Genomic DNA, 121355 nt, shown 5'->3' with positions numbered 1-121355 from the left:
AGGTTGAAAGATCTGGACTGCAGGCTGGCGTTTTCAGTACCCGGATCCTTCTCCTACACAGCCATGATGTTGTAATTGATGCAGTATGAGGTCTGGCATTGTCAAGTTGAAAAATGCAGGGTCTTCCCTGAAAGAGACATTGTCTGGATGGGAGCATATGTCGTTCTAGAACTTGGATATACCTTTCAGCATTGATGGTGCCTTTTCAGACGTGTAAGCTGCCCATGCCACACGCATGCATGCAACCCCATACCATCAGAGATGCAGGCTTCTGAATTGAGCGCTGATAACAACTTGGGTTGTCCTTGTCCCCTTTAGTCTGGATGACATGAAAAAAGAACTTCAAATTTTGATTCATCTGGCCACAGAACAGTTTTCCACTTTGCCACAGTCCATTTTAAATGAGCCTTGGCCCAGAGAAAACGCCAGCGCTTCTGGATCATGTTTAGGCATGACAATGTTTTTTGGAAGTATTCCTGAGCCCATGCTGTGATTTCCATTACAGTAGCATTCCTGTATGTGATGCAGTGCCGTCTAAGGGCCTAAAGATCACGGGCATCCAGTATGGTCTTCCGGCCTTGACCCTTACGCACAGAGATTGTTCCAGATTCTCTGAATCTTTGGATGATATTATGCACTGTAGATGATGATAACTTCAAACTCTTTGCAATTTTCTTCTGAGAAACTCCTTTCTGATATTGCGTCAATATTTTTCTCCACAGCATTGGGGGAATTGGTGATCCTCTCCCCATCTTGACTTCTAAAAGACACTGCCACTCTGAAAGGCTCTTTTTATACCCAATCATGTTGCCAATTGACCTAATAGATTGCAAATTGGTCCCCCTGATTCTTATGTGTACATTAAACTTTTCCGGCGTCTTATTGCTACCTGTCCCAACTTTTTTGGAATGTGTAGCCCTCATGAAATCTTAAATGAGCCGATGTTTGTCATGACATTTCAAAATGTCTCCTTTTAAACATTTGATATGTTATCTATATTCTATTCTGAATCAAATATTGAAATTTAAAACTTCCACTTCACTGCATTCTGTTTTCATTCACAATTTGTGTCTCAACTTTTTTGGAGTCAGGTTTGTATTTGTCCTTCTGTCAGGTTTCCCCCTCTCTGTGGAGTACTTCTGTTGGGTTGTCCAGTGGGTTCTTGACCCTTTTAGCCCAGTTAATTAAAGAGTCTTCGTGGTTCCAGACTTCTTCTGTTTTACTAGCCTCCTGTTCTCCATGTATCCACCAGACTACCGTACTGCTCTGGCAGATGTGGTCCCCTCAGTGTCTGCACATTAAGAAGCTAGCTCCCATGGCTAGCTTCTTAATTCAGTCTCCAAAATGTTCAACAAGAGCGAAAGCAACCAAGGAAGACTTTACGTAATAAAATGATTGTGAATGGGACCATCTGGGGAGGTTACAGTACTGTACTGTACATGCCAGGCAAAAAGAGCCTTTTGACCCTCTGTCACCCTGATTGTTTACAGTTATTAATTTATCTGAGCAGGACAAAAGCGCACAATTGCTTAAACCAAAACTAAGCTGTTTTCAGTAGGCACAGGGTTTCTGTGAGTAGATGCACCTAGCCACACATAAAAGTTTGAACAAGTGTACAATCCTGTTCTGGAAGTGACAAGAAAATCAATGAACATTTATTATCATATTTGTTAAAAATCATCCTTTATTTGTATTTTGAACACATTTTACAGTACTGAACAGTGAAACAAAAGAAAAATATACTGATATATATATATATTTATATATTTGTCTTTTTATATTTATATATATCTATAGTCATTTGCTTATTAAATGCATTTTATTCACAAAATGACACCTCAGTTCTCTCAGAGGACAACCCTTCATAAAAATAATATAATATAAAATAACTTGGACACATTATGCACATTACAGCAACATCATTTACAAATATTACAATCATTTTGTTGTGTTTTTTCACATATTATTTTTTAACAACTAACATATTGTTTAAAGCCCAAGGATTCTCATTAGAAGAAAGTGACTTAAAGTACAAAGAAAAACTTTTCTACTCAAGCCACAATCTTTATCAAATTATCAAATCACTCCGCCTCAGACTGTTCCTTGGATAACACCTTCATCCCATGACTACCGGCCTCTACAATGTGGATTATTACTAGAGTAGATTTAAAAAAAATTATTATTGTTATTTTTTTCAGATTACATGAGAGAGAGTGCCGGCACGTTCGAAAAGTTTGGGACCAAGCCATGAGAAGTGCTTCCCTTGTGCAAGTGTTATTGTATCCATTAAAAGCAATAAATCTACACACTATTTAACCAACCACCGCAAAACCCAAAAATAAAGTGCAGGTTCATAAAATGATTAGGCTGCCCCTAGACAAAACCAAAATATAAAACAGATTGTGAGATTCATCCATCTTTAAAAAAAAAAAAAAAAGGGTAAGGGAAAGAGCAGCTAGGTTTTTTTTTGTTGTTGTTGTTGTTTGTTTCTGCACAGGTTAACCATTCATGTACATTTGATTACAACTAAACATAGTAAGCCGGCAATGAGAAATTCTGTAGTGGTTTTAAATGTACAGATCGACATTACAATATATACAAAATAAGCAGCGATAAGTCTAATATTATATATAGTTTTGTAATCAATCTTGTAATTCAATATCACAATCACCAACCAGCATGATACAAAAATAAAAACTGTACACAAACTGTCCAAAGGAAACTTTTCCTTTTGATATTCAAAAAGAATGGCAGCAAGTAATTAATTTCTTCATAAGAAATGATTGCTACAGTATTGTGTTAAAATGGCAAGAAGTATTTGTTTGCTTAATGAGCTTGCCTCATTAACAAAAAAAAAAAAAAACCCACAAAACAGAAGCACTTTCTTGGGTAACATATACGCAAATGTATGTAGGGATGTCATCAGTTCATACACCAAGTTCATACTTCAAATCAAAGTCTTATAATCCACCAGTTGGATGCCAGTTAAAGATCCAAACCATCCACCAAGGTACCGAAGCCATAAGTTCTGATCGCATGCATTGCTTTAATTACTCAACCAAACTTTTTTGTTACCGTATTTGTATTGGTGTAACCTCAAAGTTCTGTTGCAACAGACACACACGCTTAAAGCTAAGGTACTGACCAGCAGAAACCAGCTTGTCACCAAATCCATTGAGCAGACGTTTTCTCATAAATTCCCAGTCAACTATTACATTCAGAGTCCCAGACAAATCCATCGTTTTTTACATTGGCTAACTGCAACCTAGATTCAAAGACCCTGATTAACATAAATATGATCCTATCACTTTGACATTTATGTGAAGATACTGTAGACGTAGTCTAATGATCATGAGCGATTAATATTAGTGCAGACACAACATTTGACATTTAGTAAAGGTGTACAGACAAAACACAAATATTCTCTTGTGAGCCTCAGGACAGTCAGCATAGTGCCACATACAAAAACCCTGCAGTGTTAAGGCATAAAAAACATCAAACTGAATAATGGCTGCGTGTGACTCCCTGTGCTCAGTTCCACTGGTACAAGTTGCGACTCTTGATCAATCACATCCCTTCACCAAGGTATTAGTTACCACCCATTCCTTTGGTAAGCCAAAATGGAAAATATTATTTGCTGTGATGGAACATGGCTGCATTATATGAGCGAGTGAAAGTGAATCTGTGCTGCTATTGAAAGGAGTCTGTGATTTCCCGCAGTTTTCACAGGACCATCCTGAAATGTAATTCAAAAGAAGGCAAAATCATAAATTCCGAAGAATAACATGGCTTTTTCGCAAAAAGTGACTATCCTTGTTTGCATTGAACGTGGTAGGGTACAGGAGACCATGAGCAGCTCCCATGGCTAGCTTCTGAATTCAGTCTCCAAAATGTTCAACAAGAGCGAAAGCAACCAAGGAAGACTTTACGTAATAAAATGAGGTTTCCAAAACAATAAAAAAAGGACTCATGCACAACAGTGAGAGAGACAAGAGAGAGAGAGAGAGAGAGAGAGAGAGAGAGCTTGAAACAAGCAACAATTGAGAAACGAAGACAAAATTAGACCACTATTCCACGATGCATTGCTTCACGGCAGCTCCAAATCTGAAGCTGATGGTTCAGAAAGGCACGTGGCCATCTTGCACTGGTAGCACTCCTGGTAAAGGGAAAAAAAGGGGCCATACCCACGTCTCAGGTCCAGTCTTGTGCCAACTTGGTCCTTATGTATCCACTTCGCCATCCTGTTGCCTCCACAGCCAAAACTTCTGCCTCTCTGCAGCAGACATGTGTCCTTATGGGTTTATTTCCGACAAAAATGGAAAATAAAGTCACTCTGATTACACTAATTGGGTAATTTCTGAGCATTTCAGTTTCTGTTAAGAATGCAGTAAAAGCTGTTTCTGTGCAGCTACTGAGATGGAAAATAGTTGGTATTCCTTTTAAGATGGCTTTTTCCAAAGAGATCCCAAATCCCTTCAAAGTTCCCCCAGGTGTGTGCGCATATCTTTTGGGATTAGATTAGAGTGAAACTGTTTGGTGGATGTGTGTATTCTTGTTTGTGTCTGTATGTTAGGTAGAAATGAACATGTGTGGGGATCTGCCAAAATTCTAGAGTGCTACATGGCCCAAATGGCCCGTTTAAAACACCACTAAAACTGTATTCCTCCATGCAAACTTGCACCTTCTGCTAGAAACGGGCCCAGCACCCATTCCAAAATCTACAGTTGTTGTGTGAATTACTCTACTTCTCTGATATTATTTTCTTCCCTTTTTTGAAAAATAAAATAAAACATTTTATTGAGTTGCTGAAATATAGTTTTGTTCATGGTATGGCCATGAAATAAGGGAAAGGTACATTGAAAAAGAGAGTTCTGATGGGACCAACTGCACTCCTGCGATATTCCTGACAACTCCTAAGCCTCACGTATCATCAGCAGGGGAGAAAGATGACTCCTCTTCATCTTCTGCCTCCTCTATCGGACTCCCATCTGAATGTCTTTCCTCATCTTCCTCCTCCACCACTGACTGAACCTGCAGTCGCCTTCTTCCCCCTCTCTCTACTGCCACTATGTCTTCTCCGTCCCCATCATCCTGTCCTCCTCCAGGATTCTCCCCTTCCTTCATCTCCTTCGGCCCCTCCTGCTCGATGCTAGCTATATGATTGTGGTTGGGCCCAGTCTCCTGAACTGGCTCGCCTTCCAAGGTAAGCTGAAATTGAAACTTGTCAAGCTCATTGTCGGTGATTGGAGGTGGCGAGGGGCTCTGGGGGATAGTGCTCTGGTACCAGTCCCGGTTGTCCTCAAGGGTGTCCAGGATTTCCTGAGCGTCAGGGTGCACTAAATCGCCCCATGTCTCCCACAGAGGGTGCACAATGTAATCAATAAAGCCCACCTATAAAGATAGAAGAAAAAAGTAGGCCATGAGGGTCTGTGCTTGGTTCAGCTTGGCCGGTACAGATTTATCAAACATCAGCGTGCATGAGAGTCTAGCTGGTTTTAAATCCAGGAAACAAGTCTGTCCAAATGCCCCCCAAAATCCCAAATCCAGACAACCAATAACCGCTCAGAGGTCAAGCTGTTTCAGGATTACAGTAGGTAAATTTTCTTCAGTGCATATTCTAATTATGTATTATATGTAGTTAAAATATTTATGCAACATCACTCTGAGGGTTATGCTGTTGTAATAAATATCCAGGTGCGATGGATCGCGTACCAACCAATAGGGTGTCGGAATGGTATGTTTATACTTCTCATTCAACCTTAATCAAATTCGCTCCATCCGGATGGCGCGATTTATTCAGATGTGTTTTTTTTTTTAATGACAAGCTGAAATAAAATAGGAGTAACAAGGCTATTTTTAAAATGTAAGGAGTAGAAAGTACAGATAATTGCGTGAAAATGTAAGGAGTAGAAGTAATAGATAGTAGAAGTAAAAAGTATAGATACCCAGAATTTCTACTTACAGTAAGTAAGGTAACGAAGTATTTGTACTTGACACCTCTGCAAACCGGTGACCCTTAAGTTCGAGGCAACAGTGCTAACTACTAAATCACTGTGCCCTCTCCACACACCACCACCACACACACACACACACACACACACCTCGTCATGTCAATATATGTTAGATCATAGATGAGTTTTTTGCATTTGCCCTCTGTACACCACCTCTTTTAATTTGGAATGAACCACTCAAGATGTGAGCAAAGTCAAGACTTTTAACTTTAAATCAATGAGTTTTACTAAAGTGAGGCACTAACATTTAGAAATTACAGGCATTTTGGGAGGCATTATTATTTAATAAATAATAAAACAAACATCTGAGAAACAGTTGCATGGCCAGGTGGGGCCTGTACCCTCGCTAGCTCTTGACTAGTCAAGCAGACAAAAGGTCTGGTGGTGGTTCTGTGTGTTACATTTCCATTTAGTAGACTCAAACTCATGAGGTTCCAAATGGTGTCATGCTAGTGACTGTCTCTGCTCAGATTGAGTAAATGCTGCAAAACTTATAGAAAACCTCTTCATACTGTGGATGGATAATGACTCAAAACATACAGTGAAAGATACCCAAGGCAAAGTTACCCAAAGAACACTTTTTAATGTCACACTTTTGTCAAACCACTTAAATTAAAACTGAAACTCTTGAATGTTTCATTTCAAATTCAGCGTGGTGGTCTACAGGGGCCAAATGGAGAAAAATATCTTTGTTCCATGTTGCTCCTCTTTTATTGGTAGAGGTATCCGCATGGCTTGCATGGTTCTTGTTGAGATTACAGATGTCTATAATGACTTTGATCCTGAAATAGGAATCTTTCTTTATATTTTGAACTAAGTCTGTTTAACATACTGCAGGCATGAACAAACAAAAATAATAACTCTGTAAGCGGGATAGAAAATAGTCCATCTGTACTTGATTATTAACTTGAGTGATGAGGAACGGTCAGATTTCTGAGAACCTTGTTACTGGAACCCAGCAGTGCAATAAATACTCCACAACATGAGGCTGTAGTTCATGCATCTTATAGTCCCAGGTGGAAGTTCTCCAACAAATGTTCTGCACTTATTCATTGGGTCGAGTTTATTGCTTAAGTTTTAAAAAGATTCTCCAGGGACTGCTGGGTCGCTGTACTGTATGTTCTCATCTACTCGGACCATTCTGTATATATACAGCGGCAAGAAAAATTATGTAAGCCTTTTTTGAATTTCATGGTTTTCTGCATTAATTTGTCATAAAATGTGATCAGATGTACATCTAAGTCAAAAGTATTGAGAAATATAATGTGCCTAAAATAATAATACAAAATTCTGATCTTGATCAAATCCTCATAGTGCTAATAGAAAAAGTATGTAAATCCGTAAGTTGATGACCGTAAAAAAAGCTAATTGGAGTCAGGTGTTAGCATTCTTACAGTCTTGTGTACAAAAAATAATATTGGAGGTGAGGATTAGAGCTACTTTGACTGATAAAAAACACTCAAACCTTCTTTTTTTGTTGCAAGAAAAATACACGAATATGAAAGAACACACTTTATAAAGAACACGCAGAATAGCATCTGATGTGAAAAGGGCACTGCATGTCATCATATAAACCTAACCCAACTAGAAAGGAAGATGGGGGGAAACATCATGATTTGGACCTGCTTTGCTGCATCAGGGTGTGGTTAGCTTGCAATCATAGAGGGTAAGATGTATATCAAAAACTTCTTCAGGATAATGTGAAAAAGTCTGTACATCCGCTAAAAATCCCGTAAAAGTTTGGTGATAAAACACCGGAGTAAGTCCACAACAGGACGGCTTCAGAAAAACAAAATCCGCATTTTTGAATGGCCAAGCCATAGCCCAGACCTCAACCCAATAGAGATGCTGTGGAATGACTTACAGTAAAGAAGTTCACACACATGAGACGTCCAAAGAATATGTCAAAGCTAAAGCAGGAAGAATGGGTTAAAATTCCTCCTGAACGATGTGCAGGTCGGATTCACAGCTACATGAAGTGTCCGGTTGAAAAACTGCATTATTTTATAAAACGATATTTTCTCTATGGTAGTACAAGTTTTCTTTTTTTATATGTTAGAATTTACCTTACCATGCGCGAATCTCTGTAAAGGTCTCATGAAACAGTACTATAATTTAATTAACATTGCATATACAGTCTTTGTTTCTTTACTAGTACTATAAGTGTGGTCAATTTAATGTTTTTTTTGACTTTCTTTGAAATGACTTGCTCTGTTGGAGCTTATTCACTTGTAAAAAAAAAAATAGCTTTTAGGTCTTCAATGGGTTGATAATATAATGTATGCTGACTCACCAAAAAGGCTCTGATTTAGAAAGATTCAAATTGTAGATCGGTGTCAAGCAAAGAAAACATGAAAGGAATTAGGTTAAGAACCAACTATCGCAAACATCACAATGATTGACCCTATTCCAGAGTGATGGGCGTGTCAGGGTAAGAAGGGAAGCTCATGAAGCGATGCTCCCATCATGCATAGTGTCCACTGTACAAACCTCTGGAGACAGTGTTATGATCTGGGGTTGATCAGTTACTCAGGTCTAGTCTCAGTAACGTTATGGGGCAATAAAATGAAGTCAGCTGACCACCTGAATGTACTGAATCACCAGGCTGTGTGATTTATTTATTTTTTTTTACATTTTTACACATGAATTGGGCATCACAGAACAACACAAAGCTAAATTTAGTCAAACTAAATATATTAGAGTTTCTAACTTTTCTTGGCCAGACGGTATAGATTTAGGTATTGTATGCGGTCCGTAACTCTTTCCGGTAAAGGTGATGCTGAAAAATAATGTTTATTCTCAAAATGTGGGATCACCGATAGAATTGAGTGCACTTCATTATTCATATTTAAATAAGATTATCCATATTATCTGTTAAATCTTTGTAATGTATTAATATTGTTATTCATATTTATGTGTTTGTATGTAATGTGTATATACCTGACTCTTCTCCACAGATGCAGTATGTTTATCGCACATGGGGCTGATCTCCATCCCACGCTCCCGTTCCTTATCTCCCTGCCGGAAAAACTCCTCCATGATGCGCTCTGTCCACTGCCGGTACACTGCCAGAGGCTTAGTGGGGTTGCTGAGGTCAGCACAGTGCACCATGTTTCTCAGAACCTACACACAAGCACATACAAACATACATACATGCATACATACATACATACATACATACATACATACAAACATACAAACATACAAATCATGAAAATAAAATGTTAATATACGAGGTTGGTTTCTCTTTTAACAAAATGTCCCTGAAAATTCAATAAATTGATTATTTATTATCCTTTTCCAATGAAGCGTTATTTACATAGGCCTACAGTGATTTTATTACATAGAGTAATATTTTTTAGAGTGATCATTTTGATTCATACACATTCACATTTCATAAAAACTTAAATTATTCTTTTGATTGTGTAAAGCTGCTTTGCGGCAATGACAATTGCTAAAAGCGCTATACAAATAAAATTGAATTGAATTGAATTGAATTGAATTGATACTACGCTACATAGTGGATAAATACATTTTTAATGATAAATCAGTTTCTGAGCTGTTTAATAAGCATAATAAAACTTTATTACTTACTATTCTAAGGCCCAGAGAGCACTTATGTAATTATTTGTGTAGTTATTTAAGTCATGAGTAAAAAAAAACTGAAACAGACAGACATCATCTTTATCTGTGACATTCGCACCCAAATAAAGGAAAAGTGGTATAAGTTTTACATGAAAGGTTTGGCCCAAGTAGTGGAAAACAAATAACATATAAGACATTTAAAAAAGTAATCAATAGAGGTTAGGATTTAAAAATAATATCTTTCTCATGTACTCTATTAAATATCAAAGAACCATTTGCAGCCTACTTTTTCCATTAAATGAAAAAGGCTATCATTTTTAAACTGCTCTTGGTTTCCAGTAAATATGAGGTCACACAAAAACATAGTGCAGATATACAAGTAAGCAGCTAAAATGCCATTAGGCACAACATGGGCCATGTCAATAAGTGAAAATAGTAAAGAGTTATTTTAATCTGTGGTCACATTTTAAAATCAATGTCTAGCAAGCTATTTGAAAAGGCAGACAGAAGACGCATTTCCTGAGAGCAATGTGTTAAAGGCAGTAGCTGAAATACATTTGGAATGGGCAGATAAAGATTCAAGATGAAATTAATTTGTCACATGTTCCTTACAGCACAGTGAAATGAACTTTAGAAATTTAAATCCCAGTTAGGATGCTGGGGTCCGAGCATAGGGTCAGCCCAGTTACAGCGCCCCCGGAGCAGATAGGGTTAAGGGCTTTGTCCAAGGGCATGAGTTCCATTTGGTACCAGAACACTTTAGTCCAAACCATGCCAGAAGGTTATGGCCTGGCTATGAATAGATTATTTAATAAGCTCAATAAAATCTGTCCCAAATGTACAGACTAATCCACATATTAATGAATGCAAGGTCACAAAACAAAAGAACCAAATTTTATTGATATTGACATGTTCTGTATAGAGATCTATTTTATAACCAGAAAAGAAAAGCTTAGTATCTATTGATATGTGGATATAATCAATCAGCCATAACATTAAAGGCACTTGTCTGATATTGCTCAGTAATGGCTTGGTTCCTCAGACTGTTCCTGAAGAATGTGTGTAGTTGTTCTGCTGAAAGAGACCATTGGATGTCAAAGTAACAAAATATGTAAAGTAAAAGAACATGTGATTAATCAGACCAGACATCTTCCATTGGTCAAGTGCCCTCTCAGTGCCCTTTGCAGGTGGATACAGGGCAGGACTAGGCTTCACACTTCCAGTACTTCAATGAGCCTTGAATGCCCACGACTCTGTTGTCTGTTCACCAGTTGCCTTTCCTTAGAGCACTTTTGGTTGGTACTAACCACTGCATACAGGGAAGACCCCACAACACCTGCTGCTTTGGAGACTGTCTAATCCAGTTGTCTCGAAATCACAATTTGGCTCTTGTTAAAGTCACTTAGGTCCTTTTTCCCTTGCTTACAACACATCACCTTTAAACTGGCCGGTCACTTGTTTCCTAATATATCCCACCCCATGACAGTGTTATTGTAACGAGATAATAAAAAAAAATATATATATATATATATTTTCCTTGTGTGTGATTTTAATGTTATGGCTGATTATGTATGTTTTTTTTAATACAAGTGTATATATTTTTATATTTAGCAAATTTTATTTAGCTATATTTTACTCAGTTTAATGAAGCATGCCAATAAATACTTCGGGCAGTTTTTTTATCCCCCATTAACGGCTGCTCAGATTTCCAAACTAATCATAAACTCATCAACTGAACTCTCTTTTTTTTACTATTAAGCTATTATACAGTATAAGAAAAAAAACTTGATCTACTTATATAATAAAGTAGAGTTTAACAGCATATTCATTCTTTCATTTTTTGTCCTGGACAGGGGTCAAAACATGAAACACCGGAGCTGCAACATTACACACTGGCCCAACATGCTACCCTTTAAATCTCAGTTTTGGGTCCTCTTCTGATCTCCCTCTTGGCCCATGCTCTCGGTGAGGTCATATCCTGTGCTATGCCAATGACACTGAACTCATTCTTTCCTTTCCTTCGCTTAGACACTCATCTTTCATCTCTCATCAATTTCAGCAGCTAAAATTAAATCTCAACCAGTTTAGACTGCTGAGCATTTCACAAGACTCATCCCCACGTCAAAAGTGTAAGACTTGTCCCCATGTCAAGATCCATGTGATCTCCCTGGACAACATTTACTATCAGATTTACATCACCTTCAGGAAGTTCTGGAGAACCAACTATGCCTCACATTGCTAAATTGATTTGTTCAAACAAGTTTCTACTTTATAACATCATTTCCTGACCACTGTGGAAACTCAGATGCTTCTTCTGCCCTTTAATCATCTCAAGTCTACTGTATATTGCTCACATAACATATGCTGACCACTTTAGTTCATGATGTTGCATGTGCAGCGGTTCTCATCACACTCTCCTTGGTAGAAGACAAAACTACCTAATGGGCAAAACTAAATATGGAAAAAATATGGCACACTCCACTTACTAAAATATCTCTCATGCTGCTGGGTTTAGTCATGATAAAAGCAGCGTCTCTACAGAAATGCCTCTGTTACCTGTATGCGGTCCGTGTAATGATCGAGCAGTAGCACGCCTGAGCTGGTGACTTTCTTAGTCTCTACCATGGTCTTTAGATCTGCCAGCAAACTCATATGCTTGGACATGTCTGTTGCCAGAACCTTAGGAAAAAAATCAGACCATGTGTCAGAAAACAAGCTAAATGAGAGTCTTAATTCTATTTACACACACTGCATCATCAGTGACTCACCATGTCGATAACTAGTTTGCGCAGACTCTGCCGCTGCCGCTTGCTCAGGTTCTGGAAGATGTCGCAGTTGTCTTCATGGAGAAGCTTGAAGCCCACAGCTAGGTGATGGTTTTCTAGAACGGACTCATCATTATACATCAGAGCCAGTTCTGAGTCTGCAAAAACGGAAAACGGATGGGTCAAGCAGACGTAAAGGGTGCTTTTCCAACAGAGAATTTAAAATCCACACATGTATTAAGGAATCTTAGGTTAAGAAGTGAAACAGGACAGAAACGGTGCGCATGTTTGCAGAAAAGGTTGCGTTGAAATATTAGTAATATACAAATTGATCCAGGAATGTGAAGCAACATCAATCAGGCACCAGTATATAAACACATGCATGCACATATTCAGCTGGAACACCTAGGATTTTACTTCTTTAAATTATCAAGGATATCAGCTATGACTACATTATGTGGCTAAAAGTATGAAGACATCTGGGGTGACACACCTACTGTATATGTGGTTCATCCCCACATATAACTGTTAGAGAAACAAGCAAGTTGCACAAAGCCAGCTCCATGAAGACATGGTGGGATAGGTTTGGAGTAGAAGAACACGTCGGCCAATCAGAAGCCTGATAAAGGTTCGCACACTTTGATGTTAAATAATACCAAAAAATACCAAAATTTTGAGTTTTGCAAAAATACCCATGTAGACTAGGCCTATATGTGCAAGTTTTTAGGTAAAACTTCTAGGATAGCTGTAACAGCTTTCATTAGATCCTTATTTATAGTCAAAAGTCAAGATTTCTTTTAAACAGTTCATCTTTGTGCCATCGTCTCCTGTCAGGGCTTACTGGTATTAATGAGAAATTGATTGGAAACTCCAGGATGGTCCACGTCATGAATGGCAGCAGCAAACAATGCAGCCAGAATTTCCAGATCAGTGAAGACAGCCTGTTATAGAGACATAATAGAACTTAATCACCATGCACAATGCATTGTACCGGCTACAGACCTGGCATTTTGTGAAAAAGTGTACTCACGTCCAGTGCCGGCGTGGATAACAGTACATGTGTTGACTGTGTGACGTCGGCCGCATGCAGGCTGTTGTGATAGGCCACATTGGCATGGTAATGATCCTCCAGTGTCATCACATAGGTAATGAACGTATCCACAGGGATACGAAACGTTTTCAACAGATCGCGCTCCTTGGAAGAGACCAACAAACAGCATGGGTACTGTGGTACGCTGGGCTTCCCTTAGCAGTATTAACCATATATTTATTGAATGACGTAACATTCTGAAGAGCAGAAATTCATCAGCTCATGTACCTGGAAGATGGCAAACATTATACAACTCAGAGGTCTGTTATTGGAAAATTCAGCCACTCGGAAAATATTAAGGCCCCACTTATTCAAGTCATCTAGCTCCTGAAGAAAGCATAAAAATGTAAAATTGTTTTAACATGAGACCATCAGGGTTATCCCGCTTAAAATTTTTTTTTGTCTTTCTTAAGATGATCTGTACCCTGGCCAGTGCGTCCTCATGCTCGGTCTTGATCCCAAATCGTGGCAGGGCCTTGGTGGTCAGGCTGGAGCTATGTGTCAGCTTCTTCACACCACTGATATGGCACATGGGCTTCTCACGCTCCCGCAGTGTCGGGGATGGGATCTCCACCTCATTTTGCTTGTCTGAGGAACATAACACAGAGCTCAGTGACAAAGATGAAAGTGAACTGCGGGGCAATAATTTATCTGCTGAAAAGATGGAGCTCCATGGAGTTAATGAATGATGTGGATGAAATGAACGAGTAAGTAAGCAGGCTCACCTAGGAAGGTAGTGGAGATGTACTCGGATACCTGATTCCCTGAACGGCTCATCTCAGACAGATGTGACAGCTCCCTGTTTAGCATCCTCTTGAACTGAAGGACAGAGAGAGGAGAATGAGTTATGTCTCTGATAAGAAGTAACATAGGACGTTTGGATGAATATTTAGGTATTTATAATGATGTGTACATAATACTGTTCAGAGTGGAAATTACAAAAGACTGTCTATCAGTGGTGTTCACACTCATTACAGGTAATCAATATGGGATGATATGAAAGCTGATATTTCTTTAAAATCAATAAGAACTCAACACCAAAGCCAACGTCATAAAATACCCTCAAAAAGTGGATGAAACTATTGAAGAAATCTAATCAGTTACAGTGGGAATTCCATATAAATCCTACAAACTTGGTCTTGAGATATATTGCTTACAAGAATATCACAGACAGACAGACAACCTGAAAATATAATAGTCATCTAAAGTCAAGAAAACATTCCAGTCTGTATAAAAGCTATCCATCCATCCATCCATCCATCCATCCTCTGTACCACTTATCCTGTGTTGCACCACCGAAAAACTCAGGTCACAGAGTACAAACACACACACACACACACGCACACACATGGGAGCAACAATTTAAACCCCTAACCTTTGTATGCGGCGACAGCGCTAACCACCAAACCATCCTAATACGACGACCCCAGTTACAAACAAACCAACATTTTATTCTGCAAGAATGTGGCACAGTCTGACCAGCTACCAGTCGACAAAACACAGGGCCAACTGTTCTCGAGCTGTTAGGCCATCTTTGCCAGGTTAGATGGAAACAGTGTCTGAATTACCATTCCTGATGTTACCTCAAAGAAATGCTTTTAATAAAAATAACAATGCAACAGCAAGAACATTTCTGACGTCTATAAATGACTTTTATCTGGAATTGAGGATGCTGGGAAATAACTTGCCAGCTGGCAAAGCCTGATCAGCTCAGCCTGTGCTTTAACAAACCGGTAGCTGGATCATTCAGCAATTCTTTTCTTTCATAAACAAGCATTTTTATACTTGACATTTTGTTAAAGCCAATTAAAATAATCAGGCAAGAAAGACATGATACTATGAGTCACATTGAAAACAGATCATCATGTACTATCCGGTGTAATTTACTATTCTGTGTGTGTTAGTTATGCAATACACATATGTCTGTTAGTATTTGACAGATGCCCAGTTAAACCCAATCTCATCTCTGATATTAAATTGTCAAGTCAATAACATGTATACTTAGTAAAATTTTAATTAAATACAAGGCAGACCAAGCAGCCCTGGCACAAATCACTGGGATGGAGCTAAAGCAGGAGCAGCCATATATATGATATGATAAGGTGTTTGTCATATCTTGCAACCTAAAAGAAATATGTTTGTACCTCACTAAATCAGTGCTAGGGTTAGATAAAATGATGTAAACACAATTAATGATGTAAATCCCTAATCACTCTGGGATTCGGATGAGACCCCGGCACGGTCCCACTGACTGGTCCTTCACACGTTACAATCTCCATGACAACCAGCAGGTTTCCTTAGCAACTGTCTCCTCACACTCCCTCCTGCGGCATTACAGGAGCGAGTCAACTGGTTGGGTGACAGTCAGAGAGATGGAGTAGGCAGGTGTCTATCTTTGACCTCCTTCAAGGTCATCACTCTACACAGCAACTCACCCGTTCTCCATGTCCCTTTTCTGTCACTAATCTTTCTCCACACCTCGCATTGTTTTTTGTGTTTTTTTTTCTCCACTGCTGCATTACTGCACAAAGCTGCGACGTCCCCTGTCTGCGCTCGGGTGTCTGCTTTCCTCGCGTCACATTCGACCACAAGGCCCTTATTTACCATTTATCAAGGTTTACTGAAGATTTGATATAATTGTAATCAATACATAAGATAAAAGATGGACTCATATTATAAGGAAGGTCCCAGAGGTGTTCCAGTCATTTTGTGCATGTATCTGGCTTCCTGTTCACTGCCTCTGAATAAGCTTAGTACCATTACAGGTTACCTGAGGGAAAATGAAATAACTCTCGTAATGGATTTAATGCACGGCTAAGGTCTGAAGTCGTAGTCTATGGATTGAGCAGGTTTATCATTAAAATGTATAAAACAGACTACCTGGTAAAAGTCCATGATTGGTAAACAAGATAATCCATAAGACAACATTACATGTTCTTAAAACTAAGCTGAAAAAAAAAGGAATCAAGTTAAAATGCTCAAAGGTGCATATAAAGACTCTAAACAACTGACTGGAGAACTAGGTGTTTTTACTGGTGCACTGGTGCAGTCTGAAGGCTTGTACAAGATGGAGTGAGGGATAGAAGGAACAGGTATAAACAAGAGTGAGACAATCTTTAACAAAGAATGTACTGTATGCAGAAAAAAAATACAACCCAAAAAACATGCTGTTAAAAATAGCGTTTTTCTGCGTGTCCCATATATGTTCAGGTTTTTCAACTCAGAATGAAGTTAAAGATCAAAACATAGAATCCAAAAGTTCTGAGAGAACCCTGTCTTGTAGAGAACACACACTGCACTGCATCTACGTTAAATCGAATGCTTCCAATTTAAAATAAGGAAATGAAATGTCACGGTGGGTCAGATCTAGCAACAGAAACACTAGCAGTAAGCAGAAAAAAATGATCAGATCTACATTTAGTGTGACCCTGTGTTGCCCTTATACCTATTTAGTGTTGCTCTGGCCTTTAGAAACTCATCATTACTTTTAATTACACCATCATACAGTTTGCTAGTTTATTAGAATATTTGCTTGTATGGTGTGAGAATCTGGCACGTTTCCCCAGACTTTCTTTAATTACATCTGTAAAATCTATTTGTTAGTAATTTATTGAGTTAGATGGTTGTTTGTTCAGATGTTACTCATTTATGAAAGTGAATGTTTGGATGTCTAAAACTGACATCTGAAAATTTCTCTATCTCCTTACCATAACTGATCTAATCTCTAAAATACTTTTGCCAGAACACCTAACTCCCCTCACCTTTGGCCTTTACCCATCTTAATGCCCACTTTCACATTCACTCAGGACAACAGCACTTCCTGTTTGGCCTGACAGGCCTCTACTTCCTGTCCCTACCTGGTCCCACCAGCCAATGAGCCAGGGTTTGGAGCACGTCTCACAGAACAGGTCCATCAGCGGGCTCCTGTGCTCGGCGGCCTGCCCTCCTCCCTCCAGTCCTCCAACCGCCCCCAGCTCTAGCTCTGCCCCTCCTCTCCCCTGCAGGTTGCTGTAGCTGGAGGAGTGGGGCAGCCGGAATGCTGCAGGGCCAGGTGAAGGTCCGGGTGAGGTTACCGGCTCGATGGCCTCCACCACACCCATGCTGAGTGAGACCGGCAGCACGGGCCGCTGGCACAGGCAGGAAGCACAGTAGTGCAGCGGGGCCGGCGCAGCACTTGCACCCCAGCGGCATGCGGGCGCAGTCAAGATGTGCTTGCTGAGGCCACAGCCAGCCCCGCCAGGCCACTCCAGGGTGTGGATTGGCAGGAGTCCAGGCACCCAAGGGTTTTTCCTCACTGTTTTTCCTTCCCTAGCACTTTACATGCAGGTGCCAGGTGAAGTGCGAGTTGTAAACGGCTCTCCAGGAGCCGCCTGGATCAGCAGTCCAAGAGGGCTACATTGCATCCCAGCAAAGGAGCCAAGCTGACCCAAATCCAGCCGCGTAAGGAGGGGGGAGAGGCGAGGAGTAGACCAAGATGGAGAATTCCAGAAAAGGCAGACTCTCTGAAGGGCACGGGGAGGAGAAGGCAGCGGAGAGCAGGATAGACACAGTGTACTAAAAGGGAGAAAAGTATGAGTGAGGATGGAGGCGTGGGGAAACTGAAAGATGAGTGATATCAGTATGACGACGATGGATGAGAGACGAAAAGAGCTGTGATGACGGGATAGGATGGAACAAAACAACACAGCTAGGTGGCTGCTAACAGGAACACTTGATGCAAAGCAGACACAGAAAACAGACAAGGGATACGAATGGAGGAAACGAGAAAACAGACGTAGAGCCAGGGCCTTTAGCAATCCTGTTGTGGCGGGGGTCTAGAAAAACAGCTTGTCTTTCGCTCGCTGTCCTTGGGTCTGTTGCCCCTCCCCCACAGTGAAGCTTTGAGCCGGGCCCCACGCTGCCACGGCGTGCACCGATCCTCCTGTTCCAGTGACAAGCTAAAGCTGCAGCTCCTGTCCGTGCAGCACTGCTGCCTCCCTTTAGAGCGCCAGCTGCATGAATCCACACAGTGATGTGTCTGGCTAACGATCCACCGCTGCCTGTTTCTGTGTCCTGAGCTCTGTCTCCCTGGATGCTGCAGACAGCTCTTGCAAGCTAATCAGCCTCTTCTGACGGGAGCCTGTGTGTGCATGTGTGTGTGTGTGTGTGTGTGCGTGTGTTTGTGTGGGGTGAGTGTGTGAGTGTGCACTCTTGATTGCGCATGTGCAGCAGAGGGCATGTCAGTGTGGAAATGGAAAGTGTGTGTAAAGGGATATGAGGTTTATGCTGATTTCTTCATAAATGGCTTTGTGTCTATATCTGTCCTGATAGATAAACATTTTCATCCGAAAATACACAAGTACTCTCTCGGTCTCTGTCAAACCAAACACACACACACACACACACACACACACACACAGACACAAACACACGTGCAGTATAGCCCTGTGGTCATGAAGAACAGCAGTGCATACTGCAACCCGGTTGTTTTTGGGCAATAACAATAATGAAAAAATGATTCTATTTCTTTAAGAGAGGAAACAGAGATAACAAAATGTCATTGGCTAAAATCGAGAGGACGTGGTGTGGATGCTGCAAAGAGCCAATAATAAATCAGGAGGGGCAGACCCTGCTGCAAATCCGTAGCAACCAGAGTTAAAGCATAGACAGCATCAGGACCTGAGTGTGTTTTCTTCCCATATCTCTTCACTCCTTCTCTCTCTTTTTCTCTCTCAATCTCTCAAGCCTCCCTCTTTTCTTTTTCTTTCTTTCATTTCCCTTTTTTCTCCCATTCCTCTACTGAACAACAGAGTATGTGACGAGACACACAAATCAATGGCGATTTCTTCAAGACTGCAAGGGAAGCTCAGCTTCCCCTATAATGTCACAAAATTAATGGTCAAATTATGTACTATTGTATTAACATTTTATTGACTAAAAATGCGTTCATCTCAAAGACGAGTTCGTTCAGAATCAGTTAGATATAGCAGGTCGGCTGACTTGATTTTCTTCTCATACATTCCCGTAGCATCACAGTGCATTTCCCCATTGAAGCCCAGCGTCCATTGACTTTAATGCGGCTGCTTTGAACGTTTTTTTTCAGTGCTTTGAAACTAGATGGTCATTGAATAATGATTATGCGGGCCAAGACGCTGGGCTGCTGCATGATGATTGGAGGAGCTGTTTAAAGGGCGGAACCCCTTTTTTGATTGACAGCATGTCTTAAGTATACATCAGCGCTACAGGGATTCAAGTTCAGTCCCATTGTCTGGTTATAGTACAAACTTTCGGGTGGCTCCCGCACTTAAATCCAACTAAAAAGTACTGAAAAGAAAACAAAACTCAGGCTTAATATCCCAGCTTACATCTCGCATTCGCGTTCAACTTCACACACACCGGCCTGCATTACCCACAGTGCATCTCCCACACTGTACTACACTCCCGTAAACAGCTGTCGTAAATCAACCTCTCTGTCCCGCAACAACACGCTCTTTGTCAGCGGCGCCCGTGCGATCGACGCACTCATTCATATGAGTAGAAAAAAAGATGCAATATTATGGTTTCCGTCATTTTTTATATATTTGCGTACTGACTGGGCCGGCCCACACTGGCCAGCGGCCCACCGGGGAAAACTCCCGGTACTCCAGATGGCCAGTCCGCCACTGCACATGCGGATTTGCAGGTGAAGTGCTACGATGAACTGCTGCACTCTGTATTGTTTGCTGGTGATATAAACCATTTTTGTTTGTACAAATCATTCTTTAAATAATAAAAAAAAAACATATTATAGCCTTCTTGACTTTGCTCAGTGTTTCAGCATTGTAAAGGTAGTTCGTTCATATAATTAAAGTAGCTTGTGGAAGGGGAAACTAGCCAGAATTTACGTACAAATAACATAATGAATTTCATAATGAAAGTCTTAATATGAGCTTCCCCTGTTTCAAAAGCTAGCAGCCACCACTGACACAAATGCACGTTTAGTTGCATAGATATATATAGAGAGATATTGTAATTAGAAAATACATGTAACATCTAATTTAATAGTAATTAGATAGTTGTGTGAATAAGCAGGTGTATAAGTGTTCTTATTAAAGTGGCTGGTGAGTCCATATTGAAATCAGTTTTTTAAACTAATGAGCAGAAATACACACAAAAGCTGAAATTTCAGCATCCTGAAGTCCAGATTCAAACACCTGATCTTTTGTGCTATAAAAATCATTTGATTTAATAAAGACGAACCTTCATGAGTAAATGAATACTTATAGTAATTATTATTATTATTTTATTTATTATTATATTTAAAACATTAGTGTGAGTGTGTAACCCTGATCAGATCCATGGAGACAAACAAGCTGACACCAGACAAGAGTTCAGACTGTCTCAAAGCAGCAAGCAGCCAAAGCAATTATATTAAATTTAATAAACCCTAGTGGCAAATCTAAAAAAAAAAAACCCAAGGTGAAAGCACACCTTATTGGAGGCCATCTCGCTGACAGAGCGGTGTGTCTGGATGGTCTCGAGCTGGTCCAAACACCAGTCCAGCTCCTCCAGGGTCTCCCGTGCCAGCTGTTGGTATGTCTCTTCTGTATTGTGGAGACACAAGAAGTGTTACAACGTTAGCTCGACCTTACTCACGCATCACAACATTGTTATATCACTATGCTGAACAGATGTAGAGTTTAACCTTTAATCAGAAAACTTTATGACTGCAGTGTGTATGATTGTGTATGAATACTCATATTATACATGTTAAGGTAAGTCTGATGACCACATTCATATCAGTTACAGTATAAAGTTACAGTATATTTCCCCCCAAATGTGACCTCAAAAAAGAAGATCCCCTGCCCCCGTCTCTGCTGTTCTCCAGGAGGTGTGGTTCAGCAGTAGCTCATTTATATAGACACTGAAATGGCGTGTTCGGAGGAGGAGTGAAACAGAGGGAGACTGATGGATGAAAAAAATCTTTCTTTATCAGAGAATTATTACAGCTGGGGCATTTACGCACACACACACACACACACACACACACTCAGGAATACCTCTGATACCTGTGATATCTTTAGAAAGAACTAGTATAATTTAGTACAAGTTATACTAGGAGTGAAACTTGCACTTTTGTGACTTCAGTTAATCATTTATTTAATGTAAATTATTATAATTAGTGCAACTAATCGATACAAATGCGATACATTCTCCATATTAACCCAGCCAGTTATACAGGGCAGTATAATCCATTGTTATATGCACATCTCCATTCTTTGCATGATGGGTGCATCGCCTCATGCACTTCCTTTCTTACCCTGACCCACACATCACGCTCGATTTGGACCTTTTTTCATCACTCGAAAGTCCAATCTTTACGCTCCCTAGCAAACTGAAGCCTTTTTTCTCATAAGTCACACTAACAATTGGTTTTCTTATGGACCCACAGTTGTTTACTCTGTTCTGGTATCATAGCTCCCTGCCTGAACGAGCACACATGTATGGTCACTTACAGTATACTGTGGTAAGTTATAAGCACCTTTGATTTCTCTGCAGGGAAATTATGTTCTAGTCCAATGTTCCCATAGCCCTTATTATAACTATTCATTGGGATAAGAGACAGACAACCCCAGGACAGCTCCACACTATACTAAGGCCATTTTTACAAACCCATTATTTATAACCCATGTTTTAGCCTCATCCCTAATGTTTATAGCCATGATCCCTCATTTATAATTGTGCAAACAGATATTCAGTCCTACTATTGATTAGTTCCCTACATTATTGCTCTTCTGTTTTGTTTGACAAAAAAAGGAACGTTTGACAAAAAGGTTTTGAGCCTGATGACAGTGAACTTTTTAAATCTGGACCTGCCACAAAATCCTCTATTTGGTAAAAACCTAATTGACTTCAACAGCATTCTCACGGTGAAGCATGGTGGTGGTTGCAGCATGCTGTGTAATCACTTACACTAGGGAAATGGCTCAAATAGACTGAGCCCAGTATAGAGCAATCCTCAAGGAAAGCTTGCTCTGGTCTAAGGCTAATGCAGAAGTTCACCTTGAACAACGAACCTAAACCCAATTACCAAAGCTTAATGTTACAGTAACCTTAATGTGTTTGTATAGCCAAATGTAAGGTTGACTGAGAATTAGACCAGGCTGATTTTCATCAGCAGACTCACTCCAGTCTAACAGAGCAAGCCTGCAAAGAAGACAATACCTGTAACTACAGTCATGTTATGATGGCAATTAACTATTTGTCACAATAAATTTTGTGCTGTCAATGGTTTGGCATATTGTGTAAATCAAATGTGAAAAAGACTAATGGAGTTGATTTCAATTCCAAACTGTAACAGTGCAAAATGTGGTATAGTTCAAGGGGTAAATACTTAAAAACACTGCTACTGTTTGGATTATAATACGCACATACTTAAGAGGCTTTGAATGGATAATTAATGCAGTGATTAATGCATTTCAGCTACAACTATTCCTTTAACCCTAACTGATTCAGTGAGTATACAGTAGCTTCTCATTTCCTAAGCAAGTATGTTGGAAAAGATGTTCCTGTCTTTCAGAAGGGGTCAAATGATTACCCTGCATCAAGCAAAGAAAACAACCAAAGAAATTACCAGGGAGGTAAAATGACTGGACTTAAAAACATGTAAGGGTAAGGCTGAACTTCAGAACTAAACAACTTTAATGAGTGTCATTGGAGATCACCTAAACGCCTGATGAAGTTGCATGGTGAAAAAAAATGAAAAGTAGAAAGTGGCCCCCTACCGAACCAACACACACACACACACACACACACAGCGTGTGATGAGAACTCACAGGATTGGAACTGTTAGTGAGACTCATCAGAAAAAGGCTTCAGTTTGAGTCAGTCTGAACAGCTCTTTGGTCACTCACTCACTCAATCTTCGTCTATGCTGCTTTATCCTGTATCCAGGGTCGCAGGGGGCCTGGAGCCTATCTCAGGAGACTTTGAGCACGAGATGGGGTACACCACATAGATGCACTACGAGCAATTTTGGAACACCAATTAACCTAATCTGCAAGTCTTTGGACTGTAGGAGGAAACTGGAGAACCCGGCAGCACAGGGAGCACATGAAAAATACACACACATTCACGAGGCGGGAATCAAACCCAGATCCTAGAGATGCATGGCGACAGTGCTAACCACGACACCACCGTGCCGCGCGCTCTGTGGTTAGTGGTTGTGGAATAAGTGTGGCTCCCTCATTATACCTTTTTTACATTTTAACCCCTGGCAGTGGCTTTAAATGGGTTCTGTCATCAGGGGAACATGCAAACATTTATCTTCCAGCTCCTGCAGAAGAGAGCAGGCACAGAACAATTTGTAATTTATTTTCATCTTAGGGCCAAGTCCCTGAGAGCTGTTTTTATTCTGACTAAAAGGGTCTGGTAGGCCTCCAGCCCCTGTTGCCCATATGGTTCTGCTGCGTCTGGTGATATAATTCATTGTCCTGGCAGCAATGCCTACAACAGGAAGCGTGGTGCAAGTAAATGTGAGAGACAGTGTGTGGGAAGAGCGCTAGTGTATGTGGGAGAGAGAGAGAGAGAGAGAGGGAGAGAGAGACCTCTTTCCAGTGACTAATGTTTATTACTGTAAACATACCAGAGAGCGTTGCTGGTGGAACTGTTGATTGGCTTGTAACCGGCGACCTCCTGTGGACAAAAACAGACTTACAGTCAACTTCATGCCTGAAGGACGCTCCCTGCTGGTGGTAAAGGCACTGACAGGGATGTGATGGACGTAAACAGCATTGTGGTTCTCCTGACAGAGAATAATCCATGCAGTGTGATACCTGCACTCACATCGGCTAAGAGCAGAGTCAGGGTTAGGGTCGATGAGTCAAGACGAATATTAATAAATCATGCATCGATTTAAATATTTTAAATATACAGCAATTAATCAGGGTTATGGATATGACCTCAGTCTAACGAACCGAATACATCATTCTCAAATGGATGTGTTGAGACTGGAATGTGACATAGTGTGTGTTACAGATGAGATGGGACTGAACCACAACGCCAAATCTGATGAAACAATGCAGAGAATTCAACCAGAGACGTTAAGTAAGGTGTAATGTGATTGAGAGAGAGGGAGTGAATTTTCTCAGTAGTTTTGTTTCTGTGATTACAACTTTCTTTCTCCATGATAAAGTTTTTACACATTTTTACACAAGTTACAGTATAATCATTAACTGTCCTCTGGGTCTGTTGAAAAAAGTTGTTGTTATAAAGTAGAAGTATCTTCATGACAGGACGGTAATTTGAGGTGGTAACAAAAAGTTTAGAGACTAGTTCTGTACCACGCCAACAGATGGCAGCACGAGGTCACGAGTAGACCGACCTTCATGCATTTCCATGTCTGCTATTTCATCATGAACAGCAAGTTAGAACAAGGAGCAAACATGAAATTCTGTGTGAAACTGGACAAATCTGCCACACAGACGTTTGACATGACTCGGCAAGTTTTCAGCGATGCTGCAACGTCGTTCAAGGTGGCATGCTTTCTTCAAGAGCGGCAGAATAAAGAGAGGTCAGGAAGACCTTTATCAAGCTCAACCCCCCAAAATGTTAAAAACAATTGCGCAACGTGGAACAGTCCACTGGCAATCCTCATGTAGGTTTTGAACATGCGCCATGTTGCTGCCGAGTTCGTCCCCAGGCTGCTGAACCAGGAGCAGAAGAGAATCCATCAGCATGCCGTGGATGACTCGTCCTTTACATCGAGGATCTTTACCAACAAAAGTTGGATGTACAGGGACGACCCTGTGACGAAGCAACATTCTTCACGGTGGAAGAGCCCATCATCACCATGACCGCCTCATGGACTTTTTGGACATTCGCAGCATTGTTCATGGAGAATTCGTCCCCAGAGGCCAGACCATCAATAGCGAATGATACTGCTAGGTTTTAAGGTGTGTGAGGGAGGACGTACGGCCAAAAAAAGAAAGCTTATAAGCAGAACTTTTGATACCCCTGATAGAAGTGTCTTGATGAAATGTGCTTTAAATCATACTGAGAAGGGATGTTAGTTAGCTCTCTAAAGTCTCAATACACAGGGGGAAGTGACATTTTTAGTAAAATATATTTTTTAGAATTCATTTATATTATATATTAATATTTTTAGATAGCCCTTAAGATTTTATTTGATTTGACCATTTAATGGCCCTATCTGTAAAAAAAAAAAAAAAAAAAGTTCACATTAGGGGGGGATGTCAAATTAACTTTTTAAATGTTTAAATGGTGACCACTACCAATATGGAAAAAAGACAAATAGCAAGATGTTTTCTGTGCACACACTGGAGACCAATCTGCATATCTAAATATGACTATTTGAAATATAAATACACCAGAATTCATCGTGAGTGTGAAGGCCGACTCTGTGTTTAATCAAAAATGGCGATCATGCAAAAACAAAGCTATAGATAACAAAAAAATGGTAGTTTTCCCTATATATGGAGTCTTTTGGATCCCACTATACATCGCTCATTCCCTGAAAAAACAGTGCGACAGTGAGACACGGAAAATGACAGAGACGAAAGTTAGACTACTTTCTGGACACTGCACTAACTTGTCAGTAGGCGACGTGACATTAGCGAGAATGGTGAAGTTGCTTCTGACAGTTCGGAGACTCGCCAACACCTAGGAGAGAGAGAGATAAAGAGAGAGGGGGGGCCGTGAGGAAGGGGTATCAACACCAGTTTTTTATTCTTGAACATCATTCAAATGATTCAAATGCATTTCCAAGTAGAATCTATAACACGGCTCACCTGAGCAAAAGGGGTGACGATGAGGTCCTCAGCATGGCTAGAGAGAGAAACAGAGAGAGAGGGAGAGATCTATGATGAGATAAATCCTATTGTCTTTACCCCACGCAAACACTGCAGGAGAATAAAATCATTTGTGCTTCAAAGGAAAAGACTTGACACCACATCAGAATGTTTATTAACATAATTTCGAGTGTAATGTGAGAGGAGCGTACTGCGACATTAGGTTTGGTAATTGTGGGTAAAGCACACAGGGTAAACGTGCAGTCCCGGGCTGTTCCTCATAACAGTTATGCACTCGAGCTCAAACTGTGAGGTGTTCTGGTTTGATGTCCGGTGTTAATGCGTCTTACCCCTCACTGTTGACGGAGGAGTTGCGGGACATGGTCTTGGGTGACATGTCATAATCGGAGTCGGAGCGATAGAGGAAAGACTCCCTCCTGCTGCTCTGGGGGAAGGAGGGATGAAGCACAAGCCCCGGACTCGCCTGCAAATCCATCGGGCTGCGGCCGGGAGATGGTCCATTCTCACCCTCAAAACTGATAAACAGGCAGTAATGGAGAGAGAGAGAGAGAGAGACAGAATGAGACATTAAATATATAGAAGGAAGGGAAGTTATCTTGTCATTTAGATCAATCATGCAGATTCCTTTACTATAAACAGTATTAGCCTCCTACTCTGAGACAGGACAAAGAGAGTCGTGAGCACAGACAGTCGTGCTTGGCTCTCTCTCTCCCCAGACATTACCCATGCGTTTAAAGCGCTGAGACAGACGGAGTCTGAGCCACCAGCATCCTAATTAGCATAACCATCAGCAGCCTAATGGGAAAAGCTCTTCCTGCTTCCTTCCTGCTTCGCCTTGTTCGGGATAATCACTGCTACATACAGCCATTATGCTGACTCTAAACAACACAGAACGTGTGCACGTCTGCGACAGTTACAAGCTGGGAATGAAAAACGAGTCATGCTACACTGCTAATGTGAGCAGAAGAAGTAAGGAGAGCTCACTGGCTTGCGAGATTGCCGAGGTGTTTATGATCCGCCGTCAAATCATCTCTGCACTGTCTCTACACGGATCGGACACGCACTGTCCGCCTTCTATCAGAGTACACAGTGCAGGCAGAGCAGCATGGCGTTTATGAGAGTGTGAGCTCAGCGGCTATAATTGTTATTCAGACTCGGTGTTAAAGCGTGAAGGCTGAGGCTGAGCCACATGGCCTGGTGTGTCCGGGGTCAGAGCCTAAGCCGAGGAACAAGAGGAGGAGGTGAGTAAAGTGGGAAGCTTTGCTGGAGCATGCTGAACGGTTTTGAGTCATCCCTGGGAATTCTACAACACTTAGAATTTCAAACACACACATTCACACAGACCAGAAGAAGAAGAAGGAAACGACATGCAGAAGCACTCGGCATCAGAGTCCGAACAACGCCAAGATTTCTTTCCCCCTGCTGTCTTTTTCTCTGTTTCTGTCAGTCAGACTTCCTCCCCCTCACTCCCTTTCTCTCTCTAGGAGTCTAATAACCCTGTTCCCACACATAGACATAAAAAAAAAAAAAAACAGCTGCGGTATCGAAAGCCCGGCCTCTCGTTTCGAGGAGTGAGCCTGAGTCATTCTAGTGAGCACTAGTGCAGCTGAATCCGCACTACACAAGCAGCTTGTTGATTGTTGGCCTGTTTATGAAACGCCCCAGAACACTCACACGTCTGTCTCCGAATCCTCTGTTGTTATTATCCCTCATGGAGAAGCTTTGTGACCTGCTTTGCTCACAGCCTTACTTACACCTTGCTCTACTCCGGTCCTGACCGATCCATCATTCCGCCGTCTCCCATGGCCAGGTTCTTACATTCCTACTACAGACCTATATTCCTTCTGCAATCTCTCCTCTTTCTCTCTCTCTCTCTCTCTCGTCAATTCTTCTTATCTCCAGCAAACAGAGTTCCTCTCCAAGTAACAACAACCGTGAGGAACAGACTAAAGGCACCACAGAAGACGTTTGTTGGCTGAGTTAGGGCTCTAAACATTAACATACTGTGGAGCCTGAAGCGTGCAATGTTTTCTTTCAAAATCCTTTTCTTTTCCATAAGCAACTGTGGCAAGGTCAGGAACACACACATGCACATAAGTTCCTATAGTTAAGTGTGTATAAATATGATCTTGACCTTGCTTGTACTTGAGAAACAGGCATACAGTGCAAAAATCAGTTGCAATTAGTGTGTGAAAATATCTTCAATATAGTCAAATCTAACTAGTATTAGAGATTACTCTGATAAAAAATACATATAGGTTTGGCCTAGAGTAATGTACAAACGTCTTGATGCTTCATTCCTTCATATTCAATTTAATTAAATGATGTAGGTTAAACTAAAATAAAAGGAACAAATGTTTTACTGCAACAGGCTGCAAAGTGCCAAAGATACAACAAAAATCAGTTGTTTATGTAACAGCCTCAGCAGCGATCTCATTTCTCCTCTTGTCTGTTCTTCAGGAAGAACTATTCCACAAAAAAAAACGAAGAAATGGGCACATCACTTCTTGTTCTACTGGTAGATGTAGTTGTTAATCTTTCGGCTGCTACTGTCGAGGGGTCGCCACAGCGGACCATTTGATCCAGACAACAACTTGGCACAAGGTTTTACACCGGATGCTCTTCCTGGAGCAAACTTCCCCATCCCTATTTTGTTTGTGGTTGGGACCAGCACTGCACCCAGTGGCTGGGGTTCGGGCGTTGGGTTATTTTATACTTAAAATATGTTTAAAAATAGGCTTAATATATTTGGCTAGATTCAGGATATTTTCATCCGCTTAGATGTAATTGGTTTTCCTCAGTGTTCTGCTAGCTAATTGTGCTTCTTTTTAGAAAGAAATGATTGAGCTTAGAACAATTATTTGCAACGAACCTATTTCAAGCTTGAAATTACAGAGCAAAGGTCTATAAATAACTGTGGCCCTTAAAGCTGGCTTAAAGAATTTTAGCCAGTACAGTTAAACCTTGGATTGCGAGCATAATTCGTTTAGAAGCATGCTTGTATATCAAACTATTCATATATTAAAGTGAAATAATGAAAACTCAAATAATCTATTCCAAAACCCAAAAATATTTATATAAAAATAATTAATACTAAATATAAAGTAAAAATAAAATAAATTAACCTGCACTTTAACTTTAAAAAGAATTGTGGCTAGATTAAGAAAAGAGAAGACAGGAGGAAGGAGGGGCTACTGTGTAGGATGACACACACACACACACACACACACAAACAAACACACTGATGGAAACACTCAGTTGGCTCAGTTGTGATCATGTGATGCTCGGCATGCGTATATCAAGACCTCGCTTGTTTATTAAGTTAAAATTTATTACACAATTTGCTCATCTTGCAAATTGTCTTAGAAGACCAAGTTAATCCAAGGTATTTGTTTTTTTCTTCTTATTTTTAAAAAAAATAAACATATACAGGGATCAAGATTGTGCAGTACTGAGTGATATATGCTTTTTTAAGCACAAAATATGCAATATGATCAACTGAATATTAGTTGATTTTAACCAACTATATAAACATGACCACTGCATATATATATATATATATATATATATATATATATATATATATATATATATATATATATATATATATACACACACACACACACACACACGTGTGTTCTAACATGTATTCATTGTAATCATCATTGGCCTGTCCTGTGGAACATGGAAACAGGAAATACTAGATAAATTTGACTTTAGTCAAATTATTTCCAGATGATTTTTAGATAGAGCAGAACTTATACACAGTGTACAGTATACACAGGTTCCTTAAAATAAGGCTTAACTTCCTACATTTTTCTAAAAGATTTAGAGCAAATTATATGGCTGCGTCCAACCTGCACACATACAGCGTGTGTGTATGTGTGTGTGTGTGTGTGTGAACAGAGAGAGAGAGTGAGTGGGTGCACACGCATGCTCCTTCTTTCTCCGCCTAATGTTAATGCTTTCTGAAGTCATGTGACATTTTTAAAAGCGCTGAGAGAAAGCCTGGTGCATCACCCAGCCAGCCTCGAGTCTCGTCCTTCACTGAGCCACATCATAATAATCTAATATAAATAAATATATGACATATTTGTCAGAATTCTTCATATTTCTCCTGACTCTCCGTGGTGTCCCTGTTCCTCTCCCTCGACCCCGTCCCTCCTTTCCCCTTTAATTTACCTCTGTCTTTCAGCTCACAACTCTCTCTCTTTCTCTCTCTCCATCTTCTCCCTTTTTCTTTGTTTATAATTTTGCCTCTGTAGCTATGACTCAGTGGTGAAAAGGATAAAAAAAAGACGCAGGAGCCAAGCGTGTCTCGCTACACAGGAGCTTTGGTTTATTGCTTTGGTTTATTTGTAGGTTCCAAAAGATCCATGACATGTTTAAATATGAAACACGAGCTACAGATACAGGCTGAAACCAGAACACTAATTTACTGTGTGTGTGTGTGTGTGTGTGTGTTGAGGAGCATTTACAACTTAATCTAGGCCACTGTTTAGCGCATATATGACGGATACGCAGTTTGATCTAAAAGCACAAATGAATACACCTGACAGATAGTAATTAATATGCATCAGTAGTCAATGATGGGGGAAAAGCACAAAGTGAGATATACAAACACACACACACACACATTTCTCTCTCTCTCACACACACACACACAGGCAGTGATTATAGGCTGGCAGCTCTCTTTTTTCGCTCAGTGATAAGACAACCCCTGGAGAGCAGAACTCTGGACAATGACATGATGATCAGAGGGTGCACAGAGGAAAGGATTTCTGCCAGCTGGATATCTTTCCCTATGAAAGATAACACGCACACATCAGAAAACAAGCCTCTGCACATTGATTGCCTCGTTTAATGTACCTGGTCCGCCTCCCCGAGTTACTAACCTTGGAGTGACTACAGAAAGTCTTGAAACTGACAATAATTGCAGCAGACAAGCAGGACGATGAGTGTTTCTGCTGAAAAAAAAAAAAGAAAAAGAAATCCCACATGCAATGACTAACCGGAGGGTTTTTAAGATTGATAATAGCTTTCACATGTGGGACTTGAAAGGGCACGGCGTGAATAGAAAGGCTTAAAGAGTTAAAAGCTGCACAACCAATCAGGACAGCTGGACCGCGGAATGATCTGTTCATCCGCGTCTTCACACAGTTTATACCTGCGAAGTAGGTGTGAAATCACGAAAGGGGGGGAGGGGGGGGGGTAGCAGCGTTTTAATCATCATGAGATAATTATATAACAAATACACCACCATTAAGATTACATGTAGATGTACAGACAGTGACAGTTATTATTCTTTTAGCTTTTTTTCTAAAAAAAAACGCAGAGAGCAGAATCTCAAGCTGTAATCTCAAGATGAATCGAATAGACTGTGCACAAATTACAGCTCTTTGTGTCTGTGGTCCTGCAGCTTTAGGAAACCAAAACATGCCCAGTTGTGTGTTATTCCCTTTTAATTTACTGGTAAATAGACATTTTTTTTTATTTCAAGTTGCCCTTCATATACATTTCAAAGACGTGTGACTGTTAATGAAGCGAGCCATCATTAGGCTGAAACCTCCAAACGAACCCATCACTCAGAAAACAACTGAAGAACATGAGCAAATCATTATATATATATATATATATATATATATATATATATATATATATATATATATATATATATAAAAAAACACAGTCTAGGAGGGAGGCGTATGGGTGTCAAAGTCTACAATAAAGAGAAGACCTCACCAGAAACTCTTTAGCACAAAGACAGCAAGTGCAGATTACAGTTATATATAAAAAATATATCTAAAAAACTTGTGCAGTTCAGGAACAACATCACTTTAGGAAAACAACATCACAGGAAACAAAGATCACTTTAGTGTAATATCTAATGGCATGGTGTGGCTGCGTACGACTGCCAGTCTGCAGGATGAAATAAAGCAGCAGGAGGAATTGGAAAGTGTACAGAGTGATAATGTCTACTCAGAGTCATGTGCCATGTGCTTCAAAACTCATTGGATGGTGATCTAAAGTGCAGCTGCACAATAAAAATCGAGTATATCATCATACTATAAAACGTTTTTAGCCAAACGTTTTTATACTATAAGATTTTTTTTTATCACTTTAAGAGCATGTTCTTCAAACCAAATTCAGTATTGGGTTTGTCATCCAGGTCAGTAGATTAGATTAGATTAGATTAGATTAGATTAGATTAGACTTTATTTTCATTCTGCAAGGTGCACGTTCAAAGATCAAATGAAATGCAATTAGCATCTAACCAGAAGTGTATACGTGGTCTTTCTACAATAAATAACACATAGTTAAATAAGGTTGTGGTTTCGTGTGTACAGAAACTGCAGGTATTATAAATCGGAGTCACGGGTTTGGTAGCATAAGGGTTGTATACATCAGGTACAGAACCCTCCAGAATTATTTGCACTGAAGGTAAAAGTGAATATACTGTAACCTGCAGTAGCACATTCTTTAGAAGTTTTGCTTTGAGATGGCTGTTCTATAGATCTATCACACTGATGTTCTACAGAACTCTGACTTGATTGAACTCTGAGTAGATGTGCATGTTTTGCGCTTTGTGTACAAAGACTTCCCTTTTTTATAAAAGAAAATCCCATCAGTTAGAATTAGAATTCTTTTATTTCCTGACTGCAATAAAATAAAATATCCACAAATTACACAAGAGCTCTTGTTGTTCTTGACAATGATTACTTTATTTAAAAAAAAAACGTTGCTCGCTCTTTGATGGATTATGGATTCTCTTTAATTGTTCATTTGTGTCTCTCGGGATCGGTCTATGGACGTGTTTGGATTAATTGGCAGAAAGCCTGAGGCTATTTCTTTCGTGATTCCTTCCACGTCCATTCTATTCCCCTTAGGCTGTGTTGTTTACATTTTGCTAGTGGTTATTACATGATTTTGTTAATGATGGTTCAGGAGAAGTTATGATTATTAGAAATTATTATGAATGAGGTGAAGATTGTAGAGACAGGGGACATTAACACCAGGAAAGGTTCGTCCTTATGATAATGGTGGTGGACTAATGTCTATCAGTGACACTATCATCAGAACAGTTTTAATTTCCATCAGTGAGGATGGATTCCCTGTTGATTTTGGTTCCTTTCAAAGTTTCTTCCTATTGATTTCCTTGCCAACACCGACATTGGCTTGCTTATAAGGGACAAACGGATTATTATAATTTTTTCATTTATTTATTTATTTAGTTGTATAAATCTAATTTAGATACTTGTGATATATCTTTCTATACATTTTCTAATTTACTTCTATATATTTTTTATTCCCTAAATCTGCTTTGTGACAGAGACCCTTGTTAAAAGCTCTATACAAATACAATTGAACTGAATTGACCCTAAGCAGGGCAAAGTGTTTACTAGAGATGAAAGAATGAATAAGACGAGCTCTGGATCGAACAGGGAACCCTGCAGCTGTGGGGCGTCAGTGCTTCCTGCTGGGACCTGTTTCAGAAAGACTCAAACCTTTCAGTTCGCCCTAATTGTGCTCAATCAAATTTCAACTTACTGTGGTTCAACTAAAATTTCAACTTACTGTGTTTTTATATTCACTACTTGATTTGTAGTCAAGTAGTGTGTGTGTGCCCTGCGATGGATTGGCACCCTGTCCATGGTGTACCATGGTGTTTTTGGGATACGCTCCAGGCCCCCTGTGACCAGTGAGGAAATACTTCTGACCATATTATATTTATTCCCTGGCAAAAGCAGTAACATGGCTGCTGTGAACTAACGGCAAAGGAATAATAATATAAATCCCTCAACAATGATAATGTCTGCATTTAATTCAAATATTTATTAGAGGTTTTAGTACTTTTGCCACATATATATATATATATGTCTGAAAATAGCACTATTATTTTAAATACAAATTTTTATTAGAAATAAACTAAATTATTCTACTGTTCGAGAGGAAATTTGGAATTATTGTGCTTATTATTGGACGTCGTCTTCACCAACACCTGAACCACATCGCACCTCGCAGTAACTCCTCTTCATCTTCTTTTAGAGAAATGCCAAAACCCTGTCTCCGTCCTTACCCCTTCACACTGTGCTCTTATCCTGTCTTTTTTTTCAGCCACTTCTCCAATACCTTCTGCACATCTTTAGACTTGCTCTTGGACCTGCAGGAAGTCCTCAGACTGACACTGTCCAACTCCTGACTGTCTGACCTGCTGCATTCTACTGTAAGTACACAGTGCTGAGAGAAAATGGAGGACATTTAAAGCAACTACAGATCTTTCTCAGTATCAGGCAACGCTTGCTTCTTCCTTCTGCTCTTCCTACTCTTTCCTTTCATTCTAAAATAAACACATGCGTCTATGACCCATATAAATGTTCATTTTTCATGCAGCTCTCGTCAGCTCTTCAACACCTTACTCTCTTCTGCACTTCCCTTGCCTTAATTGCCTTTTTATTACTAGGGGGTTTTCACTCTTAGCCAGAACTACACTATATGGCCAAAAGTATGGGCTCCCCTGACCATCAAAGCCACATGTGCACGTTAAACATTCCATTCCAGATTTACTCCTCTTCCCTGTTGCAATGCCTTCCACTCTTCTGGGAAGGCTGTACACTAGATCTTGAGGCATGGCTGTGTGGATTTGTGTTCATTCACACACTCTACAGGAGGATGAGTGAGAGCTGATGGTTCAGTGAGGTTGAGCTTAGTCAGGGCTTCGTGCCGGACACTCAAGTTCCTCGACTCCAACACACTCTTCACACACTCTGTCTTCATTGAGCTGGCTTTGTGCTTTGTCAGGTGTCCACATACTTTTGACTGTATTCTGACTAATTCAGGTTATGAATCATTGCCTATTTTCTAGATGCTACATATCACTGTGCCCTTCAACGTCACACACACACCCTAAGCACTGCTGTATTTTTTGAGACAATAGTCATCTCACAAACTCAACAAGGCTTAAAATCCGCACATGTTTTTGGACCTACCCGGGAAACACCCAAGGCACTCAGACTTTACAGTACATGGAAATGGATTCTGTTTTATCGACGCTTTGAAGCCGGAGCGAACGGTCTGATGAAAATTAATTAAACATTGGAGCGTCCGTAGCATTTTTTTCTGATGACCTCTCGACTAAATGCTTCATTAGAGTGAACATGGTGCCCACAGGCTCTGATGACACGACAGCCCGGCCACAACGGATGGAAGGATTTTGTTTTATAAAAGCCTCACTCTTCTGCTTTAAAAATCTGACCATTTATAAAATAAAATCCTTGATTTCGCTCATCCGAGTTGGTGCTTAAACTCCCACTCCCCCTCACACACACACACACACTCTTCCTCTCATGCAGCTGAATGGAGTGTGACAGTTATTTCCTACCTCCGCTTCCTCCAACAGCTAAGCACAGATGCTTATTTCCAAGTGTGCACCAAAGCCCCCTACACCCTTCCCACCGCCTCCCTGTTTTTGAGCTGCAGCTGATCTAGAGCAGTGGGGGAAATGGTCTATTTAGCTGCACTGACTCTCTGACTGCACATTACAGCGAGGCCACAACTTGACAGCTTCACTGGTGACTCACTGGTATATTTTAGGAAGGATATGGAAGTGTGTTGTTTCCCCTTCTCTCTGTAGCCTCCAGAGCATTGTTAAAGCCAGAATGGCCTGCACAAGACGTGTAGTGCCAGCCCACTCATCCACCTGCACGCCCGCACTGCCTTCCTCCTCGACCAGGGCAATCTCAGCTCCAAGATGCAGATCATGAAACCAGCCAGCTTTCCTGTACAGCTGGGGGCCAAAAGTTTTAACATTAATCAAATATTAATTTTCACACAAAGTCTGCTGCTTCTGTGATTTTAGATCTTTTTGTCAGATGTTACTCTGGTATACTGAACTATAATTACAAGCATTCCAAAAGTGTCGAAGGGGTTATTGACAATGACATCATGTTTATGCAACGTGTAGATATTAGCTGTTGATCCTTATTTTTCAAGACCTTTGAAATTCACCCTGACATGCTGTCCATCAACATCTGGGCCATACCCTCACTGATGGTTTTGTGAGCCCATTCTTACATATTCAATGCTTAGAGTTCGTCAGAATTTGTGAGTTTTGTTTGTCCAATTGACCCCAAGTTCCCAATGGGATTAAGGTCTGTGGAGTTTCCTGGACATGAACCCAAAATTTCCATGTTTTGTTCCCCGAGGCACATAGTTATGACTTTCGCCTTGGGGTGAGGAGCTCCATCATGCTGGAAAAGCAATTGCTCACCAAACTGTGCTCTTGGAGGATGTTTTTGTACAGCTCTTTATCCTTTCTTTAATGATCTCAGGCTGCTTTACTGTTGGTATGACACAGGACTGATGGTAGCGCTCACTTTTTCTTCTCTGGACAAGATGTCACAAACAATCGGAAAGGGGATTCATTAGAGAAAATGACTTTACCCCAGTCTTTAGCAGTCCAGTCCTCGACCTCTTTCAGAATATCAGTCTGATGTTTTTCCTGGATAGAAGTGGCTTCTTTGCTGTACTTATTGAAATGTATAAAGGTGAGCGCTACAATCAGCCCTGTGTCATGCCAACAGTAAAGCATCCTGAGACCAGTCATGAGTGAGGTTGCTTTGCAAATATTGACTCTTTGCATTAACTTAATGTAATTGTCAGCCTTTGACACTTATAAAATGCTTGTTATTATTCTTCAGTATACTAGAATAACATCCGACATAAAGAAGCAGCAACTTTTTAATATGACAAAACGAATATCTGCACGACTGTACAGGTCAGATAAAGCCATACAGAATGGCCACTTGGTGGTTATATTACAGACTGTGGAGGATTACAGCCGATTCCATGCTATACCTGATTTGCATGCTGCAAAAAGCCCACCTACATCAAAAGGTCTACCAGCAGATTGTGAATTCACCAGGCTGTCCTGCTTCATATGTAAAATCATTCACTTGGGACACTTGGGAGGCTCAGTCTTGTGTTTTTCAGTAAATCTATATTCTTCTGAAGGCTTTTAAGGCATTGTGTCTGCCTGGCCTCCCCAGACGAATGTTTCTACAGTCTCTCTCACATTCCTGTGCGCTCTTCCGTCAGCGTGCCACCAGGGACACACATCACTTCGGATTAATCCAACTTCTTCAGAGCACGCTTTCACAACAAACACAGCCCATCATTCCAATCAATCCCCAAACTCAAAGCATCACCTGAACCCCCCTGTGGCAGTACACACTCCACATATAGGCTTGTCTGACGATTGATGTAATGTCCTGAATTGTACTATAATACATAACACCAGTGTCACTGGGTTGCAACCTCACTACAGTAATGTCGCTCACTGTCAATCATACCGCACCCAGGCCCGTGCTGTTCTCAAACCGTTTGAGCAAGTCTCTGCTCCATCAGGATGCCAGAAGCCATACGTCTGGTTCTCATCAGCTCCACCAGTTTCCCCGTTTTACATCTTCACCTGTGGTCTGACTAATTGCTTGTGACAGTCTCAACAGCATACTAAAGACTCCCACTTCTCACACTGTCTCCCTCCATCTTGCTCTCACATTTTACATTAATACGCTCCCTTGAGTCCCCAAACCTGGTCATTTAAATTCGTATTGCAACATTAGGGCTCCTTTAGGGTAGGAAAATGAAAATAAAATGGCTTTTGACGACCGACTGTTTTATTTTAAAGACTTGGCACTGCATTTTGGAAACAAAACAAATGTTTACCTTTTAAAGCTGCATATTAATTTTTAAATATGATAGTCAGAGATATAGATGAACTGGCCAATAAAGCAATGGGACAGATGAAACAGATTGAGAGGCATTTTCCCATAAACAACAACAACCACCATTTTTTTAAAAAAAGATGGGTAATTTCCTCTGCTAGTTTTGAAAGGCATTTATGAAAATCTGAAAACATGAGGCACACTAACTCTCGACCTGTACTGTAGTATGGAAAATGTGTTATTGATGAATAGAGTTTTTAAAGTAGCTAAAGTGACGAGAAGTTCATTAAACTGTGAGATCTAAGGAGTCACGGTAAATGGCTGGTAGTGCCGCCGCTGGTACAAGCACTTCATGTCAGATGGTAATTTGGAACGTGTCTTCCTCAAGTTCCACCCGATCCTGATCTCCAAGTACAACCCACACACGAAGTGATATTTTTAGACGATCACCCTATCTCTGAGATGGAATGCGTAACTCCCTCTCTGCAGGCTGAGACTGCTGAGGTTCTGTTATTTTAATCCAGACTGGAGAGAGAGAGAGAGAGAGAGAGGGAGAGAGGGAGAGAGAGAGAGAGAGGGAGAGAGAGAGAGAGAGAGAGAGAGGGAGGGAGAGAGGGAGTGAGTCATCAAGAGCTACCTTTGTCTCACTGTAGAGATGCCTTCCCCTCCACCTCTACCACTTCATGTTTTCTTGTGTCTCATGCGGTTCTCTCATATGGCACTTTCATCCTTAACAGTAGAACCACTGAGTGTTGGAAACTTAACGTGTTTCACTGAACTATAAAAGACCTACATGTTTTATGGGTGGCACGGTGCCATAGTGGTTAGCACTGTCGCCTCGCACCTTTAGGTTCCGTGTTCAATTCCCACCTCAGCGTCTGTGTGTACAGTTTTGCCTCTTTGCCCCGTGCTTGATGGGTTTCCTCCGGGTACTCCGGTTTCCTCCCACAGTCCAAAGACATGCAGGGTTGGTTAAATGGTGTTTATAAATTGCCCGTACTGTGTGAATGAGTGTGTGAGTGTGGGAGCCCCGCTTCATGCCCTATGTCTCATGGGATAGGCTCCAGACCCTCCCTGAATAAAAAGATACAGGTGATGAGTAAGTAAGTGATATAAGTTTAACGCTGAGGTTCGGCATCCTGTACATGGCAAAGAAAAAGGAAACATTTACATTTAGGGAGACGCTCTTATCCAGAGCAATAAATTATTTTTTTTTATCTCATTACACATCTGAGCAGTTGAGGGTTAAGGGTCTTGCTCAAGGGCCCAACAGTGGCAACATGGTGGTTGTGGGGTTTGAACCTGGGATCTTCCAAACCATAGTCCAATGTCTTAACCGCGCCTCATCATGTGTATGGTGTTCGCTCTAGTGATTTTTTTTAAGGTGTTTCAGGGTCTTGGTTTCAGTAATGAGAAGGAAGTTGGGTTTAGATACTGTTAGTATTAGTACATCTTAAGATAAAAGTCTTCAATTTGTTTTTATTGAATCACTTTACCAGGAAAGCGTTCTTTGTGTCCGGGTCTACAGTAAGTTGTATTAGTTCTTATTTTCATAGGATTTTACAATGATGAAAATTGAATTATGAAATTATCAAACAATTTAGACAGCAATGATATACTGTATATGAAATGAATAAGGAAGGTAAAAACCTCTGTGATCTATCACATCATTAATTGTGCTCGGATGTGTAAAGTTAATCACGTGTTTATTCCAATAACCTACTCCGGTAGCACATTTACTATTGTACAGGCATATTATTTCATGCTTAATTCTATTTAAAAGAATGACACTAGTGTGTTTCTGATATGATGTTCGAAGTGTTTAACAAGAAATACACTTTGTGACTAGTAAATTATGAATGTAATAACTTTTAGATGTAATAATGCAGGCATGAACAGCATTGAGTGAGCTAAATATTGAGGTATATTACTTTATTGTTCACTTTAAACAGTTTATTATCGAGACCCTGAAGTCCCAAAGGCTGTAATTTTTTTATCTTGTACGCACAAGTTATTAATCTTCTGAGAACAAGTTATTTATCTGCTTAAGTTTCAGGACATGCATGAAGCCAGGTTATTTGCATTTACATCGACACGGTGTTGACTCACAGTATATTTGGAATACGAAGGCCTTTACTGCTTTATTTGCACAAGTCATTTGCTCTGTGGTTAGAATGTGAGCTGTGCACACAAGATAAAAGGTCACACCTTTGGGTAGTTTATTTAAATTTTATGAGAGTACATTTTAAAAAACTTATTTAGTGATTTGCTCATAATTCATTATTATTAAGGATTTAAAATGAGACAGAAGTGGAGAAGAGATTTAAAATCCCTTTTATTTAATTATTAATGTCAATAATTGAACCATCACTAAATGTTTTTTGTAGCATTTTGACAGCTAATCTGCTAGCTACATTACATTAGCAATAGCCACGTCAACAGTAAAAATGTCGTCAAAGACTGTATATAGAGGGGATTCAAAAGACAAGCCAAAATGTCTCTGAGATACATTCCTACTATCTTTATCCCTGCCCATTCTCATAATAGTGAACTGGAACAGCTCCAAACTTACACTCTAAGTTGGCCTTCGCAGCATTTGGCAGACGCCTTCTCCAAAGCAACTTACATTTACTTAATTTATATAACTGCAGGATTAAACGCCTTGCTCACATGCCAGTCTCATGACCTGCCAATCAGCAGCCCTATGTCTCAGCCGAGAGCTTCCACGGCCACGTCACAGCCCCACAACCTATCCCCCGGAACACTGTTGCCTATTCTTTACCCCTGTCTTTCTGTTCTTATTATAAATTTGTTAAGAAGTTTTATTTTAAGACAAAAGGGCATGTGTGACAGTCTGCAGAACGTGCACAGGCTTTTCAACAGGCACCTAAAGCTTTTGACATTTCTGTAAACTCTTCTAACAGACCCCCAGCAGGGAGTCCTTTGAAGTTTGTTCTGCTACTGTAGTTTGCTCACTTTTATATCAAAGCTATTGTACACAGACGTGCAAGAAGTAAACAGAAAGACACATTTCTTATCTGTACGCACCACAATTTGTTACTTTTCCGATTAAGTCAAGCTTATTAATTAGTGCATTATGAACTCTTTTGTTATGAACAGATCTCAGAAGAGCATGAAGACATCTTTCAGGAGGCCCAGGTCGGCCGGGTTGTGACAGACCCTCAGACCGACCAGCCGAGCTCTTTGGAAATCAGACATTTTTAAAGGCATGCTTATTTTATTGCAACCTGATAAAAAGGAAGCATGTGATAGTCATAATATAGAATGTCTGTGTCCTGATATACCAACATAGAGTAAATGAAGTTCTGACATACGACAAGGTAGCTACCACTAGTTATTGACTGTAGAACTAAAACTAACACTCACAAGAGCATGATAAGGTTAGATAGTAAAACCTCCATAGATGTGATAATCTGGTGATTCAGTACATTCAGGTGGTCAGCTGTCTTCATTTTATTGCCCCATAACGTTACTGAGTCTAGACCTGAGTAACTGAACCAGATCATAACACTGTCTCCAGTGGCTTGTAGACACTATTTATGATGGGTGCATTCAATATACAGCAGTATCTCTGCATACAAACGCCTAAAGAATTTAAAAACTGAAGAAAAAATAAATAAATTGCCTCTGCGTACAAAGCATTTTTAAGATTTTTAAGAAGCTTACCTTTTTAACCTATTTGGTGTAAAATTTGGTGAAGACACAACACCATGAATCACAAGAACATTTTCAAGGATGGTAGGAAGAAGAAAAGGGATTTACTTTCAGTATGGTATTTAAAGCAGCTGCTTAAGGTTAAGTGAGGTTTAATGTTTATTTATATCATATTTTTGAAATGTTTTAATTGTTTTTTAACAATATGGGCCACCTCTTACCATTATGTGTTATAATAGAGAAATGAATAGTTACATTTGGCCCAGGATGGAATTTGGAGAACCCTAACAGTTCATTCATGCTTAAACACCCTTTAAACATACTTTGTTATACTTATTATAATTTTATCAGATTAATGATTTATATTCCCACTCTCCAGTATCACACAGAAGAGGTTGGCTTCCCTTTGGGGTCTGATCCGTCTCAAGGTTTCCTCCTCATGGCGGCTCAGAGAGCTTTTCCTCACCACTGTCGCCTCTGGCTTGTTCATTACGCCGTTAAATCTGTATCTAGATTTCTGTACAGCTGCGCTTCGCACAATGTCTGCAGTTAAAATGGCTGTATAAATAAAATATAAAATTAAATTATGCCATTTATGCGGTTCTCAAAATCATGGCTCACTATCCCAGAATAATAAGAAAGTTTCTCAGGATTATGTCCTAACATTATATCACGTCTGAATATTACATTATGGCTAAATATTTCAGCAGTTTCACATCAGATATCGGTAACGCTGTAGTGTGGTGTTTTATCTGCATGGGTCACACGCCCTTGTCAAGCGAACACCATTGATCACAGCTGACTGATGAGAAATGGGTCAAATATGCAAAAAGGCTCCACGATCAGATCGTATCCGTCTTGTTTGACAGCAAAGAACGAGCAGCGATTCGTGTATTGAGCGTTTGATTCTGTACACGCCTGATACAGGTCTCGCTTATACATCGTCTCCTGATGTATGTTTCTCTGGTGTGATGAACATTTTATTAACGAGCTTCATCTCATTTGGCAACCTTCAAAATTAATTTGTCATGCCAGATTTAGCAGACACCCTGATACGGTTTACGGGTATTACAGCACATTAAGGGTGCTAACTGATATAATAAGAGCAATTAGAAACATGGGAGTGGATTGATGCTAAATGTGGAAAATAAATGGAAATAATCGGGTGATATTTTGATTTGAATATTTTATTTCGCTCTGTCTGATTACTGTTAGAAAATTAGTTTATTTTGACACAAAAATTTGCCCCAAAACAGCCTCAAGAGCAATTAAACAGCCTTTATATAGCCTATGGCACAAGATGTTAACACCTCCACTTTTAAATATGTAACTCTGTATGAATAAAGGAAACGTAATGGCAGAGAAATTACACTTCCTAATAGAGGAAGTAAAAATAGTCATTAGTGAATGAAAGGAAAGGTTTTTCAGAGCGGATTGTTTTGTCTTTAAAAGCAGCATGGGTTCCGCTGGCCTTCGGGCAAGACTCACTGGCATGGAGCGACTGCCTGGAAAATGCCTACGCTTAACATTATATTTATTTAATTTTTTTGTATCTGACTTTCAAAAAGCCTTAATGCAGAGATTTCATGTTCCGTGTCGGGTGAAGTGAATGGCAGCGAGATCAGTCTTACACTATAAAGATCTACAAAGGCAAAGCCGTTCCATCATGTCTCCATCAGTATAGCTTTCCCAGACTCTAACGTACGGTTTCAATGTGAGTGTCACAGTCAAACCTGATTACTGCTCATGCTTTTCAACTGCTGAATGTAGAAGACGAGTTGTACTTTACAGTGTACTAGCATAAGTACTGTACATGTCGTTAAAGAGTTTGTAGAAACAGTTAAAAGGTTAAAGTTGAAAATAATCCCCTGATCTTTAATGTAATCAGTGATATTATTATTATTATTATTATTATTATTTGAGATTGAAGCCCACGTACATGTCTGTGTGTCTTTCTGTACAGCAGAACTCTCTGTCTAACTTATTAATACAAAGAAAATCACATTCTGTAAGGTTGAGTATCTTACGCCTTGTTTACACTAAGTTGTCCTTCTTTTGTGGTCAGACAAATACACTCCCTGTTCGGTAATCGGAGAGTGAATTACAGATGAGAAATGGAAAAAGTAGATGGGATAAAGATGAAGTTTTGTCTTAAAACTACTACAGCGTGTTAAAATTCACTTTCACTCCACTTCAGCGCTGTTATTTCAGCCAAAGTGAAAATATGAACTAATCCCAGTAAAAATATTCACTAAAGTAGATTATTAAATCCCACACATAACTGTTCATAACATCACTTTTACTCAACATTTAGATTTCACTGATGGTGCAGATTAAACTTCAGGCAGAGATCTGAGGACTGCAGGAGATTCAGTAAATACAGTTTTGTGTGATGGTGCGACAGAATCTGGCTGAACAGGCATACAGACATACAGACTATTTTTTTCTGAGGTTGGTTTCTGGTCCTTCAACGTATGAAACATAAAGATAACATTGAAAGAGCAAGTTCTGAGCAACATACAGACAGTACCTTTCTTTTATTTATAAAGATAGGAATAAAACCAAATGTCCAGACAGATAGATTGTAATAGATACAGTACATGTTTCTCTGAAATTGGAATTTTATCCTCAAGCGACAAACTGTATTACAGTATTCTATGGAAGCTTATTAAGGAATTAACACCTATGGCTAAACTTTAGAACTAAAAATAACTGCTCTTTTCATAGAGTCCTTTTGACATTTCCTAAATGAATTTCCTTTGCTCTCTATCTTCAGAAATTATTCAGTCATTTGCTCATCCATAGTCAGTGAGCTGCTCCCTCTTGCTGACGGATGATGGATGTATAGAAGAGATCTCCACTAAGCACTACATTAATACCAATCTGCACTGTGATTGAAAGGATATTCATGAAAATAAAGGAGAGCTACACGATAACACAGTGTGAAACACCTCTTGATTTGGACCTAGCTCCAGCATGAATAGGAGAAAATAGCAGGCTTTCCTGATGCTTTATTCACAAAGCTTTTAAATGATCAAAGGCTTGAAACAAAGAAAGTTCAAACAAAACTCAGCTTTAGAGGAGCGTCAAATGTTAAAGCCTCCTGTAGCTGCCATGTCTTGTGTACACAACTGCACAATATTCTTGTTGAACAAGATAGACAGAGAGCAAGAGACAGACAGAGAGAGAGAGAGAGAGAAGCATGCTTTTTAGTTATGCATGACAGCTTTGCATTTCCCAAACCACCTGGCTGGTGTTGTGAATCCCAGCCATCTTTATTATTATTTTTTTTTATGGATGCATTTGGTTGTAACACTTTAACAAGTTATGTTAGAAAAGAGAAATCGTCAAACTGCACTGGGCTTCGGTGCCCACTCTCTACATCTTTTAGGCTTAGCTCTCTGTGAATTGGACTCATTAGGTTCAACATGGCGGCAATTAGCCAAGCTTTACAAGCCTTAATGTGAACATCATCCCCCTAAAACATTCTGTTCCCTTCTCACCTGGTGACAGCTGCTGTGCTCTGGAAAAGGAGACCATGTCAATGAAGGCAGAGAAATGTATTATGTTCAGAAAAATACTATTAAAATACATCCCTTGAGACACTGTAAATGTTTTAAAGGAATATTTTACTCTTTAAAAGTTCATTTAGCTCAACACTAAAAGCCAGTGTATGCCAAATAGCATGATCTCATTTGCATAATCCTTAGTGATCCCTACTGTCTCTCATTCATTATTACGCCATTAGCATTTTTATACTTACTTAAGCTGAAAGTTCGATCAACATGCAAACTCTTATAGTTTAATTTCTTGCCTCGACGTTCGTGCCCACAAAGACCCGCTGCAGAATGGCATCTGGATTTCTGACGAACGTTGTGTGCACTGAACTCAGCTAACAGATTTGATTAGTTGATACAGCGGCTAATCAAGGCAGAAAATATTAATCAGAACTCTCTCTCTCAATAAATATAACTACAATTATAAGCAGTTGAAGGTTCACTTCATTATACGGCATAGCATAGTGTGACGCTGTAGTGAGCTGCCAGATTGGGTACTATTACACTTTATCAGTAGTAAAAACCAAAATAGACTTTGGGGAAAATGTGTGTTAAAAATCTGTAGTTGGCTGATGACAGAGTATACTGTAGTGCTAAGTGATTGGCTAAAAGTCCTGGCTGACTGCATAATAAAAGGCTCTCTCTCTCTTGCTCTCCCAGCAAGCTGTTCCAGCATGTAATCACAAATGAAGAACCAGCAGTATGGCCAAGCAGACTGGATGTCTCCCACTCTGTCCCCGAGCACATGCGAACACTCAGCATGTCTCTCACATGAAACCACTCTGATATACAGTGACACACTTTTCGCACAATACATAAGTGACAAAAAGTAGAAAGATCTAGACGGCACCCTCGTGCACGGGAGAGGGTTTTAGAAATGACGGAGCAGTGGGGAACGATTTGTGGACAAGAAGGAGAATACAAGATAAATTGCTAATTAAGTCAGGATCACTGGTCCCATTTATAATCTACATCTAGCCATCGGATATCAGTTTACGAACAGAAAAGACAACACACGCTGAGGCAAAAACGTGCCTAGAAATGCAAGAGCCGGAGCAGCACCCATTCAGCTGCATTCATACGTAAGTAGCAGAATACGGCAAGAAATCTGAAGTCTGGCTGGGTTTAATGTCATTCCAGTGGGAGCCTTAGGCCTTTTCTCTGTTTATTTATAGGACCATGACAAGAAGGCAAGCCATCCTACGCATACGCACCACTCCGCTGCAATGGCATGAGTGACAGTACACAGGATCAATCGGAGTCAGCCCTCCTTTCTCATTTGATTTGCCCGAGTGGGTGATTGTTGTGAATTGCTCATGGCGCTATCCTTTGTCCTTTCAAAACCCTCACTTCTCCACATGCATTATTCTTTTCTCTCTTGCTCTCTCTCTCTCTCTCTCTAAGTCATTTCCATTGTCTTCAACCCTCGGCTTGCCTCGACAAAGACCCAGGCTGTCCTTTTGCATCCTGTAACAGTTTACACAGAGCGAGTGTCGAGTGCCCTCATCAGCGTGACCACGGGTGAGTCCCAGGGTTCCGCGTGTCACCATCACCTTCCACACTATTTAATCATTCCTCTTTCAGGATGATCATTTGGATTGGTGTATCATGCAGGTATAATTGGAAAACACCTGGTGCATGAAGATAACCAAGATCAGAGTCCAGCTGTGTCAGGCTTTATTATAAGAACAGCAGAAATCGAAGGAATGGTGGGAAAACACGGCATAAAGAAAAAGACAAAGAGGATGGAGCTGCTGAGGTCCATTAAATGCATTTTTTGTTTATCAGCAAAAACATTCTTATTCTATTTTACATTCTTTAATGTCATCAAATAAATTGAAATGAAAAACAAATCAAATAAATTGTCTTTTTTTAAAGTATAAAATGTAATATAAAGGGAATATTATGTTATGTGCCCACTAGCAAAAGTCGTGCTTTAAATTACTGAAGCTTGATAATATATTTATATATCAGTAACAGCAAACTGAATCTGATAGAGTCTGGTTATTATTAAGGAATAATAATAGCAAGCCTTTGTTTAGCTCTGTGCTGTGATGTGGATGTGCTGAACAGTCGAGTAAGGAACTGAGTTGCTTAATAAAAATAAAAGTGCTCAAAGTTTCCAAACTCAGGGTTACGGCCCCATATGGAATCACTTAATTAACAAATATGTTAATGTTTCATTCATTTGTTTTATAAATTTATATTACAAATGTAATATTACGTAGAAGGATTTTGTGTGCAAATTTTTATATAACTTGTTACTGGAATTTTAAGGTAAAAGTGCGAGCACTATTTCAGTCTTTTTCTGCTCTCTTAAGACACTGCAGTGACGTAGGGACTTGTAGACAGACTCTGTGTGTATACTTCCACTAAACACACCACTTCCTGTAGGACATACTTAAATACTCATCTGGGAAAAATGGTGTGATGATGGCTGCCCTGCCTAACACAACCTTCCCCATCTTTCCAGTACAGGGACTTAAACCAAAAGGGCACTGGCTCCTGGGACATCCAGTGTCTGAAGTTGGTTTCCTGACCAGTGGCTGAGACGGTGGGAGCTCAGAGGGTTTGGGTTCTTGGTCGAGCCCCAGCTAAATTGACACTGGTGGGTCCTTGTCCAGACCCTGTCTGCTCCTGTGTCATGGCTGACCCTGCACTCTGATCTACCTGAGATATGCAAAGAAACTATTTCACTGTACTGTAAAGTATACCGATCAGCAATAATAATATGAGCACCTGCCTTAAATTGAGTATCTTCCCCTTTTACCACCAAAATAAGAATAACGTGTGTTCTGACATCTTTCTGTGCGAACAAGCATTAACCCATAAAATAAAGTGAGCTATAGGAGCACGTTCACTCGATTGGACTCACCCCACATGCATCATGTTCCCAATCTGCAGTGGTCAGTGGATCTACCAAAAATGCTTCAAGAAAGAAGATCAGTGTCAGAATACACAAGTGCATTACTGTTTTGGTGGCAAAAGGGAGGGACTTCTCAACATTGTGCAACTGGTCATAATGTTATGGATGATTAGAGTATATGTGACTATTAAAGGGTTCTTCTGCTTCTTCTTCTGAGCTGAAATGAAACCTGGCCCACAGCTCTGAGTTCTAGACCCTATTTTGCCAGGGACCCCAGTACCTCCTGTCCCAATACAGAGCATTAAAAAGGATGGACTTTTTTCGTTATGATGCATTTTGTTTTCACAGCCTCCACTTTGTTCATTTCAAAACACTCCCGCCTTTAGGCTTTCCGCCAAATTATCTTAACATGTCTGTAGGCAAATCCCACAAGACGCAAATGGAGAATTAAAGAGAATTAATAATCCATCAAAAATTATAAATTATTGCTATGAACAAGAAGATCTCGTGTAACTTGTGTATATGAGGAATGATAGAATTATAATAACTGATGGGATTTCAAATGTCTAATAACAAAATTAATGCTCAATAAAATATACTTGTCTTCTCAGAAAGGCTCTGAAGTTCAACAGAATTAAGCTGGAAGGAGTCAGAACACACAGCGCGTCACAGTTTGTTGCGTATGGAGCTACTTAGCTGCAGCCCATGCTGACCCAGGTCCACTGGCAAAGGTCCTACGATGGCCACATGAGCATCATAACCAGACCACAGAGCAATGGAAGAAGGTGGCCTGGTCTGATGAATCACGTTTTCAGAGGCAGTGTGATGCAGGCATGTTCTTGTGAAAAACCCTAGGTCCTGACATTCATGTGGAAGTTACTCTGACACGTACCAATTATCTAAACACTGTTACAGACGAGTTACACCCCTTCATGGAGACAGCGTTCCCTGATGGCAGAGACCTCTTTCAGCAGGATAATGCGCCCTGACACACAGCACACACCGTTCAGGAACGGTGTCCAAGCCCTTGAAATTTTGTGTTGGACGTGCTGGACCAACAAGTCCGATCCACAGAGGCCCGACCTTAAAGAACCTGCTGCTGATGGCTTGGTACCAGATACAAGCGCACAGAGATCTTGTTGAGTCTAAGCCTCGAGGGGGTCAGGGCTGTTTTGGTGGATCCTTAAAGGGAAACAGAGCTTGTCAGTGTGGAAACCTGATGGACAAGGATAATTTGTCTGATTGGTTTGGAAAATATCGCTTTTAAATCTACTGGATGTATTCAAGCTATGCAGCGAGTGTCTGAACATTGCCACTAACATAGCCATTGCTTCGCCACAGGATAAAGTATAAACCAGGTGATTCACAATTCGGGTGATGATTATTGTACAACAGCTCAACACTTCCCACTGTCAGACTGGTCAGGGTGATAAAAATTCTTTTGGTTTTTAGTCACCTATGTTAGAAACATACCTCTGTTCCTGAATGTTGTTACTGCATCTTATACATCCAGAATAAAGTAATATATGGTGGTCATAAATCAGAAAGTCCATCCGAGGTCATTTGATCTTAAATTTTTTTAATACAGGACAGCAGATTAAAGGTTCATTAAGAGACAGGGATCTTTGTGCTATACGTCCAATCAAAAGGACAAGTAATATGTATCCAATTATGATAGCTAATAAATTATTATGGGCTCGTGAGCTTATCATGAAATGAAATCCAAATATGGAATGAAATCAGATTTGAGCGCAGCACAAACAAATTAGCTGTGAGTTATTAAGGAGTGCTGGAGTCCTCACTGTCATCAAAGAACCATTCAGTTGGCTTTGTTGTCGTCAGTCAACAGTGTTGCAGATTGTGATCAAACACACTAGTTTAGTGTTTACACTAAATCATTTGCACATGCCCAAGAGTCAGACCTCCATACAAGGAACTGGGAGCGGGGATGATGAATTCAACCCCGGTGAGGTGCGAAGGGCAATGCAAACTGTGAGGTGGTGGAGCTGGGAAGTGCCATGTGGCAGGATCGGCTCCATGAGCCGGAGCGGTGTTCACACATACACACAAACAGGGAAAATGAGTAGAGCATGAGTACATGGCATGATCTGCCCCCAGTAAACAGCAAAGTGCTTTTCCATGTCCACAGTGCCCTACTGCCTACGATGACTAGGCGAATTGGAGAGAACAGTGAAAGTGCATCAGAGAAAGTGTTTCAGTCTATAACGAAGAGATTCTGAGACTTTGAGATCTTGTCTGCTGTAGTGTTGGTATCCTGTTTGCTCACAGGGTCTAGGTTCAGCCTTGTTAATAAGGGGTCAAGTGAAATGTACCTGGGAAAACTATCTTTTGATTCTGTTTATTTATAATTTGTGCAGAATAAATCATAGCTCACCGAATTTGTACATGATGGCAGACTGAAAGTTTTTCCTCCTTGCTACTAAGACCAGGGAAGGCTTCTCAGAAAAAGAAGGAAAAAAAACGGTGGGACAGTGTGGGGAATGTGGACGTATGAATCATAAGTCCCTCAACTCAAAAGGACAAGGAATCGTTTCCGATCTGATTCATAAGACTGATTTGTGCAGGTTCAATATGTGAGCGATTTTGTGCAGAGGAGGCGGGGTTATAGATAAAGAATGTGAGGCATACTCTTCAACATCCTTCATCTTTATCTTGACCTAGGGTTTTTAGCAGGAACTAATATCTTTATCAATCCTCGTTCACAGCTCCATTTACTTAATAATGGCCCATTCTAAGTGATTTAAATTTTTTTTAAGACTGATATAAACCACTGATTTGCCCACTGTTCCAGATTCCACTGCACCTTCAACACAGCAAATTTTGCACATTGTGTTTTAAAAATAGGAAGTGCTACTAAAAGCCCATCGGGGCAGAATTCATCCTACTCTCTTGCTCATTAACGAAGCAGAGAAAAAGTTAGTTAGAGTGGATGGTTTAATATATAAATTTGTGCATGTTTTATGATCTGATGATGATATTTTGATTGTTTAAATCATCAGAATCACAATGTAATAAATGTCTACAAATAAATTAATCTCTCATTGTAGACAGTGTTTCTATGGCCTACAGAACTCTATATTGTAACATAGATAAAAAGTGGGAAGGAGAAAGTGTGTGTATACAGTAGTGGATTAATCTGTATGCATCAGTACAATAATCTCAAAACTTCATCTGGTGTAGCTAAATATTTATTAACATCATCTTGCTCCATCGTGTCTACATTTTAGCAAATTTTATTTTATTATATTTTATTTGGTGGCATGTAGTGGTTAGCAGGTTTGATTCCCACCTCTGTGTGCATGGAGTTTGCACGTTCTCCCCGTGCTTGGTGGGTTTCCTTCCAAAGACCTGCAGATTAGGCTAATTGGCATTCTCAGATTGCCTGTAGTATGTGTGTGTGTGTGTGTGTGTGTGTATGTACCCTGCGATGTATTGGCACCCTGTCCAAGGTGTACCCTACCTTGTGCCCTAAGTCTATTTATATTGTGCCCTGTTCATCACATTTTCTTATATTATTATTTATTTTTATCCAATTTTTAATACAAGATACAGAAGAACACCTTATGCATTTGTATATGAACAGTTTGACAGCAAAATAAGATAAAAGCCACTTTTGAACTCATTTTCGGAGATTATTGCTGGTACAGACGGTTGTCTTTAACAAAACATTTTTGTTAAAAATTGTTATAGAGTATATTCTTCTTTTAGCCAGTTTGAACAGAACTGCTTCTGCTGCATTTGGCCCATAATGCAGACACACACACACACACACACGCACACACACACACACACACACATACACACACATTATGAAAGTATAACACCACAAATCTCAGGAAACATGCGATTGCTCTGTGTACAATAAACATGAGATGTTGTATAGGTGAAGCTGATTTCTGCTATTCTACACTATAATGATGGTGTAAATTTTAAATATTCTTTTTTATTGTTTGTAACATTTCTGATGATCATTAATAAATTAAAAAGGGTTTTTTTCTTATTCCAAATTCCTGCCAGTGACTTACAACAAAAAGAGCCAAGGCATGAGTTTGGTGTATATATGTTTTTTATTAAAACCTGGCCAACAATATTATGGAAACTAGTTGCATATTTACACAAAGAAAACTGCATGCTAATTTATTCATCGTGACTAAACTGTGGGAAATGGAGTTATAGCATTCTGCAAAATCATCCAAAATTCACACTGATATATCCTAAACACAATCTTGTAGAAGTTTGACATTTTGTGCTTTTTAATACTGACGTGACTCAAAGAAAACAGAAAAAAATACAGTAAATGTTATATTATTTGCAGTCAATCTGTTCATATGTGAAACTTAATAAATATTATTCAGAGACTAAAACAGCAAAAACGCATCATTTCAGTGGTGTAAGATTTCACTCCATCATGTCAGAAAGATTAAGCATACACAGAGCCCAGAAAATCCATACCTTGGTGAATAAAAAAAGAATTTCACACTCCTAAAACACCAGTTGATGTTCTGCTGTTTGATGCCAACTAATTTATTAAACTGCACAGGAGAAAATTCTAAATTAATACACGACTTTAATGATAAAAACACCCTCTAACAGCCAGTAACATATTCTGCTGATATTGCAGCATCCAGCCATCTGTCCCATTCTAGAAAGCAAGGCTGCCACTTTCTCATAATAAACCAGAACATTGAGGCTCTGGGCTCCTGCCAGCCCTTTAGGGACATTATGGAACACTGAATATTCAGGACTGGAGGAAACCTGCATGGACACAGCTTCAGAGCAGTTTATATTTGCCTGTTTCCAACCCCAAGTGCTCTAGATCATGCGTCTGGCCTCTGATTTGCCACCATTGCGATCTGAAGTAGGTTTGCTCCCATGGGCTGCTTCACCCACAGCACTTTTCCCGAGAAGGTCTGCCTTGCTAAAATCTTGCTAAAATCTTACTGACAACCCTGTGAAGAACCTGTGGGAGACTGGATCAGAACACACACACACTCAGATGGGTATGCATGGGAAAACTCATTAAAAGTGATAATTCCTTTAATGAATATGGTGGATTGTGGAAGGTGTGAAGGTTGTTGTTGGTGGTGTCACTGACTGATGTTTCTCTCATCAGCTGCTGGTGTTTCCCTCTGTTAACCTGTTGTTCCAAGTCTGGTTGTTAGTGCACCAGTGGTTTATTTCTTTTTTAGGACGTTCCAGATTGTTGTATTGTGGTACCTCGGCAAACAAACATAAAGCCTTATGAATTTTCACCTTAAGAACTGAAATTTTGCAAGAAATTTGCCTCGCAATATGAAGCATTTTTAGCATACGAGCGACTGAACCGAGCCGAACCTAACGCCAGCTAAGTCACGCATATTCGTTTGCGTCAGTGGAAATCCAAGAGAAGCGAGCCTACATATTTTTTGTAAGTGTTTTTGCATTTTGTGTAAGATTTAGTGAAGTAGCACCATGCGTCCGAAGAATGTTATCCAATACGGTAGGAAGATGAAACAGGAGCAGCAGTTTTTTTTTTTTAAGCAGCTGGTGCGAAAAGTTATCATAAATTAAGGTTAAGTAAGGCTTAATGTGTACTTTTCATATTTTACTTCATTTACATGTCTTTTCTAAATGGTTTAATTGTTTTTATATGGAAAAAGTCGATTATAGTGTTGGAAATTGTTAATATTGTTAATATTTTTGGGTGGCTGGAACGGATTACCTGCACTTACATTATTTCCTTTTGGACAATGAGTTTTACAATACGACCTTGAAGTCGAGGTATGCCGAGGTACCAGTGTATTTGCTATATCCAATGTACGTGCAAATGCCCTGATCCATTTTCCCCTTTTGATAAATGCCTTGATTTTCTTCCTGTAGACCGCTCACTGTCTTTCTAACAACAAATAATTCACATATGCAGACTCATACCAAGAGAAGACATTTAAGTTATCAATTAATCTAAGAGGACACACCTGAACAACAAGAAATACCTGTCAGTCACTTGTTCCAATATTTTTGATCACCTGGGAAAACAGCTAGGATAAAATAAAAGTTAACATGTTCAACATATCTGGATGTAACTATAATGAAAAAAATTTAAATCATCTCATATTTCTGTTTTGATACATATTCAGAGTAAATCTAAAACAAAAGTATTGGCATGGCTGTTCTAATACTTTCAAAAAAGTAAGAATATGGCCAGAGATTTTATATTGTCTGTAATAATGTGCTTTTCTCTTATTAGTCTTTTAGGCGGCTGTGTTAATACCGTCTGGCTTTTATATGAGCATTTATGGAAACAGCACATTTGTTAATTCAACAAGGCTTTCAGGTAATAAGCACTCTGCACAGCCGGTGGCAGTCCTTTTATCATCGCACAAAGATGACAGGTATGGATTCTGTGTGATGTCACTTTACCACGCCTGAGCTGGCAGCCATGTGCCTTAAGCTGTGGAGGGTCTCTCACTTCACATCTGTCACACACAGTCACGTGAGGGAGAATGGAGGCCCACAAAAGTGCCTGAACACAACAACAACAACAACATGATAATGGTTTATTTGGAAATATTAATTTGATTATATGATTTCACAGGACAAACCATATGTTTAAGGCAGTTACAGTAAGTTAGGAGATGCGTGAGGAGCACCCAACCCCAACCCCCCCAACCCCACCCCCTCCAAGCACCCCCTTGGGAGGATGGAGATGGAACGAGAGCATAAAGGGCATGAGAAATAAATTGCACTGTAGTGGGGTAAAAGCTAGAAAAAAAAATGATAATGAAAGAAAGATGTGTGTGTGTGTTGTGAGGGGGGAGGGGGGTTTGCCATGGCTTATTTACTAAATAAATTCATGGTTTTACTGCAACAAGGAAAGCCGACTGTATCATTTTATAATCTACTGCTCGTGCAGCATAACACATATGGAGGAAAAACGCTATCTGCCGTTGCATATCTGCATGTATGACCTCACAGACTCACAATATCATCAGATGGTATTAGCTGATGGAAAATGAAACTTTTTTTAAAATTAGCTTAAATGTTTGGCGACCGCTGCTGACCGTCTTATTATGTCATGCATTTTATTTCCATCTTCATTGTGAGCAGTGAGTGGGACAGAGAGCGCTTTACTCGGGACAGAGAGCGCTTTACTCGGGACAGAGAGCGCTTTTCTCTTCCAGTAATTGTGACTCTCTGAAGGAATCAGTTCACAGGGATGATTAAATGATCGCTACGACCCAACCCGTGTCCTTGTCATCACAGCCAACAGCAAACACCCAGGGCTTCTCGTCATGGCGCAGCTAATCAGATTGTCAATGCGTTTACCAGCATGAGATCTGTCTGCACTAAAGGTCTGGATTTATTTTAGTTCACTGGCGGCGGGGTTCTGAACTGGAAATTGTACACATTTCAAATAGCTCTTGCTAATTAAACAAAGCATTAAAACAGGCTGTTAGCGACAGGGGGCTGTGTGAGAGCCAACGACTGCCATGTTTCTGTCTCTAAGGGGTTTTTCCCCCAATATTTTTCCCTGGCTGGTGTAAGTGCTGTTGTAGGCCTTGATGGATAGTGAAAGATGGAATAAAGCATTGCGTACAGTGATGGTGCCGTTAACTGGATGTGCCCGAGGGGGCCATCGAAAAGCCATAAGCGGATTTCTAATGGTGTCCAGTGTATTCAGAGCCAGGTGAAATGAAGGAGAAATATGAGGTAAAGATTATTCGCGAATAGGAGGAGTGCTAGTCTATGAGGGTGTCACCAACAATGAAGGAGGAGAAAGAGGAAAAGATAGACTTAAAGATCTGTTATTAAGTCGTTGGTAAATACAGGAGATGGCACCAGAGTGAGAGTCTAAGCTACAGTCTGAGTCGGACATTTCGAGAAGAAAAGCAGAAAACACGACGACGAGAGAAGAGCAGAGGAATAAAAAGCTGGGAAAAGGGGAGAAGAAAGAGAGGAATGCATGAGGGATTACGACAGAGATTGAAGTCAGTAATTATGGAGAACAAAGGCTCCTATAGGGTGTGTAATTAGAAAACAAGGAGCTGAAAAGAAGCATCGAGACGTTCGACGAGGAACCAGCAACCTCAGATCCAGACCGCATGAACACAAGTGACATCCTGATGAATGAGCTTCGAGGGAGTTGTGGATACATTAGCGATAATAATAAGACAGGAAGAAGAGAGCATAGGGAACACCGCAGTCTGCCCTCGTGCAGGAGAAAGGTGTGCAGTACGAGGATAGAGGTAATGGGAAAGACCTGTGGTGGTGCAGGAACCTTTCACCTTTGGCCAGAGCTTGTTATAGGTGACAAAAAGGCAGGAAGTTCCTGAGGAGGCTTTACTGAATTTTAAGCAAGAGAAGAAGAGAAGACTGTGTGAAAGAGACATTCATCAAGGCAATTTTCCTGCTGACGTGAACATCAGGCTATAGTTCATGGACTTGGTTTTGTACAGTATGTGAATCACATGGTGTGAGCTGATTGATTCCGGGCGTGTCCATGCACTTAAATACATCTAATAAAAAACTAACAAGCTGCTGAACACTTAGAGAAGTGCACCTGCATAAGGAATCCTGAATAATATCAAAGTCATATCGGTATAGTTACAGTAACTCGTGACAAACCTGGATGATGCTTGCTAGGTGTTCAAGTTTCCCCATGACTGGAGTGTGTTTGGCTGGTGCGCTTCTGATTATCTAATCTTTGCTGCATCCTCTTCAAAATATTTGCATAACAGAAGCTGACAGAAATGCCTAATGATTTGTGTTTTCTTCGATTTTTTTATTTAAAAAAAAAATCATGGATTTGAGAATGCCACATTGATCACAGTAACCTGCTGAAAGTTTCGAACTTATACTCTGTAGCGTATCACCCCTGGGCTCTGTGATATATATACTGTATATATATATATATATATATATATATATATATATATATATCAGAAAATATAAACCGGCGTCACGCTGAACAGCTAATCGGATGTGTTTGCCTTGACGTGTCACGACAACATGCCGTACATCAGGGAATTAAGAGGGAATTCATTTTGCTTTTTTTGGGGAAAAAAAAACGGATTACACGTCCACAAAATGTGTAACCATAGCAACAGAACTGCAGGCTGAACGGTTCCTCTGTTCAATGTCAGCCTTTTTCTTTTTTTTTTAAATACCGGTAAGTTTCCAGATTGCACTGGGGCAAAGGCCATGAATAATTACCTCGCTACACATGTACATACACACTGCATAAAACATACACAAATACAAAGAAGGCTGTATAATCTGTTTAATAAATGTCTAGTGTAGTAAACGATTTCACAGCTTTTATAATGTTCACAAGTGCAGGATGTACACAGCTCCGCATCGCTTGTGATCTGCAGCACCTGGACTGACTGCATCATGTATGTGCATGGAACATTAAAAAAAGAAAAAATATGTCACTATGTAGACTTGATTCCTGTTTCACAGACCCATGTAGACCGCACAAACATTCATACATCACACCTTTACATTATTATTCACACTTTACGTACACAGCTTGGCTGGAAAAAAACTAAATCGCTGTTCCAAAAGTGTCAGATTACAGTAAAAAAATAAAATGAAAAAAAAAAAAGAGTAGATATCAGAGCTATGATTAATAGTGAAAGTTTACATACACACACACACACACACACACACACAATGTGATGAGAATTCACAGGATTGGGACTAAACAGCTGTGTGTCCATAAGAAAAACACACTTCAGTTTTCTAGGGAGCATAAAGACTGAACTTTAAAGCAATGGGGAAAAAAAGTCATGTGACCTGATGAATCCAGACTGATCCTATTCCAGAGTGATGGGCATGTCAGGGTAAGAAGTGAAGGACATGAAGCGATGCTCCCATCATGCATAGTGTCCACTGTACAAGCCTCTGGAGACAGTGTTATGATCTGGGGTTGATCAGTTACTCAGGTCTAGACTCAGACGGTTAAAGAGCGGATCTTGAATCATTTTTACAAATGACCTGGACACCACTGTGGCTCCTTGTTTTGCTTGAGAGTCACCGACCAAACTCCCTGTGCATGGGGAGTGATAATAAAAATAATAAAGTTCATGACCAAACCAAGCTTTAGTGTCTTTAAAAGCTGGAACAAGCTGACAGCCCCAAATATGAATCGTTTTGTTTTAAATTAAAGGTAACAATGAAATGAAAGTAAATGAATTCAAAGGAAGCCCACAGTATAATTGAATGTAAGGAGTCGGATTTAAAATCTCATCATGTGTAACCGTGGCACGAAGCGGAAAATGATTGTCGCCACCTCTAATAACAGGTTTCATCTCCCCTCGGGCGGTGCGGTCCCACATGTGTACGGTTAGGTCAGGATATGACCTAAGAAATGAGAAAATGCCGTACTCAGGCATAGAGCGGGTCCTGAAGGAGAGATGCCATGTCAGATTTGTTGACCTTTAAGCTCGGTCGATGATATCACCTTACAGATGTTACAGCACAAAGACAGCTTAACCATCATCCCCCACACGGTCACACACTGCTCACACACTCCGGAGCTGGGAAGGACGTGACAAAGCCTCCGCTACGTTCCATAATGTCCTTTGTGTATTGGTGTCCATGCTCGGCAATAAGCTGCGTGCCGTTATTAATGAGCTTACTGAGCTTACTGAGCAGTCGCGATATCAGTCATTTTATCTGTCACGCTCATTGTAGCACGTTCAGTAGGAATATCTCACAGCCTGCAGCTACTCCATTGTGCATGTGTGTGTGTGTTGTTTGCACCATTGTTAGCCTGCTCTTGACATTTTTGTGCAATGTTGGCTTTTGTATAGTGACTTTGCACAGCTGACATCACGGCAGATCTTTGTTCTAAAGCCCAGCCTTCTATTGTCTAACCCAGCCTTTAGATGCGTGAGCTCTACATTATGTTCGCTCTCTATAGCGGAGTGAATCTAAAGAGCGCAGCATGGCCGGTATGCTGTGCGCTGGTGTATAGCGTGTATACCACGGTATGTGGATGAGTCTAATCTCTGTGGACTTTGTATTGTATACGTGCCTGCTGAGGGAGCGAGGCCTCTCTCTATCTGTACTTATCTTTACTGAAAGCTGCAGGTCCGGAGTGATGGTTGACAGCAGGAGCGTCTCAAAAAGCCATAAATGTCAATGTTTGCAGATTACTGGTTGCACTGGGACACGCACTTATTCAACCGAGTGCAATTTGAAGCTTGTGTCTTTGGAGCAAAGTACTGATGTGGACACTGAGGCAGACTTTGGACCTGTATCTTCATCTGCACTGTCATTAATAAAAGAAACACTGCTTTAACTTCCAATGCTTTTGCTCCTTCTCTCTGTCCTTCTCTCTGTCCTTCACTCTGTCCTTCACTCTCATCTCACCTTGTTCTCAGTCACTCTGTTCTTATCCTTCCCCCACTATCTTCCCTTTATTCCTTCTGATTTCTTCCCCCTGTCCTTCTCCTTCACCTTTATAGTCCTTCACTCTGTTCTTCTCTGTTTCTTTGTTTCTCTTCTCCCTGTTCTTCTCCTCCTCTCTGTCGTCCTCTTCTTTTTCTTCTTTTTCTTTTCCCTGCTTCTCTCCTTCTCGCCATTCTTTCTTTTCCTTCTACTTCATATTAGTAATCTCACGCACCTGTATTTAAACTATTCATTTGGAAACAATAATTCCAGTTGTGTGATTTTGTTTATATTTATGTTCATGTTATTATTTCATGCTGGTTAGAGATCAGTATCAACACAATCTCCTTTTTATTTGGAAATGTAATATTCTCGGCATAATAAATTCAGCAGTTATTGTTGTGATGTAAACCTGGGTTAAACCCCAAATACACCACTGTAGTCTGAATAAAAGTCTGAGTGATCAGTAGCTCAACAGTAAAAGACCTGGGCGTAATATTAGACAGTAACTTGTCCTTTAAAAAATCATATTTCCAATATCACAAAAACAGCCTTTTTCCATCTTAGAAATATTGCCAAACTTAGGAGCATCTTATCCGTATCTGATGCAGAAAAGCTAGTTAATGCATTCATGACCTCCAGACTGGACTATTGTAATGCATTACTAGGTGGTTGTACTGTATCCTCAATAAACAAGCTTCAGTTAGTCCAAAATGCAGCCACCAGGGTTCTCACTAGATCCAGAAAATACGATCATATAGCCCCAATGTTAGCATCCCTGCATTGGCTACCTGTTCAGTTTAATTACAAAATATTATTACTTACACACAAGGCTTTAAATGGTTTAGCTCCCACGTACCTAACCAGTCTTCTGATACGCTATAATCCACCACGCTCCTTAAGATCACAAAACTCTGGACTTCTGGTAATTCCCAGAATTTCAAAAGGGGGTAGGGCTTTTTCATATTTAGCAACAAAGCTTTGGAATAGCCTTCCAGACAGTGTTCGGGGCTCAGACACAGTTTCCCAGCTTAAACGTAGACTCAAGACACATTTCTTTAATCTGGCATATACGTCTAACTCATCACATAACCTCATACTCCAGTACATCTATCCTGAATGGCAACTACGCTAACTCTCTCCTTCTGTTCTCTATTTTTCTACCCATCCCGAGGCATCTGGAGATTGTGCCAGCTTCAGTAGACAGGCCAACCCGGCAAGGTTCCTGAGGCATTCAGAGAAGGACCAGCTCCAGCTGGATTCTGCTTTATGATGGTTGGAGCTACACATGCTGCTCCTGTGCTCCCAGTGACCCAGATCCCATCTGCACCTACTGACTCGCCCCTATGCTGAACTGGACTTCATGTTAATTTAAAGAACTTCTGTTATATTGATACCTGCATAACACACATGATGTTATATCATTTCTATCTGTTATCACCCAAATGAGGATGGGTTTCCTGTTGAGTCTGGTTCTTCTCAAGGTTTCTTCCTATTGCCATCTCAGGGAGGTTTTCCTTGCCACTGTCGCCGTCACCTTTGGCTTGCTCATCTGAGACATTTCATTCATCATTCATTCATTTATCTCATTATTATCTAGACACATTTTTCTCACACATACACAATTTATTTATTATTTTTTTTATGAATTTCTTTCATTTTTGTGAAACTGCTTTGAGACAATGACCATTGTTAAAAGCGCTATATAAATAAAATTGAATTGAATTGAATTAAATCAGTTTCTATGCAGACTCAGTCGTAGTGAACGTCCAGTCCAGGACGTCTCCTATTAACCTACACGTCTTTAAAACCTGTTAAGTTTTTTTCGGCTACCCACGCTCTAATGCCAAGTCCTTCTATGTGCTGTGAGGAGAAGTACTTGGATCTTGACACACTTCGTTTGTTGGCATGTCGCTGGGTCTGTTCTGCTCTCACCATTTTCTCCTCATTTAAAAAGAAGAAATAAAAATAACGAGCCAGTTGCACTCTCGCTGGGACTCAGACAGCGCACGGCACAGCTAGCATCTGAAAATAAATCCTCTGCGCTCCTGAATGCTGCCTTGGCCAGGTTCACCGCTCGGGGGCTGCTATAAATACAACAGAAATTACTAACTGAGAAACAAACACCTCTGATGGAAACCGAATGAAACAGGAGGAAGTTTGAGCCCCAGCTGACCAAATGACATCATGGACCTCTAGAATTTAATTGGAATCTGTCACCACTTTTCCACTGAACACACACACACACACACACACAGACTGTACACTATTTACTGCTCAGACTATGCCCCTGTAACCTCCTTAGTCCCCTTTCACATCTGGGAGGAACCATATGCTCCTGAGACTGGCCGAGGGCCGCTGGGGCTCCGTGTCCGGGACACACTTGGTCTTACTAAAGAGCGCTTAAAACCCTGCTAGAAGTCATCAGATGCTATGAAAGACTAATTTGCTTGTTCACTGTGACCACTGGAATAAAACATTACTAATTAGGGTACCTGATGTGCTGTAGTAAGAGAAACGACTTAAAATAGAAGCGGATAAAGGAGACAATAATTAGTGCAAAAAATATCATCACAACATAAAGTAGTCTTATAGAAGGAAGTCATATTTTATCCTGACATCATTTTATACATTTACAAGATATTACAGACTCAGAAAAGAAGCAGTGATGGTCAGGAAACAGTGACCGATTAACCTAGTGGGGTTTTATTCATCCATCCACCGGAGCAGGTGGGTAAGGTGTTCGACTATGGTTCGGAAGGTGCCACGTTCAAACCCAGCACAACCAAACTGCTCATGTTGGGCCCTTGAGCAAGGCCCTTAACCTTCAACCGCTCAAAAGTATAAGATGAAAATGTAAGTCTCTCTGGATAAGGGCGTTTGGAAAATGCCATAAATGTGACAAATCACTCAGTCAGTGTGTGTGTGTGTGTGTGTGTGAGAGAGAGAGATAGAGAGAGAGAGAGCGGCATGCCCACAGCTCTGATTGTTTCAGATTGGTGTGTATCAGCCCTCCTGATTGCACTGGGACTAGACTGAGGCTTTTGTTTCCATCAGAATTAAAAAAAATCACCTTCAAATACACCTTCGTTCAAGGCGATGAAGATAATCCTGTTATCTCCAACAAATTAAAAGTGTTTTTCCCTTTTTACGTTTCGGCCTTGCCCTCGTGGGTCTGACAGAGCAGGAAATGAGCCATGCGAGTTGACTTTGGGGTGAGCAGATGTGTGAGAGGCGGCATTTTGAGCACTGTACGAGTGGCCCCGGGCTTCAGGCAGCAGATGACATGCGAGGAGGAGCGCTGATCTCGCCCTGCATGTTAGTCAGGCTCCTGTATGGGATCATCTCAATAAACAAGGGAGAAGATGGACGAAAAAATACAAATGCACAATGTAAGTTCTTCCTCCACCCACCCTGTACGTGAGCGTAGAGGTGACGGTGCTGATTAGCATCCTCTGCTATGCAGAACCCTCCAGTCACACACCCACACATGTACACTCAAACTCTGATGCTAAATACACGTTACATGTAAATGAAGACACACACACACACACACACACAGAGCAGAACAAAGGTGTGAGCACTGGCGGTGAAAAATCTTCCTTTGCTTTTTATTTTGAATTTCACAAGCGCACGACGGAACAGATCCTAATAAACTAGAAGATGTGTTATAGAGATGTGACGGATCCGTCAATCAAAGATGGCACCGCGAATCTGATACATGTCAGTCACTTATTCAAAATGATTACTTTCACTGAAACGTTGATGATGAAAATGGAAGTTCACATTCTGCTCCACTAGGTGGGCGTGTACTTTATTACTCAAGTGTCACATTTGTGGGTTTGTTCTTTACTTGAATAGAAGAGAAAAGCAGACTTTATACTCCTGATATATGTCGAAGCTGATGATTCTGAACATTTTAATAACTATATTTCAACATCCAGTTACATCCATCAAAGCAGGTTTCATTGATTTCACATTTAATCATCTTTGTGTAAGAACTGTGGGTTAATCTCAGCTTCTCTTCATGCAGACTCCTTCGTGTAGTGGGGAAATTAATAAATAAATAAATAGTACATTTTATATTCAATACATTCTGCTTCATTTTAATAAACACTTGATGTTTTATATATTGCTATATATTGTCATATATCACATATAAAGAAAGTCAATAAAGTGTCTGTACGTTGGTCAGAACTTACTCTTTCAATGATATCTTTACGTTTCATACACTGGAGGACCAGGAACCAGTCTCAGAAAAAACTCTGTATGTCTGTATGTCGGTCCACACAGATTTTTTCACAATATCTTCCAAAACTGTCTGGACAGAATTTGCTTTATATATATATATATAATATTATATTCAGATGTGGGAAAAAATCTAAATCAATTTAAAATTATTAAAGATAATTACCTGAGAGAACATTTTATCTAGAGGATATTTTTGCCCTTGGTACGATCATTTCTGTAACCTCCTGTTTTCGTTATAAACAAAACTAATAGAAAATGACGATTTTTTGCTTTGATGGTTTATTCAGAACAAAACACATTATCTAAGTTCCTGAGTGGGAATCTCTACCTGGGGGGAGTTAACGTTGGTTTTTGTTCCTAGTTAGAGGTTGAGATGAGGCCTTTAGTCAGGGTAGAAACCAGTTTACCAATCCAGAGATAAATAGTGCTTCTTTAGTTTACTCAGTAAACTTAGCGAAGGCAAACTCACTACCATTTCACACGGTTATGATACTTTTTAAGTGAACGCGCGCGCACACACACACACACACACACACACACACACACACACCACACACACCATATGGGTGTTCAGTGACTCGAGCAAAGCAGCTGCTGACATAACATTCTGCTTGTTGTAGCACACACACCACACAAACACACACACACTTACACACACACACGCAAGCGACTCCCTCCTCCTCCACTGGGCCGCCCACAGTAAGATCAGGGTAGGTTAATGTCACCAGGGCTGCACTGAAGCCTGAACTGTAACTGTGGCCTGCAGCCTGGAATATAAAACAGGACCCTGATGCCAGTCGGCCGGAGCTGGACACACTCCAGTGAGCCGGCTGTGTGTGCCGTCTGTGCCTGGGCACAACCTGGTAGGATGGAAGCCAGGTTTCATCAGGCACTTCACCTCCCCCTGGCCTCTCAGTGCTACTTTACTGCTGCTGTGCTTTATTACTGTATTACGCCCACTCTTTGCCTACAGCGGGTGTGTCTGTGGAGACAACAGCAACACACCAACAGAGGACACTACACCCACACTCATCCCATACAAAATCCATACAGTATGATATACTCGCTGGCTAATTAAATGCAGAAAGGCCGGAGAACTGAAGTTGGAGTTATTACAACAAATCACGAACCATGACTGAACGATTGATTGAAATAATGTTGCTGTGATACTTTTGGCTAACATCCATCATTCTGACCTCATGATCATTCAGTTTATCAAACATGTCAGGATTAAGATTAAGGTACAGGATACTACTAAAGTATACGTGAAATAAATCTTTATTGGAAAAATGAATTTGATTGCAGAAATGTCTAAAGCACATGCTGTAAACCCCTGTGTGTTTGTGCACAGAGACTCCGGAGCCTATTCCAGGAGATTTAGGGCAAGAGGCGCAGTACGCCCTGGATATACCAAGGAAATTTGGGAACATCAATTAGAACCTAGAGGAAACCCACCAAACACGGGAAGAACATGCAAACTCCAGGCACACAGACCGAACCCTCGATCCTAGAGGTGCAGGGTGACATACTAACCACTGTATTTTTACAAATGTGAATTAAGCATCCGATGAATCGATTTATTTATAAACCGACACTTGTGAAGAGTTGCAAATGTTAATCTGGATCTGTAGTGTCAGTCATCCCTCGCTCTCAGCGCGCGTCACTCTGGAGAGCTGTTCCGGCCCGTTACGCGTAACGCATCACTGGAGAACCCACACACGCGCTCACTGTTTAACCCTTAATACACACACACAAACACACATATACATATACACACACGTGAGCTTACCGTTTGTTCCCGGCACAGTTCCCGGTAGATGTGCCCGTGGTCCCCTGGAAGGAGGACGGCCAGGACATGCGGGACTTCTTTAGCCCGGGCCGGTCGCTCGTGTCCATGGCGTCCGCGCGCTCCATGTGCGGGTGATGGTGTCGGTCGGTGTCGGAGTATCCCCGGTGTTTGATCCGGATCGGGGTGCGCGGCTGTCTCCAGAGGTGCTGAGGCGGCTTCAGGGTCGCCTGTCCCTCCCGAGGCACGGGCAGAGACAGGGACAGGCTCTTCTTAGAGCACTGGGGCACCTCCATTATAGTGCAAAAATCTAACACAAGTGTTCTGATCAACCTCCAGTCCGCAGCAAAGCGATGCTTCAGGAGCAAATAATCTCCTGGGTCAAAAAATAAGAGTGTTTGCGGGGCATGGCTGGCTCTTCTCCATGTGTGTGTGTGTGCGTGTGTGTGTGTGTGTGCAGCAGTGAAATCTCAAGTCATCAAAAGTCCAAGGCAGTACGGATATGTGCGTTTATTCTCTTAAAGACAGTATGACATAATCACACAGTCTGATAAATGCTGAAAGTCATCACAGTGTAGGGACAACAGGTGAAGGCGCGCTGTGATCCTGCACATCTGCACATCTGCACATCTGTAAGTGCACGGAATTCAGGACTCGCGCAAAAACACGTCGCGTTCACCATTATACACGCACGCCCACACACACACACACACACACACACACGGTATTTCCGCACAAGTTTGTCTCCCGGTGCGACGAGTCGTGCATTTATGGCGCAGTTTGTTTATTGCTTTTTTGTGCTTTTTCTTCAGTCTTTTATTATTATTATTATTATTATTATTGCAGAATCTCAGTCAGAGCGCTCGCGCTGCTTCGCGTGCCTTTATTGCTGCTGTCTGTCTCGCTCCAGATCACTCCAGGTCGAGCCATGAATATTAGAATAATTCAGATTAATATAAAAAAGGAAAAAAATCATAAAGCGGTAATGATCAGAAGTGTCGCGCGCCGTCCGCGTGCTCTCCGTGCAGCTCCATGGGCGGAACGCTGCGCGCGCGCGGGTCTCTGCTCAGGATCGGCGCGCGAGGTGTTGTGCCGGGAGCGCAGCGCGCGCGCGTGGGATGAGACCGAGATCCATCAACGCCTTCCGGTGTGAGTGTGTGTTTATTATTTCATTTATTATTATTTCCGGTCTGTACGGTTTTTAAATAAACTCCACTTCCGCTATAAGGAGCTCGTGAAATGAATCATGATGCGCGCGGTCCTGCAGAGCCCTGATCCTCCTCGCGCTCTTACTGATCTGTGTGTGTGTGTGTGTGAGAGAGAGAGAGAGAGAGAGAGAGAGAGAGTCTGTATGTGTGTGTGTGTGTGTGTCTCCGCCTACTTGACTGACAGTGCGCGGTGGATCTCGGGTGGTGAGCTCCTCTCTCTAATTACAAATACAGTATAGTATGTGTTTATCTCAAAAAATATATATAAAGGTTTGTCTGTACATTAGTCAGAACTCACTCTTTCAATAATATATTACCGTTTCATACATTGGAGGAACAGAAATAAGTCTCAAAAAAAGTTCTGTCTAAATTTAATACTAACTAATATTAATTAGAAAAGATAAAGTGAATATTTTTACTGGGATTAGTTCATATTTTCACTTTGGCTGAAATAACAGCGCTGAAGTGGTATAAGTGAATTTTAACACGCTGGAGTCGTTTTAAGACAAAACTTCATCTTTATCCCATCTACTTTTTCCATTTCTCATCTGTGATTCACTCTCTGATTACCGAACAGGGAGTGTATTTGTCTGACCAACAAAGAAGGACAACTTAGTGTAAACAAGGCGTAAGATACTCAACCTTACAGAATGTGATTTCTTTGTATTAATAAGTTAGACAGAGAGTTCTGCTGTACAGAAAGACACACAGACATGTACGTGGGCTTCAACCTCAAATAATAATAATAATAATAATCACTGATTACAATAAAGATCAGCAGATTATTTTTAGATTTAACATTTTAACTATTTTCACAAACACTTTAACCATCAATGATGCGTACTTCAACTAGTACTGATGTATAATTACAAGCACTTGTAAATGTGAAAGGTGTTTATTGACATATACATTAAGTGGGTCCGGGTGGTTTACCGGCCAGGTTCGATTCCCATCTCAGTGTGCATGGAGTTTGCATGTTCTCTCTGTGTTTGGGGGGTTTTCTCTAGTTTATTCCCACAGCCCAAAGACATGCAGATTAGACTAATTGCCATTTAATTGTTTATTATGCGTTATTGCCTATAGGGTGTGAATGTGTGTGTGTGCCCTATGATGGATTGGCACCCTGCCCAGGGTGTACCCCGTCTTGTGCCCTAAGTCTCCTGGAATAGTTTCCAGGCCCCCTGCCACCATACAGGATAGCCCTGTAAAGAATGATAGAGAGTCTTATTATGATGTGAAAAAGTCTTCTTGTAATGTTTAAATCTAATAAATAAAATGCATATATAATGAATAAATTAATAAGATTGTAATAACAATAACGATACCAATAATAATAATTTTTTTTGTTACAATCATTAATTTATTGATTATATAACACTACTTATTTGATTTTTAATTAAAGATCATAAGAAGACTCTTTGATTTTTTCCTTTTTTAGTCTTCACCGGTCCAGTTTGGGTGATTTTGTGCCCACTACAGCATGAGGTTTCTGTTCTCGCCTGGCAGGAGCAGGCATGATGTTGTCTTTATCTGGTTTAGCTTATCCATCTCATGGATAGAGCAATGTTTTCATATTTTTTGCACATTAAGCTGCTTTTCTGCTTACCACCGTTGTCCTGATTAGATGAGTTACTGTATTCTTCCGGACTATTTTTCTCTGACCTCACTCATCAATGAGACGTTTCCACCTACAGAGCGGGTGTTTCTGTTGTCACTATGGGGAGCATTGTGGGTGAAAACTGCACCGCTGCTACGTGACTGGCTGATTGTGATGAATACATACATGTGCAGGTGTACAGGTGTTTCTAATAAAGTGGATAATGTGTGTGTGTGTGTGTGTGTGTGTGTGTATTTTATGGCATTGCTGTTGCTAGATGTGCAACATCATTTTTACTTCATCGATTAACCTACATTACTGTAAATGAAATTGTGGCATTTCTTTAGTGTAAGGTCAGTTATCATAATACTGAAATATTGAAATTGCTCCAGTAATAAATACACATAAAACTTTTTTTTCTGATCTATACCTGTAATTTGACTGGTTAACCATGAAATGATGACCTCCTTTGTGCCGCAGCTAGCTAATTGCTAGCTCGCTAGTCTACTAGACTAGTAACATCATCTTACATTTATAGTAATTTGTGCTAACTTGCAAGATTATAAAACATTTTTCACCTCAGCATGTTTGGCATGCAAAGTGAAGGAAAACATTATGTTTGCTCTGTCAGAGCAGTAAAGTATAACATTTTTTTTTTTTTTTTTTTTTTTTTTTTTACAGATACAGGCCTGAGGTGGTGTTGGTTCTCTTCTACTCTACTGATCTTGAAAACTTCATAAATTAATGATGGTAACAAAAAAATTATTATTAGTAGTAACATTTTGGACTAAAATCGCAGCGCAGCAGCAACAAGCAAACAACAGAGATTAGCATTAGTCATACCCGCTAGCTGGATAGCCTGAGACTGCATGCAGATAAGCCAGCAACAACGCGCATGGTTTATGAAGGGCTTAATTTTTATGACGTATGGAGGTTGGAAAAATATCTACTGACATTTTGGAAAGCATTTGTACCAAAATTATATTTAGCTGATAATGTCAGTTATGCCACTGGTTGCAGATTTATTTGTTTAAAAGTGACACTGCAGCTAATTATATAACGTTAGCAATGTGTCTGCAGAACAGACCGACCTGCCATTTAAATAACTTCGTCTCCACCTAGCCACTGATTCTTTAGTGAGACGACATTAGTTTCTGTCTCATGCTGTGAAAATTATAATACCGTTATATCAGCTGTTGGCTACTGAGTGGATTATAACAGCCTGACAGCCAGAAGGTTATACTTTGCCGTCAGATATTTAAATCTAAACATGCATCCTTTACTAGTCATGGAAAAGCACAGACTAAAATAACATTGTCTACAGAATATTATAGTGCTATAGCTTTGATACAGGACAGGTAAGTAACTGGCACATTCACACATACAGGCTGTATTTCTTTTTTTTAAACAAAACATCAAATTACCATCAAATTAAGAAGCATCACCTGAGGGAAAAACATTTCTGTATTGACCTTGGTGTTTACTCTTTCATCCTGGAATGACAGGATTAAATGGTGCCAAGTACAACAGTGTGACAGTGTGTTTTTTCACCCCATGACCCTGTAACTCTGGTCCAGTTGAAGTTCAGTGCTGCAATATTAATGCTGAAAATTCAGGCCCCTTAAGCTCTCTTTTTTGTAGAAGAGACCTAAGGGACACCCTCTGTCTGTCTGTCTGTTTGTCAGATAAACCGCATATTAAAGTATCAAGGCTGATGAGTTTGTTTTGCCAGAAGGTCACACAAGACACTTTTATCAGAGACTGTTTTCTCTTCTGCTATCATCAAACATTATTGAGTGCACTTTACTTCTCTCAACATGCTCAACCCAGAAAGGTGATCTACCCGTGTAGTGCCAAGAAATGTTGTTAATGTCAGCTCCTCCTATTCTAAAACGGCGGACCCAACATCCGGGAATGACGGGAACTAAATATTAATCCTTTACCCTTGTGTTGACATTGAAGAATGGGCCAGTGAATAAAATGCTGAGGGTGTTAGACTCTGTGCTAGTCATGCTTCTGTGTAAGCCAAATAAATAGGTTTGTAGCAAGAACTGTTCCATCTTTTAGTCACTGGGCTTTTACCAAAAAAGAAACAAAAGAGAGACAATACAAATAAACCAAACAGATCCTGTAAGCGAGTGCCGTGTTACTGAAGTCACAAAGCAGCAGTAGAGCTGAAGCAGAAGAGTTGCCAGTCCATTAACTGCTCATTCAACCCTTCCTCTCAAACTAATCTTAGATATCGTCTGTGTGTGTGTGAAGAAGTAAAGAGAGGTTTCTTGAAGGAGAGAAAACATCAAGCCTTCTGTGGTTTTCAGCAGGAACAAGCTAAGTGGCCTAATTGCACTTTAATAGGATTGGAGAACTTGTGAAAGCCTGGTTTTCTGATGGTCCTTGATGGAGCTGGAGACGGGGTCGAGTATCAGTGTAACCGCACGCCTGACCCGACCGAGTGACGCTGCAGGTCACTCGACACCATTATACATCTGATCTTATCGGCTTATAAGCCATTATCATATCACGGACACTGTGCCTGCATCGAGGCTTCTCAGTGTTTACTGTCAAGCCCTTGGAGTGTGGAATATCCAAAGCTCAGAAGATGATTCATAAAAGAATAAAATAAAATTTAACAAGAAGGACGAGAAATTCCGTCATTCTTTCGTGTCTCGTGAGAACGGCGTTGATGCTAACGTTGCTGTAAGCACTTTTTCTAATCAATTCAATTCAATTCAATTCAATTTTATTTGTATATTAATTTATATTTAATTTATATTTGTATTTTGTTTAACAATTGACATTGTCGCAAAGCAGCTTTACACAATCAAAAAAATTATTTAAGTTTGTATGAGATGTGAACATGTATGAATTAAAATTATAAGACCTGTCCCTGATGAACAAGCCGAGGACAAAGGCAACGATGAAAAGGAAAAACTCCCTGAGATGGTAATAGGAAGAATCCTTGAGAGGAACCAGACTCAACAGGAAACCTATCCTCGTCTGGGTGATAACAGATAGCAGGGATTGATCTGCAGTCTGTGTGTTAGGAGGATGGAAGCTCAGTATAACAGGAGATGTGTTTAGGTAAAAATTGAGTCCAGTTCGTTATTGGAGGCTCGGGTATACGGTAGGAAACTCCAGTCCTCAACAATCGAGTGACTGAAGTCACAAGTCCTCAGAGAACAGCTGTCTGCATCAGTCGAGGACAGGACCGTCTTTGTGAAAAAAGTGAAACCGTCCCCAGCCACCACACTATGCCAGGCAGACCACACGGGGCATCCATGCGACAAGATCTCCACCACAACCAGAAGCAGGACACCAGAACGAGTCAGACAGTGTCAAAGGGCAGAGAGGGTCTGGATCGCTGGCAGCTCAGGAGCGACATGTATAGCTTGACAGAGAGACAGGTAGAGGGAAAGAGAGAGTGGAGTAGAGAGAGAAGAGGAGAGAGCAGAAGAGAACAAGAGATAACAGTTAGGTATGGTCACAGTTAAACAATGTATAATATAAATGTACTATATTTCATGCAGAGTGAGAGCAGAGACTCCGGCAGGACAAACTATGACATCATAACTAAAAGGGAGAGCCAGAAGGAAACACAGACATGAGGGCTCCCTGAGATGTAAAGCGACCAATCACTTTACCATTAACAAACATGAGTGATCAATGAGAGTGGGGAGGACGGCATCTAAACATACCAGTTTACCATAATACTCTACGTCCATGAGTCCCCCAGATCTGCTTCTTTACCCAAGACAAATCTATTTATAAAAATGCTTGAATGCTTCATTGATCAATAGGTTTTTAGCCTAGACTTAAACACTGAGACTGTGTCCAAGTCCCGAACACTAGTTGGAAGGCTATTTCATAACTTTGGGGCTTTGTAAGAAAAAGCTCTGTCCCCTATTGTAGTTTTCATAATACGCGGTACTGACAAGCAGCCTGCATTCTTTGATGGAAGTAGGCGTGACGGATCGTAAGACACAAGCAGTTCACACCGATTCTGCAGCGCAAGACCATTTAACGTCAAAAGTAGTATTTTAAAATCGATGCAAAATTTTACAAGGAGCAAATGCAGTGTGGGTAAGTGTGCTGCATTCTGGACTAGCTGAAGCTTGTTTATGCACCTAGTTGAACAACCAGACAGGAAGGCGTTACAATAGTCCAATCTAGAGATGATAAAAGCATGAACTAGTTTTTCTGCATCGTTTAGTGACAATATATTTCCTATCTTGGCAATATTTCTGAGGTGAAAAAATGCTATGCTGGTAATATTATCTACATGTGCTTCAAATAAATGGCTGGGCTCTTTAATCACACCGAGGTTTTTCACTGTTGCACTTGTTGGAACAGAAAGGCCATCTAAAGTTACAGTGTGATCAGAAAGCTTGCTTCTAGCTGCTTGTGGTCCTATGATTAGAACTTCTATCTTATCAGGATTAAGCAAAAAGAAGTTAATTACCATCCAAGCTCAACTTTAGTAAGCTGGATTTTCTCATCTGATTTTGCTGACATGTATAACTGTGTGTCATCAGCATAACAATGAAAACTAATGCTTATGAATTATGTTGCCCTGAGGAAGCATGTAAAGAGAAAAAAGCAGTGGGCCTAAAACTGAACCCTGTGGAACACCAAAACTCCACTTTAGAACATGCAGAATGGTCACCATTTAAATCTACAAACTTGATAACGATCAGTCAAATAGGATCTGAGCTACGAGAGGGCCAGAGCTGACAAGGGTCAAGGTCTGTTTTTTAATTGGCAATTTAATAACTGCTAATTTAAAGGATTTGGTAACATACCCACTGCTAAGTGAAAAGCTAATTCTTTTCAACGGGAGTTCTGTTATGGCTGGTACGATCTGCTTGAGAAAATATGTCAGTATAAGATCTAAAACACAGGTTGACGATTTTGAAGAAGAGATGAGTAAAATTAGTTCATTCTCTTGAAGAAGAGTAAAGTATTCTAGGTTCTGATGTGATGTAGTTAGTTTATCATCTGCATCAATTTAATTGTTTGGTTTCAAAGCCTAAATTTTTGCCTAATATTTATGATTTTGTTATTGAAAAAAGTTCATGAAGTCCTCACTACTGTATGTTGTTGTTGTGGAGATTTTTGCAGTAGTCTTGTTTCTAGTTAATTTAGCTACGGTATTAAATAAATATCTAGAATTATTTTTGTTATTTTCAATGAGAGTGAAGAGATACAATGATCTAGCATCTCCGAGAGCTTTTTTTTAATAGTTTAGGATGCTCTGCTTCCATGCTTTATGGAATACTAACAATTTACTTTGATGCTATTTACATTCTAATTTCCGAGCGGTTTGTTTTAAAATGCGTGTGTGGTCAATATACCAGGGATCGAGTTTCTTATCTCTAATCATTTTCTTATAATCATCATTTATTCCTCTTCTACATTAGGAATAAAAGCAGCAGCTTTCTGCCAGTGGGTATTTTGGAAAATCACAGGTTTCTGCAGCAGTGTCGACACAGGCAGTGCGCTGGGACTGTGTGGGTGGAGGAAAGGAGGGCTGGTGTGGGTTTTTTTTTTTTTTTTTTGGGGGGGGGGGGGGGGGTGATGATACATGAAAGGCAGAAATCTAAAATGCTTGTGACAAATTTGTCCACTGTGTTGCCTTGGTTCCCCTCTGGGATAATAGGAGACACACACAGTGCTCCAGGATCTAAGAACAATTTCAGGCGTTTTTATAGCAGTGGAGATGCGAGCTAAGAGCATGACATATAATAACAGGCATAGACATGCTTTTTTTCATGTTTTATTATTATTATCTTTTGTCGCTGTGCAGCTAACAAGAGGAGAGAAGGGTTGGAAGTTCATTCTCATTTTACTGAGCTTATTAAAACACACAGAAACACTCTCTCCTATCACTGCTGCTTTTGTTGTGGTTCAAAAGCAACACTCAAAATGACATCTAGTGAAAACTTCTCGTACATCACGTCACATGGATCCAGCATTACCTGTTTCAAGACGACAAGCTGGTAGCTTTGTTTTGTTCTCTTGAAAGATAATGGTCAGCAAATATAACGAGAATTTGGAATGCTTGATTAAAAAGAGTAAAACCGTCTATAACTGTATTAAATATTTGTTTAATTTAGTTTATCATAATTTTGTAATAAAAAAATTTACTATATTTAGAATGTTTTTGCATTATGAGTTGACATTTTGCGCAAAGTGCTGTAAGAACTTTGACTTGTTTATTTCTCTCGTTCGCTTACGTGTCACATCACCACTAGACCTACTTCATCAGTCGCCTTGGCAGAGGTTAAGCAATCAGTGTGGCACATTAACTGAATTAGAGCCAAGGAGCACCTGTTTCCTGAAGTGCTACTCGTCCCTAATTAAGCCGCACAAAAGGCATCAGAGAAGCCGTCGACGTGGACGGAGTCTGTGAAAGTCAAGAGACGAGGAGCGCATCTCATCGGCTTCAAAAATAGCTCGCCCAGACCACCTGCTGTTCTTACGTAAATGCTCAAATGTCTATGTCACTCAAGAATCAAATCAACTGGAAAATTTCTTTCTTTACATCCTGATAATCTCCGGTGATGCCATTTATAAGAAAATACCTTGTGGAAAAGGTCATTTAAATTCCTTCTGTATCACTCTTTTTTTCCTGCTCTGTGCGCAGACACACTATCTCCATGAGAATCTCACCCTTTGGTGCTGACAGCAGGGTGCACACTGACTTTTTCCAGGCAGCTAGATGTCCACGTGATGGCCTTTTCTCACCAGCCAAATCTGTTTCCCCGCTGGTTAGGAAGCACTCAAGCCAAGCACTTTGGCATCATTAGCCAAACCCCATAGAGCTGCATGGGAATGAGGAAGCACGCTCCTTCCCTAATTTAGTAACATCTAGGGAATTTTACTGTGGCTAAGAAAAAAAACTTGCAATGATTCAAGACTATTACAGGAACGTATTACATAACAGAACTACATGTCGTGGGTGGCAAAGCGGCTTAGTGCTTAGCACTGTCGCTTCACAGCTCCAGGGTTGGGGTTCGAATATCGCCTTGGGTCTGTGTCGAGCGTGTGTGTGGAGTTTGCATGTTCTCATCGTGCTTGGTTTGTTTCCTCCCACTGTCTGAGGATTTGCATTGTAGCCTGATTGGTGTTTCAAAATTACCCCTTGGTTATGTACCATCCCGTGTGATCCCATGTGTCCTGGGACAGACTCCAGGCTCCAAAGACTTGATGCTTATTTTAACAGCTATAGCAAGACTCACATTTAAACTTGGAAAATTGATTTGTGGTTGGGGCTAAAAGCTCACGAGAACTGCAAACTGAACATCAGCTTCTCTTCACTCTACTTGAACACATTTTACTACAGCATTGTTGAAATCCTTAGTCTTAAATTTGATTCATTTTCTCAAAACATACAATGTAACAAACTGTAAGGCAAAAACAGGTTTGTATTAAAGCTCTTATTTCATTAAAGCCAAATCATTGGATGGATGGAAGGTTCTCTACAGATAGTTTTGATTTGTACATTTGGGAAAGAAGACATCAGGATCAGTGCTTTGAGTTACGGCTGTTCCTTAAACTCTTCAGAACTTCTCTATTCCTTATCCCTCTGTAACTTCATGATGTTTAAACACTGTTCCTATAACTTAATGTTACTAGATGTATGCTAGTTAGCACTCTGAAGGGAAAGATTTTAGCATTAGACTTCACAGAGGGTCAGTGAGAGTTGCATGGTGGTGTAGAGAAAAAGTCTGGACGAATTAAACAGTGCCAGTGATCCCGAGTCACTCTGCAGCGCAATCATATAGTCACAGCTAATGCTAAGGCTCTCCCACAAGAGCAGCGCTCCTCTGCACTCTCTCTCCTCCAGGTACAGAATCTGCTGAAAAACCTGTAGGAGCCCTGACTATAGGAGACTTTATACTGAGACACATGAAATTAGCTAGGCCTTTTGAGGCACTTGTTAGGGGTATCCCAGGAGCCAGAGTAAAAGACAGTTCAGGTAATCTTATAGCATAGGTATTCAAAGATAAATACTTATATAGGATGCAATGACACACCATCAGTCAGAAGTTACTAAAGAGTGACATGTCATTAGCATGTAATCGACCATTGTGTCTCAATGAAGCGTAGCGGTGTAACTAACAGAAAAGCAGGCTACAGTCGCTGAACTGCTGCAGGTCCAGGTGGTGCTCGGAACACAATGGATTAAAGAAATAATCTAGATTATTTAATACCATATGACCACAGGAAGCTGGAAGTAAACCTCCTGATCATACAGTAACTCTGGATGGCCTTTGTTTCATCGTGTACTGCAATAAAAGACTTGTGCGTTTCCTGATTTTATTTGAAGCCAAGATAAAAGAAATAAATCACTAAATGATGCAAAAAAAACTATGCTTTTGTTACTCCTACTGACCTATAAAGCACTACATGATCTCGTACCATGGGACCCGAGTGAACTGCTTGTATTTTACGTTAAACCACACAAAAGGATGCAGGCTGCTTGTTGGTACCTGATAAAAATGACATCTGAGGCTGAGCTTTTTTTTTTTTAACAAAGTGATCTGCCATGTCTACTTCGATCAAAGAATGCAGGCTGCTTGTCAGTACCACGTATTATGAAAGCTACAGCAGGGGGGAGAGATTTTTCTTATAAAGCCACAAAGTTATGGAATAGTCTTCGGGACTCAGACACAGTCTCAGTGTTTAAGTCTAGGCTAAAATCCTATTTATTTAGGCAAGCATTTTTGTAAATAGATTTGCCCTAGGTAAAGGAGCAGATCTGGGGGAGTCATGGACGTTTAAATGCAGGTTTGTTGCTTTGTCGACATCCCAGTTCCCCCTCATGTTTGTGTTTCCTTCTGGCTCTCCCTTTTAGTCATTATGTCAGAAGTCCCTGCTTGCACTCTGCAGAAAAATACACTGGCTTTATTCATAATGCAACTGTGAGCATACCCAACTGTTTCATCTCCCTCTCGTGCGTGCTCTCCATGTACCGACTTATCAGTGATCCTGACCTCTGCAGTCAGTAATCCACCTACAATTTATTTTTGAAGGGAACACTGAAACCTTGGAGTATCATCTTACCCAGACAGTGTATTCTTTAAAATCTAAACTTTAAAACAGGTCTGTCTAAGACAGGTTTGAAGAACTAAGGACAACAAGTTGTGAACTTAAATAACATTTACTTGCTGAAATACAAATCAGAAAAACATGGCAGCTATGTACAAATGATGGTGCACTCGATCAGCCGTCATTTTACAGATCAAGTCTGTTTAGTTCTTTACAATACAGCAGTAGTTTATATAACATGTAAACCCTTCAAGAAATATGCTGCAACATCACCTAAAAGAAAAAAAGAAAAAAAAAAAAAAGCAGCATTTCCAATCAATTACAGACTAGATAGAAGGAGGGGGGAGGGGGGAGTAATGAACCAACAAAAAAAAAAGAAGAAATATACAAGCTCAGGTATGTACACAGCAAATAAACAGGTTAAGTAAAAAGAGTATGAGAGATTACACTGGACTGAGAGTGATTTGTGGATCTGTGAATTGCAGCACACCAGAGACACTCAGCTACCACACTGGAAATGTCACAGACCTGGTGCTTTCCAGAGAACTCCTCCGGCTCACGAGTCGAGATGGAGCTGGCACATTTGTAGCAGTAAGAGAAAAAAAAAAAAAAGGAACCATCATGTTCGGCCACAGGTCCGGCCTGCTCCAGAATTTCTGTTGAAATACTTTAAATAAAAAAAAAATAAAAAAAAAAGCAGGCACAGTAAATTTTCATCTAAGCTAACCCGCTCCCCCTGCTGGTGGTACGAGGCAAGTACCAAGTTGAGATCAGGATGTGTAAAGGCATAACAAGACTGAACGCAGAGAACGCAGGAAGAAGGGAAGCAGGAGAAAGAAGACAAAAGTTCAAGAACTGCAAAAAAAACAAATGGCCAGTGAGGAAGGACAGATTGAGGAAGGTAATTTTCACGTGACTCGCATCCTCCAAGTGCAACACACACACAACACTTAGTGCAGAAAACCTGGACTTGTGACACTGGAAGTGGGAAGGGCTGGTTTTACACAAATACTGATCAGTGCACCCAGCAGGGGTAAAGCAACAGACCGACGAACGGAGCAGCTGATGTTACTGCTGCTGCTGGGACAGATGACAATGACAACCACACACGACCTGAGACATACACACACCAAGAGGGTTAACAAGAACCACGTCCATGAATAAGGATGTCTTGTCTTCATGAATGCTTCTCAACTATTTACAGAACAGTTCATCAAAAGGCAAGTCTGATCAAGGAAGGAAGGGAGGGAGGAGGAAGGGGGGGGGGGGGTATTTATCCTTTATGAGGTACCTGCGGTTTTATCGTTGATGAAAGAAAACTTAAAAATGTAAATTAAAGGAATTCAAATTAAAAATTGAAAAATAAAATAAATTTACATGCGCACTCAAATCATTCACAAACAAAACTCCCGGTGCCTGCTGTGGACCGGGGTGACAGGACGCCTCCCTCTGTGCTTCAACCGGCAGTCAGCAACGAGCACGGGGTTCAGAATATACGCTTCCGCTTCAGGTAGGAATCGGCGTAGTGTCCCCCGAGGCCCTGAGAATGCTGCCCCACGTAGCCCCCCTCTGGACTGGGCTCTGGAGACGGAATCAGGCGAGAAAAGAGACGCTTCTGTCCTCCTACTGGAGTCTAAAGCAGAAATAAATAAAGAGCCTGTGAGCGATGACATGACGGTGACACGAGGGATGTTGGTCAGGGAGGCCGAGCGCGAACCTACCTTCGCACCACTTCCAGGAGCAGCAGAGAAAACACTGGTGTGTGAGATGGGAGGCATTCCCACAGCCTGTGCAAGCAGAAATTTCAATTAATAACTGACCACACGCCATTTAAAAGCCTGTACTCATGCACGTATTTTAAACGACCACATCCTTGTCCAAGTGGTATTTTAATGATTTACAGGCTTCCTTTCTCCTCACATTGAGGTACAAGGTTGAAAATATTGGCAGCTCAACAATAAAATAGAAAATCAATGAATGAAAAGTCAATGAGCGCCTCCTCCGAAACCTGCTGTGGTTTTTACCTTGTTATGCGAGATCGAGAGTTAGTGTGTAGATGAAGCGTACCTTATTGAGCTGGGTGGAAGACACTGCCCCAGGGGCACCAAAGCCGAAGTAGGAGGAGCTGGGGCGACTGGATGGGTAAGCGAAGGGAGACGTTCTCTCGCTGTGTTTCAAGTGCTGTAAAGAACGGTGAGATGTTAGTCTACTAAAGTAAAACTTCAGTGACGCAGGGAGAATGTGATTGGACAAATGCTGGAACCTGAAGTCGTAGGGGACTAGAAAAGTTCTAGAATCAAGGCAAATTACACTGAAACAATCCTGTGATTTACGGTTCTGGAATTGATCAAATCAGATCTCCTGCATTGCATTCAGGAAGGACAGACAAACCATCAATCCACACATGCAACCATCAGAAGCCTCATGTGACTTTTTTTTCTTTTTACCAAACACGAGGACTACATTAGCCCTCACACTGAGGAGGCTGTTTATGAAACTTACAGACTAGCTGCTGGTTTACGGCCTCACCTTATTATAAATGAGACGCTGTAATGTTATTCACGAGAACACCCTCACAGTCATTCAAATATAAGGTTTTATTACCTATTAAACACAGAACACCAGACTCAATCATGCACTCTCACATTGCTCAGAATCTTTGTAGGCGCTCTCGCCCAGAGCACGTGTGAAATTTTAGGTCCGATTCTTCACAGGCTGGAGGTTTACTATGATTGTCCCCATTTTTATCCCTCCAACACAAACTTGTTCTACTCTATTAAATAATAATACTCCCTCATAAACAAGGTCTTAAGGCAATCATGTGATTTAGTTAAGCACATTATGCAAGCCTGGACTGGATCCTACTTGTTACCAGCTTGATAACTGTAGTGTAATGAAACTATGAGGCTAGAGGCAAATAAACCCCAAACACGTCCAGGCTAAACAGATATACTCAGATTAAACATGCCTTATTTGTTTCTTACTCAGACTTAACGTTGGCAGCAAACGATGAGGGACGCCTGGGTCTGTGCAGTGCTTAATGTATTTTATTGTCTAATCCCCCCCCCAGTCAACTGCATTATCATTTCTGACTGAAGTAATGAAGCAGAATCCTACCTGTGCTCCATAAGCCAGGTGTGCAGTGCTGTCCAGAGTCTCCAGCTGCTCATAAAGGTGAGGGACAGGGTCCTGTACAAGGGGACAAGCCCAGGTGGGGGTGGGGAGAGGCAGGTGGTTATACAAAATTTATAAACAAAGTAAATAAATAAAAACGCCACCAGGATGCTGCCAGGTGGCAGGACAGAGACCTGCTGTTCCCACACCAAAGCTTTAAGGACAGCTGATACGCCCACATTGTGCCAGGCATTAAACTAGTTTTAAAACAAGTGTTCTATTAATTTATACCCATCTAATTATAATAATAATAATAATAATAATAATAATAATAATAGATCCAGAACCTGAAATATATTCAGGTTGAAGAAAATTTACTTTTAAATACTACAAAGTGTGTACGAGTCATCGCTTTAAAACAACTGTGATATCAGTATCCACCAAATATTGAGTGACTATTATTTTCACCACGGTGGCGGCGCCGCCCTGGTGTAAACCGTGTTACGCTGACCTGGTGTAGTGCTGGGAACTCGTACGAGTCTTGGCAGCGCAGGCTGTAATTGGAGTGGATGCTCTGGATGGACCGCTGGTTAGTCAAGCCACCTAGCACAGGTCTCTTCCTGTATGGGTGGGGCCTGGAGGTGGCACCTACACACACACAGATAAGTAAAAGCATACAGACAAGTGGAAGGTGGGGGGCGGAGATATTTGGCAGGCAGCTTACCTGAGGAAGGGAATATACTGGGAGCGTTCAGAAAGGGGTTGGGGGACACACCGATTTCATTGGGGGGATCTCCTAATAACGATGCCTAAACAGGAACAAGCTTCATCAAACTCTACATATGAACAGAGGTGATTAAATGCTGTAATCATATTAAAAAGATTACACGTGCAGGCTCAAGTGCAGCTCACAGGTGATTAATATTTAAACTGCATTTCAATGCTTTAATAATTAGCTTAGAAGTTTAAAACCCCTTTTTGATTTTTGTTTAAATCTTTCCTTTTTACCCTGTTCCACTCCAAACTTTGCTCTACGATAGTTATCTGTGAACAACTTAATCTCCCAAAGCATGCCACCTAATCAAGTGTGTACAAATCACAGTGTAAAGGTATAAATCACACCAAGACGTAGACTGATTAATCAGGACCTCCTGTTCCAGTCATAATCATGACTATCTACATAAAAACACGGGAGACTTTTCACCCTAAAGTTTAAATTTTCCATGGCTGAAACGCAGATCCCTCACCGTAGGCAGTGTGGACCCATCTCCTCCTAGCACAGTGCCCAGGAGAGGAACGCTCATGCCCTGGAGTGCAGGAGAAGAGTTTGTAGAAAAACTATTGGGTGTGGTTGCAGTCTCAGGCTCCCTCCCCAGTGTCCGCCCCAGGGGCGGGGGCTTTATGGGACCTATAGGTTCTGTCTGCATGCCCAAGCCGGGAGCCATGGCACCTGCAGCAGACAGAGCTGAGAGAATTAAAACAAGCAGCAGTCATATACCATGAACAAAGAACCCCCCCCAAAAAAAAAAAAAAAAAAAAAAACACACACACACACAAGTGCAGGTTAATCTGTGTCACCGTACCATGAGGTAGATCTCCCAGTATGTTAACACCATTGTGTTGAAGAGGAAGAGCAGCCAGAGGGTTCTCACCGAGCAGTCCGGCCTGCTGATAAAAAACAAACAGAAAAATCACATCAGGCCATGCTCTGAGTGTGTGTGTAATATTATATACGCACACACGAAGCCAAAGCTAGATTGCAACAAAGCTGTCCAGCCACTTCAGATTTTAACACCTCAGAGCTTGCACACACAGCACTACGACTGAGACAGTGAAAACTAAAATTGTTTTAGATCGTGCTTGGTCCAGTTTGGCCTGAAGCATAGCAAAAGCACCGATTTAGACCCTCTGAACATTCACGTTAGCCGCACACACCCTTTATCAGGACTTTCATCTGACCAGCTCACACCCATAAAGAAATACTCCAACAAAGCCAGATTCAAACCCACAAATTTTGGCACAGTGATAGAATGACTACACAGCTTCCACTACATCAATGAAACCATGTGCATTATATAAAGTTTGAATTTTCCATGGCTAAAATACAATTAAGCAAGATCCATCACAGCCGTGCTGATCTTCAGTAAAAACAACTTATTGAACCAGTTATTTTGCTCCACCCACAAAATATATTTCTGCACCTTCTCAATCATTGGATGCTTTTAAATCTAGCTTAAAGACTTATTCTTACTCTGGTATTTGCTGCGTACCGGTATTTGAATAGTCAAATTGGTATAAATCTTTACATTAACCGTTTGATACTTGTTTTATTTAGCTTTTATTGTAAAGCACTTTAAAGTGTAGCCAAAAAGTGAAGAGGAGGTGATTGACAGTCCTGAGAAACTTTACAAGATTTACTTTATATTTTACTGCATTTCATTGGCTCTGTACATGTACTCTGCACAATGACGACGTTGAATATAACCTAATCTAATATTTCCACTAATTCCACTTTAGAATATCAGCTCCGTTAACTTCTGGATTTTAATGCCAAATAACATTAAATGGAAAGCTAGTGCACTATGTAGGATGTACAATCCCTTGCTCCACACACCAAGTAGTGCACTCGATCAGGGATTAGAGAGGGATTTGAGATTCAGCCTTGGGTTAGAAGGTAGCTAGCTTTGTAGCTATAAATAAAAACACTGACAGTTCAAAGGCGATTGAGATCAACTAAGAAGTGGGAAACCAATGTTTCAGGGGTTAACGATGACATAACGTTATCAAATGTGTGTTTTCCCTCAATAAAAGACTCGTCATAAATACTTTATTTTTGCAGCACATGAAGATTAATATGCTCATTCTGATAAGTTATTCCTTTAATAGCTACAAAAACATTTTTTCGCGAAGAAAGAACATAGATCACTTGATGTGGTAAAAATTATGTAACGAGTCTCCAGTGCAGAAAAGTAATCAGGACAGAGGCAGTTTAAAATTCATGGTAAAATGACAGGATGGAGAGGAAACAGTGAGAGGGGGAGACAAGGAGGAGAGGAGAAGGGCAAACTATGAGATAAGGGGAATAAAACACCACAACACACACAGTTACATCAAACTAATCGTTAAACAAGTCTTTATTTCCAGTACAAGTCTGATCTAATGATGATCTATCTGATTTAGCTGGTTAGGCGATGTCATAAGGCATTCCTGAATAGCTGATGACATACATACCGCTGTGAAGCCATTGGGACTCACTGTTTATAACCTGCAACTGTCCCTAACTAATAACGCCACAACACCCACAATAATGCACAGCACACCACGCACTCACACAGGGTGGGAGACGGCTTTCTGTACTGTGCAGAGCCTGTGCCCAAAGTAGAGGATTTCCTAGAAAGGGTTGCTGGGGAGAACAGGATATTGAGGACTGATAAAATCAATAAGAGACATGTTTTAATACAGAAGTGAAGGGACGACATTTCAGTCACGACCGTACCTGTTGGACCTGGTTCTGAAGCAGCAGCTGCAACAGGGCCGCAGACAGGGCGGGGTTACCGAGCAGCGGCATGGCAGGGGCGGCCCCTAGGAGACCTAAAAACACACACACACTCTGTAAATGGGTTGCTGCATGCTGAGATTAGGTATTCAGCTCGAGAGCACACATCAGTACCTTGTTTTTGTCCTTGGTTGAGTGGCGCCATCAGGAGTTTCAGTGTCGCCGGGTTACTCAGACTCGAGAGGATCTGCATGGCACTGGGTTCAGGAAGGAGACCCTTTCCTCTGTTTATGGCCTGTATTTAAACATAAAAACCCTCATGAGCGTCATTTTTTCACTCTGTTACCATTACTGTTAAAGTACTGCACAAACAGTACAGTACCAAAGTCTGAGCAGCAATAAGCGCAGCCAGCATGCTCCTGCCGGGCGGTCCTGGGGCGCAGAACGACGCGCGGACGGGGCTTCCACCCACAGGCCTTCCGTCAGTTAACCGCTGCACCTCTTCAGCCAGCTCCGGTGTAGAGTACTCCAAAATAGCAAACCGCCGGAAACTGCCATCTTGTCCCTGAGCAAGCTAAAAAAACAAAAAACACACGCTCACATGAATGCACCAATACAACACACGCACACATTCACCTACCTGCTGGAAGCTGACACTGGGTTAGTGCGCATGCATGTGTCCCTGCTAAACTAAGTTCTAATGAAATTGAACAACGACAGCCATTACAGCTCATCACTACACACACAAAATATTACACCAAAGTCAGTATATCTAGAATAACAGCAAAACTTATGAAGCTTGTCAAAATAGATTACAACACTCATTTAAACCTTATATGGGTGATAGTTTTGGTCTTTATGCATTTATTTCTAGGTGGAAAAGAATAGTCAATAGATTAAGAAAAAAGCTCAAGTAAACTGTCCGGAAAATTTAGTTTATATACAGTCTAAAATTTGGACACATCTGCGTTTTTTTTTTAATACCATTTTTCAACATTTCTTCATTAATGCTAAAGATATCCAAACAAAGGACATGTATGGAATAATGTAGTAAATCTGTTTTATAATATAGATTGCAGCTACATTTAACCTTCATGACAGCTTGGCACACTCATGGCGTTTTCTCATCAAGTTCACGAGGTAGTAACCTGGAACGGTTCAGTTCACAGGTGAGAGTCGTCAAGAGTGAATCTGTAACATTTCTTGCCTTTTTAAATGCGCTTTACACTATCAGTTGTCTTGTACAGAATAAGTGTGTGTACTGAGTCAACAGCCCTATTAGTGCTACTAGAGCTACTGTACAAACCCATATTAACGCAAGACTCAGTTAAGTGAAGAGAACATACAATTTATTATTTACTGCCATCATTACTTTAAGAAATGAAGGTCAGTCAATCTAAAAAAAAAAGAAAAAAAAAAGAAAAAAACTCAAGAACAAGTTCAATCACCAAAAACTATCAAACACTGTCCCAGGAAAGGAAGACAGAGCTACCTCTGCTGCAGAGGATAAGTTTATTAGAATGAAAAGCCTCAGAAATCGCTGATTTACAGCACCACAGATGAGAGACCTCATAAATGCTTCTTGGAGTTCCAGCGGCAGAAATTTCAACATCCACTGTTCAGAGGAGACTGCGTGGGTCAGGTACGGGGGCCGTGAATTGCAAAACAAATTAAAAACAAAACCCAAAACAAAATAAATTCAAAACCAAATTAACAAAACTAAGAACAAAATATCAAAACCCAAAACAATTTTTTTTTTTTTTCGTATTGCACCTTTCGGCCAGTCAGATACAAACCGGAAAAGGTAGGTATAGTTTTGCGAATGAAATTCTTACCGCTGATTGGACGTGACATCCATCACTCAACATATACAGGAAGTAGGAACTTGTTTCTCCATCTTTGTTTTTGTGTGTTCTGCTTCACTTTTAACAGGCCATCCCATCTGGTTTCCACTACCAGTCAAACCAGTCTGGTTCAAAAATTGGTACATACACACTCGTACTTAAATACAGTACCTGTCAAATGTTTGAACACAATCTGGAATTCTAGAATACTGGATATTTTAAAACTTTGAAATAACACACGTTGGTGTTGGTTAATTAAATAACAGTAATAGTCAGTTGTTATTTTAAGACGTGAAGGTCAGCTGTTCTGGAACAGTCCTTACAAGAACAGTATTGTGTCAAGTGCATTTGTAAAACCCATCAAGCTCCATGATGAAACTGTCCCTCATGAAGAGCCTCCCAGGAAAGCAAAAACAAAACTGACCTCTGCTGCAGAGGAGAAGTTCATTCAGAGTCACCAGCCTCAGAAAACACCAATTAACAACCAGCACCTCAGATTAGAGCTGTTCTAAAGCTTAACAGAGCAGATACATCTCAATATCAACTGTTAAAAGGAGATTATTGTATATTTAGGACACTGATTTAGTTTTACAGTGTAGAAAAAAAATCAAGACGAGACCATGGAGTTAGTGTACAAACTTTTAACTGAAACAGATAGTCCCTAACTACACAAAGAATTCATAAAAAGTAGAATTATATAATTTTTTTATAAGAGGTGAAGGATCAAGTTTGACAGTTCTTAAGAGTAATGCATTTAATAATTATTAATAAATTCATTTTAAATAATTAAGCATTAACTTAACCTTAAACACAATTCGTACCCACTGCATTAATCATCCAGGCTCAAATAGAGACACACATAAAAGTTACAGTTTACAAATCTTGTTAATTTAAAAATAATATATATCTCGAGTCATACATATTTTTTACATCTCGTACAAGTTCCCATAATTCTTTGCGACAAGGACAATTGTTAAAAGCACTATGCAACAGCTCTGCTCACTCTGCAACAGCTACTGTTTTCTGTTCAGATACAAAAAAACAAGCAAAGCAGGCATAAAGCCATGCGTGTGTGTGTGCGTGCGAGAGATATGAAAAGACAAGCTGCTCTCTCTTTCATTCCAGAAAGAGCCACAGCCAGAGGGCCTGCTGACTGACAGCACTCGGCCTGGTCAGGTGCTCATCTCCACACAAACCATCAGAGATTGTTGCCATAGAAACTGAAGACAGTTTCAGGAAAAGCAGGGCAAAGGGTACAGACCACCTGACACAGAGGCAAATCATAGTTACAGAGCACAGAAAAAAGGGGGTGTGTATTAGTGGTCAGTTTGGGTGCGAGAGAAATTGGAATCACTAATGACCGTAAACCCTCTCAGTCCTGAAGTTAATCTAGATGTAACTAAAGACTAGCACAGAAAAACACAATAACAAAAAGAACCGTTTTAACATAGCGTCAGTAAGTGAGATGTAAACCAAAAAAAAAAAAAAAAGTTAAGTAAGGTAAATTAATTTTTTTTTAACTCAAAGAAAGGACATCGCTTGAAAAGCCCACGACGAGTATTAAACTGGCACTCCTGTGTTAATCAACAGTCTTGTGGTGAAGCTGCAGGTTCGATATGAAGCTTATGGGACAATATAATCCCGTGTCTACGACAAATAGTGACACTGGTGCCTCACAGTCCTTTATAAAGTTAAATATTATATACAAATTGAAATGGATATTCTTTATTTCCTAACCTGGCAGAAGATGGCCTCCGGCAGGTCAGCGAGAGCGCTCAGCAGGTCCTGGGCATTCAGGAGGCTGGCAGGCAGGCGGTCCACACAGAGGCAGCGCGAGTGTAGGGTGGTGTACGTCAGCGATCCCACTTCGGTCCAGTGCACGTACAGCATGCGTGAGCCAAGCTGTTTGCCCAACAGTTCTGATTTAGCCCGGGCGGCCGAGTCCTTTTTCATGTACTCCACAAAGCCGTAGCCCTTGGAGTGGCCCGTGCTCGCGCTGTGCACCAAGAAGCAGCGCTCCAAGTTGCCGAAGGGCCGCACCAGCTCCTCGAACTGCTGCTGGGTGAAGGCTCGGGGGAGGTTGGCGATGCACAGCAAAGCGTCTGTGGGCTGCAGCTGCACAGAGATTTCCCGTTCACGCAGGACATGCTGGTGAAACTCTTTGATCGCGCACTGGGCCTGCTCACCATTTAGGAGAGTCACAAAAGCTTTAAAAAAAAAAAAAAAGCAAAAAAAAAAATTCTTCAAGCATGACATTTGTGTTTGCCATATGAACATTAGGTGTACAAAGATTTAATTTTATTCAATTATAACAGTAACGTCCATCACTTTATTCAAAAATCTCAAAAGCAGTTCCCTTCTACAATGACTTTAAATGAATTAAATTAAAGCCAACTTTAACCAGCGACACCACACCTCCTGTTTAAACACAAGTGATGGGTTACTAAAAATAGAGGAAGTTACATTAACCTGTTCCAACATCCGCTATGATAAACAAAGGACTTACCTGTTCCTTTGTATTTGTCCACGAAACAGTACTTCAGATCATAGTTTCTTAACAACTCGTGGACCTCCTAAATAGACAGAAAGGGAGAGAAAACATTATATATTTATGTATTTCATAGATTGATCTACCTTGTCCAGGAGTGCCACACTTACTGCATCATTTTAAATGGGCTTTTCAGTCCAACAAACAAACCTTGGTGGTCAAATTATTATTAAACTCAATGTCAAAATCAACCTCAATCCACAATATGCACACAGTACTATAGTCTTTGTAATGTGTAAAATCTAAATAAACATAAGTATTACTCAAAGGCAAACCAACACAAACTCACTGGTTATATTTGATTTAGTTTTTTTTTTTTTTATCATGGTGCAGATTATCTTTTCCAGGTGTTATTCCACCAAAATGATTTTTTTTATATTGGTAACGAGTCAAAATAACTTACACTTCCCCATCATTTCATGTAAGCTTTACCTTTTATGGGCATCACTAAATGCAAATAAGCAAAAACACACTCCTGCTAGGTGTGTTATTAGGTGCTTATAAACAACAGGAAACCAGCGTCACACAAACTTCTTTTTTTTTTTTTAACACAACTAAAAAACCGAGGCCCAGTTTTAAAAACATCCTGGATTTTAAACATGAAACCGTCGCCCTCAGCTCACTCAGAGACTATATGATCATTTGGATTTATATACTCTCACATTTCAAACTACTATGCATATAAATGTATTTAGGGAGGGGGGCACTATATGAATAAAGCTGAACTGAATGGTGCGGATACAGACCGTACATTGGACACCTTATTTCTGATATTGTGCTTCAGCTACAACCAGTCATCATAATTTCATTAATGTAAAATATTTCAGAATAGAAATTGGCACAAATATGCATAATATTTATAATGCACAGATAAATCCAAACTGAAGCAGTAAACAAAGGATCTTTTAAAATCCATTTTACACAATTAAGCTCAAAACTACCGCAGGATCTGTATAAACATTAACGACTAACTAACCTCTCTGTGGATTACCTCAGAGTAAAATCTACAGGGCTAAGGAGTTGTGTAATGTCGTGACAAGGCGATTAAAAAAAAAAAAAAAAACTCTATATACCTCAAAAACAGTATAACGTTTATGCCCAACCCAGATGTCAAAGTTTATTGTGGAACAGACGTGTACATGTGTAAGGGGGAGACACGCTTTAGTCGAGCACTTTCCTCGAACTTCTTGTTTAAAGAGATTTGGGCTTTTTTGTCAACCACAGTGTGCGCGCCCCCGAGCCGCGTTCACCACGAATCGCGCGCACATTCCTCTGGTCGCGCGCTTTCAATTAACAATGACACGGCTACTTTAAACAGAAATCTGGATTTACAACAAAAAAGCAGTTAGATTTACTGAAATAAAAAAAAAACCATTTTGAAGTAAATGAGAAATTATAGGTAATTTTAACGCCTTTATCATCTTAACGCTGAGGCAGTTAACGTTCAGTAAACTAGCATGCGCGTCTGCACGCACAGATTAGTAAGGAAGGAACTGAGCACGCGCACCGAGTTAATACGGGTGCATCAAGTTAGCCGTTAGCTTCACCCTTTCTCTCTGGGAAAGTTTAAATCAATCTTCCATACTCAAACAATAACTAGCTAATGTAGCTAACTAAGTTCACAGAAGTGTTACACCGTGCGTGTGTGTGAGAGAGAGCGGTACTAGCCCTGTGTGCGTGTGTGGGGTACTCGCCTGGTTGGTGATATCAGCGGGCAGGTTTTTAATGATGATTTTCCTGCGGTTGTAAAACTCTCTCCGCGTTCTCTCCAGCCGAGCCGCGACCTCCTCGGGGCTGAGAGCAGGTAGCTCGTCCTCAGCCCTGCGCGGACACCCGCTCCCTGCCGGCGACTCTGCTTCGTCCGCGGAGTCTCTGTGGTTTTCCGCAGGCCAGTTCTCTGGCTTGGCTTGATCATAGTGTTCATACGGCGGACGGGTGGCGAGGCTAGCACCAGCGCATGACTTCTCCTCTCCGGCAGCTCTGCTAACGGACACAGCAGCCGCCATGTCTCTGTGTGGAAGTTTCACTCGGAGTGCTGCGCTCGCTGCAAGCAGTTTAAACAATACACACGTGGGACAAACCCGACCGCTGATTGGCTGATAGGAGAATGCGGTTTACTACAGCGACCTAGGCGGAGCCACTGGGATCACGTGATCTTTTTAAATCCATAACTGTAGCAGAGCTGTGATGAGTTGGTGATGAACTTCCGGTCGGCTGGTGACTGAAGTGCAGTTGGTCAGCACTGTGACTATTCACACAACTGGGGCCAAAAGTAAAATATTTTCCACTCCTGTGATTAATAAAAAGATTTATTATGGCCAGAATTTATTACAGCCGTGGCCAGAAGTTTTGAGAATGACACAAATATCAATTCTCACAAAGTCTGCTGCTTTTTGTCAGATGTTACTCTGTTATAATGAAGTATAATTACAAGCATTTTATGTCAAAGGATTTTATTGAGTTTTATGCAAAGAGTCAATATTTGCAGTGCAGACCCTTCTTTTTCTAGACCTCTGCACACACACACACACACACACACTGCCAAAAAACATAAAACCATAATGGTTGGTCTCTTGAAGAAAAATGGATTCTGTAGCTTACAGCACACACATAAAATATGAAAAACATGTTTTCTCATTAAGGAAAAAAGTTATGTTTATGAAAAACTACCTCAAAAGAATGCAGTAGTCAATGAATGCGGCAGTACAAGAAAAGTATGGAAACACGCACGCATGCACACAGCATTTATACTGCTTTATCCTTAGTACAGGGACCTGCAGCCTATCCCAGGAAACTTAGAGCATGAGGCAGGGTATACCCTGAACAAGGTGCCAACCCATCACAGGGTCCACACACACACACACACACACACACACACACACACTATGGGCACAAACTGTGCCAATGAGCCTGATTTGCATGTGACTTTGGCCTGTGGGAGGAAACCGAAGTACCAGGAGAAACCCACCAAGCATGGGAGAACATGCAAACTCCACACACACAGACCCCAAGGAAACCAAACCCTCGACCCTGGAGGTTCGAGGCGACAGTGATAACCACTATATTCCTGTGCCACCTTAAACACATACACAGAATAAAGTAAATGATGTAATGCATATAATAAAAATCATCGATATGAGGAATCAGTAGGATCAGAATAACGATTTGTCTCTGATGCTTAAACCCATCTGTTGTAAGATGGATTGGTTAAATTCTCAAAACACACACTCCTCTGTGTGACCCATACAGCCATTAGCTCTTAAAAACTCAGAATAGCTGAAATAAAACAGTAAAAAAACCATCTGGAATTAAGTAAAATTAAATATATTAGAGACACTACTGTAACACTGAATAGAAAATAAATTAAAATAAAAAACGATGAAGAGTGATGTGTACAAGACATGACCCAAAGTTAAATGAGCAATAGCTCCTACTAAGTAGCAGTAACCTTTATTAAAATGAAGTAGTCTTAGACTATTTTATTATTATTTTTTTTACCAGGTGGTACGGTGAGATGGGCTCCGGGTCTCCAGCGTCCATGTACAGGATAAACGCTATAGAGAATGTGTGAGTGAGTGCTTAAACCATAATAGGAAAGTTTAAAGATAAAAATGAAATAAATAGCACCGAGGTGGCGATTAGAAGGGGTTTATGAACATTGGCTACACATTAGCCAATGGGAAGGTCTGAAAACACTATACTGTATATAATGGGAATTTTGAAAAAGGGGCTGAGCACCTGAATAAGAAGGAGTTTTTCTCTTAGTATAGTGCATAATCTCAAAAGAGGCCTAGTTAATCGGTGACTACTCAGAGAGCAGACGAACAGGCTAAACCAACTGTCTGCTAGCTTCACAGAGTCGTCACTTAGGGTTCATCATATTGAGACTTTGTCTGTTCCCTAAGCCAAACAAAAACTTCGAAAGACCTAGAAAGTCTATTTTAGTCATTTAATTTATATTTACAATGATAATCTGACTTATTTTTGACACCGACACATTTCCTTAAGCAGATGAGCAACAACAGAACCCCTGTTAAAAATAATTAAAATAATTAATTATTCACTCAGCACTCAGGTTGTTCCCAAGTTCCCTTTAAATTAATGGTTATTAAACCAATAATTAAGAAACCTGTCAGCTGTCCAATTACAGGCCGATATTAAAACTCTACTTTATCTCTAAGATTCTGAAAAAAGGTAGTAGCACAGCAGCAATGTTCATATCTACATAGAAATAGCATACATGAACTGTATCAGTCATGGTATAAACCTCATCACAGCACAGAGGCAGCACTTATTAAAGTAGTAAATTATCTTCTGTTGGCCTCTGATCAGGGTTGCGGTGCTATGCTTGTGTTACTCGACCTCAGTGCAGCTTTTGACACCATTAATCAAATGAAATGATGATGATGAAATTATGAAATGATGAGTATTCTCCTTCACAGATTAGTAAATGTAGTAGGAATTAAGAACCTACTTTATGTGACAGATCAGATTGTAAATTTAAATGGTGACTATTCTGCATGTTCTCAAGTGGAGTTTCACAGCGTTCGGTTTTAGCTTACTAAAGTTGAGCAATGTGTGCAGGATATAAAAGATTGGATGCTAATTAACTTCCTTCTGCTTAATCCTGATAAGACAGAAGTTCTAGTCATAGGACCGCATTCAGCTAGAAGCAGGGCTGGACTGGGACCAAAAAACAGCCCTGGCATTTTTGGCCATAGCGGCCCACCATGATATTTAAACAATATGCTGAGGCATATGACACATCAAAGGATATATGCACTCACTGTTTTGTTTCAAACATTAAACCACAGTAACCTGCATGGAAGCGAATAACCTTGGTAAAAAATTATTTCCGCACATAAAATGATTTTCGCACATTTTTGTTGCTTCCACTTGTAGGCTTTTGCGTCTTTTCTCCCGCAGCTTCTCTGCACCCCCCCCCCCCCCCTTGCTTTTTTCTCTCTTTTACTGGTTTATCCATTGTTATAGACAGACTCATCTCAACCTCCGGTCGAACTCTAAATAGCAGATTATGTCAAGGGAAGTTGAGGGCATGGCTTGAGATTTCATTGGACTTGCTCATTGTCCTTTAAGACAGTCAACCAATGGGCCACGAATAGTGTCTCAGATACTCTACCGTTGCGGTAATAAATAAATTGGCCTAATAAACTTTTTCAAAAATATTAAAATAGGACTGACAGCCCCGGCCCAAAAATGTGCATCGGCCCACCGGACATTGCCTGGTATGCCCTATGGTCAGTCCAGGTCTGGCTAGAAGTAAGATTTTAGATCGAGAGTCCTCACTAGAACCAGTAGATATGAGCACATCTCACCTATTTTATTCACACTGCATTGGCTCCCTATGAAATTTCGATTTTAAAATACTACTCTTGACATATAAAGCATTAAATGGTCTTGCACCGCAGTATCTGAGTGAACTGCTAGTGTCTTATGATCCGCCACGCCTACTTTGATCAAAGGATGCAGGCTGCTTGTCAGTACCAATTTTTGTAAAACTACCGCTGGGGGCAGAGCTTTTTTTTACAAAGCCTCAAAGTTATGGAATAGTCTTCCAAATATTGTTCGGGACTGGTATGTTTAGATGCTGTCTTCCCCACTCTCACTGATCACTCAAGTTTGCTGACAGTGCAGTGATTGGTGGCTTTACATCTCAGGGAGAGGTCTGTCTGGGGTGCGTGTGGTGACTGGGGATGGTTCTACTTTTCCACGAAGACGGTCCTGTCCTCAGCTGATGCAGACAGCTGTTCTCTGAGGACTTGTGACTTTAGTCGCTCGATAGTTCAGGACTGGAGTTTCCTACAGTATACCCGAGCCTCCAGTAACAAACTGGACTCCTGGTATACTAAGCTTCCATGCTCCTAACACACAGAATGACTGCAGATCAATCCCAGCTATCCGTTATTACCCAGATGAGGATGGGTTTCCTGTTGAGTCTGGTTTCTCTCAAAGTTTCTTCCTACTGCCATCTCAGGAAGTTTTTCCTTGCCACTGTTGCCGTCACCCATTCATACACATTTTTCACATTCCATACAAATGTACATAATTTTTATTTGATTGTGTAAAGCAGGTTTGTGACAATAAAAAGTGTTTAAACGCTACGTAAATAAAATTTAATTGAATATGCACCAGCTTCCACACCCCTGACTCTACCTCAATGAAACATATTGCAAAGACTCGTATTAAACAAGGCATCCCCTTTACCTCCCTGAGAACCTCATGGACTCTAATCTAATTTGAAAAATAATGTTTAGGAAAGGTTACCCACTTTCTTAACATTAAATGCTTGTTTTCTTCACGACTGTCAGGTTAGACTGACTTAGATTCCAGTAGCTAACGTAATTTACTCTACGGCAAGTCAATTCTAACTACTGGCAAAAACTGTAAACTTACAAAGACTGAACAATGTTTTTTTAGTTAAAACCACAGGACAAAAATCTATTCATTTTAGATAAATAATAAAAGTTTTTTTTTTTTTTAAATGAAAACAGGAGATCTTATCAGTTATAAACATTTATATATTTGTTTTTGAGTACATGTTTGGCTGGGCACTTTGACTTTTAACTAAGAAGGATAAGATGTTTGTTCATGAAATAATTTTAAAACAAAATGTACTGCATATCAATGATAATAACTATTGAAAAACATTGACTAATTTCAGTTCAATGTTAAAAAAAGTTTCCAATGGTTTGAAACACTGATTTTTATTAAAGCGATAATTGGTGTGTACGCCTGAGTCCTGTATTCATCCATCCATCCATCATTACATTCTCATTCAACAAAATGAATCTCTGAGCATTTTATATAACGCTGGAGTCCTTTGAGTATTATGGGTAAAATTATTCTTTTGATTAAAAATTGGCAAATAAATACAGTAAACAAATATTCAGGCAAAGTTCCTAAATAATAAGGTGCAAATTTGGCAAAACAGGGTCAACTATTAAGCCCTTTCAGAAGCAACTTTGGTTTACATTAGCCAGTCATTTCATTTAAAATAAAAAAGGGGGAGAAACAAAAACATATTAAAAACTAAAGAAAATAACAATATGTTTAAACTGTATATGCTTAAGGCAGAGCAGTGAAGTAATGAAATAAAATTGTAAAATACCAGCAAAACATCTATTTACAATACACACAGTCACACCAAGAAATAAAGTCTCATCACAGATATCGACAAAGAGCACTTGAGGAACAGAGTGGATCAATGTGTTACTAGAACAAAGAAGCAACTTCTGTTTTTATAACCAGTGGCATCACATCATCAGGAAGTAAGATATACTGTAAAGTGCGATATACTGTTCAGCGATTGTTAATCTGAGCAAGCCGCACTGCAGGTTCCTCGTATGTACGACGAATTTCCTCCAAAGACTCGGCCAGGAACTTAAATGTTGGACGATTTGCTGGTCTGAAGTCCCAGCACTGCTCCATCAGCATGTACACCTAATTTTAGGGAAAGAAACCGAATAAGTGCAGAGTTCAAAATGAAATGACAGAGAGCTGGTTTTGTGTTGGGAACATTTGACCCTACCTCATGTGGACAGTCCCGAGGACATGGCAGACGCCTGTGCTTCTCCAAAAGGTTAATCAATTTCATCACTGTCATCTGACCTTGTACCATCCCCATCATCTCCACATATTTCTACACCAAGCACATGAAATAGTGTACAGTTATTACACCATTCAATAGAAAGGATATCGCAATATAATATATAGAACAAAAGCTTTTTATTTATCCTTATTAATTATTATTATTATTATTATTATGCAACATGAAGAACCCGAGGTAGGGAATGGTTTCTCACCGCAGGTGGACTTTGACGATGGTCACAGCGTGTCAGAATCTCATACAGTGTCACTCCAAAAGACCAGACATCAGAGGAAAAGGAAAACTTGCTTTCTTTCAGACACTCGATGGCATACCTGAGAAATAAGCAGAAGTACAACAATAATGATGAATGTGGAGAATCTCAGTAACCAGTAGCATATCTCCATGGCATCCTAGATTCATTCTGCAAGTTAATTTAATCAGCGTTTCAGACAAGTCCCGGTTGAGACACTCAGCACTTTTAGGATTGGAAATTAAATCACTCCCTTTTCAGCTGTTGCTACTGATAACGGACTGAACGAAGGAATAACTGATTAAGACACTTACTTAGTCTCACACCCATTCTGTACAGCACTTAACCTGTACAGGGTCACAGGAATCCTGGAGCCTATACCAGGGGGCTTGGTGCACTCTGGTGTGCAATTTGGAAATGCCAGTAAGCCGATATGTCCTTGGACCGTGAGAGGAAACTGGAGAAACCGGAGGAAACCCACCAAGTATGGGGATAACATGCACACAGACACGGACAATCATTTTCGATCAATAATATATAAATAATTTTAAACTTTGAGCTGGTCAGCTCTCTGGTCTGTTTTTTACATTGGCTCATGCTTTCCAACATTACCCACAAAGCAATAAGCCGATATTTGATTCCCCTCATTCCACCCATGATCGATTTTTTTCAGCATCTCATGTAGGAGAAACTACTACATGAGATGCGGCGGAAAAAACAAAATACATAAACAGTCTATACACAGTCTCCGGATAATAAATTTACCTCATCAGGCTGAAAATTGTATATCAAGTGTTAAAATCACCTTGTGATGGGAGCAGCATTGGGGCTTGAACTCACATCCTATTAATCAGCAGCCCAATGCATTAAACACTGGGCTACAACTGCAGTAATTTGCATGCTGGTTCCTCATCCATAAGGTGTGCTATTCAAAAAAATAGCAGCAGCACTTGATCAAGCAAAACCACAGACATCCCTCTGCTGGTGTGTAAAGCCTCAACATTTTAGTGGTCATCTTCTCATCTCTACACTCAAATCTTCATCGTTCAGGTGAACTCCGCCATCAGTCCCAGCACATATTAGATCATCAACTCAGCACAACTGTGTCCTACAGTTTTATTACTCCACATTTATTTTGGTGTTTTCCTTCAAGAACTCTAACACTAACCAGAAGACAGGGCTGTCTCCATCCTCTCGAACCCTGTAATACACCTCGCCCTCAGGAATGTACTTTGTCAAGCCGAAGTCACCGATCTTCACCACTCCCTCGTTCTCTACCAGAACGTTACGAGCAGCCAGGTCCCGATGGATGTATCGTTTCGAGTGCAGGTAATCCATTCCCTGTGGAGAAACAAGCACCATTCTTAAAGTTCATGAATGTATAATGTAGGAAGCAAAAATTGTTTTTTATTAGTATTGTTTTTTTTTTTTTGTACCTGGCAGATTTGTTGGGCGAAGAGCAGATTCTGTGTGAATCCCAGACGGTGTTTGGGCAGGTACTCCCGAAGGCTTCCCAGTGGAAGGTACTCCATGATTAGCTGGACCACCTGGCCACCTGAAATATCATGCCCGCTCAAGATTATAACAAAAGCACATCTGAAGGGGAGTTTTATCTCCATTCTTCACAGAACAATAGTATGAATAGTATCATGTGACAAGTACAGACCATCTGCTGAATCACTCACCCAGTTCAGTGCAACAGCCTTTGTACTTAACAATGTTTTTATGGTAGAGTGATTTTAGGATTTCAATCTCCTTCATCCAAGAGTCATGGAGGTGATTGCCTCCGTCCTGCTTGAGGGTCTTCACTGCCACATACTCTCCAGTGCCATCGTTGGCAGGGTCGTATACGTACAGCATCACTTTCCCAAAATGCCCCTGAGGAAAGAGATGGGGTACTTAACATGTTTAAAAAGTCAAGAAAATCAGCACAGCACACAGGTTGGAATCTGGACACCTGAGCGGCAAAAAAAAAAAAAAAAACCCAGACGAACTATGATCTTTATAGCAAACCCATGATCTTTAACACAATTTTGGGCAGGAGCAAACTAACCTCTCCCAAGTCTCGGATCTTCTTCAGGTGCCGCTTAAGGAAGATGCTAGGATCTCTATCTGGAAGCGCCTCGCAGTCAGAAGAAATGTCCGGGTCTGTTATTAATTAGCGAAACCGGTACAGAATGTGAGAATGGACTAAAGTCAGTCACACAGGGACATAAGGATGGGCATAGAGAAAAGAGAGAAAAAACCCAACTCTTTATCTGTATTTCTGTCAGCTCCCGGAGAATGGTCCTGAACGAGGGCCTGGCTGCGGGGTCGTAGGTCAGACACATGCTGATGAAGCTGGCCAGCTCCTGAGAAGACGGAACCGCCAGGCGACTCTGGGTCTCGTAGAAACGCTCTTTCTGTCATTACAGGATGGTTCATGATCAGCAATGTTTTCTTTTACTGTTACATAAAATCAGGTAAGCTAGGCCGATGACGTACCTCCGGCAAAGTGCTGCCGCTCATTGCCAGATCTCCGTTGTTGCAGATTTCCAGCAGCGTGGCTCCAAAGCTCCACTTATCTGCAGCGCTGCCTATGACAGAGTCACACAGCACACACTCCGGAGCGATCCATGGAATGCGCTCCACTCGTTCTACAAGTGAGAAATAATAACAATCATAGAACAGGCGTTCTGTGCTGCATCACTTTCACTGCGACCTTATTAAAGGTAAAAACACAGGAGGAAGTGAACACAACCACCAGGAAGTGGTTAGCATTAGGCTTCCTGTTCCACCACTGAATATAGACAATAACTTAGATGAAATCTGCCTTCGAGAGACAGAGTGTTCAGACACAACTTACGTGCGTCACAGAGCTAACTCAAACTTGCCTGGGGAGGAGGAGAGGTTTCACACTCGACCAGATTAATGTTCTGCTCTGAGTCTCGAATTAGAGGTCTGACACTTGGTTAGTTTTTATTTATACTAGTGTAAATAAACTGGAGACTGCAGTGTCATGTAACAGCGTTGTATTTACAGCGTTATGTCTCTAACGTGCAAACCACAGGTGACTGAGGTGATAGTGAAATGTCATGAGGACTAAACCAGAGTCAAAAAGGAAACACAGACTCATAAAGGTTCACATCAGATTTGAGCTATCAGTCACGAGAAGGCTGTCGGTTCAATGCAATTTCTGGTTCACTTCAATAGCCGTAAAGTTTGTTGTCTAATCTGTATCGAGCCGCTATATTACTTACTAGTTTTAAAAACCACTAAAATCATGTATTAAACATTGAAATGCTGTGCAACTTGTGGAGTTTAGTGTTTAAATGTCACGTCTGACTTCATGGCACTTAGATAGTAACCTAGTAACCCAGTGTAAGTATCTATCCAGTGACGGATAAGAGCATCTGTCAAATGCCTAAATGTAAAATGTAAATGGCTCAATCATTTTTCTGCCTAATCTGTTGAACCACACTCCAGTCCGTAACCGAAAAAAACACAAAAATTTTGCTGAAATGTGATGTTGCATGGTTGTTAAACATCTCCATCTCCCGCACTGCTACAGCCTTTTTAACCTTTTTCTTCACGAGGGCCGTTGCTGCAGTAGGGTTACATGCATCTGTTTAATGACAACGCAACATTTTTACTTCATAATTTGTATTAATAATTTTTTTATGAATTAATTTTGGGATTGTGGGATAAATCAACTGGTCGCTCAGTCCTGGGTTCTGGTTAAACGGACATTCTCTGGTAGCACTACAGTGTTCATGATATCAGCAGCAGTGTGAGCTCCTGTACCTCCACGTGAGAGTGCAGTTAGCGCTATGCCCGGGTCACTCAGCTTCACAAACGGAAACGTGCCCTCCTCCAGTCCCTTACGAGCGACCAGAATGTTCTTCGCACACACATTCCCATGAACCAGGCGTTTCGTTTCCTAAAAGCAAAAATGTTGCTTAATTTTTAAAAAACAAATGTCCTATACATTATGGTTTGGAGATTATCTAAAGCTTTTATACTTATGTTTATAAATTCAACATTTAAATAACTTACAAGATAACAGAGGGCGCTGGCCAGCTGTTTCGCCACCGTGAACTTCCACTGAGGGGTTACACGAGCCTTCTCTTTGTGCAGGAAGACATCTAAAGGGCCAAACTCGACAAACTCTTCCACCATTATGTCTGTCCAAAAACAACAACATGTGTAAATAAACTGAAATCAATTCTGTCTCACTGGTTTAAACAAATTTCATGTAATAATATACATTTATAATACTGAAGATGTAAGTAACTGAAAGGCTGAGCTGTGTTAGAGAACTGTGAGAAACCAGCAGGTGCACAGATCTTTGGTTACACTCTTGATAGCAAAAGAGGAAATCCCAAAAAAAACACAAGACTCACTCTCAGATCCTTTGACTGAAACACCATGCACAAAAACCAGGTGAGAGTGAGAAACCTGACTCATAAGGCTCGCAGTCTCAAAGAATGCCTGCACAACACAAATCAGAAGGACGAGTGATGATCATTACACTGTATCATGTAAGAGATTGGGTTAAATAACCACACATTCCTGATGAATCAGCGTCTCTCACCAGCGCAATGTCCTTGTGGCTCTGATCCAGGATCTTCAGAACCACACGAATGCCTTTTCCATTGGTGAGATTGTTGTTCCATTCATCTTCATCGTCTTCCACTCCGCTGCGCACCATCAAGCGACCCGAATAGATGTTGGTCCTGGTGCCACGGCCCAGGTGCTGCTCCTGCAAAGTCCAATCAGAGACCCGATAAACGATGACATACAAGATAATGTGGGATGATATCAGACGAAGTAACAACTGCACCTAAACCGACGTTGAGCTGAAACTAACCTGTATAATCTCCTTGTCTTTAATCTGATGGAATCTCAGCTGGCACAGGTTGAGGGTTTCAGAAAGAGGCTTGGGATTGCCGTTGGTGCCCTGCCTCATTACCAGGAGGTTTGACAGTTCTGTAAACATGCAAGGATGAGTGAGGTCATGAAGAAACAGTGTGATTGCTCTTAAGTAGATGTCTGAAATATTCTTCAGTTAGAAATGTCTGGGTCCTACTATAGTAAAAAAAACACACACACACACACACACACACACACACACACACACACACAAACACACGGTGATACTCTGGTCTGATGCACAGGGATATTGACGCCCAACCAAGAATATTTTGACTCATTAAAAATGCATTGTAATATACCTCGCTTCTAATTTGGCTCAGGGTCAGGGGTGGAAAGCCTGGATGGGGGAGCAGGGGGGCAGAAAAAATCGCCAGACAGAGCTAGAAAAAGCCTCTCTAATTACGTATAACTGCCCTCAGGGTTTGACTACTGCCTGGTTATGACCATGTGTAAAGAACTCAACAAGCTTGTTTCTATTCACAGTACAGCTACAGTTTGTAAGATGAGCTGTTTATATGAGTGCACTTTCTGCACACAGGATGGTATCCAGCATCATCAGCAAAGTAACGCTGCTTATTCAGCACTAACGTGGATAATCTACTGATCTGATTTAATAAACTAAACATCCTGTCATCAGGCAATGCAATATCAAGAGGCAGAAGACAACCAACACAACAAGGAAACACAGTGTCTTTCACACACACACATACAACTGTCTCAATGTCTCAAATATGTGCACATGCAAACCTCACACACGCACACTGACTCCCATCCAATCACAATGCAACCGTCATGCAAGTCACCAGCACCCCCTCTCACCTGCATGTCTGGGCAGGCAGCACTTCTTTACGGTGAAGCAGTCTTGACCAGACTTTAGCACGAAGGTCTTCAGGCTCTCTGTGAGCTCCTTGACGTTGGAGAACTCTCGCTCCCAGCCCTCCAGCATGAACACCGAGCCCTTCTGCATGATCCTGAACTGCTTATGCGTGTGATTCTGTCCATCCTGTAGAAACACATGTTCATGCCAAGTGTCACAAGCCAGAGCCCTATACTGTACACATCGCAGGGTGTTTCAGTACAATGTGTGCTTGTATTATTCGGTGCAAGAGGTACAGTTCGGTGTACCTTCCTCTAGACTTCCGTTGTGATCCAAGTGAATACAGCTGGGCTTCATCTCACTTTACAGAGTGAATGGCTTAAATGCTCTGGTTTTAAGGGCTACCTGCTCTGACAAACAGTGCCATGTTTGTATACCTGAGAGAGTTTAGTTTCTAATGTTTTTGCTTGTTCTTACTCTTAGTAGGTTAGATCTCTGAGATGTAAAATTAATAGAAATATCAAATAAATAAAAATGTTATGTTATATAAGGTATAAGGTCATATGAGTTTATTTTTTTGTTGTATGTAGTAGAACAGTTTTGCATACCTTCTTCTTTTTCCCTGTCTTTCGGCTGTTCCCTTTAAGGAGTCGCCACAGCAAATCTAACCCTATCCTCTGCATCTTCTTCTCTCACACCAACTAACTTCATGTCCTCTCTCACTGCATACATAAATCTCCTCTTTGGTCTTCCTCTAGACTTCCTGACTGGCAGTTCCAACCTCAGCATCCTTTTCCTGATATGCTCACAATCTCTCCTCTGAACATGTCCAAACCACCTCAATTTGGCCTCTCTGACTTTACCTCCAAAGCATCTAACATGGGTTGTCCCTCTTGTGAACTCATTCTTGATCCTATCCATCCTTGTCACTCCATAAGAGAACCTCAACATCTTCATCTCTGCTATCTCTAACTCTGCCTCCTGTCTTTTCTTCAGTGCCACTGTCTCTAAGCTGTAAAGCATCGCCTTTCCTTTCATTCTCGCTGATACCTTTTTGTCACACAACACACCTGACACTTTTCTCCACCCATTCCAACCTGCCTGTACCCGCCTCTTCTCCTCCTTTCCACACTCCCAGTTGCTCTGGACCGTTGACCCTAAGTACTTAAAGACCTGCACCCTCTTTACCTTTTCTCCCTGTAGCCTCACCATTCCACTTAGGTTTCTCTCATTCACACACATGTATTCATACCATTACAGCCATAATAAACCGTCCCATCCTAGTTTTCTGTAGTTCGGGATGAAAAGCCAGTTTGGGGATTGATATAGACTCAAAGCTAGCTAGAAGACCACAGGGGTTTGATTTCCAATATACAGATCTACAGGTTAGGGATTCTTACTGTTTCCCCTCAATCTTTCTGTCTGCTAATCAACTAAAAATCTGGGAGTTGCGTATTCTGTAAATTCTAAAATACATGATTTTTTACTTCTTGCAGTCACAAGTTATTCCTAAATGAAACAGTTTAACCTGACATTACATTTTAACCTGACTTTATCACGGAACAGGTCTGCTGATGCCGCATGGATCTAGCTAACGTCCATAATATAAAGCTAATGTCAGCTGATACTAGACACATTTTTTAGCTGTGCATTTCCAAGAGCAAACTCCAAATGCAACTTTCTCCAGCGAGTTCAGTGCACATCAGTAGCAGTACCTGTTTCACGCACTAACTTTGTACACATTGACGGCAAGGTGAACCCATTTTGGACCTCACCACCCTGAGGTCATGAAATGTGTACATTGCGCAGGTGAGATTCTCATGAAGGGAAAAATCCTTTAAACCCACTTTGTGTTTCTCAACAAAGAATGTACAAGTCCATACCTCAGCCCTACTCAGCACCGCTAATATGATCCGCCGGTAGTCCAGAACGCTCCAGCGCAGAAGGTATGCGCCGTCATCTACGTGTTCCTTCTTCAGCTTCTGCAGCACGAATTCATCGCTGAGAGAAAAGGTAAACATAGAAGACATCAACAGCGTATGGGAGACGTGTGGGCCTGGGCTACAGCGAGAAATATAAAACGGACACCTACAGTATTGGACCGTGAAGGCCGTTAGCCTCGCCCAGGACCACTCTGGGTGGTGCCACCTCATGGCAGAGGTAGTGATGAGCGTCTGCTGTCAGGCGGAAATACCCGTCGAGCAGTGACACCAGAGAGCGCGCCTCAAGAGTGGACTTCAGGCGCAAGTCCTGTAACATAACATGATTAGATACACAACAAACGTCATTTCACAAGAAAGCTGATTGCATCGCTTTTAAAGCGAAACAAGAAGTTTAAAGCAGAAGAGGAAGTCATGCAGGACATGCTGCCTCTATGATGTTTAAGATTCCGAATGTTTTCTTGAATTTTATACACTCACTCACTCATCATCTGTAATGCGTTATCCAGTGTACAGACTCACAGGGGGCCTAGAGCCTATTCCAGGAGACTTAGGGGCTGAGGCGGGGCTAATTTGGAAACGCCAATTTGACTAATCTGCATGTCTTTGGACTGTGGGAAGAAACTGAAGTACCTGGAGGGAATCCCACCAAGCAAACTAAAGAACAACTCGATACCCGAGGGGGGAACTGACCCCGACCCTGGAGGTGCAAGGCGACAGCGCTAACCACTACGCCACGATGCTGCCGAATTCTATTCAGTTTCATGAATTGGAATAATTGGAATAATTGGAATTGGAATTCCAATTGGAATAATTTCTCAGTCGTTTCTCAAAGATTTTCGAGACAATCTTACACGTTTCAGGCTTCAGCTTACGTCTCTTAACAGTACAGTACCAGATTAAGCTCCAGGCTCTCACCATTGCAAAGTTGTCTTGCCGGCTGATGCAGACGTTTACTCCTGTTATGGCGATATGTGAGATTTCAGGGAAGTCGCAGAACACATTCCAGCTTTCTTGCGTGTTAATCTCCTGATGAGTGACCTCATGCTTCTCTCGCTTCCTCTTAGTCAGGTAGTCATTTCCCATATAGTTATTATCCTGAGCCTGCAACATAAACCATGACTAGCCATAAATAATTACGGTCCACGCTCAAACAAAGGTCAAAAACAGAACAGTACCCACCCTGTGAGCCGGGACCTTCCTCCACTGGATGCCAGTGGTGCCAGAGATCATGACCTCGTGTGTGGGCTGAGTGCAGGTCATCTCCTCCAGGGGCTCACGTGCCCGCGAGGCGTTCAGATACGATCCGCTGCCGTCGCCGTCTGGTCTCAGGTCCAGGTGGAAGATGGAGAAGGTCTCTGTGCCAAAGCGCGGGGCCAGGCGCTCCAGCGTGGACAGATACTTATACATGACTTCCTGAGAGCCGAGCCTGCCCTGACCCACCGTGTGCTGCTGGAAGCTTCGCATGAAGTCAGCGAACACACGGCGGATTCGGAACTTGGTTAGAAAGTTGTCTCGTGCGATGTGGCGAGAGAACGAGCGCGGGATGCAGTGCAGGAAGCTGGAGATAATCAAACAGTGCGGTTTGTTGAGACGCATTTCCTTAACCAAACACTGAGGACATTTTCATATAGGTAAATTATAGGTTAATCATCTTATTCAGCATGAAATGACCTTTGGTCTCTCTCTCGTTACAAGGAATCCATCATGCACTGCAAAAATAAGCGAAGCTCACACCTGGTCTGTTTGGCCACTTCCTGTAGAGAGGTGTTAAGCTGGAGAGCTTTGTGAGATAAGTGCAGCACCGCCATGCCCAAGCTCTCGTTTTTAAAGCCACTGATCTCTGCCTCACCCGTCACGTCCTCCAGCGATGTCACATCGTTCACAAAATCACACTTTGCCTGTGCCAAGTTACATTAAAACACTTTAATATTTTAATACGTGTGTTAGGGTGGTGAGCCAACAAAACGTCAGGGCTGTCTCTCAGCCTGCAGAAGCTCACCTGAGCAAACAGGTACTCTAGAGATGTGATCTCCAGCAGGGGTGCGGCTCCATGCTCGCTCCCCGTCTGACTGGTGTAACGCGACACCATGGGCTCCTTCTCGTTCAGTCCGTGCCAGTTCCGAAAGTAGAACCTGCACATGTTACAACACATGCTGTCATCGCATGCATCATTCCAGCTCCTCACACACACACACACACACACAAAACTAAACGTCTCACACTTACCTCATGCGGAAATGAAGTATCAGGCTCGACTGTTTTTTGGGGTCGAACCTGTGGTTAGGGCTGTACCAGCAAGAGCACGACGGATCGTACAGCGCAAACAGAATGTGGCACACGGGCGTGATCCCTGCACATGACACCAAACACAACATAAATCTCTTACTGTCCTTTAACCTGAACACCACACACACACTCCTGTCTCGCCAGCACTCTTACCGACAGCTTCTGCTGCCCGGATCAGGAGCTCCTCCGCCGACACTTCTCCATCCTGGTGAGTCAGGTAACAGTCTCCAGCTTTGGTCCAAAACAGGTAGACATGAATCCCTGACTCCTGAGGTGCCTCGCATTGCTCCGTGGACGCCCTGTGCTTTGTACTCTTGAAACATCCACGTCTAGACATTCTCCATTCGGTTTCACACCTGACAACAACACATTCACAAGTTCAGGAGTTTATCCAGCCTAATGTCAGTTATTATCAAAACTGTTATGTGTCACATCAACTTCTGACTCAACAGTGTTACGTGGTGAGGGGTTAAAGAGCCACACCACAAGATGTAATAATATTCATAAGAGCAGTATGCAGGGATTCTCAAGTGATCAATAAAATAGGAGTTTATGAAAGTGCTTGTGACACACGCATGGGAGGACCCTCCCGTTTGGAGGCAGCGTCGGGTTATTACTCAGAGAACTAGAAAGAAAACCAAAGCAAACTGAACAGACCCATGTCGTTATAACATCCTCCTAAAACAGCGGAGCAACAAGTTTAATACTGAAATCCCCAAATCTGCAAATTATATAATGGATTACTGCACTTTTACAGATGGACCACACAGGCAAGTTCAACTTATTTATTTATTTACATTGTTAGCTAAGCAAGCGTCATGGTTTGGTTTGATTTCAGTGCGCGAGGTGAAAAAAGATGTGAAATTTCTTTCATTTGTTAATAAATTAACTTGTAAACATATAAACATGCAGTAACCCAGTGGTTCTCAAAGTGTGGGGAATACAGATATGACAGGTGGGGCGCAATGAACAGGAGGGAATTAGTGGAAAATAATAGGAAAGTACCTATTCTAACTCATGCTTTTCTTTATTGACAATAAAGATCAGACACTCGAAACTAAACAATCACATGCAAAGAAATGGATCATTAATACAAGTAAATTAAAATAACATCAGAAAAAAGTGGAACCATAAGGCAACAATAACGGTTTAACATCGGCATGTTAATTGCAGAGGAACAGTATATAAGGAAACATTCGGTATTATATATGTAATTTCATTTATTCCAATGTGTATGCTGATGTTTCTGTATTTTTGTTAAACATTAATATTTTATCAGGCAGCACCTGTCTGGCATTTCTAGTTCCCAGTTCGGCAACAAAGTTGCTTTTTGATCCTTCAGACGCTGTACAGAAGGAAAGATCAACATTGTTCTACGCTTTTTTAGACCATTTAGGGGGGCATTTTAGACCATAACACAGTAGCGTACTGTATGTAGTGAGCATAATAACATCAATGGATACATTTGTTACATGGACCACAAAAAAGCAGGTGATTTAGCACTATCAGCCTAATCAACCAAAAAGCCAGCCGAAAGGAAAACATGATGAAGCCTATATGTTGCGCTTGGACTCATGGTGGGGATGGTGGAGGCAGAGGAGAGACCTGTGTGTGTTTTGTGTCTTAAACCGCTGGCAGCAGACAGCATGAGACAAAGTGGAAAGACACTTAAAGACAACACACCCCAGTCACGTTAATAAGCCACATTGATGATTTGTAATGATTACTCCTGGTGACGGCGCTGTAACATGTTTTTGAACAACTCAGTGAACGCTTCTTTCTCGACTGAGTAAAAGCGCAGCGTGAAGTCAACGCATCATATCGACACAGCCGCTCACCGCATCGGACCGTTAAACAAGATATACTATATACAGTATACAACTATTCACTTCAGAATCAACACACACACACACACACACACACACACACACAATTCCAGTCACAGGCTGGTTAAATAGTGCATCTTTATTATAAACATAGAAAATCTATTTTAAAATCATGATTTTAGAGTCAGTGGCAATCACAAAAGAGTCGTGAATTATTACTGAAACAATTTCCCACTGTCTCCAGTTAAAACCCCTAAAGACTTCTCATCTATTTTTAGTGTTTTGTGTATTAAACTTGGCTGGTATTGCATTAAGTTTTGGTTTTGGTTTAGTAAAAGAGAGTCATTCTGAAGAGAAAGTCGTATTTTCCCCTTATGGGATAGAACGCAGTCTTTCCCAACAAAACAACAACTCATGACAAGCCTGAAAGGCACTTTTACTACTGACAGTAACTGGTGTAGATTTGTCCCCAGAATTAAAAGAGGAGCACTTACTTTAACACACACACACACACACATCAGATTTAATAGTGTATTATTCTCTAAACATTATTTTAAGAGGTATTTACTTTAAAACATCTGCCTCAACAGCTGTATTAAGGTAAAGTCCGCTGGGACGAACGGCGCACCGAGGGCTCGTGTGGTCGATTAGATCAGAGCTGCGGCCCAGCTCTAGTTGCTGATGAGAGCAGTAATGTTCCTCTGGAGGAGGAGGAGGAGAGTTTGTAAAGCAGCGCTGAAGCAGTGCCGCAGTGCTACAGATGATGGTATCGAATATGTATGTATATTTCTTGGAGGCTTTTTGGAAAAAAGCTTGTGGCGTCAAATTTCTCAGGCACTGAGGTCAGAAAACCAGTACCATGACTGCAACAGAAACACACGCTGGATGAAAGACGACACCGCGGCGCAGTCGTCTGTATCGCCAGTATTACCAATACACTGATTATTTAGACCTGGTTAGCTTTATTCAATAGTCATTTTGTTATTTCTTATTAATATGAGTCCATGCATTACTTATAGCACTTACAGTGGCTTGCAAAAGTATTCAGCTCCCTTGAACTTTTCCACATTTTGTCACATTACAGCCACAAACATGAATCAATTTAATTGGAATTCTACGTGAAAGACCAATACAAGGTGGTGTACACTTGAGAAGTGGAACGAAAATCATACATGATCCCAAACATTTTTTTTTACAAATAAATGACTGCAAAGTGGGGTGTGCGTAATTATTCAGCCCCCTTTGGTCTGAGTGCAGTCAGTTGCCCATAGACATTGCCTGATGAGTGCTAATGACTAAATAGAGTGCACCTGTGTGTAATCTAATGTCAGTACAAATACAGCTGCTCTGTGACGGCCTCAAAGGTTGTCTTAGAGAATATTGGGAGCAACAACACCATGAAGTCCAAAGAACACACCAGACAGGTCAGGGATAAAGTTATTGAGAAATTTAAAGCAGGCTTAGGCTACAAAAAAGATTTCCAAAGCCTTGAACATCTCATGGAGCACTGTTCAAGTGATCATTCAGAAATGGAAGAAGTATAACACAACTGTAAACCTACCAAGACAAGGCCGTCCACCTAAACTCACAGGCCGAACAAGGAGAGCGCTGATCAGAAATGCAGCCAAGAGGCCCATGGTGACTCTGGACGAGCTGCAGAGATCTACAGCTCAGGTGGGGGAATCTGTCCATAGGACAACTATTAGTCATGCACTGCACAAAGTTGGCCTTTATGGAAGAGTGGCAAGAAGAAAGCCATTGTTAACAGAAAACCATAAGAAGTCCCGTTTGCAGTTTGCCACAAGCCATGTGGGGGACACAGCAAAACATGTGGAAGAAGGTGCTCTGGTCAGATGAGACCAAAATGGAACTTTTTGGGCAAAATGCAAAACGCTATGTGTGGTGGAAAACTAACACTGCACATCACTCTGAACACACCATCCCCACTGTCAAATATGGTGGTGGCAGCATCATGCTCTGGGGGTGCTTCTCTTCAGCAGGGACAGGGAAGCTGGTCAGAGTTGATGGGAAGATGGATGGAGACAAATACAGGGCAATCTTGGAAGAAAACCTCTTGGAGTCTGCAAAAGACTTGAGACTGGGGTGGACATTCACCTTCCAGCAGGACAACAACCCTAAACATAAAGCCAGGGCAACAATGGAATGGTTTAAAACAAACTTTGTATTGGTCTTTCATGTGGAATTCCAATAAAATTGATTTATGTTTGTGGCTGTAATGTGCCAAAATGTGGAAAAGTTCAAGGGGGCCGAATACTTTTGCAAGCCACTGTATAGCCCTGCGTAGGGTCCCCCTGGAGCGCTGGAGACAAGGCGTTGCTGCATCTACAGTACACAGGGCAAGTGATAAAAAGTCCCTATTCTGGATGATGTGGAACCGGTAAGGAATCTGCCAAAGCTTTCAAGGCAGAACAGACGAGAGATCCAGACTCGCTGCTTTCAGTTTTGTCATTAATCACCTGCCCGAGGTGTGCTGAGACCTGGAGCTACGACATAACAAAGCAGGTATTACAGACACGCTCACCTGTAAAGAGATATTCATTACAGACAGGAAAGACGGAGGTGGTCTGGTGCCACCAGTCCACATCCCTGACTGAAGCAGATTAATGACATCCGCTTAGACATCTACATGAATGACAAGCTACTGACATCTACATTACAATCTACATTACTAGCCCTACTCAGGCAGGATTAAATCACATGTAGCGTGTGGTAAAGTATTATTTTACAGGAATTATTCTATGAGTTTATTTCTGTGCAGAAAATACTATTCTCCGTCCTCCTGTGTGAAAACTACAGACTTAATTATCAGCTGATCATTTTATTCCTGATTCATATGCCTGTGATTTTCCACACAGATAAAAAGAATAAACATGCTTGACTGCTGCTTCTAGATTAAACACTTCCTGTACAAAAAAACAACAACAATCTTATAGGGTGTTTTAAAGTAAACTGAGAGTAACACAGTCTTAGAATTTTGAATCTCCAGTGTTGAAGTAGTCCCAAATTTCTACACACTGCAAAATGCTGAAAGACTCACCCATCATGTAGTATGAAGATAGCAGAGTTGGAGACAGTTTCGGGACTGAGGAGACACTCTTCATCATGCATTTGCCCCAAACTAGGCAACAAGTCATCACACTCCCAATCCACCCGTACCCACCTTAACCTTTTATACATACAATATAACGGCAGACTCTGTCACTGTCTCTAAACTCTGGAGACACTCAGTCCAGAGGAGGAGACACTGGGAGGACAGCGATATCCGCTCCTTCCGCTTCAGCTGTAGAGCCATGATTAATGTAGGAGCACTAAGTACCTCTTATCCCTCCCCTGTGAGGGAGCTTGGCCAATCAGCTCTCTCTAGACCTCCGGCTGCAAGAGGTTACAGCATCACCGGGGACGGAACTCGCGATCTCCGGATGATCGGACGGATAGCACTTTACCACTGCGGAGGCCACTCGTGGGCCAGGATGACGATATTTCAAACTGATTAACTCCGTGTGTGTCCATGTGTTACTCTTAAGCGCCGTCTCTGTAGCTTTCACTCCACTTTGCTTCCACTTATCAGCATTTGGCAAACAAAATTGTTGTCCCCGGCTGTCAATGATTCATTTCCATCACGTACGTGTGTGTGCATGCTGGTCACACACCACCCTCTTCCTCTCATCTTCATTTTAATACCAAACCACCCTGACACTGCCACCTGCAGCGCACCTACATGCGGTACTAAGTGGATGGCGTTCTACTGGGTTCAAAGTCTCAGCGCCGCCTGACTCAGAGCTCTACACACCAAAGACCACTGTCGTGTATCTCAGCTGATTAGCCGATGCTTACTTGCTAGCATGAATGCAGTGTGTGACACACAGTGATTTTGTAAGACCAGTTTCCCTGTCGGGATTTTAGAAGAATATAAAACAGATCTCTGCTTCCACTGCTGTGAGACTCCAACCAAAGAAAAAAAAAAAAGATGCAGAACGCATCTGCTAACTAAACCCACATCACACTACCATGGAATCAGCATTACACACAACTGTAAGTATGAGACCAGTAGGAGATAAAAGAGGGAAACACACACACTCACAGGGGAGAGAGCGATAAAAAATGAGCGCTAGCAAGTTGGTTAATCAAATCATGCACAAGTAACAACAAACCACCTCACAGTGTTGCTACACAGTTACCAGTTACTAGGTATGCTGGTAATGCTGAGGCTGGCCACCATCACTGTGTTTACTGATGAGACCAAACAATAACCCAATTACAACTCTGACCCCCGACTCCAACAATAAACCCAGCTTCAATTACACCAACCCAGTTTTAGCTACAAATCTAACCCGAACACTAACCACAACCCTAAGACGCAACACAACACCAACAATAACCCCAACTCCAAACCCCAATACTAAACACAACTTTAGCAACAAAGCTAACCCCAACTCCAACACTTACCTCAACTACAGCTACAACTATAAAGGGCAATTTCTGATATGTGACTAGAAATTAACACTGTACAAACCATCTCAACCCCGACTCAAGAATTTGAAAACTACAATATGACATGGCGGCTGACAACATGAACAGTAAACACAGAAATACCTCTTACATTTAAACAAACACAATATTTAATATAGTGGTTATGGTTCCGACTACGTGCAATACTGTATATTTAATATTAATGACTAAAATAAAAACTCTATATACACAAACTATAACACCAGATACTATTGTAAAAAATATTTTTTTTTTTCTTTGACGTGTATACTGAATAGAAAACTACTGAAACATGCTATTTATTAACTTATGCTCTATCAGCCTTCACATATTACATTTTCTGCTTACATTAAATATTACATATGTGTCTTTGCGCTGACCATCAGTAGTACTGGGCAATACGGCCCTAATAATATACATAAGGCTTCTGTAAAATGGTATTTTTATAGCTGACAGGAAGCCAAAGATCTGATAATTAAATATGAACCTTAAAAAAAATGCACCATTGTTTTGCACAACAATACAAAATTGTTTTGTTTACATATTTTAAAAATCATTACAGTTCTTTTTGCTATTGTTAAAAATTTGTTTATTTCACTGATCCTCTGGTGGAAAAAAAAACTAAATTACTCGTAAATGAAATAAAGGTGGTTGGTTTTCACACCTAAACATGACGATACTGCGCGTTATAAACATGTCTTTAAGTGTGAGATCACATTTTCATACTCACGTAGTCTACAACATCCTCATGAGTTAGTTTTTAATATTTTCCACACTACTTTTCTTTCATTGCCTCATGGAGAGATCACTATCTGCGTCATTAATTCCTGCGTTCATGCGCTGTGTATCTTACAGGTACATGTACAGGGTCTCGGACAGATACAAACATGTCTAATTAGTTATGTGAGTCATGATTTTGTGTGTTTCTTTTTTTCAAATTACTATTGTGAAAATACACTGGGTACTCTGATCAGCCAGAACATTAATCTGTTTACTGTCGTGTTGGTCCACCTCGTACCTGTAACACTGTCCTGACCTGTCTACCAGGGTCTCAGACTCATTGTCATGTTTCAAAATCCTTCCTGTACAGGGTGTGTTAGGGCATATTATCCTGATAAAATCAGGGAACACCGTCTCCATGAAGGTCCGTAACAGTGTTTAGGCAGGTGGTACGTGTCAGAGTAACATTCACATGAAGGGCAGGATCTGTTCCCCAGCAGAAAATCACACCGCCTCCACCGACTTTGTCCTTCTTTTCTCCAGTGTTCTCGATTCCACCTCCAACTTGTGCTACAGGAGCCCTGCCGTGTGATCAGACCAAAAGGACTAGCTTTCACTTCCCACACACATCTATGACCCCTGGGAGCCTGCGCGCCCTGTCACTGGTTCACCACCGGTCCGGTTGTCCTTCCTTAAAGCACTTTACCAGGAACACCTGGCCTTTGTTAAAGTCACTCAGATCCTCACACTCACTCACTTTTCTTGCTTCTGAAATGTTTACTTTGAGAACTGACTGTTCACCTGCTGCCTAATGTATCCCACTCCCTGATGGTGTTAATAAAGGGCGATAGCGTTATGATTAATCACTGTATTCATTGATAATAAAACGCAGACTATATGAGTGTAAGAGTAAAGAGTTGAAAATGGAGGTATGGCTTGTTGTTAGATTGTCAGGCACAGCAGCAGGAAAGTAGCTTAACTCAATATTATAGAGGATGATAATAATCTTGGAACTAATGTTCAACTTCCTCCTACATTTCTATAACATGGACTTCAGTGATCTAAAAACAAACATCTCAACACAATCCAGGCTGCAACACTAACAATACACTAATGATATTGCTATGCTAATGGTACCCTAATGATACATTAACAATACATAAATAATATATAACAGTACAGTAACAATTAATGCTACAGTAACAATAGAGAAACTATGTACTGTCGAACCAGTGACCATACATTAACACTAAAGTACTGATACACTTACACTACATTAACACTACTGTAATGCTACAGTAACGATACAGTAACAATAGAGTAATGATATATTAATGCTCGAGTAATGCTACAGTAACAATATAGTAACGCTACGTTAATGATACAACTCTATCGTAATGATTAGGGGTGTAACGATATAGCACAGTACGATATTTCGCGATGCAAAAATGTTACAATATATATCATAGAGTGTTGGCGATACATTTACGATATGACGGCAGTTTAATCCTATTGGTTGAGCTGCCGACGTGACTTACGCTGCAACAGCGTTATGTGTGCTTTCATCGCAGTAGCAGAAATCGCTTGAACATTAGTAGGGCAACATGAGTTCGGCTGAAAGTGAAATTGAAGATGCCCCGTCTTCTTATAAGTCCATTGTCTGGCAGCATTTTGGTTTTCCAGTCACGCAACAGGAGTGACAGAAAGACATTCAGTTGTTATTTTGAATGCAGAAGGATTTTTTTTTTTTTTATTAAACCTTAAAATGTGTACTACAAAGTTATTAAAATTTGTTAATGTTTTTAAAATAAATCTGTTATTTGATTTTTCAGTTTAATTTTTACATTTTGTTCAAAATATCGTGATACATATCGTATCATGAACCCAGTATCGAGATATGTACCGTATCGTGGCCTGGACATATCGTTACACCCCTAGTAATGATACAATAATTATATATTAAAACTATAGTAACAATACCTTAATTCTGTACATAGAATTAAGGTATTGTTACTATAGTTTTAATATATAAAGTTTAATATATAACTTAAAGACAGTACATAGTTTCTCTATTGTTACTGTAGCATTAATTGTTACTGTACTGTTATATATTATTTATGTATTGTTAATGTATCATTAGGGTACCATTAGCATAGCAATATCATTAGTGTATTGTTAGTGTTGCAGCCTGGATTGTGTTGAGATGTTTGTTTTTAGATCACTGAAGTCCATGTTATAGAAATGTAGGAGGAAGTTGAACATTAGTTCCAAGATTATTATCATCCTCTATTAGTGTAGTGTAGTGTTAGTGTAAAAATACACTAACACTACACTAACAATACACTAATGATACATCAGTTACACTATATTAACAAGCTATGAACCCTAAAGTAACTAAACATTACCACTACAGTAACACCACAGTAGCATTATATTAACTCTACAGTAACGCTACAGTAACACTACATAAATAACGCTATATTAATGATTTATTAACACTATAGTAACCCTACATCATTAACAGTAACACTACATCAGTAACAGTAATGCTACATCAGTAACTGTAATGCTACATCTGTAACAGTAACGCGACATCAGTAACAGTAACAGTAACACTACATCAGTAACAGTAACGCTACATCAGTAACAGTAACGCGACATCAGTAACAGTAACAGTAACACTACATCAGTAACAGTAACACTACATCATTAACAGTAACGCTACATCAGTAACAGTAACACTACATCAGTAAGAGTAACCATGCATCAGTAAGAGTAACACTAGATCAGTAACAGTAACCCTACATCAGTAACAGTAACCCTACATCAGTAACAGTAACGCTACACAAGTAACTGTAATGCTACATCAGTTACAGTAACACTGCATCAGTAACAGTAATGCTACATCAGTAACAGTAACACTACATCAGTAACAGTAACAGTAACCCCACATCAGTTACAGTAACGCTACATCAGTAACAGTAACCCTACATCAGTAAGAGTAACAGTAACGCTACATCAGTAACAGTAACACTACATCATTAACAGTAACGCTACATCAGTAACAGTAACACTACATCAGTAAGAGTAACCATGCATCAGTAAAAGTAACACTAGATCAGTAACAGTAACCCTACATCAGTAACAGTAACCCTACATCAGTAACAGTAACGCTACACAAGTAACTGTAATGCTACATCAGTTACAGTAACACTGCATCAGTAACAGTAACGCTACATCAGTAACAGTAACACTACATCAGTAACAGTAACAGTAACCCCACATCAGTAACAGTAACGCTACATCAGTAACAGTAACCCTACATCAGTAAGAGTAACAGTAACGCTACATCAGTAACAGTAATGCTACATCAGTAACAGTAACCCCACATCAGTAACAGTAACGCTACATCAGTAACAGTAACACTACATCAGTAAGAGTAACAGTAATGCTACATCAGTAACAGTAACTCTACATCAGTAACAGTAATACTACATCAGTAACAGTAACACTACAATCAGTAACAGTAACAGTAACCCTACATTAGTAACAGTAATGCTACATCAGTAACAGTAACAGTAATACTACATCAGTAACAGTAACACTTCATCAGTAACTTTAACTCTACATCAGTAACAGTAACTCTACATCAGTAACAGTAGCGCTACATTAGTAACAGTATTATTAACAGTAACTCTACATCAGTAACAGTAGCGCTACAGTAGTAACAGTAACTCAACATCAGTAACAGTAACCCTACATCAGTATTAGTAACGCTACATCAGTAACAGTAACTCTACATCAGTAACAGTAGCGCTACATTAGTAACAGTAACACTACATCAGTAAGAGTAACAGTAACGCTACATCAGTAACAGTAACTCTACATCAGTAACAGTAATACTACATCAGTAACAGTAACACTACAATCAGTAACAGTAACAGTAACCCTACATTAGTAACAGTAACTCTACATTAGTAACAGTAACTCTACATCAGTAACAGTAACTCTACATCAGTAACAGTAGCGCTACATTAGTGACAGTATCAGTAACAGTAACTCTACATCAGTAACAGTAGCCCTACATCAGTAACAGTAACAGTACATTAGTAACAGTAACTCTACATCAGTATCAGTAACTCTACATCAGTAACAGTAACAGTAACTCTACATCAGTAACAGTAGCGCTACATCAGTAACAGTAACACTACATTAGTAACAGTAACGCTACATCAGTATCAGGAACTCTACATCAGTATCAGGAACTCCACATCAGTATCAGTAACTCTACATCAGTATCAGTAACAGTAACTCTACATCAGTATCAGTAACAGTAACTCTATAACAGTAGTGCTACAGTAGTAACAGTAACTCTACATCAGTAACAGTAGCCCTACATCAGTAACAGTAACAGTACATTAGTAACAGTAACTCTACATCAGTATCAGTAACTCTACATCAGTAACAGTAACTCTACATTAGTAACAGTAGCGCTACATCAGTAACAGTAACACTACATTAGTAACAGTAACGCTACATCAGTATCAGGAACTCTACATCAGTATCAGGAACTCCACATCAGTATCAGTAACTCTACATCAGTATCAGTAACAGTAACTCTACATCAGTATCAGTAACAGTAACTCTATAACAGTAGTGCTACAGTAGTAACAGTAACTCTACATCAGTAACAGTAACCCTACATCAGTATCAGGAACTCTACATCAGTATCAGTAACAGTAGCGCTACATTAGTAACAGTATCAGTAACAGTAACACTACATCAGTTTCAGTAACAGTAACTCTAAATCAGTAACTGTACATCAGTAACAGTAGCGCTACATTAGTAACAGTATCAGTAACAGTAACTCTACATTAGTAACAGTATCAGTAACAGTAACTCTACATTAGTAACAGTATCAGTAATAGTAACTCTACATCAGTAACAGTAACTGTACATCAGTAACAGTAACTCTACATCAGTAACAGTAACAGTAACTCTACATCAGTAACAGTAACAGTAACGCTACATCAGTAACAGTAACCCTACATCAGTAAGAGTAATTCTACATCAGTAACAGTAACGCTACATCAGTAACAGTAACTCTACATCAGTAACAGTAGCGCTACATTAGTAACAGTAACTCTACATCAGTAACTCTACATCAGTAACAGTAACAGTAACTCTACATCAATAACAGTAACAGTAACTCTACATCAGTAACAGTAACTCTACATTAGTAACAGTAACAGTACATCTACATCAGTAACAGTAACAGTAACTCTACATCAGTAACAGTAACAGTAACTCTACATTAGTAACAGTATCAGTAACAGTAACTCTACATCAGTAACAGTAACAGTAACTCTACATTAGTAACAGTAACAGTAACTCTACATTAGTAACAGTAACAGTAACTCTACATCAGTAACAGTAACAGTAACTCTACATCAGTAACAGTAACAGTAACTCTACATCAGTAACAGTAACTCTACATCAGTAACAGTAACTCTACATTAGTAACAGTAACAGTAACTCTACATCAGTAACAGTAACTCTACATCAGTAACAGTAACAGTAACTCTACATCAGTAACAGTAACAGTACCTCTACATTAGTAACAGTAACTCTACATCAGTAACAGTAACAGTAACTCTACATCAGTAACAGTAACTCTACATCAGTAACAGTAACAGTAACTGTACATCAGTAACAGTAACTCTACATCAGTAACAGTAACTCTACATCAGTAACAGTAACAGTAACTCTACATCAGTAACAGTAACAGTAACTGTACATCAGTAACAGTAACTGTACATCAGTAACAGTAACTCTACATCAGTAACAGTAACAGTAACTCTACATCAGTAACAGTAACTGTACATCAGTAACAGTAACTCTACATCAGTAACAGTAACAGTAACTCTACATCAGTATCAGTAACAGTAACTCTACATCAGTAACAGTAACAGTAACTCTACATCAGTAACAGTAACTCTACATCAGTAACAGTAACAGTAACTGTACATCAGTAACAGTAACTCTACATCAGTAACAGTAACAGTAACTCTACATCAGTAACAGTAACTCTACATCAGTAACAGTAACTCTACATCAGTAACAGTAACAGTAACTCTACATCAGTAACAGTAACTCTACATCAGTAACAGTAACAGTAACTCTACATCAGTAACAGTAACAGTAACTCTACATCAGTAACAGTAACAGTAACTGTACATCAGTAACAGTAACTGTACATCAGTAACAGTAACTCTACATCAGTAACAGTAACTGTACATCAGTAACAGTAACTCTACATCAGTAACAGTAACAGTAACTCTACATCAGTAACAGTAACTCTACATCAGTAACAGTAACAGTAACTCTACATCAGTAACAGTAACAGTAACTCTACATCAGTAACAGTAACTGTACATCAGTAACAGTAACAGTAACTGTACATCAGTAACAGTAACAGTACCTCTACATCAGTAACAGTAACAGTAACTGTACATCAGTAACAGTAACTGTACATCAGTAACAGTAACAGTAACTCTACATCAGTAACAGTAACAGTACCTCTACATTAGTAACAGTATCAGTAACAGTAACTCTACATCAGTCAGGACGAGGCCACTTCCTGGTTCACGACAGGCTTTGATGAATAACACACTCTCGCTACGCGCAGTAAGAGGCAAACCCTAGAAAACACACACACACACACACACACACACGCAGTGACCTACCTACCCTGGAGGGGTCCTGTGAGGGAGCTGGGGCAGTTCTGGGGTGATTATCCGGGACTCCAGCTCACATCTCCTTCCTCACCCGCGGAATGTCTCGCGCTTCCTGTGAGCTGAACAAGAAACCGAGGGAGGGACCGAGCGAAGGGGCCAAAACTTCTGCCTGGGTTGTCTGATGTCTATATCATTTACACGAAAAGAGATCGCACTTACTTGGATATCAGCTCAGAGAGGGCCGTTCCCTGTAAGTCTGTCCTGCGCTCTTCAAAATAAAAGTCCTCGTGAGGCTTCAGACTCGTCCAATTCCATCCAGAAGGTGGCACCAGATCTCACTCGTGTGTCTTAAACTGGAAATCCTGAACCCACACCATGACCATGCCTCTGGTCCACACACACACACACACACACACACACCTTTATTCCAGAGGTAGACCAGAGGCATGGTCATGGTGTGGGTTCAGGATTTCCAGACAGGATAAAGCAGTATAAACAATGAGTGAGAGAGGTTTTCATGTTACATGATGATGATGATGATGATGATGATGATGATGAGGCACCTCATGCGTTCGATACACTCGTCTGCTCTTTATTTATGTCGTTATTAGGAGATATGGTTTGTCTTTCTATCATCTAGACAATATACTCGAACTTCTCTCCAAACAATTACAACTGCAAACAAATAGCAAACTTTATCACTAACATTTAACATGATGTTTAATAACAAAATGGAAAAAAAAAATTTAAGGGACCAATAAGCTAGGTACAAGCCAGGCTCCAGAGGTAAGCCTTTAGTCCGAATCGCTGATTAAACACCTACACGCTGCTGCTAAAAATACAGCCTTCAGCAGTGTTCCAGAGTTGCTGAGCTACATAAGAAGAAAAACAGTATGGAGAGCTGACATGATGACGTTCGATAAACAAGGGGTTGGGTTTTTAGCTCCAGCTCTGAGTATGGCAGAATGCCAGAGAGGGAACATCTGCAAACATCTGAGAGAATCTGGTTATCATCCAGTAGAGGGAACTAACAGCGTAGCTGAAACAGACTGTACACACATACTTGCAAAAGGTTATTAGGCACTAGTCTTATATCAAGAGGATCAGCCTGAACTCAGTTCTTCTTAGAGTTTTCTGACACTTCCTGATGGTGTACATCTCCTATGCTCAACTTTCCTGTCTGTCTGTCTGTCTGTCTCTCTCTCTCTCTCTCTCTCTCTCTCTCTCTCTCTCTCTCTCTCTCTATCTATCTCTCTCTGATTCCCAGGCTGCCCCCTCTTCTTCCTCATTCTTTATATGGTAACACTTCCTATGACTCACTGCCATTATCTGTCTCCTTCACTTCTGATGTCATAACACACATAAAACATATTTACTTCGTATTCGCTCAGG

General features: G+C 40.7%; 3 protein-coding genes across 9 annotated transcripts; all 3 read right to left on the bottom strand.

Moving 5' to 3' along the window:
* Positions 1-2124: 2124 nt before the first annotated feature.
* On the bottom strand, positions 2125-66167 carry pde4a (phosphodiesterase 4A, cAMP-specific). The gene is made up of 15 exons (XM_053492177.1): positions 65498-66167; positions 26569-26754; positions 26219-26255; positions 26020-26090; positions 24055-24104; positions 20901-21013; positions 14177-14270; positions 13876-14039; positions 13680-13778; positions 13392-13556; positions 13203-13302; positions 12365-12519; positions 12153-12275; positions 8952-9134; positions 2125-5391 (listed from the first exon to the last, which is right to left on the bottom strand). Exons 1-15 carry the CDS (start codon positions 65788-65790, stop codon positions 4921-4923), a joined length of 2304 nt encoding a protein of 767 aa, XP_053348152.1. The 5' UTR covers positions 65791-66167; the 3' UTR covers positions 2125-4920.
* An 11276-nt stretch (positions 66168-77443) lies between these two features.
* Positions 77444-90400, bottom strand: raver1 (ribonucleoprotein, PTB-binding 1). Of its 6 annotated transcripts, none has more exons than XM_053492178.1 (15): positions 90047-90400; positions 88311-88377; positions 87542-88011; positions 84343-84534; positions 84135-84255; positions 83961-84055; positions 83796-83867; positions 82048-82129; positions 81712-81929; positions 81189-81273; positions 80976-81112; positions 80468-80539; positions 79418-79531; positions 79072-79137; positions 77444-78983 (listed from the first exon to the last, which is right to left on the bottom strand). In XM_053492178.1, the coding sequence occupies exons 1-15, from the start codon at positions 90356-90358 to the stop codon at positions 78837-78839; spliced, it is 2250 nt and encodes a 749-aa protein (XP_053348153.1). In that variant the 5' UTR covers positions 90359-90400; the 3' UTR covers positions 77444-78836. The 6 variants fall into 6 exon arrangements, with proteins under 6 accessions (XP_053348153.1, XP_053348154.1, XP_053348155.1 ...); XM_053492179.1 differs by having other exon boundaries at positions 81712-81914; positions 90047-90399; XM_053492180.1 differs by lacking the exon at positions 83796-83867 and having other exon boundaries at positions 82048-82132; positions 90047-90399.
* A 4472-nt stretch (positions 90401-94872) lies between these two features.
* Positions 94873-120129, bottom strand: tyk2 (tyrosine kinase 2). Of its 2 annotated transcripts, none has more exons than XM_053492175.1 (24): positions 119977-120129; positions 106325-106527; positions 106112-106235; positions 105885-106017; positions 105620-105783; positions 105065-105443; positions 104801-104986; positions 104035-104192; positions 103826-103943; positions 101945-102128; positions 101061-101179; positions 100785-100952; positions 100594-100681; positions 100247-100374; positions 99995-100130; positions 98696-98847; positions 98463-98613; positions 98265-98359; positions 97897-98089; positions 97648-97766; positions 97380-97552; positions 96176-96293; positions 95902-96012; positions 94873-95813 (listed from the first exon to the last, which is right to left on the bottom strand). In XM_053492175.1, the coding sequence occupies exons 2-24, from the start codon at positions 106506-106508 to the stop codon at positions 95673-95675; spliced, it is 3522 nt and encodes a 1173-aa protein (XP_053348150.1). In that variant the 5' UTR covers positions 106509-106527; positions 119977-120129; the 3' UTR covers positions 94873-95672. The 2 variants fall into 2 exon arrangements, with proteins under 2 accessions (XP_053348150.1, XP_053348148.1); XM_053492173.1 differs by having other exon boundaries at positions 119973-120116.
* Positions 120130-121355: the final 1226 nt, after the last annotated feature.

The sequence above is a fragment of the Clarias gariepinus genome, chromosome 3 (assembly GCF_024256425.1).
Source record: "Clarias gariepinus isolate MV-2021 ecotype Netherlands chromosome 3, CGAR_prim_01v2, whole genome shotgun sequence".
Classification (NCBI taxonomy): Eukaryota; Metazoa; Chordata; class Actinopteri; order Siluriformes; family Clariidae; genus Clarias; species Clarias gariepinus.
This window is presented reverse-complemented; position numbering and strand designations above follow the sequence as displayed.

Excerpts from the sequence above, each read along its gene's own strand:
- tyk2 (XM_053492175.1), bottom strand. The coding sequence starts at position 106,508 with ATGTCTAGACGTGGATGTTTCAAGAGTACAAAGCACAGGGCGTCCACG. Across the intron at positions 100,375-100,593 it reads TTCAGTCAAAGGATCTGAGA|ACATAATGGTGGAAGAGTTT; the intron begins GTGAGTCTTGTG and ends GTTTTTGGACAG. Across the intron at positions 97,553-97,647 it reads TCGCCCAACAAATCTGCCAG|GGAATGGATTACCTGCACTC; the intron begins GTACAAAAAAAA and ends GTTTCTCCACAG.
- pde4a (XM_053492177.1), bottom strand. The coding sequence starts at position 65,790 with ATGGAGGTGCCCCAGTGCTCTAAGAAGAGCCTGTCCCTGTCTCTGCCC. Across the intron at positions 26,755-65,497 it reads AACTGTGCCGGGAACAAACG|TTTTGAGGGTGAGAATGGAC; the intron begins GTAAGCTCACGT and ends CCTGTTTATCAG. Across the intron at positions 13,779-13,875 it reads ATGAGGACGCACTGGCCAGG|GAGCTAGATGACTTGAATAA; the intron begins GTACAGATCATC and ends TGCTTTCTTCAG.
- raver1 (XM_053492178.1), bottom strand. The coding sequence starts at position 90,358 with ATGGCGGCTGCTGTGTCCGTTAGCAGAGCTGCCGGAGAGGAGAAGTCA. Across the intron at positions 88,378-90,046 it reads CCGCTGATATCACCAACCAG|GAGGTCCACGAGTTGTTAAG; the intron begins GCGAGTACCCCA and ends CTGTCTATTTAG. Across the intron at positions 82,130-83,795 it reads AAAGCCGTCTCCCACCCTGT|GCCGGACTGCTCGGTGAGAA; the intron begins GTGAGTGCGTGG and ends TTTTATCAGCAG.